This window comes from Carcharodon carcharias, chromosome 24 (assembly GCF_017639515.1).
Source record: "Carcharodon carcharias isolate sCarCar2 chromosome 24, sCarCar2.pri, whole genome shotgun sequence".
Taxonomy (NCBI): domain Eukaryota; kingdom Metazoa; phylum Chordata; class Chondrichthyes; order Lamniformes; family Lamnidae; genus Carcharodon; species Carcharodon carcharias.
Genome location: NC_054490.1, coordinates 30,504,575 through 30,648,753, shown reverse-complemented (window position 1 = coordinate 30,648,753; position 144,179 = coordinate 30,504,575).

Below are 144,179 nucleotides of genomic sequence, written 5' to 3'. Positions count from 1 at the left end.
CAATAAATACAAAGGCTTGGGGGTGAAGATGTTGGTAAGGGCTATGGGCAGGGTGCTGATGCTGGTGCTGGTGCTTTGGGCTGCTGGGTGGGTGAGATGGCGCGGGATATGCTTGCTTATTTATTGATGGGAGTGGGCGTCGTTGGCAACGCCAGCATTTATTTCCCATCTTAAATTGACATTAAGAAGGTATTATTAAGTCGGCTTCTTCAGCAGCTCCAGCAGATTTTGGGTAGGCACACCCACAGAGCTGTTATGAAGATAGTTCCACGGTTTTGGCCAAGTGACAGTGAAGGAACAGCAAAATGTTTCCAATCAGGTTAATGCGTGGCTTGTAGCGGAACTTCCATTTGGTGGCATTCCCATGTGTCTGCTGACCTTGTCCTTCTAGGCAGTAGTGGTCCTGGATTTGGAAGTTGTTGTCTAAGGTGTGTTGGTGAGTTCCTGCAGCGTATCTCTTAAATGGTACAGACTGCTGCCACTGTTCGTAGTTGATGGAGGGAGTGAACGTTTGTGGATGTTTGCAGGTGCCAATCAAGCTTGCTGCTTTGTCCTGGATGGCGTCAATCTTCTTGAATGCTTTTAGAACTGAAATCATCCATGCAATTGGGAGTAATCCATCACACTCCTGACTTTTGCCTTGTAGACCGTGGACAGGATTTGGGGAGTCAGGAGGTGATCTATTTGATGCCAGATTCCTATCCCCCGACTTGCTCCATTCGCCAAAGTATTTATATGGCTGGTCCAGTTCAGTTTCAGAGGGGTAGATTGGTGATCGGAACCCATCTCGACTGCAGCATTCACTTTTTGCACTGCCGCTCAGGAGATGTATAATGACCTTGAATGGGCTGGACCATAGATTTGCCAGACTGACAATTGGTTGTAGAGGTTTAATTTATGAGGATGGGCTAAACGTTTGACACTTTTGTTCTCAGAAATACAGAAACTTCAGGAGAGAATTGATGGCGGTGCTTATTTATAAAATTATAATTTGATGGGCGATGTAATTTGCTGTGGTGTTGAAACAACGGGGAGAAATAAGGTAGAATTCAAGCTAGGAGAATTGGCAAAAAAAAAAATCCAGAACACATTTTGTTCAGAATCATGGAAATCTCGTTAGTTGTGCCTCTCCTCCTGCCCAATTGTCTTTTGCCTAGCAACAGCGTGGATTTTTAACAGAGAAGAAATGGGATGTTACCGGAGACACGTGCCATTTTAACGTTGAAAAATTGGAATTAAACTTTAAAACAGTTCGGTTTGGAAAAGGAGCTTGAGTGTAGAACGATTGAAACAAAACAATTGGGCTGTACACTTAAATGGAACACTCTTTTTGTTGTTGCGTTAAATACTTGGAATAAGAGGAAAAAGGACACATCAGGGTCGAGTTATGATAATGCTACATCATACGAAATATGCTAATCGAGTTACATTTATTGACTTAGGATGAGTACAGTTTTGTATTTGTGTGATTTAAGATGTCTAGTTTCGAAACTGATTTGTTAAATCAGTAATACATTATATATTTAGAGGTTTATAATGTTAGGTTTGTGTAAGGCGGGTGTAATGATTTAAAGAAATCTTAAATGTGTGAAGCTTTCTTTCCTCCAAAGGGGAAGGTGGTGAAATTATAAATAATTTAAGCAAGTTTTATCGGCATTTACATGTGTAAACATTAGTTTCAGCTTTAAAGTTTAAGGTGGTTTTCATTTGTGTGTGTGTGTGTGTGTGCGTGTGTGTGTGTGTCTGTGTGTGGTATGAATGATCAGATTGAATTTTAGTTATACTTTGAGAGGGTTGATTGTATTCCCAATGAGGACTTTTCGGACGCTGAGGTGAAGGTAAACATGCAAGAGTACAATAATTTAACTGCTACTAAGCAACATGATGGGGCAGAGAGGCAGGTCCCTCCACAGACACACACAGAGGAGGAAAATAACAGTTTGTTTTTGAAGCTGTTTGAATTTAATTAGTTTGAAAACAAATTTAAAGCAGATGCAAACAAAAGAGAGAGAGAGAGAGCAAACCCAAGCTAAAGAAAATCCAACAAACCAAGGGGTGTGGAAGAAGAGACAGTGCAAAGATGAACTTCTAGTCAAAGGAAGAACAGAAATCTAGGAAAACTGTCCTGTGAAGTGAAGTTAAGAGTGCGAGGCAGAGTGAAAGGCCCAATGCTTCGGATTCAAAGATGCAAATCTTCAGAAAGCGAACTGAGTTCGAGAACAGCTTGCAAGAGTCAAGAAGTTCAAAATTGGCAACTGAAGGCCTGTAATTCTTTGCTATGGGTATGTTAAGGAGTGGTGTACTGTTAAAGGCTGAGTCAGAGAGAAAGGGTGTGTGGAAGACAGCTTGAATGCGTGTGTTGATCCAGGGCCGAAGAACATCAGAGTCAGTTCAAAATCCTGGAGGTGAACCCTTTGAAAAAGTGTTCGATTTGGTAGAAAATTCTAATGCGAGTTCTTTGAAAATGTATATTGAAACCCCATGTGTGAAAGACGGATTTCAGTGAGATGGGTTTGCTCATGGTTTGACAAGCGTCTCGCGAAGTGGGTGGGGGAAGGGGCGATGGGAAGAATGAGAGCTCTGGAGAGATTAGTAACACCCATTGTAGGGGGCACCTTCCACTTGATTTCACAGTGTGTTGTGTATGACTACAGAGTGACATTTGTTTACGTGGAGTGTGTAATTACAGTGTACATTAGAGTAAAAGATAACGTTTTCGACTTGTGTTATCCTGAAAAATCTGAATGCATCTGTAAATGTGTTGTTTTGCTCAAGGATCATTGCAACAGAGTTCATCATTTCTTGTTGAACAAATGTTTTATTCTTGTGGTTAAAGCTCAACAGCTGATCCGTGTGCCTCTGTTCAGCAGCTAAACAAACAAATATATGTTTAGAGCTATGAAGCTGGGCTGCTTTCTTGGTTCAGGCATGTCCAGCGGTAATGTTAGCTGGGCTCAAATCATTAATTTCTTTTTGTTTGTTAATTGTAGGAACAGAAAACAACATCAACCATGATCTCCAATATTAGTCAGGTACAAGACTTAAAAAAATCAGAATTTATACAAACCATCAATTCTGTTAACACAAGATATTTCACTCGATAACACAGATTTCTTCAATAAAGCACAGTCCTTACCATACAATGTTTCTACTGCCATTCAGCATAGCCCTACAGCTTTACAAAGATAATTTTTCCCTTCAACGGCAGGGATGTTAAAGCAACAGTTTACAATGAGCAGTCAATCAAATACAAACAGCAATGCAATTTTATTTTATGCATTTCGTTCAAGTAGCTCCAGTTCCCAACGTAGTGTGAGGGAACACAGACAAAGCCACTGAACAGCGAATTAAATGGGAATGTATTTTTATAAATTGAGCCTATATCCTGTCTGAAACATGAGTCAAAACCTGATGAGATTTCTTCCAACAGCCCACTGGATATCCTGCTGAAAAATCTATTTGCCCTGGAACATATGTGCCAGCTATTCTTACAGACAATCCTTGCTTCAGACTCAACCTCACGATACAAATAGCTTCTTGTGCCATGACGTTATAAACAGTGGTACATACGGTTTGTGAAGATATGAAAATGAGGCAGCAGTAGATCATAAGGTGCCTGGAGGATATTCTGCCACTGAATAAGATCGCAATTCATCTAATCTGCACATTGACACAAATGTCCTTCTTGTTCCTCATGACAGAACCGTGTGTCATAACGGATCATTGTACAGATGTAAGATAAATGGCTTATAAAGTCTTACAAATATGTAGCAAGTCCTGTTACTATCTAATATGTTCTTCTTGAAGGATGTTTCATTCTTAGTAGATTCATTTAATAAGGTGAACATGTGTTAGGTTTTGATGATGAAAATTATGCTCAGTTTTGTGCATAGTGAAGAGCATCATAAATGAGGCATGGGGGAGGGAGATTGTGAACGGGCTTCTGTAAGACTGAAGAAGTAAGAAGTAATAAGAAAGCTCTCTGGCGGGCATTAGAGAGGATTGACCAATGAATCCTACCATTAGTTACTTCTTCACAAAAAGTTTGGTAATTTCTTTGATATTATGGCGGAAGATGTTTGTCTGAAAGTGGAGACTAAAGACTAAGAATTGTTTCCAGAACGATGGTTAGAATTGGAGTATCTTTGAAGGAGAATGCAATTATAAAATCATTTATTAAATATTCAGAAACAGGCATACCGTGCAGTTGTTTATATCCCACCACTGCTTTGCGAATGGAAACATGATGGTCAATGGAACAATGAAGCCCATTTATGAATACCGGCTAGGTCTCCACCAAAATGAAATCCAGGGATGTCCTTGGCACTTTCGCTTCCTGATAGGAGTAAAATCAGCCACAAAGTGTTGTCGGAAGTAAACATCCAGGAACTGTGCGCTAAAGAAGCTTTGGGCATTCAAGATAAATTAATACATTTTAATTGAAAAGGAATTTATTGAATCTCCGTGAGGCTCCTTTGGACTTCGATACATTCAGGAAAAAAATGAATGATGGTTCCCTAGAAGAAGGCATCATGGGATGGAACCGACTCCGTACGAGATTCATTAATTCCACTTTGACATTGCTAAGTCAGAAAATTCTTTTAAATAATTGGGTTGTCTAGGATATCAAAAAGAGATAAGCTCTTGGTTTTAACCGGATTTAGAGTTACCGAGAGCAGCGCCTTTGGATGAAATATACAAAGCCCTAAAATTAAAGCTTTGGAAAAGCATCCATTTATGCCGGCTTTTATGGCACAAATGGTGTATACTACATTGGCAGGAAAGATGAAGAATATAGTGCTAAAATGTCGCACAATAGAATTACAGGTAAATAATACATTCCGAGCAGAACTTGCGGAACATAAACAGGTTGTGAGATTCGGGCAATGATGGAAGAAGCATGGACCACAGGGATAACCAAGGTGTGTTCAACAATTTTTCAGACGGGACCCTAAGTATCATTACGCTTTGTTTTTTTTTCAGAAAGGAAAAGAGTATCTTTTGAGACAGAATATAATATGGAAGGCCCGTAAGGCGATGAAGATGATTCTGTCCCATCAGAAGAAATCGTATTGTTCAGAAAATGCTTCAGTCCGGTAGTGAGAATCTCAGTCGCAGGTTCGCTCAATTGCGCAGTTCAAAATATTTTGTACAGTCGCACGATATGTGGAGTGGAATGGCTAACCTATTACACGGATTCTTTAGGTAGGCATGACCAAAGTAAAATAAAGCGATATGAGAGCTCATCCTGCTAAAGTGCTTGTCTTTGCAAATCTGTAGATTTGCAATTTAAGCAGTCGGGGCATTATTTAAATCTGTAAAGTCCTATCAACTCCAGGTAGAATGTTAAAACGGTATTAATGGCAGCTTGGTGATGGATTTACAGGGGAACAAACAAGTCATATCAATACCACATCGATGATTTGCACTTCCCTCCAGCCATAGGTAAAAGATCCTGTTACACGAAAAAGCGGCATCGGATCAAGAAAACAGCAGACCTGCCGAGGATATTTGTGAATAAATGTGATATTTATCAAAGGTACCAGCCACCGCCATCACAACCAGTAGGAAGTTTTCCATAGGAGAGATATTTAAATGGGATCATAGAGATGGACGCCATAGTATGGAATTAAATATAACACCAAGAATTAGATTGACAATGTTATCCTGTATGAACGATGAATAAGAAAAAAACATCGACAAGGTAATAGAACCGTGTGTAGGAAGAGACATTAACCAGCTAAATTCTTAAAGTAAAATGGAGGGAACGTTGCCATTGATCAATTTAGCTTACACATTAACGAACATCAATATGAGGCATTTCAAAGGTCAATTACCAAAAGTTGAAACCAGTGTAGCATATATGCCAGAAGTGGCCAGTGAGTGGAAAGAAGCTAGTACACTAGGAAGGCCAGGGCAGGGCAGAGGGAAATAAAAAAAAAGTTGTATTTACAAGGCAAGCTACAGAATATAAGTTCTATGGACTGGCAGGAGTAGGTAAAAATGCATAAAGCACTGAAGCTTCTTCTAAGTTCTGACAGTGTGCTGAATGGTGATCTCCTCCCAAGGTAATTATCAAAAAACTTGTGAAATGAAATTTACTCACAGAAGGCGCAGATCCACTAGTAGTAGACCAGACAGGGAGAGGAAATTTCGTAATGTGCATGGTTAAACAAGTTCAGAGCCAAATTACAGGCGAGGACCGACATGAGCCCCTACGATAGAAAAGTTGTAGTGTAGACTAACAAGTTAGATGGTTCATGGATGAAGGGGGCAAAACAAAAATAATTTGACAGTGAGCAGTGTGTTAGGCGCTTTTACAAATTTGCCAAAAAGAAGAACGTAAAGCATTGTCCCAGCGATGGATATAGACTGAGAAATTATTTTTTGGCAGCAAACCTGACCCCCCAGCAGCAGGAAAACGCATGTTTGAGCATCTCCTTAGCCTTTTTAGCGAACTGCTGTGCAGAATGTATATCCATTAGTAGGGTTTAACATCTCCCGCCAGGGGTTTATCGGGTGGGGGGGGGGGGGGGTTGAGCGTATAATTTGCTGAATGGCCTTCCCGTCCAATTGCTATTGGTGCTGACATCTCTACAATTTGACCCTGAGATGGGTGAAACCAGCCTTTCCTTGCCATAGCCAAGACCATTACATCACCAATTATTGACAACTTAATGGGTGGCAAGCCCAGTCTCAATTTTAAGGCAAGCAGGAGGAGTTCAGCGAAGGGTGGCAGCCCGTGAATGAACCCTGTTCAGACATTGTGCATGGTAGTGGAGTTCTTGCAGCCACCATTAAAGATTGGGCACCCCTACCCCCCCCCCCCCCCCCCCCACCCCACCCACTGTTCCATGGCTGCAGCGGGCTTTGCCCGCCCTGGCCACTTGAAAAGCTTTGAAAAACACCTCAGCCCATCTCCACTGGCCTCAGCTACCCTCTGGACACTGAGACCACCAAAAAATACCCATTCCTTGTTATCCGGGAATGAGGTTCTTTAGGCTGTCTGCAGTCCCTGGCCTTCACTTTAGCTTCAGGCGATGCCGGGACGAAAGGACTGCTGGCACCACATCGACTGGCCTCTCTCCAATGCACGACTTTCTCCCATTTGAGAGGCGGAATTTCCACCTAACGGCAATGAACTGTTGTTTTCAAGTTGTTTGGGGGGAATGGGTTGTCTAAATGGATTATGCTAAAGGTTGATAGTACAATAACGTGCCCCATTTTATCATTTTGCTTTATTCACATGATTTTTTTTGTTTGCATATCAATGTGACTTAAGGACATGGCAATCTGTTAGTATTCAACAAGTTAGGTTGATAGATGTTAAATGCCTCTTAATATAAGATAATGAGGTGAATACATGTTCGCGGTTGGTTAGTTTATTATTTTCAAATGTGAATGTAATGTAGAGTGAACACGCACTGAAGGGGCGTTTGTTTTATAATGCAGAAGTAAGCTCTGTTGTGAACAAAAGTTTCTGATCTCAGGTTCTGCTTCCTATCCAGGCTTAAAAATCTTTGAGGCAGCTCGCAATGCCTGGCTAAATTATTGTAGCTAGGCAAGTTGTTTTCTCTCAATTGCCCAACGAGTTTATTTTGACATAAATCATCAATATTGTTCCCACCAGGTTAGTAGGTAGCAATGTCTTTGCATAATCGTTCTTCCTCATATTACCACTGCATCTCCCCTACAAAACGTGAGTAGGTGAGCCAAGATCCTTTAACGACCAGCTGATGGGGACAACATATATTTAACAAAAACATAATTACCTGGAGAAACTCAGCAGGTCTGGCAGCATCGGCGGAGAGGAAAAGAGTTGACATTTCGAGTCCTCATGACCCTTAGACAGAACATATCTTTGTTTGTCTTATGTAAACATTTGCTCAATTTGGGAACCGTCTGTTACTGGAGGAAGGTGTCCACAGCTGCTCCAACGTGTTGTATCTATAATAATTCATCCTTGTAACCTTTGGGGTCATTTCCATGTAATCCCACCGCAACTCGAACGGCAACCATCCACCACATCTCCCCCAACACCGTCACCACACTTCAAACTCCCTTGATGTACGGTGGACAGAACTAGGCGCAATAGTTTAGTTGCAGGAAAGGGAAACTAATATTTTCTAGTTTAGGTGTTCATGCCAAAATATTGCAAATTACTCAAATGATAATTCAGGAGCCTCCATACAAATTAATATAAGCGACATTTCCTTTCATTCCGGAATTAATTACCTCTGTAACCATTTTAGTTGAGGGTGTTCAGTTCAATATCGTTTTGAACAATCTGGCTTTCTTCGAAGCAGATCCACTGGAAGATACATAACAAGCCAAAGATATATTGACTGAAAATTTGTTATTTGCTGGAAGGTCACTGTCTTTCGTTGGTGGCACAGAAAGTGCCAAAAAGGCTACATATCGGCCTAGGTTAATGACTGCTTGATATCTTTGATCTGAGAAGTAGTTGATGCGTTGTTTGCAGCAGGAAAAGTTGTTCATAATCATCGGTTAACATCGAAAAATCAAATACTGGGCTTTTCATGGAGGAGGCGTCAATTGTAAATGGGAGGTTAGTCTATGCATAACCCAGGGCATTGACCCAAAATTAAGCAAAGTATGCATTGTTTCTCATGCATTTCTTTCCTGAAATTATATTATGTTACCGAAGCAATGATAAGCATAAGTCATAATCGGCACATATCTTTCCTATACCCGTAATTTCGGAGTGTGGGAATAGAAATCTCTGATTCATAGACAGATAAGGAGTTTGTGCAAACCCCTGAGTCATTTCGCCGTGTTTCAAGGAACTCGCGTTTGAATTGTTGTAATCAATTGCTTATTTCTATTGGCCGCAGATAATGACAAAATAAAGGAATTTTAATTCATCTGTAAACTGAATGTCATTAGCCAATAATGTATATAACATGTTGTAAAATATGTTTATTTTAAAGTAGAGCTTTAGTTTGTGGTTTTGTCTGAATTGGATTTAAGTCAGCTAGCCTGTTAATGTTATGTGAACTTGTTTTGATATGTAAGAGACATAGCGTGCATTTGCCTATTTTTCAATACATGATTTAAGAAGTGGCTTGAAAACTGATGCCTTTTTAGCACCTACCAAGGAATACTGCTAGCACAGTTGGTAATATGAAAGGGGTTATTTTGGTTAGAGACGTTTAGCTGATTGGTTCTTGATACAAGGAAAATTAACATTCAATGGTGCTGACAAATGTAGCTTCAGCAGTTTTCGGGTGTGCAGAGCAGGGATATTGTGAGATCAAAGGGCAGCTACTAGCCTCCAACTGTCTCCACAGGAACAAAGTGAAGTGAACCGCGATTTGAATTCGTAAGGTGAAAATACCTTGCTTGGTGTTCGGTTAAGTCAATGTGTTGCCGTTGCCATAATGGAGGCTAGTCAAGGAATTTTTGTAAAACTTACTATAGTCGTCAATTGTTGCTATCCTCTATAAATTAATGAAATGTTTCAGTTAGTATTATTCAAAATCTCAGAATTGTATTTAAAGCCGCATCTCAAACATAACATTTAAATTTATAGGTTAAGGAAGTTGTTTAAAGATTTGCCTTCGGATTATTAAATAGTAACCCCGCTTTATCAAGTGTACAGGACATAACAGCCAGGTGCTCGCCCAGGAAAAATAAAATCTAATTCCTCGATTTGTTAGGAATTTGTTAGTCTTAAGCTAATGTGTACAAGAGGCACTTTGAATAAATGATTTGATAATATATATTAGAAGTGGTGAGAATCCGAGTTGGCTTTAGCAATAGCTAATAGTTTCCTGGGAGTGGATGAAATAAACCTGTTTGGTTTGGAGGGAATAACCAAAAGTATGTATACACAGTTGGCTGGTAAGTTACAACTGCAATTACCTGCGGAAGGTTTGGGCGGGAGTGGGGGTGATGGGGATGGGGGGGGGGTGGGGGCGCATGATGTGTGGGGGCAGGGGAAGATGGGGCAGTCTGAGTAGTGATATATAGTTGAATCTTTGCACAGTATCAACAGTTGGAAATTATGTCTGACACAACTGAGTTACAGCTGGACACGGTGAAACTTCAGCTGCAAATGAAAAAAAAAATTGAATTAGAAGCAAGCATATGATTAAATGCAGAGATGTGGCTTTTAAGAAGGAATTAAGAATTGTGAAGATGGAGAATGGAGCAATAGAAAGAGAGTGAGAAAGGAAATTCCAACTGAGAATGGTGGCAGTTAGAAAAGATTATACGCTGGGCGAGGAATGATTGCCCTCATAAGTAGAACCCATTGAGGATATATATATATATTTATACAAGTTGTTCCAAAATTGAGGAAAATATATTGAAGCATTCTTTATTTCTTTTGAAAAGCTAGCTAAACAGATGAAATGGCCACAGGAAAACTGGACATTACTATTAGAGTGTAAGCTGTTAGGCAGGGCACATGCGATATATGCTTCACTTTCAGAAGAAATGTCACTGAATTATGATGTGTTGAAAAAGAAAAGCATTCTGAGTGCATATGAGTTGGTTCGTGAATCATACATAAATAAATTGTGCAGTATGAGAAAGCAACCTTGTCAAATTTAAATTGAGTTGGAAAGAGTAAAACAAAATAATTTTGACTGGTGGATAAGGGAGTTTAATATAGAGATAACGTCTGCAGCTGCTAGGACAAACATTCTTTTGGAAGTATTCAAAGATTCAATCCCTTTGGTAGCAATAACTCATGTGGAGAAACAGAGGGATGATTCTGAAAGGCAAGCAGCACAGAATGCTGCTCACTATGAGTTAGTTGATAGAGCTAAACACTTTTTCCTTCACGGTTTCAAACTGCAAAATTATATAAAGTGGGAAGTTGAAAGGAAGGCAGGTAGTAAGTGGAGAAAAGGAATAGCTCGAAGTTGCCAGCAAGTGCTTTTCTCAGAATGAATGCGAAGAGACATTCGAATATTGTTGTGTTTTCATTAATTAAGTGCAGCACACAAAGTCAATTTGCTGGAGCTTTCAGGAAAATTCTGAAGGAATCAGTGGGGTACAGTAAAGTCTTGGAAGAAAAGTGCTGTGTTCTGATGTTGAGACACAGCAGAAACCAATAGATTATGTGAAAGTAAACAGGAAGAGTCAGTGAAATGTAACTAGGTGAGACTGTGTCCATGTTTGCTCAAGGTAATTCTAAGGAGCATGTTGCAGAACTTTTAAAGGACTTGTGCGTGAAAGGAAATTCTTTCCAAGACAACAATTTTGTGCAGGTAAATATATTAACATTTTAAGATACACAGAGGCTAGTCAATCCTTAATTTTGTGTGGAGTTATATATATATATATATATTTTCAAATGGGGGTGTCGGAAGAGAAAGTAACAATTAATGGGGTTCATGGAGATCCTAACCCTATTGCATAGTGGAAGGTATATTTAAACAGCAAATGGAAGTCTGGTGAAGTTATAGTGTTAGTGGCGGAAACATTACCCAATACAAGGCCTCAGTTTATTCTGGATAGTGATATAACAGGGTCGCAAGTGTGGGTGATGCCTGCAGTAGTTGAACAGCCTGTAGTAGTATTTTCAACAGGTCTGCTACAAAAGGAACTTCCTGCTTGTTCCATGACTGTATTATAAAACGTTCAAACGCCCATAGGGAAGAACAAAATTTTAAAAAAATGAGCAGACAGTTCAAAGGCAAGAAGGAGGCATCGAAACCCAAATACCTAGCATTGTATTTGATAACATTCTTCAGGGGGAAGGAATGCAGGAGAGTTCAACTGAAGTGTTTAATACAGGAGGTTAGTCGAGTTACAGAAAAATAAATATTTGCTGTTAAAACAGTTATGTCAGACAGCTTAGTCAGAAGCCGAAGAAAAATGTATTCTGTCATGTTCTTTTCTTTAACGCAATATATTAATGAGAGAATAACGGTCGGATCATATTTCAGAATGCTGGAACGAGGTGAAGCAGATTGATATCTTATTAGGGAATAAAAACTAGATTCTGAGGATTGTCCATAGAAATCCATTGGGGAGAGAGTTAGGAATTTGGAAAACAGAGGAAAAGATAGCGAGGTTTTTTTGGTCTGGGTTGCATAGGGATGTAGCCAAATTCTGTGGAACCTGTAGCACATGCCAGCAGGAAAACCACAAACAGTGATTTAGTCGGCGCCTTTTATTTCAATATCTGCTTCTGGAGAACCTTTTACCAGGGTCTTGATTGATTGTGTAGGACTCCTCGCTTTCGTAACGTGAAGTGGACTGGATCAGTTTAAATTTATCTTATTTGCTATGAAGAATGCACCTGCGACATTTGAAGGATCGACAAACAAAGTAATTGTGGGTCAAAGCAATTGTGTGGTTTATACTGATGATGTAATTGCTTTCAGTGTGACGTTGGAAAAACATTCACCGAATCTGGAAGAATTAATCACTCGACTACCAGCAGCTAATTTGGTGATGAACTTGGCTAAACGTGAATTTGCAAAAGTGCAAGTTATGTATCTAGGCCATACATTGAACATGATAATGTGGTTGTGAGATATGTGAAAGTGAAGGGGAACGTGGATTTCCCAGTGCCTACAATTAAACGAAAAATTTTGAGACTTCTGGGTACGACTGGGTTTTACAGGAGATTTGCACCTAATTTCAGCCAAGTGGCTGCACTACTGACCAAACTATTAAAAAAGAACTGTACGTTTCAATGGGCACGGGTGTGTCAGAACTAATTTGATAGATTGAAAGCTGTATTAACTATGACACCAGTTTTATCAGTACCCAATTATGCCAAGCAATTCAAGTTGGCCGTTGACACAAGCGATATAGGTTTTGTGGCTACACTTTTGCAAGAATATGGTATTGGAATTGAAAAACGATACGAAGCTGAATGTAGAACCGAGAAGATAATCAACGATCGCAAAAGACGCTTTGCGTTTGGTGTTAGCATTGCAGCATTTTGGGGTTTATGTGGCAAAACAATTAATCATAAACAATTATTTATGCAGGCGATAATCCTTTGAAGTTTTTGGGCCAATTCCCTGACAAATGTGCAAGGGTTCTCACGTGTGACTATTATTACTTCTATTTAATCTACGTACTTGACAAATTATTCAAAGAGGACATCTGCTCGCAGATGCTTTCGCAAGAGTTTCAAGTTAAAATTGGAATCATTTAGAAAAACATAGACACTGTATTGGGGTGATTTCTCTTCACAACAAGGTCTTGTGGATAAGCATTGTTATGTTAATACATGCACAGGGTGATGTAATCGAGTACTGAGTATAGAAGAAAGTGTGAGATTGGCTATTAAAATACACCGTCTTTTAAAAATATGATGGTTCAATTCCGATAAGGAGTGGGATTTCACGAAGCTATTAATGTGTATAATATTTTGGGAAATAGTTTGCTTTAAAAATAGATGTTTACTCTGCGGATGTGTCTTAACTGGATTAAATAGACCTAGTCTGGGTACTTTGATCGATACTGGTTTTGGAATGTAAAAGTGATAGCGAGCATTTTCATTTTGTGGAAGAGAGCATGCATGCCGTGTGGCATAAATTGACGCCTTGCCAGCAGCTACGAAGCAATATGTTTATATTAATTATAAAAAAAAAATGTGCTACAAAAGGGGTTTTAATTTTTGGGAGGGTTAGTTCAGAGCTGGTTGATACAGTGAGAAATAACATTCAGTATTATATAACTTCAGTATTATTCGGGTATGCAGAGCAGAAGCAATGTGAGATGAAAAGGCAGCTGTAACACTCCAAGTGGCTCCACAGAAAATAAGTGAACACAACTTCATTTTGAATTCATAAGGTGAAAACGCTTTGCCTGGTGTTTGGTTGAATATGTGTGTTGTTGCCTTAATGGATATTTGTTTGTGAACTTTTTGAAAGTAACGACACTAGTAATTTGTAGCCACGTGTAAGAATATTTTAACCTGTGTAAATTGATAAAATGTTTCAAGTCGTTTAACGTGAAATCCCGAGAACTGTTAGTCTGATTGGTAAATTCCAGTTGCATCTCAATCATAACACTTGAAATGATTGTTAATGGCAGTTGTTTAAACGTTCCCTCTGATATTTTTTAAGTAACCCCAGTTTACAAATTACATCGGTCATAACAGTGAGCGGGAAAGTGAAAGAAACTTTGAAAATGCTTTCATCCGGAGATTCTTGCATAGCAATTTGTAAAACAATTTGCGTTCGCAAAGAAGCAGAGATATGACTCTTGTCACACTTTATGAGTTATATGAAGAAACCAATAAATTATCTTAAACAAAAACAGAATTACCTGGAAAAACTCAGCAGGTCTGGCAGCATCGGCGGAGAAGAAAAGAGTTGACGTTTCGAGTCCTTATGACCCTTCGACAGAACTTGCGTTCGAGTCCAAGAAAGAGTTGAAATATAAGCTGGTTTAAGGTGTGTGTGTGGGGGGCGGAGAGATAGAGAGACAAAGAGGTGGAGCGGGGGGGCGGGGGTGTGGTTGTAGGGACAAACAAGCAGTGATAGAAGCAGCTCATCAAAAGATGTCAACGACAATAGTACAATAGAACACATAGGTGTTAAAATTAAAGTTGGTGATATTATCTAAACGAATGTGCTAATTAAGAATGGATGGTAGGGCACTCAAGGTATAGCTCTAGTGGGTTTTTTTTTTTATTTATATAATGGAAATAGGTGGGAAAAGGAAAATCTTTATAATTTATTGGGAAAAAAAAAGGGAAGGGGGAAACAGAAAGGGGGTGGGGATGGGGGAGGGAGCTTACGACCTAAAGTTGTTGAATTCAATATTCAGTCCGGAAGGCTGTAAAGTCCCTAGTCGGAAGATGAGGTGTTGTTCCTCCAGTTTGCGTTGGGCTTCACTGGAACAATGCAGCAAGCCAAGGACAGACATGTGGGCAAGAGAGCAGGGTGGAGTGTTGAAATGGCAAGCGACAGGGAGGTTTGGGTCATTCTTGCGGACAGACCGCAGGTGGTCTGCAAAGCGGTCGCCCAGTTTACGTTTGGTCTCTCCAATGTAGAGGAGACCACATTGGGAGCAACGAATGCAGTAGACTAAGTTGGGGGAAATGCAAGTGAAATGCTGCTTCACTTGAAAGGAGTGTTTGGGTCCTTGGACGGTGAGGAGAGAGGAAGTGAAGGGGCAGGTGTTGCATCTTTTGCGTGGGCATGGGGTGGTGCCATAGGAGGGGGTTGAGGAGTAGGGGGTGATGGAGGAGTGGACCAGGGTGTCCCGGAGGGAGCGATCTCTACGGAATGCTGATAAGGGGAGTGAAGGGAAGATGTGTTTGGTGGTGGCATCATGCTGGAGTTGGCGGAAATGGCGGAGGATGATCCTTTGAATGCGGAGGCTGGTGGGGTGATAAGTGAGGACAAGGGGGACCCTATCATGTTTCTGGGAGGGAGGAGAAGGCGTGAGGGCGGATGCGCGGGAGATGGGCCGGACACAGTTGAGGGCCCTGTCAACGACCGTGGGTGGAAAACCTCGGTTAAGGAAGAAGGAGGACATGTCAGAGGAACTGTTTTTGAATGTAGCATCATCGGAACAGATGCGACGGAGGCGAAGGAACTGAGAGAATGGGATGGAGTCCTTACAGGAAGCGGGGTGTGAGGAGCTGTAGTCGAGATAGCTGTGGGAGTCGGTGGGTTTGTAATGGATATTGGTGGACAGTCTATCACCAGAGATTGAGACAGAGAGGTCAAGGAAGGGAAGGGAAGTGTCAGAGATGGACCACGTGAAAATGATGGAGGGGTGGAGATTGGAAGCAAAATTAATAAATTTTTCCAAGTCCTGACGAGAGCATGAAGCGGCACCGAAGTAATCATCGATGTACCGGAGAAAGAGTTGTGGAAGGGGGCCGGAGTAGGACTGCAACAAGGAATGTTCCACATACCCCATAAAGAGACAGGCATAGCTGGGGCCCATGCAGGTACCCATAGCCACACCTTTTATTTGGAGGAAGTGAGAGGAGTTGAAGGAGAAGTTGTTCAGTGTGAGAACAAGTTCAGCCAGACGGAGGAGAGTAGTGGTGGATGGGGATTGTTCGGGCCTCTGTTCGAGGAAGAAGCTAAGGGCCTTCAGACCATCCTGGTGGGGGATGGAGGTGTAGAGGGATTGGACGTCCATGGTGAAGAGGAAGCGGTTGGGGCCAGGGAACTGGAAATCGTTGATGTGACATAAGGTGTCAGAGGAATCACGGATGTAGGTGGGAAGGGACTGGACAAGGGGAGAGAGAAGGGAGTCAAGATAACGAGAAATGAGTTCTGTGGGGCAGGAACAAGCTGAGACGATCGGTCTACCGGGGCAGTTCTGTTTGTGGATTTTGGGTAGGAGATAGAAGCGGGCCGTCCGAGGTTGGGAGACTATCAGGTTGGAAGCTGTGGGAGGGAGATCCCCAGAGGAGATGAGGTCAGTGACAGTCCTGGAAACAATGGCTTGATGTTCAGTGGTGGGGTCATGGTCCAGGGAGAGGTAGGAGGAAGTGTCTGCGAGTTGACGCTCAGCCTCCGCGAGGTAGATGTCAGTGCGCCAGACCACAACAGCACCACCCTTGTCAGCGGGTTTGATGACAATGTCAGGGTTGGACCTGAGAGAATGGAGTGCAGTAAGTTCAGAGAGAGACAGGTTAGAATGGGTGAGAGGAGCAGAGAAATTGAGACGACTAATGTCGCGCCAACAGTTCTCAATGAAAAGATCAAGAGAAGGTAAGAATCCAGAGGGAGGGGTCCAGGTGGAGGAAGAATATTGGAGATGGGTAAAAGGATCCGTTGAACTGGGAGAGGACTCCTGCCCAAAGAAGTGAGCCCGGAGACGAAGACGGCGGAAGAAGAGTTCAGCATCATGCCGAGCCCGAAATTCATTGAGGTGAGGGCGTAAGGGTATGAAACTAAATCCTTTGCTGAGCACTGAACGTTCAGCATCGGAGAGGGGAAGGTCAGGGGGTATAGTGAATACACGGCTGGGGTTGGGATTGGAAGAAAGGGTGGGGACGGAGGAACAGGCAGGGGTGGAGGGTCCTAGATGGATGTTGGTGTCAATGAGTTGTTGCAGCTTGCGTTCCTTAGCACTTGAGACTGCAACAAGGAATGTTCCACATACCCCATACTGACCTGGCGCACTGACCTCTACCTCGCGGAGGCTGAGCGTCAACTCGCAGACACTTCCTCCTACCTCTCCCTGGACCATGACCCCACCACTGAACATCAAGCCATTGTTTCCAGGACTGTCACTGACCTCATCTCCTCTGGGGATCTCCCTCCCACAGCTTCCAACCTGATAGTCTCCCAACCTCAGACGGCCCGCTTCTATCTCCTACCCAAAATCCACAAACAGAACTGCCCCGGTAGACCGATCGTCTCAGCTTGTTCCTGCCCCACAGAACTCATTTCTCGTTATCTTGACTCCCTTCTCTCTCCCCTTGTCCAGTCCCTTCCCACCTACATCCGTGATTCCTCTGACACTTTATGTCACATCAACGATTTCCAGTTCCCTGGCCCCAACCGCTTCCTCTTCACCATGGACGTCCAATCCCTCTACACCACCATCCCCCACCAGGATGGTCTGAAGGCCCTTAGCTTCTTCCTCGAACAGAGGCCCGAACAATCCCCATCCACCACTACTCTCCTCCGTCTGGCTGAACTTGTTCTCACACTGAACAACTTCTCCTTCAACTCCTCTCACTTCCTCCAAATAAAAGGTGTGGCTATGGGTACCTGCATGGGCCCCAGCTATGCCTGTCTCTTTATGGGGTATGTGGAACATTCCTTGTTGCAGTCCTACTCTGGCATCCTTCCACAACTCTTTCTCCGGTACATCGATGATTACTTCGGTGCCGCTTCATGCTCTCGTCAGGACTTGGAAAAATTTATTAATTTTGCTTCCAATTTCCACCCCTCCATCATTTTCACGTGGTCCATCTCTGACACTTCCCTTCCCTTCCTTGACCTCTCTGTCTCAATCTCTGGTGATAGACTGTCCACCAATATCCATTACAAACCCACCGACTCCCACAGCTATCTCGACTACAGCTCCTCACACCCCGCTTCCTGTAAGGACTCCATCCCATTCTCTCAGTTCCTTCGCCTCCGTCGCATCTGTTCGGATGATGCTACATTCAAAAACAGTTCCTCTGACATGTCCTCCTTCTTCCTTAACCGAGGTTTTCCACCCACGGTCGTTGACAGGGCCCTCAACCGTGTCCGGCCCATCTCCCGCGCATCCGCCCTCACGCCTTCTCCTCCCTCCCAGAAACATGATAGGGTCCCCCTTGTCCTCACTTATCACCCCACCAGCCTCCGCATTCAAAGGATCATCCTCCGCCATTTCCGCCAACTCCAGCATGATGCCACCACCAAACACATCTTCCCTTCACCCCCCTTATCGGCATTCCGTAGGGATCGCTCCCTCCGGGACACCCTGGTCCACTCCTCCATCACCCCCTACTCCTCAACCCCCTCCTATGGCACCACCCCATGCCCACGCAAAAGATGCAACACCTGCCCCTTCACTTCCTCTCTCCTCACCGTCCAAGGACCCACACACTCCTTTCAAGTGAAGCAGCATTTCACTTGCATTTCCCCCAACTTAGTCTACTGCATTCGTTGCTCCCAATGTGGTCTCCTCTACATTGGAGAGACCAAACGTAAACTGGGCGACCGCTTTGCAGACCACCTGCGGTCTGTCCGCAAGAATGACCCAAACCTCCCTGTCGCTTGCCATTTCAACACTCCACCCTGCTCTCTTGCCCACATGTCTGTCCTTGGCTTGCTGCATTGTTCCAGTGAAGCCCAACGCAAACTGGAGGAACAACACCTCATCTTCCGACTAGGGACTTTACAGCCTTCCGGACTGAATATTGAATTCAACAACTTTAGGTCGTAAGCTCCCTCCCCCATCCCCGCCCCCTTTCTGTTTCCCCCTTCCCTTTTTTTCCCAATAAATTATAAAGATTTTCCTTTTCCCACCTATTTCCATTATATAAATAAAAAAAACCCCACTAGAGCTATACCTTGAGTGCCCTACCATCCATTCTTAATTAGCGCATTCGTTTAGATAATATCACCAACTTTAATTTTAACATCTATGTGTTCTATTGTACTATTGTCGTTGACATCTTTTGATGAGCTGCTTCTATCACTGCTTGTTTGTCCCTACAACCACACCCCCGCCCCCCCGCTCCACCTCTTTGTCTCTCTATCTCTCCGCCCCCCACACACACACCTTAAACCAGCTTATATTTCAACTCTTTCTTGGACTCGAACGCAAGTTCTGTTGAAGGGTCATGAGGACTCGAAACGTCAACTCTTTTCTTCTCCGCCGATGCTGCCAGACCTGCTGAGTTTTTCCAGGTAATTCTGTTTTTGTTTTGGATTTCCAGCATCCGCAGTTTTTTTGTTTTTATCAATAAATTATCTTGCTGGTAGACTAATCATTAGATGTCTCCGAGGTGAAATTCCGTAATTTTCCATTGAAAATGTAGCAGTATAATTCAAGTTCGAGCAAACAAACTATCCATGGCCTTTCCATGGATCACTTAGCAGTAAATTGTAAATGGATGTTAAAACAATTATTTAGCAATACAACATGATTAAAGTACATTAATTAACAATATTCTGGGATTTATCCTACTCACCAATAACGCGCAGAACAGTGATAGTGAGAAAGCACATGCAAATGGTTAGTTTTCAGTATGCTCAGGACACCTTTCGAATTAGTTGGATAAGCCGTGCAACGATAAATACATAAATCATTGCTTTTCAAGTTAAGGGAAGAGAACGGACGCTAAAACCAAGAAGAGCGTGAGAATCCAGAAAGTATTATTTAGAGAACATTATTTAAATAAATAATAATGATTAACACAATAAAATTTACATTAACAACAACAGTAATAAAAAGTAGAAAAACTGATCGGAGGATGATTATATGATATTATGATCAACTATAAATTTTACTTTACACATAAACATCAAAATAACATTGAATATTCCGTTATAGTTACAAAAACATCCACAACATGTTCACAGCTATTAAGAATTAAACGGGGGATATGTTGATAAATAATTCCTCTTGTTTTCTGATCCCCTAAAACCCTGCCTTGGATTGATTGTATATACTAAATGCAAACCTAAGTATAATATTCACCCGTATCGGTTCAAGTGCACGTAAGGACGTAGATAAAGTCTTTGCAAACGCCCATCCATCCAATATAATTTAATTACATGATAATATTCCTTTTTTATCCCAAATATTTAAGTCGAAATTAAAACGGTACAGAGTAAATTATATTTAACAATAATTTCAAAGGGAAGGCAATGCTTAACAAACCTAATTAAGATCATCGAACAAATAATACACAATGAGGGTTTTTTTCCGAGTGTACCGACACAACCTTGCTAAAAGTTGATAAAATATAATTGAATCCAAAATTTTCAGCTCAGACCTCGACCATTGTGTTTAATGCACATGTATATTATTAATTCTTCAAACGCCCTTGCTCAATTTTAATTATCCTGAACATAGCATCTACTTTTTTATATGTTTCCCACGCTTGCAATAATTCAGCTTCCCATTAAAAGCAATGGTGACAATTGCCTTACCAGACAATGTTGCTGCAAGTTCACCATTCTCACCACGAAAATAAATATTAACTCAAAATTCACTCTAGAATTTAATAGCAATTTTCTCATATTGATGACCTCGAGTGAAAACCTTACACAGCTGGAAGCATTTTTCTTCTACGTCGATCCAATGGAAAAGTTCTGTTAAGATAAATACCTCTAAGAGATTATCACTGTTACTTCTCTTGGAGAAAAGTGCCTCATTTTCTTTCAGCATCCCCTTACATTGACAGTAAAATGTCAAGTAATGAGTGGAATCGAGAATGGGTGTGTAATTATAGTGCTGCAAGAAATTTTGGGTTTTGCAGAATCCGGTAACACTCAGCATTTAGTCATGAACTTTCCTTTGCTTTAGTTTCTGGAAAATGCAACAAATAATGCTGAGGGGAAAAAAGAAACAGCATCAAAAGCAAATCCGCACGTAGATAGTGGAATTGAGCTAGGAAGGGTAGAGAGCAGATTTGCGAGCACGTTGGCGGCATTAGGAAGTTGCAGTCAAAAGGAAACATTGCATAGTTGGGTTAGTTTTCCTTGGAGCCAAGGGCACTGAATGGGGATTTGACTGAAAGGTACAAAATTGTGAGGTCTGTGGATTGAACGGGTGGGAAAGGCTTATTTATTTAAGGAACCATTATGGGACACTAATTTCAAGTGATTTTTAGAAGGATTAGCAGAGAGGTGAACAGGTTTTTTTATAAAAGAGGGTTGTAGGTATCATGAGCCAACTGTCTGTAAGAATGGTAGGAACAACCAATCTTAACTCATTTAAGCTGTTTTCTGTATATGCACCTGAAGTGATTCAAGATGTCAGTTGTATACAATACAGCTATATATCTGGATTTTCAATCAAGGGACAACAACGATCACGCAGAGTGTCTAGCAGAATGTAACTTTACATTCGTAATCAGGCGATGCCTTTGTTGAATATTCGTGGCTCAGTACTTAGCCCTTGTGATTATCATTCTATCCTCTTGCAGGAAATAGATCTGAGTGATTGATGGAATTGAGATGCCATGCGATGATTAAATACTGAAAGGATATCCCTCTTGAACTTCCACACAATTTTAATTTATTTTGACTAATACTGTCAATACTTCCAACTCGCACCATCACACAAAGGCGCGAATGGTAGCCGAGCTGCAAATTGTAAACATGAAGCCCAACAGATACCGGATCTCTGGCCTCCTTTATACGAGCCATGGGGAGGCATTGAAGCTTCGGAGGACAGTTGAATGTCGAAAAGAGTGAGTGCAAAACGGGAAAGTGGCCTGGAAGAGCGGGTAACAGGATATTGATGAAAATCACAAGTTGTGCTTCAGATTATCCAATAATAATGCTAATCCCATGATTAGTACAGGGAGAACGGGATTGGGAGATTGATATATGTAATAGAGATTATGTACCAATAATTGTCCATCGTTTTAATGTGGCACCCGGACTAGAAACCCTGAACCTCTTGTTCAACAATGTTGGTAATTCTTTCTTTAAAATTCCCCTTGCGATCATTGTCCCTTTCACAAGCGCCGACTAGACTAATAATGTGAACACGAGCCTTAGGTTTCAGAGGCAGTTTACTTGTGAAATCAATGTGGAAATTTGAATTGACCCCAACCATTTCAATACGGCCCATGGTAGAAAGTGCAGAGTGAGGTTTAAGTTTAGAGTTATATCGATAAACAGTTTGAGGCAACTTAAAATCGACGACAGAGTGACAGGAAATTGGAAATGCAGATTGCTTTTCAATCGATTAACGTTAAACTTTGTTTGCTATATCAATCCAAAACAAACAATGATCTCACCGGACGTACTTGCACTTCTGGCAATTTCGTTGGTTTGCTTTTCTTTACGTGGTGGTTGGTGGTCTTCATTTACTGTGTTTGCACTGTTGTTGTCATTGCAAGTATTTGTGCTGTTCAGAAATGGTCTTGGAACACGTTGCTCTTGGCTCTGGGTGAATCTTTCTTCGGTACTGTTGAGGCTGTCAGTGCTGTCATTTCCGGATATACTAGTGTTCAATTCGCTGCTGTCGGGATCTCTCTGTTCATGATTTTTGTTGCGACTTTTAACTGTGTCCCCAACTGTTGCGCTGTTCCTATCTGAACCTCCACGAGCATTCTGCATTATGAACTATCCCAACTACATTTGCTGTTGAAACAAAGTTCACGAAGTTAGCAAGATTTCCTGTAAATGAGCAATATTTCGTCGCCTAATTGTTTATACAGTTACTCATTGACATCAACAGACATGGTGTTTGCAATTCTCAAAAGCCTGCCATGTAATTAGCCTTCAAAATAGATTACTGTAGCTGTTTACATTTATTTCATGAGCACATTCAAACATCTGGAACATCAACACTTGCAAGTTTCTCATTTCTGATGTAGTATTCATATTTTAATTAACCCAAAAGAAGCGAATAACTTGACACTTCCCTATATATAATATATTGGCTAACTTGTTGCCAATAACTTGCACATATCACTTTGCTCCCTATTTGTAACTTCGTGTCAACTGGAAAGCTAGATTCCATAACCACTGTCTCTTCATCTACTTGTTAATAGCGATTGTAAATTGCTTAACTCACAGAAAGGAGGCTTATAACATTCCAACATCTAATGGGTTCACATGTGCTCACCCTCTGCTGCTGAACTGCTGAACAAGCCTCTGTCCCTGCTAATATATTATTTGCAGTTCCATGCATTATCATCAAGCAGGATAATTAGGCAGGTCAATGCAAGCTTAAACCTCAGTGAAAATGAATAAATGACCTGAATTCCACGCCGTCTGTGGTGGGATCTCACGCTGTGGTGAGAATTGGATGGGCGAGGTTGGCACGGTGTGGGGGGGGGGGGGGGGGGGGGGGGGGGGGGGGGCGGGGGGAGGCGGTGCGTTGGGGTAGCAGTTTGGCTTGAATTTGTAGGAATCAGTTTCCCCCTGGCTTTCCGCCCGCACCAAAGGAGCCACAATTTTACTTTCATGCAGGAAGGCGGTGATGTAAGGAATTTTCGGTTGGCGGGATGATTCTCCTGACATGGTGAAAGCACTAAACTGTGCAGACTTCGAAATCGGGCGGGAACTGGTGGTCGCCTCGGTCAGTTATGGCGCCCCCCACATACACTGCTGGCTGTTGAGTGTTAGTACAACGTCCAGTTCATGACTTTAACTGAAGAAGATGTTAAGATAAGTAAGCTGACGTTTAAGGAATAAACTGTATCATCGCTGAAATTTTCTGGGACAGCAATGTCTACTCGTAAGAAAGGGAGGTGTTTTGCAGGAAGAAAAATATGATCAAACTCTCAGTATAAAGGTGAATGAGGCTGTAAGCAACATTGATAATTTGATCACATACGAATCATCACGAATTGAAGGGTTTTCAAATGTTTGGCTGTTAGATGGCAATTCATTTTGAAAGAGAAACTGATGCCCACGAAAATAATTGCTAATTAATATGTTCTTTATTTGTCAACTTAAATAATATTTGCATTTGCTCAATCTTATCATTGCACAGTATTTTTGCCCAGATGGAATGTATATGATCATTCTGTATGATAAGAGAATTAACACTTTCTAACCAAGAAATGCCATGTCAATACATCTACAGAAAAAACTGATAAAAGCATAACCACAATTTATGGATTTATGTCGAATATTTAAATTGCCAAATAATTAACATAGAAGAGGCAATTCTATTTGCTAATATATATTGTTGTTATCCTTTCCCCCTAAATCTACGGGCTAATTCTCTTGAGACAACCCATGCCCACCTCCTTCAACATCATATTTCATGATTTACTTTTCTTGCATGGGAAATCGCTACCTGTGCATCGATGGTAGGGCTTCAGAGAAGACTTCAGCCATTCTGGCATCGGACAATGCTTAGGGATATAATAAAATGATGGAGATTCCCCTCTCTTGGCCTAGAGTATCTAAAATCATTCTTGTTTTTTTCAAGTGCAACCATTTTAGTTGGGTCAGCAAATTTCCAAACAATGCCTGTACCCCGCATTAGTAGAAAATTATTCTCTAAAAATGTTGATTGCTCATTCCACTTCAATGCAGAATTAACCTTAAAGTTACCCTTTTCGTGCGAATCAGTTATTTGTCATTTCTGATTTAAAACTCTACTACCTATATTAGAGTGATAGTTGATACCAAAATATAACTGACGTTCATAAATAGTAATTTCAGCTTTAAAAGTTGAAGAATATCTATTCCGTCTTTCCTCTTCAAAGCTATCATTATATATTATTCGCCCTGGCACTAGCAATTATCAAATGGCCACAGAACTTCACGTCACATTATTTTCCCACAGGGCTTCTTAATTAATAGCGGTAGTGACAAATTCACAGAAGTATTATTGGAACTTCAAAGCATTAAATAGTTAATTGCTGGTGACAATGCACTTTCAATTTAACTTACATCATTCCAATGGAAATTTAGGCAAGTATACGATTAATCACTGCAAAAGTAAGCCCTTCTTACATACCAGAAACATTTAAGCTTTCCCTTAGTAAAGACAGGTGACTTTCCATGACCGGTAAGGTCAAAATGATGCTTAAAGGTAATTTAAATAGTGGTGTCGCATTTGACATTTCAAATAGACAAAAAAAAGTTCTAAATGGTAGCCTTAATAAAGCCTAAAAAGTAACAAGTATGTGGATTGCGGGAGAGGGGGCGGGGGGGGGAGGGTGCGGAAATGATTCGTCGAAGGGGTCGGGGGCAGTGGTGGCCGGTTGCGGTGGAGGGACACTGAATATCTAGCTGATATTTCTGAAATTTTGCACTCCGCGCTGCCTCAGCTTGTAAAACGTGGTTCATGAAATGAATATCATCCTCATCTCACTGTTTAGTTATTGCGGGTGACCATAACTTTTAATAAAACAGTGATTTGTCTGAATGTTCACAGCTGCATTGGCATTCTGGATAACTGCCATGCATCCTATCGACCGAACTTAAATATCACCGCCCTCTAAATCAATGGCACTGCGGCTGGAGTTTGTGCCATTTATAGCTGGTCCCCGAGAAGCCTTCGAAAGCACCTCACAAACCGGTGACGCCAACAAGATTGACAGGCTGGGGCCGCAGCTGCGTTGGAACATAGCCTGCTCTAGCTTACCGTTCAAGGCAAGAGCATCCCGATTTGCGCATATTTGCTCGGGAAGCAAAACATATTAATAAAGTGATGGCGATTTAAAACAATGCCGAATAAAGGTTTACTTTTATGTCTTTATTCCATTAGCATTAATTTGAAATCCTAAAACACCTCACATAAAATCGCTGTATGGTTACATTAACTTTTGGGGAGAATTGTTAATTAATTGTAATAAATTAATGAATGAATGTTAGAGGATCGGCGTATGTTAATGAACCAGATTTCATTATAGCCTCCATTAGAAAAATCTACAACGTTCCTAGGAACAAAAATGTACTTTCTCTAATGGGACAAATTATACGTGAGGCGCTATACAAAGCATATACAATTGTTGGAAAGTAAATGTCATAAATTAGAAGTAACATGACAGGATGAAGACGGGAGAGGAAGTTTAAACATTTATTTTATTAACTTTTCAATTCAAATTACAATTAATCAGATTATCATCCTGTATTAATTCAGGTCACAAAGGTGGAAATCATTTTCAAATGCAATCCTCCACATGTAAAAGAGAAAAACAACTTTAAGAGACACCAAGTAATGTCTAAATCTTATGTGTTGGAATTTGCATGCTTTGATATTGAAAATTGGGAACCTAATCAGATTTGAGCTGCTCCATCGACACAAAAGCTCACAAAGGACTGTTTGAAAAGTAGAATTGATCAAGTGGGTTTGTTTGCGGGCTTGTATGTGTGTGTGGGGGGGGGGGGGGTGGGGGTGGTTGTGTCCACAGACAGTGGTAGCTACACGTTCAATTGCTACAGGGTTGGCCGTGGTAGGGGTCAGATAATATTACTGGTAAAAGGTGCCGAAATTTAGCATGATACAGAAATATATATTAAGATTTACTTACATCTGTTTCGAATATTGCTCGGGAAGCAAAACATATTAATAAAGTGATGGCGATTTAAAACAATGCCGAATAAAGGTTTACTTTTATCAATTCGAAATGCCTGATAAACAGAAATGTTAGATGGAGATATTTCCAGCATGTTAGATATTAGACAATTAGCATCGCTCAGGCTCAGAGTTTCTGCTTACCTTATGAAAAGCTACTTGTCGTTTTGCAGTAGTATTCCCTTTTGCCCTTTTGGATTTCTCGCACATATGCAGAATGTTTTTTGTTTGATGGGGTTATGAAAGAATGTTATCAATTTTGTTAGGCATAAAGCAGGTCAAAGTCTAATGTGCCGAATGAGGGAGTGGTTGACTGGAATTATATCCACCTGTGTTTACCCAATGTTAATCAAGGTTTATGAGAGTAATGCAAATCTAATCTTAGTTTCAATAATGTAAATTCCTGACATTTCTGAATAGGGTGGTACGTTATTGCCTCTTGTCTGCAAACAAGCTGCCTTAAAATTCCATATATATATATATATATACAGTATCACGGCTATATGTACACACACACATGAATAGATATAATACAGCCGCGATACAAACAATGAATGTATTACATCGACAATGTATTACAAACTCATGGTGCTGCAGACACTGGAGATCTGAAATAAAAGCATCAAAAATCGAATAACTCAATTGCAGCCTCTGTGGAGGGCGAAAGCAAATTAATGTTTCGAGTCCAAGAATATACTTCTTCAGAACTGAAGAGCTGTATGGTTGTTTACACTGTTGAAAAAATGGGGAAGAGGCAGTTAAAGGAAAATTAGACGAAGGTCAGAGATAGGTTAGAGAGCAGGGGAGATTGAAATTCAAAAATAATCATGTAGCAAATGTCGAATGGAGCTGTGTTAGCGACACAATGTTTTGGCCCAGAGTACTTGTTAATTGCAAAACAAACGTCAGCAATGTCTGAAAACAAGAATTTGCTAACGTATGAAAAATGGTGAACGCCATCTGGAAACTGAAAACTTAAGTGCAAGTTAAAGACGGGATTTGGGGAACACACATGCAAAAACACACAAACTGCAAGACAGGTTTCTTTGCTATGACATTTTTTAACTGTACGCTGTAGATAGAAGCCTGTAAATTGGCTTAACAAAAGGTGTGGTGCTATTCGTCCAGCTTGCATAAGGCTTCACTACAATATTTTAACAGACCGTGGATAGAACTATGAGCATGAGAGTGAATGGCAAATTGAAAAGCGAGTGCAAGTTCGGGATGTAGTTTTTTTTGACTCATTGAAGGTTTTCTGTAAAATGCTCAGTAGCCTATATGTGAAGAGTTCTTGTGTTCAAAGTAGGAGATACCTAACTGTGAGCAGCGAATAGAGTAAACTAATTTGCAGAACATATAAATAAATTACTCTCTCACATGCAAAGAGTTTATGGGACCTTGGACAGTGAGGAAGGTGAAGGTAAATTGGCATGGGTTAAAACATCATGCGATTGCATGGAAAAGTGCTGTAGAAAGTGGATGAGGTGTTCCTGGTAGTAGAGCTGTAGATGAGTATTCTGTAGAGGGTACACTCCCTTTGACTATCTGAGAGTGGTTGCAAAGATTAGTTTGTGATGGAAACATGTTGAATTTGTCAGGGAAGGTGGGGAATAATTATCTGAAATGGTGGCTCGATACTTAGCACAAGGGGGGAACTATCATTCTTCTGGGATGGAGGGATGAGGAACAATTTGCAGAAACAAGGCGGAGAAGTTTTAAGGTCCTGAAAACCACAGTGCAGAGTGCAAACTGCGTGGAAGGTGGGGGTAAAGGGTTTGCGTTTTCCTCATTTCAGGAAAAGGAAATATTTTGCTGATGCCCCGTGGTGAAATCTACTATAAGCAGAAGAGATATGACAGAGAGGGATAAAATGTAGAATGGATTGGAATTCTGAACAGGAAGCAGAATGTGATGGAGGTGTAAGGGATGTACCTTTTACAGTCGATGAGTTTTTAAAGAGTATTATTATATTTTCTATCCTCAGAACGAGATGCAGAGAAGTCAATGAATTGAAGGAAAGTATCGGAGTTGTACCAATTGAAGGTAAAGATGCTCAAAATTGCAAGATTAAGTGCTGATTGCTTCCTATTCCAAAAGGAAACACAAAGTGGCTCCTCTACAGTCATTGACATATTGGAAGGAGAGTTGTGCGAGAGGTTGTGTGTAGGACTAGGGCAAAGAATTCTCCACAATGCTCATATGATAAACAGCAGGCCGATCGTGCTTCTTGTAACTGGAAATTATATCATGCGAGTTCAGGACGTAGACAACATTTTAGTGATTAAAAGCAATTTGGGTATGTTGTTCAATGCGTGAATGCACTAATTGTACGGTCATTGCATGAGTTAAACCAATACAGTCGACAGCATTGCTTACATGGATGGATTGCCAGTCACTCAGGCAGCCTAAACCTTTCTTGTGACCCATTAACCCAATGCATATGAACTGTGACTTGATTGTGCTTCAGTGAAAGCGAATGATTCCCAGAGCCAATGACTTCACGGAGCAAATGGGATTTCATCAATTGAATGTCCTCCTTTCTGACGGTAGCAATCAATAAATCCGCACAACCGCATAACAGTTTAACGTCCTACTATTAGAATGATTTCAATATTCCAATATTCTGGAAATGCATAATTCTAAACAACAACAAAAAAAAACAAAACAAACTGCGAGATTTTGAACATCTGGTATTAACCCATAGAGGAGCAGCGTTCATTTGGAATCTTTCAACCAGTAAAGCGCCTGTGATGCTTCACAGGAAGAAGTCAGCATTGCTGAAATATCATTTTGGTAGCGTAAGGGAAACCATCTATTTGTTGAAACCTTTGGAGGCTATTTAAGTCACGGAATAACTGTTTTTTTTACAGCATAAAAGGAAGCCATTCAGCGTACCATGCCTGCATTTACTCTCCAAATGACCTATTCATCTATTGTGGTGCTCTCGCCCTTTTTCCTGTAACCTTGCACATTCTTCGTTTCCATATAAAGGTATCACTGTCTTTTGCGAGGTTCCATTGAAAGTGCCTCCATCACACTTTTATGCAGTGAAAGCTTAACAACTCGCTGCGTCATTACAGTTTCCCATATCATTATTGCTACTCGTTCAATTGCTACAGGGTTGGTATGCGCTCGGTGTCAGATAATATTACTAGTATAAGGCGTAGGAATTTAGCATGATCCAACAATTTATATTAAGGTTCACTGACATCTGTTTTGAATGTTGCTAGGGAAGCAAATCATATTAATAAATTGATGGTGATTTAAAACAAAGACGAATAAAGTGTTACTTTTATCAATGCGAAATGCCTGATAATTAGAAATGTTAGATAGAGATATTTCCAGCATGTTAGTTATTGGAAAATTAGCATTGCTCAGCCTCGGGGAAATTTATGCATGTGTTACAAATGTGGAGGAAAATAAAGATTTAGAAGAGACGGGATCAGAAGATACATCAAGGAACAGCGAGAAAACATTAAAATGATCAGGCAAATTCAGAATCGCTACAGGTAGAACTACGAGACAGTTATAGAGATTACCGTTACTGATTTTACAGTATAATTTACCTGCCAGGATTAAAGCGTTAATCTGGATTTGTGGATGGGACAAGTGCAACGACGACTAAGGGAGCAATGCAGTAATTGAAACTTTGATATGTAAAAAACATTCTTGTACGTTAATTTCTCGGGTGTTAGTGTAGGTAACAGATTTCGAGGAATATCGTTCATTGGTCAAATTGTAAAAGAAGATTTGGAGAAAGTACCTTGGGTTTCAGTACGTGGAAGTAATTCAGCACAACTACAACAAATTATTGAATTACAAGTTAAACACTTATCAGATCAAATTGTGACCCCATTAATTTAACATGAAATGGAGAAGATGGTAAAACATAAGCAACCGTGCTACCTTTTTAGGCTTATAATGTTTTGTCTGAGTTGGCTTGCAGGATTGAATCAGGTTAGGCCATAGTAGACCAAAGGAACTGCCATGAAGTAGGTGATTGGGAATCAAATAGAATTAACGTTTAGAGCTTGGTTGGTTTGACAAACTGCCTGTTATACGCTGAGTTGACGTCATATTCACGTAGAATTTCACCTTGCTTAAGCTGTAGGCAAAATGTCGACAGTTTGTCATAGTGGAGATATGGGAAAATCAGATCGACCACCTGTCATACATATCTAACGATTTTGTTTTCTGAACTTAAATGGGGGACTCAATTAATGAGATTCATATCAAATATTGCTTAGTTTACGGCAGCATAAAATGCGAATATTGTGTTCAGTAGATCAGTTTAAATACAAAGCAGAAGAAATAAAATCATTTAGACGATTTTGGAACTAGGAAATACAATTTGTTCCTTTTAGGTTTCTGCTTACCTTACCAAAAGCTACTGATTTGTTTCGCAGTAACATTCCCTTTTGCCCTTTTGATTTTCTCTCACAAATGCATAATATTATTTGTTGGATGCGGTTATGAAAGAATGATATCAATATTATCAAGCATAAAGAAGATCAAAGTCTATTTTGCCGAACGAGGCAGTGGTTTTCTGGAATTATATCCATTTGTGTTTACCCAATGCCAATCGACGTTTACGAGAAAAATGAGAATCTAATCTTAGTTAAACTGATGTAAATTCCTGAAATTTCTGAATAGGGTGACATGTCATTGCCTCTTTTCTGTAAAAAGAAAAGCAGCCCTACAAAACTATGTATATATATATATATATCTATATATCTATATATATATATAGTATCGCAGCTGTATTTACACACATAAATATATATATATAAATATATACACACATATATATATATGTGTGTGTGTGTGTATGTAAATGCAGCCGCCATAATAACAATGCATGGATTACATCAACAACTTATTACAAACTCAAGGTGCTGCAGACACTATAGATCAGAAATAAAAGCACCAGAAAATCGAATAACTCAACTGTTCTTGCAGCCTATGTGGAGAGCGAACGCAAGTTAATTTTTTGAGTCCAAGATTATACTTCTTTTGAACTGAAGAGGTGTTCGGGTGATTATGCTGTTGAGAAAACGGGGAAGAGGAAGTTAAATGAAAAGAAAACCAAGGACAGATATAGGTTAGAGAGCACGGGAGATTGAAATAAAAAAAATCACGTAGCAAATGTCGAACGGAGTGGTGTTAGTGATAGGAAGTTTTTGCACAGAGTACGGTGTTAATTGCAAGACAAAAGTCAGCACTGTCTGAAAACAAGAATTTGCTAAAGTATGAATAATGGTGATCGCCATCTGGAAACATAAAACTTGAGTGCAAGTTGCAGACGGGCATTTGGGGATCACAGCATGCAAAAAACAAACAAACTGGAAGAAAGGTTTCTTTTCTATGACTTTTCTAAACTCCATGCTGTAGATAGAAGTCTGTAAATTAGCTTAATGGAAGATGTGGTGCTATTCGTCCAGCGTGCATTAGACTTCACTACAATAGTGTACCAAGCCGCGTATAGAACTATGAGAATGAGAGCTAGATGGCAAATTGAAAAACGAGTGCAAATTCGGGATGTAGTTTTTTTGACTCAGTGAAGGTTTTCTGTGAAATGCTTTCCAGTCTATATATGAAGAGGTCATGTGTTCAATGTCAGAGATGTTTAAACTTGAGCAGCGCACAGAATAAACTAATTTGCAGAAAATATAAATAAATTGCTCTCTCGCATACTAAGAGTTTAAGGGACTTTGGACAGTGAGGAGGGTGAAGGTAAAGTCGCAGGGGCTAACACCTCCTGCGATTGCATGGAACAGTGTTGTGGAAAGTGGTGCAGGTGTTGGTGGTAATAGAGTTGTAGATGAAGGTTGTGCAGAGGCAATCCTCCTTCTGACTATCTGAGAGGGGTTTCAAAGATGAGTTTGTGGTGGAAACATACTGAATTTGTCAGGGAAGGCAGGGAATCATCATTTGAAATGGAGGCTGGAAATTTACCCTAAGGGGGGAACTATAATTCTTCTGGGATGGAGGGGCATTGGTGAGGAACAAAATGCAGAAACGAGGTGGAGGCCGTTTAAGGTCCTGTAAACCACTGTGATGCGTGCAAAGCGCGTGCAGGGTGGGGGTAGGCGGTTTGCGCTTTCTTCAGCTGAGGAAATGTAAAGTCTTTGCTGATGTCCCGTTGTTAAAACTGCAATAATAAGAAGATATAAGACAGAGGAGAATAAAATGTAGAATGGAATTGAATTCTGAACAGGAAGCTGAGTGTGACAGAGGTGTAGGGGATGTATCTGTAGGAATCGATGAGCTATTAATGAGTATTATAATATTTTCTATCCTCAGAATGAGATACAGAGAAGTCAATGAATTGAAGGAGAATATCGGAGTTGAACCATTTGGAGGTTAAGATGATGAAAATTGCAAAATAATGTGCTGATTGCTTCCTATTCCAAAATAAAACACAAAGTGGCTCCACTACAGTCATTGAGGCATTGGAGGAAGAGTTTTGCGAGAGTATGTGAGTAGGACTGGGGCAAGGAATGCTCTCCAATGCTCATATGATAAGCAGCAGACCGATCGTGCTTCTTGTAACTGGATATTATATCTTGCGAGTTCAGGACGTAGGCAACATTTTAGTGATTAACAGCACTTTGGGTATGTTGTTCAAGTCCGTGAATGCACCAATTGTAAGGTTATTGCATTAGTTAAACCAAAACAGCCGACAGCATAGCTTACATGATTGCATTGCCCGTCACTCAGGCAGCATAAAGTTTTTTTTGTGACCCCTTTGGTCAATGCATATGGACCGTGACTTGATTCTTCTTCAGGGAAAGCGTTTGCTTCCCACAGCCAATGTCTTCACGGAGCCAACATGAATTTGTCAATTGAATGTCCTCCTTTCTGATGCTAGCAATTGATAAATCCGGACTACCGCATACGATTTTAATGTGGTATTATCAGAATAATTACAGTATTTCAAAATTCTGGAAAAAAACATAATTCTGAACAACAGCAACAAAAAAAACAAACTTCGAGATGTTGAACATCTTGTATTAATCCGTAGAGGATCAGCTTTCATTTGGAATCTTTCAAGCATTAAGGCGCCCTGCTGTGCTTCACGGGAGGAAGTCAGTATTGCTGCAATATCATTTTGGTAGCGTAAGGGAAACTGTCTATTTGTTGAAACCTTTGGGGGCTGTTTAAGTACAGAATAACTGAATTTTTACAGCGTCGAAGGCAGCCATTCAGCATATCGTTCCTGCATTGAATCTTCGAATGACCAGTTCATGTATTGTCGTGCTCTTGTCCTTTTCTCCGTAACCCTGCACATTTTTCGTTTCCATATAAGGGTATGACTGCCTTTTGCATGGTTCCATTGAAAGTGCCTCCATCACACATTTAAGCAGTGAATGTTTAAAAACTCGCTGCGTCATTACAGTTTCCGATATCGTTATTTCTTCTGTTATAATATACATTCATCTATTCTCGATTATTTCACCTGTGAAAACAATTTTTCCCACTGTACTCTGTCCAGACCACGAAAAATTGTAAATATGTCTGTCAAGTGGCCTTGCAGCCTGCCTTTCCACAATTGTCACTGTTGCAACGTTTTGAAACTAACATCATAACTTACGTTCTTTATAAAAGAACATTCCCTTCAATCCTTTATTCTTTCATTCCAATAACTTCACATACTATCTAAGCTGCAGCTCCCAGATATGTCTACGATTGCTTACCTGATGCCGAGCTGCTGCTCATACAGCTTCAACATAACTGTAATCATTATTTGCACCTATCCTGCCATCCCCAATGACTTATTCAAATAAAAAAGCAGGTTACTCTGCTCCATCAACTCGTTTGGATTTTTATGTTAAAATATGTATTCGCTCCATGCTTTTCTTACCAAAGTGAAACAGTTCACATTTGCCAACATTAAAGATTGCCTGCCACATAGCCGCCTGTTGTGGACATTCACCAGCATCAATGCATAGAGTCCGCATCGGACGTTCAGGAGTCTTTTTTTTCTGTAGATGCAGGAGACCCATGCCCCTTAACAGTTCAGGGATAAAAGCTTGTTGGGAATTAGTCACACATCGAATGTATACATTTGTAACTAGGCCAAAGAGACAATGAAGCTTCCATAGAAAAAAACACATAAAGCCATGGTCTCTTGCATCGTGGCGACTCTGACATTCAAATACTGCCACCTGCCACTTAAAACTAATTACATGAACGCCCTGTTCTATTAGTTAGCTTTAGCTGTTGCGGCCTAATGACTAACTTAAGAATCTGTGGAACATCCTAGGAGCACCGTGCTCACCCGAGCACGTCCATTCCGCTAACGTGTCTATGTCCTTCTGAAGTGTTGTACTATGCTTCTCACAGTTCACAATTCTTCCAAGTCTCCTATCATAGCAAATTTTGAATTTATGCCCTGTGCACAACGGTCCAGTTCATCAATACATTTCAGAAAAGGCAAAGCATGCAAAATTCTTCCCGGGGGAACTCAAAGGCAAACCTTTATCCAGCACTATATCATGGCGATTTAGATCTCTAGCCATTGTGGGAAACAATATTCATTCAGCTTATAAATTTGGAAAGTTGCGCTGTTGAGTTGAGGTTTAATGTCACCATGTACGCCCAAATAGCTGATGTTGCCACCTAGGCCCAGCTCTCGCAAATATATGTGTCGTGTTCCTTGTGAAACGTTTCTTCAATGGAATGATAAGTAACCTCCGACTCCTGGGGTAGGTCCAACATGTGTGTGATACGTTTGATGAATTTAAATCTGCAGTTGCGTGTAATAACTTCCTTTCATGCCTTAATGGGTTCTGTCCTGCGTTTAAATTCACATTTCAAAGGTAGCAGTAATATGAACCCTCCTTTCTTTAAGTATTGTTTGGGATATATGCCAGGTGATTCTCTAAAATTGTTTGTCACAAACCTACCTTGGTCGCTGAACAAGCAAGAGGTTCTACCACACGCTATAATGGTGATCTCATTGGCAGACTTGTGGATTGGTTCCGAGCCATTTTCTCATTGTGTAAGCTTGATGGTGCAACCGGGTGCATCAATGGCATCCAGCAGTTTAATGGCTACCCTGATGAGTTGATTTTGTGCTGTGTATCATGCAACCAAACGAACGGGCCTACGGCCATAACGTTCAGCCCTGGAATGTGCCAAGTCCACCATAGATTGCCCTGCTAGCTGTTTCTCGATGCTAATATGCAGTTGCAACAACAGTGGTGTTTGCCACAAACAAGAAGCTGCCGCAAATCCAAAATGGCATTACGCTGATTATACAAGTGAGTAACGTGTTATATGAATTTAAGTGCTAATGTGATGATAATTATGATGGCCATACGTCCAAACGACCAGCGGATCGTACAAACAGCATTTCCTAGCCACTGTTCGAAATGGTCCGGCCACAGACTGTACCCAACCAGCCAGTCTAACAAAACTTCAAAAACAGCAACAAATTTTAGATGTGATTCTGCGAATGGACATTCGCTATATAATTTGCTTGCACTGGAAGCTGTATGTAACAATAAAGAGGGCGCTGTTCTGTCCATACAGGAAAAACATGTACAGGTAGCCTGTTTTACCCAAGCAAAGCAATTGATTGCCATTTGGTAACTCATTCCTCAGGGAAATGCATTGGCAATTAGTGTCAAATTGCTTGGTTTAGAGTTTTAAAAATGTTTGTCAGTTAACTGGCAGTCTCTATCAGTGGTGCATTCTCCATAACCACACAACTGGCCAACCAATGAGTATTTCTTCACATACAATATAAGTTATGGTTTTCCCCCTTATATTAGTATTCCTATGGAATGTGGTTGGCTCCTAGATGCCATCTGAAATGGCCTAGCAAGCTGTTCAGTTGTATGAGATCGCTGGAAAGTCACAAAAAATGAATGAAACCTGCCTCACCACGTTGCATTGACTTAGGCACCGGAACCCACAACGGCAAAAAACAAACTCTGTCGATGCTGCAAAGCTCTCATTACTAGCGTCTGGGGGCAAAAATTAGAATTGGGAGAGCTGGCACATAGACTAGTCAATCAACTGTTTGACATTGTTGTGCTTACAGAATTATTTCTTACGGATAATGCCCCAGACACAACCATCAATATTCCTTGGTATATCTTGTCCCACTGGCTGGAGAGGCCCAGCAGATGTCGCGTTACAGTAGTATACAATAGGGAGAAACTTGCCCTGGGAGTCCTCAGCATCGACCCCAGACCCCAAGAAGTTTAAATGGCACCAGGTAAACATGGGCAAGGAAACCACCTTCTGATTTTCAAGTACTGCCATTCCTCAGGTGATAAATCAGTATTCCCCTAGTTGAACAACGCTTAGAGGAACCACTGAGGGTGACTTGGGGAAAGGATGTACTATGGGTTTGGGAATGCATGCCTATTAGTCGCCAGCATCACTTCTGACAGACCTGGCTGCAAGAGCGGCTTTGCGGCAGGTGACGAGGAAACCAACATGAGGGAAAATATGCTTGATTTCATCTTCAGAATCCTGTCTGCGGCAAAGGCATCATTTCATGACCTTATGGGCAGGATCCACCACTACACAGTCCTTCTGAAAACGAGAACATGTCCTCACAATCGGAATACTCACTACACTGTTGTGTGACACAACGGCATTGCAAAATTGGAAAGATTTCGAACACATGTGGCAACTTAGGACTGGGCATCCATGACATGCAGTGTGCCTTTGGCAGCAGCATAATGGCTCACAAAAGTAAACTGTAACCTCATGGCTGGCAAATGCCCCACTCTACCATTACCACCAAACCAACGGCTCAACTCTGGTTCAGTGAAGAGGGCGGAGGAGCATGCCATAGTAGCAGCAGGCCTACATAAAAATTTGGTGCCAACGTTGTAAAACAACTCACAGGCCTACTTGCATGGCAAACAGCATAAGTAGCAAGTGATAGACAAGGCTAAGTTTTCTCAGATCTGCAGTCCTGCAACATCCAGCTGTAAATCGTGGAGTACAAGTAAACAACAAACTGGAGGCAGGGTCTCTACTAATGCCCCTTTCATCAATGATGGGGGGAGCCAAGCACTTCGGTGCAAAATATAAGGCTGAAGCAGTTGATAAGATCTTCATCCAGTAGTGCAGCGTGGATGAACGTCCCCCTTCTGATCCGGAGGCCTCCAGTGTCACATATGCCATTCTTCAGCAGATTCGATTATCTTTACTTGACTTCAAGAAACTGCTGAAGGCAATGGATAGTACAAAAACTACCGGCCCTGAGATTATTCTGCCAATAGTTTTCAAGGTTTGTGCTCAAGTAAATTCCGCACCCTGAGCGAAGATGTTCCAGTAAATCTTCACCTCTGGCATTTACATGCTATGTGCAAAATTGCCCAATTATGTCCTGCAACCAAAAGCAGGGCAAATGCTGCCCGGAAAATTAAAAGTTTTTGTCAAATAGTCAAGCGACACTTGCTTAGCAATAAATTGCCCACTGACGCTCAGTTTCCTTTCTGCCTAGTCCACATAGCTCCTGACCTCAACACAACCTTGGTTCATATGATTGCAAAGGAGATGAACTCGCTAGGTGAGGAGAGAGTTACTGTCCTTGCTATCAAGGCTGCTTTTGGCTGAGTGTCGCATCAAGGAGCCCTAAGAAAGCTGGCATAAGTGGGGATCAGGAGGGAAAATCTGCACTTGTTACAGTCATAACCAGCAAAACGGAAGTTGATTGTGATTGATGGACGACAATCACCTCCACTGAAAGACATCACTGCAGTAATTCCTCAGGAAATTGTCCTCAGCAGAACCACCAAAACCTTCTTCATCAATAACTGCACACCCATCATAAGCTCAGAAGTGCAGCGGCTTGCTGTAGAATGCCGAATTTTCAGCACTATCTGCGAATCCTCAGACACTGAAGTAACAATGTCCAAATGGAGCAAGGCATGGACAATATCCAGGCTTGGGCTGGCAAGTGGCATGTAACTGTCGCGCCAAACAAATGCCATGCAATGCACATCTCCAACAACAGGGAATCTTAAAATCCCCCGTTGACGTTCAATGGCATTACCATCACTGAATCCCTCGCTATCAACATCCTGGGTTTTTTTGATTAACCAGAAATTGAACCAGACTAGCCATATAACTGTTGTGGATACAAGAGCAGGCCAGAGGCTGGGGAATCTGTGACGGCGAACTCACCTCCTCACTCCCCAAATCCTGTCCACCACCTACAAACACAAGTTAGGATTGTGATGCAATACTCCTTACTTGCCTGGATTCGGGCATCTTTCGCAAATTTCAAGAAGCTTGTCACCATCCAGGGCAGAGCAGCTCGCTTGATTAGTTTGGCAGCGCATCCACAAACATTCACTTCCTCCACCACCGATGCACAGCAAGAACAATCTGTTTCATGTACAAGATGCATTGCAAAATTGCACCATTTTTAGTTCGACAGCACCTTCTAAACTCATGACCGCTACCGTCTATAATGACAAGAGCATCACATGTTTGGGAACAGCCACACATGGAATTTCCCCTCCAAGCAACTAACGCCCCTGACTTGGAAGTATTTTGCCATTTCTTCTATGCCACTGCGTGAAAACCATGTAATCCCCTTCCTTACAGTGATGTGGCCATATCTACACAACATGTACTACAGCAGTTAAAGAACTCAGCTCACCGTCGCCTTCCCAAGGACAGCAAGGGATAGCTAATAAATTCTGGCTCAGCCAGCGAAACTCACGCCCGAGTTATTAAAATCTGAATCCTGCCAGTGCCCTGCTGAATGCAATATGCTACTCCTTTCAGGAATACATCCATTAGCCACGAATCTCTATTCTGTGTCCCTCAGCTAATTTCCTATCCATGCTGCTTCCGTTGCTTTTATTACATGAGCGATAAATTTATTTACAAGTCCCGTTGTGCAGTACCCTATCAAACACATTATGGAAATCCATGTGCACCACAGAAACAACATTGCTTTAAGAATTGATGAATGAGAACAGTAACTACAACTTTTAAGCCAATTTAGCAGAAGACGACATTATGCAAATAAAGGGAGGGAAAGCATTGAAATGTACATTATGGAGGTAGGAGGAGGTACGATATGGAAGTGAATGCAGATATGAGGCGGGCGGCTTCATTGTAGAAGTTGCCGTGGCTCGGAGGATTCTTCAAATGACTTGGCAAAGCAAGTGGAAAATAGATATTAGTCTTTAAGAGTTTAGGGCACACTGGAAATGAAAATAGATGACTTAGTTCAAACTGTAGAATTCTGGAATACCTGGGGATTATAGGTACGAGTGCCTGAAATCCGGATGAAGATTCGAGAGCAAACAACGAAGATCGGGTGGATAAATCAGTTGCCAATAATTAATTGACAGAATGCGACTATATATATATATATTGAAATCCCGTGATTATTTTCAAGATTGACTACAGCAGCAGAAAGTAATGAAAACTTAAGAAAATAAAAAGAAAGCAACAAAGAGAAAGTTTTAAAATTGTTCTTTCTTTCGCTCTTTCTTGCGTAGCCAAACTCAGAAACAGAACTAAAAGGAGGAAATAACATGAAGCTCAGGTCAATCAAATTAACGTGTCACGTGTCAGCTAGCTCAGCTCTGACGAAATATTGCTTGCCCAGTACTCCTTCATACGTTTGCTTATCAAAACATTGTTGTAACCATGCGGGGGACTTTAATTTTCCGAATAGGGACTGAGATATTACTTGTGTAAAGGGCGGAGTGGGTTAAACGGCAGCTATGCTTTTGACAGATGTCAGCTGAGTTATACAGTGGAGGACCAGACTGAGTATAACAGGTTCAGAGGGGAAGTAGTTAAAAGCAAAAAAAAAAGAAACAAATGAAGAATATGACTATATACTGACAGGCAAATTTAATAGCATCCAATCGTTGTCTAGATGTATATGACTGATTAAAATTTGGTAAATGGAGGAGTGGGGTAGATTGGCGATGATAAATGAGATTTATGCATGGAGGCCGCGAGAAGAGTTGAAATGTTGAATTAATGCTTTGCTTTTTCCTTTACTCGGAAAAAATGTTGCACAGGCCTTGTTGAAAAAGATGTTAATTCTGACGTCTGTAAGCTTTAAACATGAAAAGGCTGAGGAACTGTGTAGGTTTCCTGTACTTAAAGTAAATAGGACACCAGGACAGGATGAGCTTTGCCGGTTTCCACTAAGGAAAGTGAGAGTGTAAATTTCAGAAATAAAGACCATAATTTTCCTTGTATTATTTGGACACAGGTATGATGTGGATTAATGATGAATTGCAAATATTGTGCCTTGCTCAAATAAGGCTACAAGTATAAAAACAGAATTACCTGGAAAAACTCAGCAGGTCTGGCAGCATCGGCGGAGAAGAAAAGAGTTGACGTTTCGAGTCCTCATGACCCTTCGACAGAATTCAAGTTCTGTCGAAGGGTCATGAGGACTCGAAACATCAACTCTTTTCTTCTCCGACGATGCTGCCAGACCTGCTGAGTTTTTCCAGGTAATTCTGTTTTTGTTTTGGATTTCCGGCATCCGCAGTTTTTTTGTTTTTAAGGCTACAAATATATTCCCAGCAACCATATCTGAGCCAGTTAACCATCACTGCAGAAAATATTAGAAACGATCATTTAGGGCTAAATTTTACATTACTTGGAGCTATGCGGGTAAACTTAGAAGAAAAGTCAGCACTGATTCCCCATGAGAAAATCGTGTTGAACGAAATTGCTCATTTTACTTTTGAAGGATTTAGAGGGATGTTTGTTGAGGGCAATGCTGCTGATGCGCTGTACGTGAACGTCAAAAACTGTTGCAGTGTCGCACAAAAGAATTGTGGGGAAACGTTAGAATTCAAAGTATAAAAGGGACTGTATCAACATGGATACGAATTCTGTTGTGCAACAGGAAGCAAGAATGCAAAAAAAAAATCATGTTTGCTTTTCTTGCAGAAAGAAGGCTCATGGTCGAACGCGCCAGGAGTCAGTGCTAACGCCCTTTTTCTTCCTGACATCTACGAATGACAGAAAAGCAAGTGCAAAGGAATCAATTTCAAAATTTCGGATTGTTTTGGATCTTGGAAACATTGGAACAGTGAGGAGGATAGCAGAACTCAAAAGGGTGTGGACAGATTGTTACATTGCGTGGAGAGGTGGGAAATGAAATTCAGTGTGTCCTGAAATATTTAGGTAAGAAAAACTCAGGGAAACCGGTTTTTGACTTTAAAGTGCTTTTGTTGCAGAAGGGAATGTCGAAGGTCGACATACAAATTGAGTTAAGCCTTTAATTTAATCAACCATAATCTTATTGAAAGATGGAGCAGGCTGTGGAGGAAAGTGCTCAATCCTGCTCTAATTTCTAAATATCTTATGAACAAAAATGATGATATATAGTGATCGCATCTTATCCACGATAAATGGCGTAGCAATTGTGTGAAAGAGGGAACGTTGCAACTGCATTCATGAAATATCAAGGCACCACTCTCACAATTTAATTTACCACAGCCTGCCTTAATTGCTGTGTAAAGGAAATACCAGAGGGGATTTTGAATTAGGTGTCTTGCTCTTTTTTCATTCGGAAAACGTGATGAAGATGTACCGAATCAAGCAGTAAGAGGTCCAGTAACACTTTTGTGTTTTTAAAAATTAACGGTAATCGTTTTGTTAACAAGAGTGAAAGAACAATTAAGCACACAGGTTATAGGTAAACAGTTAACCATAGTCTTACACATCATTCCCCCAAAAGTCTCTCTGCTTGCACAGATCCACAAGCAAATACCTCCAGGCTGCGCTACATTATGGATGTTAAACATCAAATCAATCAAGTAATATTCCACAACTGCTGTAGCTTCTATAAAGGCATACCTCATGACCTCTGTCTTCTTCTATTCTGTGGTGAATCCCTTACACAATTAAATTGCTTGTGGAAGCAAAAAGGTTTTCTGGATTGACTGGATGGCTGGTTCAAACGACATCGTCTCCCGCCACCGAGCTGCAGTTATGACCAATTGCTCAAACATCTCCCCCTATCTTTCTATACTAAGCCCTCGACATAAAGTCAAAAATACCTTCTTTAGCCTTCTGTCTCTGATTTGAATGCTCTCACATAACATTGAACTTAAAATCCTTCCAAATATAAAATATTTTCTTTCCGGTCGACATAATATAACAACTGCACTATTCTTTACCTATGGAACACCTCTAAGTTTCAAAAAGCCCGTTCCTTTTTACATCTGGTTCTCCTTTGAGATTCAAAGAAACACTCACCTTATGCGAAAATGACAATGTTTGATCTAATTCATTTACTTGTACCCCAAAGTAAACATCTCTAACCTTTTTCATGTTTCAAATCCCCATACAAACTGAATCCAATTTAGCACTGCGCAGCTTAATTAAATAACACCCATACACTCATATTCACACACACACACAAACACACACACACACACGCACACACCGTTCTTTACAGAACAGTGCAGTCTTCCCCAAAGGATGTTTTAAAGGTAACATCCATTCTCACACAAACCATATTTTCCGTAAACTTGCAATTTGATTTCAGTAATTGCATAACACAATTAGGCAAGTGCCAGTGATACTTAACGGACATTTCATATCTTACAGGACTTCGGTAACTCTTGGAGTCACCTCATTCCATGACACCTGAGAAGGCAAATTCGGTCCTATTGAATTGAACGTCCGCATTGTAAGTATTGTTGAAGGTATTTGGAGGATATCTAAATTGAAGCGGGAGAGTAATTGCCAGAAATGTTGCAGCTTCATTAACCTGTAAGGCGAAGCTTTCAGCTTGATTGACATTCGACCGGCACAAGTTTAGCAGCTCCATCTTACACAGGTGCCCTGTGGTTACAATTCTTGTTATCTAAAACATCTGGCCTCGATTTCGTAAGTCAACACTCGCAAGGATGGACCCACAGCAGCAAAGAAGCAGCTTCAAGAAAACACCTTTTCATCTTTCCCATTCAAATTACAAACGATGCCCAACTGGGCAAAGGTTATTTTTTGTTCTCTCCCGTAGTTCACTTCGCATGCAAAAACTCGCTGCTAAAAAAAAAACCTCAGCAGGTATGTGTTAAAATGGACGGTAAGTGTTCAACAAGCATAGCAAGTTTAAGACTGATTCATTCTGTAAAAGATCTGTTGGCCGTCCTTAATGAGCCCGATTGCAATATAGTCCCCATGGTTGTGAAAGAAACGCCAGATGTTTTAATGTGCATAATATGCATTCAGTAAACGATATTGATCTGTGAGTAAATATAATAATTCCTCCTCCTCCATCAAGCGCATGCCTAAATAAATGCATGTAATGCACAGAAATGGTAAGAAAAAGACGAGAGACGACCACAGCAGATGTAGCATTATGGAAAAGTAATACTCTTGGACTCGGTGTGATGTCATAGGATCTAGGGAGAACAGTTTATATCGATATTTCAACGAATTTAGAAGTTGCAATTTTTGAACTGAATTTTACTTCTGCTTCAATTGAAGGCAAGAAGGATAAAATTAAGTTTGGGATTTTCTCATGTGAAGTGGGAACAAAAGACGGAAGAAAAGAAGGTTTGGCTGAAAAAAAAATTGCCAAAGTTTAGTTGTAGGAAATCCGGGTGTCACATCTACAAAGTGACTCCTAATAATAAGTTAATAGAAAGAACACAAGGCCTGATGACCGAATAATCATGAGACCGAACCTTATCGTTTTGCACTTATGAGAACAAAGAGTAGGCTGTGAGAGTAAAGAAAGGTTATTGGCTGGTAAGGTCACTTTCATTGATAAATGCATTGCTATGGAGAATGCACAGAATAAATATTGTCCACTGTGATTTTAGTTAATTCAGGCATTGCACCTTTTTTGAATTAAGCTGACGCATTAGATGAGAACTTACATGTAGACAACAGTGGGAAGTGGCGGTTTTGGAGCAGGGACCCTTCATGCAGGTTTTACAGTTTTATTTTCTGCATAGAAAAATAATGGAGGACCACAAAGAGACCATAAGACATAGGAGCAAAAATTAGGCCACTCAGCCCATCGAGCCGGCTCCGCCATTCAATCATGGCTGATAAGTTTCTCAACCCCATTCTCCCACCTTCTCCATTTAACCTTTGATCCCCTTATCAAACAAGAACCTATCAATCTCCGTCTTAAATACACTCAGTGACCTGGCCGCCACAGCCTTCTGTGGCAATGAATTCCATAGAATCACTACTCTCTGGTTAAATAAATTTCACCTCATCTCTGTTCTAAAATGTACCTCCCCCACACCACCCTTTACTCTGAGGCTGAGCCCTCACGTCCTAATCTCTCCTACTAATGCAATCATCTTCCCCACGTCCACTCTATTCAGGCCTTTGCTTTTCAGTAAGTTTCAAACAGATCCCCCCCTCATGCTTCTAAACTCCATCGAGTATAGACCCAGAGCCTTATGAAGCCCCAGCGGCGCATCCCTGCTTTTATGTTCTAGTCGTCTCGAAACAAATGCCAACATTGCATTTGCCTTCCTAACAACCAACTCAACTTGCAAGTTAATGTTAAGAGAATCCTGCACTAGGACTCCCAAATCCCTTTGTACTCCAGACTTCTTAATTTTCTCCCCATTTAGAAAATTCTGTCTAACAAAGTGCATGAATTCACATTTCCCCAAGTTGTATTCCATCTGTCACTTCTTTGTCCATTCTCTGACCCTGTCCAAGTCCTTCTGCAGCCTTCCTGCCTACTCGTACTAACTGACCCAGCACATATCTTTGTATCATCTGCAAACATAGACAGGATGCCCTCAGTTCATTGAGCTTGATCATTAGTGTATAAAGTCAAAAGTTGTGGTCCCAAAACTGACCCCTGCCGAACTCCACTAGTCACCGGCCGCCATCCTGAGAAGGATACCCTTATCCCCACTCTCTGCCTCCAGCCAGACAGCCAATCTTCTATCCATGTTTGTAACTTGCCTCTAACACCTTGGGCTCTTATCTTACTGAGTAGCCTCTTATGCGGCACGTTGTCAAAGGCCTTCTGGAAGTCCAAGTAGATAACATCCATTGGCTCTCCTTTGTCTAACCTACTTGTTACCTCCTCAAAGAATCTAACAGATTTGTCAGGCATGACATCCCCTTGATGAAGCCATGCTGACTTTGCACGATTTTGCCATGCAATTCCAAGTTCTCTGAAATCTCACATTTTATTATGGAATCTATAAGCTTACCAACGATCGAGTTCAGGCTAATCGGCCTGTAATTTCCTGCCTTTTGCATATTAAAATCCCCGATGATTACTGTAACCTTGCATTTCTTAGACACCTTTTCTATCTCCTTGTGTATCTTGTGCCTCACATCCTGACTACTGTTCGGAGGCCTGTACATAACTCCCATTATTTTTTTTTTACCTTTGCAGTTCCTCAACCTTACCCACAAAGATTCCAAATCATCTGACCCTACATCATTTCTTGCTATCGATTTAATTTCATTTCTTAATAACAAAGCAAATCGAACCCCTCTGCCAACCTGCCCATCTTTTCGATTCCATATTTACCTTGGATATTTAGCTCCCAGTCCTGATCCCCTTGCAGCCATGTATCCGTGATGCCCACCACATCATAGCTACAATTTCAATCTGTGCCACAAGCTCATTTTCCTTATTTCGTATACTGCATGCAGTCAGATACAATGCCTTCAGTCCTACATTTCTTGTCCTCTTTCTCATTGTTGTCCCTTTATCTGATGTGCTTGAAATTAGATTCCTGTCCCTTTCCAAGCAATGTGTCCTCCGTATAACCGGAGGCTGATCAAATAATGCACATTTCACATAACAGTCAGGTATGAACACTACGTTACCTAAATCAGTATGAATCAAAACAATGGAAACACAATGAAGTTACCGCTTTTTGCGATAAACAAATGCAAATTCCCATATGAGGATCAGCCTTACAGTACATAATTCAATTTGTTATAAAATGTATCTGCTTCTTGTTTTCATTTACAAAAGTCCAGTATGCTAATCCAGTTAACTTGGCAATTACAGAATGCTATAAACGTTAATAGAAAGAGAAAGGTCAACATCGCTTGCATTAATTAAAGGATTGATATACTGATATGAGAAACACTGCGTTTGCAAAACGTAGATCAAAGGTCACAATGATAATGAGTGTATATTGTTGGTTTCACTAAATTCTTGAACCTTTTGTAGACAGTTGTACACAATGCATCTTGCTGGCAGCACAAATTTACAAGCCAGGCATTAATTGCAGCAGAACACCAAAATATTAATATGAGTATGATTAGAACATATGGCCCGTAGAACCTGTTCCGCCAGTTGGAATGATGGCTGACCTTTAGTTACCACCAACCCGGTTTTATATTTTTTTTTCCCATGGAACCAAAAATCTTTGCATCAGAGACTCAAATGGATTCAGCGATGGGGCTTCCATAAAACATTTGAGTTATTAACATATTTTCACGTTGAAGCAATGTTATATTTTGAGGAAAGAAATGGAGCCTGGAAAACAATCAAGAACATAGTGCTTGAGCAGAATTGTTCTGTTTGCTGCACCTGAGCACAGATCTTCTCAAGATCCGGACCAAGATGAAACTTTGTTGATTCTGGTCTTATTGTTTTTCCTTCACCACTTAGGCATTAACTTCAAATGCATCAGTGAGAACCGTCATTATAATTTAATTCACTGCTTTCTAAACGCTGAGGATAGGGCTGGGAAATGTGATAATAATTAATTGATCATATTTCACCATGTACGATGTTCCCTTCGAGCAATGTCCCTTTCAATATTTTTTTTTCCAAAATTTGCGAAAGATAAATTTATCACTGCAGTTTAAATTCAGCTATTAAAATTATGTTATTTGCTTCAAATGAAGTGCAATATGAATAGTGGCTTCATTGTTTGTAAATTTCCAAAAATGTTTCGCTCTGGATTGGCCTAGTATTCTGGAATAAACGGCAAATGTAGGAAGACTATTCAGGAAATTCGAATCAAAGCAAGGCTGGACTTCCCATGGTAGAATGAAATGTTAGCATTGAAGAAGCAGGACTTTTTGAAAACTGTTATAGAAAGAGACCAAATCAATATGGTTATCTGAAAGAGAAGTTGTTTATGATGTATTTGTAAAGGTTTCTTTAGAGTGCACCAAGCAAAGTAGATAAAGTGGAACCAGAAAATGCATTGGATTTTGATTTGTAAGACGCAGTGAAAAGTTGGAACCGAAAATGTTTACCGCCCCATGGAAGATGTCCTGGTGTCGGAGATGACATATTAACATGGCTATATGATTGGCTTAGTAACAGGGGAAAAAAAAGACAGTTGGGATAATGGTCATTTTAGATTGGCAAAGAGTGACTAATCGATTACCACATCCAACAACGATGGGGCCTCAAGTACTAACAATCAATATGAATGAACTGCATAAAATGGTCAAGCGGATTGTAACCAGGTTTCCTGACGAATCAGCGCAAGTTAGGAGGAGGGTGCATCAAACATTTAGAAGATGGAGCATAATGTGGTGAATTGCGAGGCTTTGGCAGGAAGACTGGAAGATCAAAGTATTATTTAAATGAGAGGGCCTGCAAAATGATCAAGTAGAACGGGGTACAAACTTTCATACATTTAAATCAGAAGTTAGCTTATAGGCAGTTTTCAAAGTAAAACAGAATCTTGGTTTTCAGACAAGAGCAGTAGGCAAGTCGAGAAGTCTTGGTACTACTGTACGGAATGAAATTGTACTAGAATGTTTGTACTATATGGAATTGCAATTTCCTGATATAAGAATGGATACTGTATGTTGCTTTGGGAATAGTCGAGAGAAAGTTCACTAGGCTTAATTCTGGTTTGGAGTGATTAGCTTTTGAGAAATGCTTGACCAAATTTGGGCTTAACATATTAAAGTTTAGAAGAATGAGCGTTGATTTTATTGAAACGTATAAAATTCTGTGTGTGCTTCACAGGGTAATTTTTGAGAGGATGCACATCTTCATGTAGAGAACCACGGATTGGGGTGGGGCACAGTTTGAATATAAGCAGACCCCCAAGTGAGATGTGGATGTGAAGGTGTTTCTGATCAGAGACTTGTTTGTCTTTGGAATGTTTTGGCCAGAGAACAATGGAGGTTGTGTCATTTACTATTTTCACTGATGAGCTGGGTATTCTTTTCATCAACAGGGAGGCGTTACAGTGGAGGCAGGAATGAACGCCGAGTAAAGGCCACAATCAGAGCAGTTATTATCTTGTTGAATAGCAGAGCAGGCTCAGCGTATGCATGGAACTCCTGCTATAATTTCTTATTCACTTGTGAATTTAAGATCAATACCAGTAAGTACAATGAAAAATGAATGGGCCGTCTTGGGTCACTTTATAATGTTTTACTTTGAATGTATTTTATCTAGCAATATTTTGAAGGTTGGTTGTCACTGCCTTGATATTTTTTGCATTGTTGATTTGCCAAAGATATAATCTCCATAAAACAATCACATTTGCCAAAGTCCAAGAAATGATGCAAATACAATTTAGCTCTGTATGCATTTAATTGGCTTGCACTCAGCAGTAATGGAATCTGATCACAGATTATCTGATCAAACATCTTACAACAGGATGATTCAGCAGAGACGCCAACAAGCTACCCTGCATGAAAGGTCAAACGCTGGGGAAGTTGGAAATCAGAATTTAAAATGCAAGATGCTGGAATTACTCAAAAGATTTGAAAGAATTTGACGCCAAAAATGATATAGTTGGGCCTGTTTCATTTCATCACACTGGGAAAGTTAGAAATGTTAATAAGGCTGTTGGGTTTACTTTGTGCAAATCAATTCTGTCGGGGCTGGTTGGGGGTTACTATTTGGAAGCGCACTTGCAATTCCATGGCATATAAGGATATGAGCCTATTGCTGGGAAATGGGATTAGAATGGTTAGGTACTTGTTTGACCAGTGCAGACTTGATCGGCCAAATAGCCTATTTTCTGTGATGTACACCTCAATGGCTCTGCTACTCTTTCGGTTGCAGGAGTGGGTGAATGTTGAGGAGGCGTGGAGGGTGGATGGTGGTGGCCGATGGGGAGCTGGGGGGAGGGTTGGTGAGGACTGTTGTCAGTTAAGGGGCAGGGGCGATGATAGAAAACAAATTATTTCATGGTACAGTTGCCAAACATCTGAAATTAGCTGTGCAAGGAAATAAAATACACATCTACCGTGCGTGCAAATGGTGGGGCAGCTCTTCGCAGGACGCAGCATAAAGAAATTAATGGGTTGCGTTGATAAAGAAGAAAATCTGCAAAGGAAAGCAAAATAAAACAAAAAATAAGTTTCAAGGTTATCGTTTAAAATTATTGAGCTCCAAATCAGCAAGTTGTCATTCGAAACATGAGGTGCTGTTTCTCGTTTTTGTTTAGAACTTTGACACAGGTCAAGAAAAGAAAAGTCAGAATCGGACCAACGCACTCAATTCAGTTTCCACCAACTGGAAGCCTGTGGGTGCATGAGGTTATTGAATTTTGGTGTTCTGCCACGTGATTTGCTATCATCCTTGGGCATTCCCCAATTCGCTGCTGCGTTCTGGTTACGGAATTTTAACTTATTGTTTCAAATAGGCAAAGCTTTAGATTTAAGACACTTGCTCAGTGAAAAGAGCCACAAGGCTACATGGATTTTGAAGGAACAAAAACAAACTTTGCTATACACGCTCCAAAATGGAAAACCAATGTGAGCAATCCTTCGCCTTCCTGAAAAATTCTTTCTTCTAAGCATGGTGGGGCAGGTTTGCAGAGGTGTGCAGAAAGGGGGTTAGGGTTGGGGGTGGTGGTGGGGTTGTGGGATGATATGTGGCGGAAGTGATTCGAAATTCATCCCTTGTTGAGCAAGAACCTCGGGAACCTCAGCCCCCAACAGACTTCGAATTTTCTGCGCATGTATACCCTGTGCATACATATATTGTTGTAATATAATTGGTTACAATTATGTATGTAAGAAAGAACAGGGAAGGTATGATTGGGAATATCACATGACACAACAAATGAAATAAGTTACAAAAGAAGTTTTAATGTATTTCTCAGCAACTCATTTAGACATTAGTCACAATGTGAGTCAACAATTCTCACTGAAACTCCATAATTTTCAAGAGGGTTTACAAGTCTCACTTTCAAATTTCTCGCCATGTAATTATCTGCAAAAGTCCCTAGCCATCGAATGGCTTCATTGGTTGACAAGCTTGCAGGTTTTCCATCTCGACTTCCAAGATTCTGTTCCACTGTTCCACTTAAATATCAAGATACTAGCATAATTTCAACAATTCGCCCATGCCAAGGAGAATACTATGGTTCAAAAGGATACGGTAGTTCAACGCCCCACAGCATGGGTCACCAATCCTCAATTGACTTCTTATTTGCCCACTTCGATTAGCAGGCAGGGTATCAACAATGCGTCACCTAGTAGGTTTTCAGTTTTACCTTCCGACACTCCATTCCCCTTGATTCATGAGTGTGCACCCCTTCCTCATATCCTGCCAGCCAACTCCCTCTGGCACAGGCACACATAACCTTGGCTTTTGCTTTCTTCTTCATTCACATGCTCGCAAGATTTGCCCTGGGACTGAAGTACCAAATGATGCAGAACAGTGCATATGTTGCACCTCCAGATCTGGCTAAGCACGGAAGCTTCAAGTTCGGTCCAGGTCCGTTGTTCTCGACTTTGGTGCTCAACAGAGTATGAATTTCCTAATACCTCCAGCACCCGTCACCCCCGCACCCCCATGCCGCAACGCTCTGCTACCCCACCCCACCACGCTTGGAAGAAAAAATGCTTCATGATGGTGATGTGTTGTTTACGATGGTCTTATAAATTCTTCGCAACTACTTAATGTCACAAAAGTCTAACAAATGTCATGTGACATAGACTTTCCATTTTGCTCCATATTTACGCTAATAATATTATGCATTTACAATGTTTAAGCAAAACTCAGTAAATGTAACAAATAGTTTCATAGGATTTAAACTTCGCAGTGTTGATGTAACTCAAAATCCGGCGTTTCACCTGCAACCTTTCTGTAAAACCTTGATATAACATCAACTGACGCTTTTTTGAACAAAAGCTTTTTGCGGTCAAGCAAAGCAAATGAAGATAAATTGAAGCTTTCTTTAGGTAAATCTTGATCAGCTTCCTTTCCACTTAATCAAACGTGCTGATGTTACTGCAAACTAATAATCTGCTGGTCTTCCCCTTTTCAAGTATGAATGCACCTTAAACACGCTGTGTGAAACAACATCTTTCACATTGTTTTCTTAACTTCAACACAGATGTCAATTGTTTTACTCTTCTCTGTTAGTAGAAACAGTCTTCAATGCGTCCATTATGTTTGAGATAGTATTTGTATATCTCTGATTGACAAACAGTTTCAACATTAGTTTTATCAATTGTTTCTCGACAACAGTCCTTTTCTTTTCATTGCTGTGATCAACGCGGCATGACCAAACGTGCACTTAGGAAATTTTATCTCTTTATTCAAAGCTTTTTCTAATTTATTTGGGAAATATGTTACCACATTGTGCACAAGAACATATTCTTCCCGTCGATATTTCAAGAATACCTTCCATCTCCGTTTTTCACTATTTTATCCAATTATTTGCTAATGCTATTATCAGCAGTTTTTTTAATTTAAATTTTATAAACTCTTTCAACCTATTTCCCAAACACTGTGCTGAATCCAGATATCCTTTATTTCTCAGTCATAATTTAGATTCCTATGATCTTCACAAGAGCATTTGGTTCATTTTGAAATGGTTCTTGCATGGTAATTGACTCTCCATAGACTTATTCAATTCACTCGTTAGGTCTCCGATATATCATTTAAAAATTCTTCTATCTCTTTTGTAAGTCAGGGTTTGTTCTTTCACAAGATACATTTATTTACTTCACATTGAATTTGATATAAGAATCTCAATGTTCTTTTCATGACCAAGTACCAACAGTTCATCAGTTTTGATTTTTAAATTGGCATTCAACTGCTCTAGTTTCAGACATTTCCTTTGATTTACAGCTCGTTTTATACGATACTTAACAAATAAATCTGATACTTGAAACTCATCAAATGTAGCTTAGACCCTATTATTGATTAATTTCATTCTACATGTTTATCACCTCTCACAATTCGAGTAAATTGCTCATTCAGGTCTTATACTTCCTCTCATCGACACTTAAATTTCTCTTATTTAAGTGCTCTTATTTGTCCACTTTTTCGTTAGCAAACTCAACTTCCGTGTGTGCAAGTTGGTTTTCTACACTGATTGACGGACCAAAATTCTATGCCTTTGACATTCTCACATTTCAGATAATAACTTTTTTTCCGGTTGTAGTGGAGGCAGTGCATTATGTTATTGTCACTAGACCAGTAGTCCAATGACTTGGGGTAATCTTCTGAGGCAAGGTTTGGAAACTCACCAGAGCCGTTGGTGATTTTTCAAATGAGTAATAAAAGCAAATATGTAATATCAATCTAATGAGGGAAATGGAACCATTGCTGATCAGTGTAAAATCCAAACTCGTTCACTCTTGTAGTTTAAGGAAGGAATTCTGCCCTTGTTACCTACTCTGACAGGCAGGTGACTCCAGACCCATCGCAGCGTGGAGACTCTTAAAAAAAACCCTCAAAAAGAGGAATTCTTGTAGGGCGATAACTGCTGGTCTGCAATTCCAAGATCCCATTAACGAATAAAGAAAGTTTTTTCTTCCCCACTTTATTCCGTCTAGCCTTACAAGCTCAGGTTTCACGCAATTGAAAGCATTCCTGGGTATACTGTGCAAACATCTATTTAATATATTACATAGTCTACTTGTTTTATTGGAAGAGAAGGGAACACTACATCTTATGAAAAATTCTTATAAATTCAATAACCTGATCCCCTTTAACAGAATTCCTTTCACTATACCTGACTATAAAATCCTTGCTAGTAGCTTCTGAGGGAACATGTTTCACAGCTACGGTTTTCGACTAACGTGTTGCTTAGTAGTATAGCCTTTTATGAAAAATCCCTAAGTGTTTCTACTACTTAAATCGTCTTATCATTCAGCTTCCAGCAATAATCTTTGAGGAACTTGTGAAAGCAAAAATATAGCAAATTATTTGCACCTTTTTTTATTACACTATCTGTTTTCTCGACTGGAACATTTTCTGTTTTCTCCAAAAAGATAAACCTGCTTCTGTTCCTTCATTTTCTCTTTGGCTTACAAATGATATTTACTGCCCTTGCTTGCCTATTCGATATTAGCTACCCATCTGCCAGGGCCGCAGCTTCCCGTAACACAGAAATATTATTATCTTCCAATTTTTACCTATAAATATTGGGATGCTACTTCGAGGTTTCTCCGGCATTTTGATCTCACTCACAGCCTCAACATATTGCTCTAACTTCAGGTCTATAAACCAACGATCCCACGATATATTATTGTTTTTTTAAGAAAAATCTACAATTGCTCCATATAGCCTTGTCCTGAATAGTCGTTTACAAGTACAGGGTTTGAGTATTGTTGTAAAAGAGACAATTTTAAGCCTTTCGTGTTACACTCCTCTGGAGCCTTCTCAGAAAATGGCAACATAAACACGAAAACGGGAATGTATACCTTATGGGAAGAGATTGCTGATCGCTTGATAAGCCGATGCATTGACCTGGAAAATGCATTAGTTTATGGTGACTATCAGCTAAGCGTCAAGCATTGTTTGAAATTAAACCAGGCAACTTGATTCTACTTTTTCAAGCTATTGCCCCGAGGAATGAGTCAGCGAATGGCTGTACATAATTTGTTTAACTAAAGCAGTTGGTGTCCTGGCACATGTTTTTTCTCTGTGAGCAAAGAACATGGTCCTTTGTGCTAATGTATAGAGCTCTCAATACACGCAAATGAATCATACTTAGAGCCCAATTTACAAGCTTACATTGGTTGGCAGCTCGGTTCTTAGTACAACGAGGATTATTCATCGAATGTCCTATCTTTGAAACACATTAATCTTGGATACTATTTTCTGAGTTTGAATACCACGGGCTGGTTGGATATGGTTTTCATCTTGTCTGTTAAGAATAGCACCTTGGGCATGCTACTTGATGTGATCCGCTAGTGTTTGGTAAGTACGGCCGAAGTTAATAGCATTACAATGAAACTGAAGTTCAAATGCCACATGTCACATTTGTGTGATAGGCAGAAGAGTGTTTTGTTTTGAAGGCAGCATCCTGTTTCTGCCGAAAACTACTCGTGTTCTGCTGCATAACATTAGAATAAAACAGCTTGCTTCGACTGCAGATGAAATTTTTAGCAGAACTTGCACTTCGAGGATAATCTGATGAGGACTAGGCACGTTCCAGAGCCCAGAATCTCCTCCTGAGTCCTATTCATAAGGTTCTGTGATACATACCCACGAAAACACCAGATCAGTGTAGCCATAATCCTTTGGTGGGCTCTGTTTCAGCATCAAACTTTTATGTTGAGCAAAGTTCACCAGCCGTATTTAAAAGATTGCCAGTAAGACCAATATTATTCCGTGAGAAAATGTAAGAATCCCAATACACACATTGGTCACAGAAGGTAGGCTTGCAGTAGACTGTCGGAGAGAAACCCCTGCAGATCACTTAACCAATATGTCAAGTTTTGGAGCTCATTTGAATGCTGCATTTAAAATATGAATTTGAGCGCTAAGTGAAGCCCATTAACAGATGAAAATGAATTATTACTCGCCACTGCAGATTTAAACATAGCAGAGGAATAATCCATATAACACAATTGCTTCAGGTGTAGGAGTTTGGTTGGCAGCACATTGAATACACGTTTCTCCTGGAACCCAACAAAGAGATTTGAGAAAGCTGGGCTTACAGGGGAACCAATGGCAACATCATCAAATTGGGCATACATGCTGTCGTTAAAATGGAGGTCAACTGCACACATTGCCAAGTTGATAACTTCAATCAATACTGATCCACATGATATTTTCGGGTCTTGTTCAGAATGATATAGTGCTGCAGCCCACATATCTATGGCTTCCTTTAGTGGAATATTGGTGAATAGGCTAGCGATGTCAATAAGCGCATGGTTGCATCATCGTTGTCTATGTTGTGTATCACCTTACCGCAATTCTACTTATCTTTCTTACAAACAAGTTAAATATATGTTTCTGGTCATGTTTTGTGCTTCGTTCAAATATCTTACATTGTGTATCTCCTGTCGTTTGGCCTTTACTATCAGTAGAGAGGCAGATAAGCAAATAATTTCATTAGCCCAGCGCATTTTTACCCTGTATGGCCTTCGGTAACCTAATTGAGTCATTTAGCATGCTTTTGGAAAACTTGCCCAAGATTGGTTGAAACAATTCTCCGAAACATTTGGCGAATTCATGTTGCACACAACCAGTCATGGAAAAGATCGGGCTTAAACAGAGATCAATCCGCTGTGGCTTGTGTAGACCATTGATACGCCATGCAGTGATTCGTGGCAACGAGCCCTGTCAGATAGCACTTGACAATCAATCAGTACTCTCTTCTCATGCAGGATGAATTGCTGGTATTCCCCATATATGGGTATTCTTGTGAGGTGCCCGGGTGAGTGTAAGAGGAAAGGCTTCGACATGTATTGTCTTCTGAGTCAGAAACTTAAACAAATAGGCTTCATTGCAAGACAGTAACTATTAAAAGCAACAGTTTTAACTCTCTCATAACTTGAAGATAATGATTCCGAAATGCTAAAATACACACCTCTGGTCTTGAAACCAAAATGAGAGACCATGGCTAAGTTTTTTAGCATGCCGGTGTTTCCCTTGCCACCAGCCAGAATCAGTGATGATCAAATCTCCACCAATGGTGTATGTTCTCCAGCCGTTTATCTCTCAAATTAAGATGCAGAAGCTGAAGCCAGCTACACGAAGGCTGTAAGCAGGACTCGGAGCATAGTTCCTGGGATTCCATGCACAGTCAAATTTTGTGGGTTTCAGGGCGCCAAAGGTAGTTGGGGCAAGGTGTGTGGGGGGGGGGGGGAGTGGTTGGAGTGCGGAGTGGGACATGGTCAGTGTTATAGGTTTTATGTGGGTGTGTGTTGAATGGCGGTGGGGGGGGGGTGGTGGTGGATGCGGTGCTGGTGTGGGGGGTGTGGGATTTACGAGGGTGAATATGCAGGTACCAGAACTTTTACTGGGGCACTCGATATGTAAAGGAGACCTTGATGGGAGCGGTCATTCCTCTCCCCGTCCAAGGACAGAAGTTGGAAATTTTATGGAATTTCCTCTCTTCAGGACTCCTCCTGGCAGCATGTTAATTGTGACTGGGCAGGTTATTGTGGATTGTTGTTAATTTAAGGAATGCAGTTTGGGAGAACGGTGGTTGGACTGGCCTAGAACAAAGGAAGATGTTCATGGCGATTCGAGATCAATTATTTATGTTCCATGACATCATGGCGGGAGTTTCATCCGCGAGTGGCCTAGCTCCAAACATCTTCAGATGCTGCATTCGATCCATTTTAAGGTCAGAAGTGCGATATTCTCTGATGTTTGCAGATTTTTCAGCACCATTGGCGAATCCACAGGCACTGAGGTGGTTCAAGTCGAAATTAAGAAAGAAAGGGTAATGTCCAGACTTAGACTAAGTGTCCACTAACATTCGCATCACAGAAGCGCCAGACGATGTCCATCTCTAACAACAGAGAATCTATCTGTCACCCCTTGAAAGTCAATCAGATTGAGATCACTTAATCCCCCTTCCTGAGCGGTTACCTTTGACCTGAAAAAGAACTGGACTAGCTATATAACTTCTTTGGCTACAAGAGTAAATCCCAGGCTAGGGGTCCTGAGGCAAGTAAGTCAGCTCCTCAAGCCCCAAAGGCTGCAAGTCAGATGTCAGGAATTTGAGGGAATACAATCCTCTTGCCTGGATGTGTGCAGCTCCAGCAGCGCTAAGAAGCTTGACAAATTATCGCGGTTGATTATCAACACATGAACATTCACTCCAATAGGGGCAGAAAAGCCTACCATCTGCAAGATGCAGTGCAGGAACTCAGTTAGGCTCCTGAGGCAGTATCTTCCAAACCACGACTCCTACCATCTAGAAAGATGAAGGCAGCAGACGTATGACCACACCATCACCTGGAAGCTCTCCTCCAATCCAATAAACATCCATATTTGTAAATACATCGCCAGTCCTTCACTGATGCTGTGTCCAAATCCTGGAGAACCCGGCAAAAAAAAATCATAGGGGGTATATTTACACCACATGGAGTTCAGCTGTTATTGAAGGCAGAATACCATGACCTTCTCTAGGGCTGTTAGATATCGACAAAACGTGCTAGCCTTGCCATCCACGCCCTCATCCCGTGAAAGAATTAAGAAAACAAAACATATAAATAGACAGCCAAACTGGTGCTGGTCACAGCACTCTACATAAGAGATGACAGATGCAACCAAAATTATTCCCTTGGATTTATCAACAAACGCTCTCGATGTTATTTGCCCACATAGTCAACCAATGTCACTCAAAACTCGGCCTGTCTATGCGGTCTTCCTATCTTCATCTTGGAAATGCTCCTCTTCGAATTCTCTCCAAAATTATTTCCTTATCAGATGGCATCAACAGCGGCACACCTTGCAGGTTTTCACTGCTGCATTCCAAGGTTCCATACATCTGGAATTCCCAGGTCACTTACTCATCAACCTGGACTACAGAGCCTCACGAATGCAGCTGTCCACCACCTTCTAAAATGCAATTGATTAACGCACTGGGACGGCTTCATTAATGGCCAACCTCGCATTTCTTCGATCTCAACTCCCAAATTCCTTTCCACAGGATTCCCTACTCTATACCCAAGTGCCAAAGTTCTTCAAAATAATAGATCTTTGGCCACGCCCAACAGAAGGCTACAGCTCCAAAGTGTACAATTGGCCCCAACGGCCCTGTTCAAACCAAGGTTTGTCTTGAGAACTATCTCCACAATATCTGCTCCCCTTAGCCCTAACGTGGAGAATGTGTTTCTTCTCCATCTACTCCTCTCTTTTTACAGATGATAAATGTGTACGGTTTCTCTCCCCTGTCATTGTCCCTTGCCTGGGACTCCCTTTTGTGGCCACCCCTGTCATAGTCATCCTCAGACCGGCAGGACTTGAGGCCTCTCCATATAAGCCCACCACCCCCCTCCCCCTCCGCCAATGATCGTCTGCCAGGGCACTCCTACCCCTCTCTCTGATCCTCTGCCTGAGACACTTTTTTGAATCTCTCACTGCCCCTTTCCCTTACCCCCTGCCTGGGGTAGTTCTTGGGACCTGTTGCTGTTCCTGTTCCTTGTCACCTGTGTCGGATATTTACCACCCGCGGCCCTGGTTTTCGAAACCTTCTTTTTATTTTTTATGTGCCCACCGCTCCCAACCTGTGCTTGCAGATAATTTCCCAGATCCGTCCCAAAGGTAAGCTTCCAACTATTGAACTCATGAAGTAAGCTATGAGCTTCCTAACTATCACTAAGTAGTTTTATTTCCCCATGCATCTACTACTCGCCACCCATTGTACTGCATATTGTATATTACATATAGGAAGCAAACTGAATGAAATATAAGCGAATCACTGTGAACTTAAAGGAGCATTTGAGTTCTTGTACTGTTAGAGAGTAGCAGGTAAATGAACAATAATTGCCAACCCCTGTACTGGAAAAAGCAGCAGCCCAAGTAGAGTGGTTAGCTGGGTCTCCCGGCTGTCTGTGAGCAATCTCGCACCTGTTGCCTAGCATAGAGATTGTTCATCATAGTTCTGAGATTATTGATGATATAAATGCTATAGTTTGCAATTCGGATTCTGAATGTGGAATGTGAACCAGAAAAATCTAATCATGAAATGACAGAATGTATTGCAAATGCTTGGGAATTTGATCCCTGTTTGAAATCAGTTTTGAATGTGGTTAAGTAGTGACAGGAATCAAATTGTTTCTCCAGTTTCATCCCACAGCCAAACATTCAGAATTATTATATTGGACTTCTAATCTGACTGTCGCCATGTCACACAAATGAAAATTGTTGTTTCAATGCTCCGCATAAAGTTCGGCTGATTAAGCTTGCTGTATTGCTTCCAAAGTTGCTAAGGATTTGTCCTTGTTTTATTTCGCTGTCACGTTGAATATTTCGTTAGTCGTTCTGTAGTAGATTATGTACAGGCACCTCGATCCACTTGAATAGGCTATTCTATTAAGTGGAAAGAACTCCGTCAATAATGGGGGCCTGCATATTTATTAATAGACATATTAATAATGGAATTTGTGTGTATGGGCTTTAAAATAACTTGTGTAAAGTCAGCTGTGAAGACTGAAATAGTTAGGAAAAACGGTCTGTTCCATTTAACAATCGGCTCCTGGAAAACTCCAGAGCCCTTTCTTGTGTTGTTGCATTTCTGGTGTCTGATCTGCGCATTTCTGAAATACTTCCCCCGTCCACCCCACAAGTTTTCGCTTCTTATCACACCCAGTGATGTATGATGGTGCAAAAAAAAAAACAACTCATGGAAGGAGGGCGCTTAATATATATTTTCAGCCTCAATAAAGCCGGACCAAAGCACATACGAGCAAGAAGCCACTTGACACATTTTCAACCATTTTCAACGCGAAGTACCCAGCCATTACTTTATATCTGCCAGATCCTAAGTTCCCCAGCATCAATGATGGCAATCAACAACTAATTCGAATCACTCAAGGTAATGTCAGGAAACTGGTGACACCTTGGATACTCCAAATGTTATTGGCTGTGGCCAATAACCGAAATATTACTTTCGACTTGAGCTTCAGAAACAGGTGCACACTTCGCATAGCTGATAGAAAACTGCTACAAGGCTGTGATCTACCCGGAAATGTGGAAAATAATTCAGTTAAAGCATCTTCAGCTGTTTGCTCAATTGCTTATGCAGTATCATGAGTTCAGAAGTGGGTAAATGGAGTAGTTATCCAAGAAAAGTTAAAATGAATACACTGACCTCTAAATTTCCGGAAAATATAGTGTTGCCCCAACTCACACCCCTCATCCACCAGTGCTCCCAGTGGATATCCCCTGATGACCTCTGAACATGTCATACAAACTCGAACCATTAATTATGTTTTTCTCTGCAAAGATACTGCTTGAATTGTTGGGATTTTTTTCCTGATTTGTCTGCCTTTATTTAAGAATTCTAGCATCTGGATAATTATACTTTCTCCAAGGGAATTTAGTTGCATTTACAGTCTTCCAGTGAAAAACGCGAAAATATTATTTAATCTTTTCCGCAACGAGTAACGATACTTCAGCCATCTGCAAGGCCGATTGCAGTTATATTCTGCCTTAAGGTAGTTATCCTGAAGAAAAAATGTGTCTCACGGATAACAGAATTTAAAATGAAAATCAATCAGCGCTGTTCTTATTTTTATATTTTCTCAATGCCTTGCCTTTTTTTCCAGACATGATCAAACTCAGGAACAATTTTACAAATTTGCATAACTCTAGCAACTCTCAACTTGGGAAGTTTGCCTTGCAGTCAGAATCATGATGAAGCTGTCTGGAAAGAGTATCTTTCAGGCAGCATCGCGGTGAAGCAGCCTGTGAAGAGTGTTCTGCAGTCAGAATCACGGTGAAGTCGTCTGGGAAAGTTTTACTGCATTCAGGATCACTGTGAAGCAGCCACTTCAAGAAGAGACGTGAGCACGAAGATGGGAGCTGCTTGATGAGTAGAGGGTAAATTTCTAAACCAGTTTTGCCTCAGTTTTTCTCAAGTTTCAAATTGGTTAGTTAAGGGCTCTAGGTTTTCCTTGAAGTGCATAAATAATTTGACTTTGTTTAGTGTATTTGACATAAAGTAAGCATTCTTTTTTTTTTCAACCAGTGTGATGGCCGGGCAGCTCAGTACCTTCTTATGTACCACCTGCAACATGTACGAAGTCCCAGATGATCCTTGTTATCTGACCAAAGACTTGCGCAGGAAGCACCGCCAGCTGCAGCTAACTAAGATCTGAGTTTCGGAACCTGAGTTGGTGGCTAAGAGTTTCGTGGGTAGCAAGTTCTTAGACGTGGTCACCGCACAGCTTAGGGAAGTGCAGAAATAGACGGAATGGGTCACGATCAGTAGGAAAGAAAATGCGTCAGGCAGGTTGTCAGGAAACTCCCAGGTTGCATCTTGCTCGAGAAACCTTTTTTGGAGTTGGAAAACGGTGACGGTGACAGTGACGGTTCCTTTCTGGAGTGGAGCCAAACTCATGGCACTATGTGTGGCTCAGCTGCACGGGGGGGGGGGGGGGGGGGGGAGGAAAAACTGTAGAATAGCAATAGTGGTAGGAGACTTGATGGTAAGGGGAATACACAGGCGATTCTGTAGACATGGATGTAACTCCGGGAAGGTATGCTGCCCTCCTGGTTCCAGGGTCAATGATGTCACTGAATGGCTGTAGGGCAAGGCAAACTGCGAGAGACCGTGGTTCATCTTCGTACCAAATGCATTGGTAGAATGAGGGATGAGGTCCTTCAAGGCAGTATTTAGGGAATTTGGAAACAGAAAAAAAAAACAGGACCTCAACGGCAGTTTTTATTGGGTTTCTTCCGGTGTCACACGCTAGTGACTATAGAAACACAAGGCTACTCCTGATCACTGCGTGGTTGGCGGGATACTGTAGGCAGAGGGGCGTAAGGTTTCTTGGAAAATGAGATCACTTCTGCAGGGGACGGGACCAGTACAATGCAGAAATTTGCCCCTGAAACGGAATGGAAATAATATCCTTCTGGAGAGGATTGATTCTGCTGTTGGGCAGGATCTAATGCAAATTGGAAGGGGGATGGGGCCAGTTCAGCACTGGGAGATGCAGAGTCAAAATTAGGAGAGCCAGCCAAGGAGTCTGGAACACATAAAAATTAAAGGCCAGTTAAGGCATAATGGAGCCTGGGAAGGTTGAATGTTAAATATTTTAATGCAAGGAGACTAACAAATAAGGCCAGTCTTTTGAGGGCATAAAATTAACACATGGGCGTATGATATCTTTGGTGTTACAGAGACAATAATCCTGGATACAGGGTATTCAGGCGATACAGGGAAGGAATTGAAAATGAGTGGGTATTGCAATATTGATCAAAGAATCAATTACAGCAGCAAGGTGGGATGACATCTTAGAAAGCTCTTCTAACGAAGCCATATGGTTAGATCATCAGATATGTAGGCAAACTTCAGAGAAGCGTAAGAAGAATTGGGTAGTAATTTTTGGGGGATTTCAAATTCGCAAACATTAACTGTGTTACTCATAGTGTGATAGTTTTAGAGGGAGCATAAGACTTAAAGTGCATTCAGGAAGCGTTATAAGCCATAAAGTAGGAGGTCCCAAAGGAGAGGGGGGGCCCTGAAATTATTTGTAGGTACTGAAGCCAGGCAATTGCTAAATGAAACAATGTGGTGGTGGGGGCGGGGCGGGTGGGGGGGGGGGGTGGTGGGAATACATTTTGCAGATAGTGATCTTAACTGCGTTAGATTCAAGGTTGTTGTGGACAAAGACAAAGAAGGGCCAGAAATCATAGTTCTAAATTGGGGGATGGCTGATTTTGATAAGATCACATATCATTTTCTACAGTAGATTGGGAGATGCTGCTTTTAGGTCTAGCTGCTTCAGAGCAATGGGGCTCATTGAGGAAGGAAAAAAGGGCCAATACAGGGCGTATATATTGCCGTAAAGACAACAAGTGGGAGCGGAAAATAGAGGGAAACTGGATATCAAGGATTATACAGGATTGTGTAAAGAGAAAAAGTGAGACTTTTGGTGGATACCAAGTGCTCACAGCAGCAGAAGCCCTAGGGGAGTGTGGGTTGTGTAGGGGGGTACTAGAAAAGGTAATTAGGAGAGCAAAAGTGTGGCATGAACAAATATTGGCAGATAAAATAAAGGAAATTCGGAAGTTATTTCACAAATAGATTAAGACTAAAAGGATCTTGAGGGAGGAGTAGGGCCCATTAATGTCCATTGCGGTAATTTTTTTGCAGAGCTGGAAGACTTAGGTAGGGTTCTAAATGAATATTTTGCGGGGTTTTCAGAAGTCAGAAGAGCGACGTGGGTATGGAAATCATGTAGAAGGAATGTGATATAATTAAAGAAATTTTCAAAGAAAGGGAGTAGCTTCTAATTGGTCTGGAAGACTCAAGAGAAGATACATATCGAGGCTGCATAGAAACGTATCAGAGGCTGTTGAGTGTGGCTCGGGAGAGGATAGCAGGGGCACTGGCAAAAATATTGACAATGCCTCATTGGCCTCAGGAGAGTTGCTAGAGGGCTGGAGGACCGTAACCATGGCATCGTTATTCAAGATGGGAGGAAGTGATAAAGCAGAGACTCAGTGGTGCAGAAACTACGGGAAGACATTCTGAGGGAAAGAATTAATCTACACTTCGAGAGGGAGGGATTAATCATTAACAGCCATCATGTAGTTTTTTTAAGGGGAGGTCATATCTGACCTACTTAATTTAATGTTTCGAAGAGGTGACCAGGCCTGAGATAAGGGCAAATCATTTTAGGTAGTCCACTTGGACTTCAGCAAGGCTTCTGATAAGTTCCCACATGGGAGACTGATAACGACCGTCAGAACCCATGAAGTCCAAGGAAATTTGACAAATTAGACCCACAACTGGGTAAGTGGCGAGAGGAAAGGGTAAAGGTGGAGGGGTGTTTTGTGTCTGGACGCATGTGTACAGTGGGCTTCCACAGGGATCGTTGTCCGTCCTCTTGTTGCTTGTCATATATTTAAGCGATTTAGTCATGAATGTTAGAGAGTTGATCAGTACGTTCGGGGATGACACAATAATTGGTGGGGTGTTAATTAGTGAAGAGGATAGCTGTAGATTACAGGAGGATATAAATGGGTTGGTCAGATGAGCTGCTTAGTGGCAAATGGAAATTAATCAATACCATTAAGTACACTGAAAAATCAATAGGCCGTCTTGAGTCATTTTATTATGTTATACTTTGAATGTATTTTATCTAGCAATATTTCGAAGGTTGGTTGTCACTGCCTTGATACTTTTTACATTGTTGATTTACCAAAGATATAATCTCCATAAAACAATCACATTTGCCAAAGTACAAGAAATGATGCATATTCAATGTAGCTATATGTGCATTTATTTGGCTTGCACTCAGTAGTAATGAAACCTGATCACAGATTATCTGATCAAACATTTTGCAACAGGATGATTCAGCAGAGATGCCAACAAGCTTCACTGCATGAAAGGTTAATCACTGGGGAAGTTGGAAATCAGAATTTAAAATGCAAGATGCTGGAATTACTCAAAAGATTTGAATGAATTTGTCGCCAAAAAACGATATAGTTTAGGCCTGTTTCGTTTCATCGCACTGGGAAAGTTAGAAATGTTAAAAAAGCTGTCGGGTTTACTTTATGCAAATCAATTGTGTCGGGGCTGGATTGGGTTTACTATTTGGAAGCGCAGTTGCAATGCCATGGCATGTAAGGATATCGGCTATTGCTGGGAAAAGGGATTATAATTGTTAGGTACTTGTTTGACCAGCGCAGACATGATAGGCCGAATGGCCTATTTTCTGTGATGTGCACCTCAATGACTCTGCTACTCTTTCGGTTGCAGGAGTGGGTGAATGTTGAGGGGGTGTGGAGGGTGGGTGGGGGTGGCCGATGCGGAGCTGGGGGGAGGGTTGGTGAGGCCTGTTGTCAGTTAAAGGGCAGGGGCGATTTTAGAAAACAAATTATTTTATGGTCCAGTTGCCAAACATCTGACAATTAGCTGTGCAAGGAAATAAAATACGCATTTACCATACGTGCAAATGGTGGTGCAGCTCTTTGCAGGACGCAGCATAAAGAAGTTAATAGGTTGCGTTGATAAAGAAGAAAATCTGCAAAGGAAAGCAAAACAAAACAAAAAAAGTGTTAAGGTTATCGTTTAAAATTATTGAGCTCCAAATCAGCAAAGTTGTCATTCAAAACATACGGTGCTGTTTCTCGCTTTTGTTTAGAGCTTTGACACAGGCCAAGAACAGGAATGTCAGATTCGGACGAATGTGCTCAATTCAGTTTCCACCAACTGGGAGCCTGTGGGTGCACGAGGTTATTGAATTTTGGTGTTCTGCTATCATCCTTTGGCATTCCCCAATTCGCTGCTACAGTCCGGTTAGGGAACTTTAACTTACTGTTCACATAGGCAAAGCTTTAGATTTAAGACACTTGCTCAGTGAAGAGAGCCACAAGGATACATGGATTTTGAAGGAACAAAAACAAACTTTGCTATACACTCTCCGAAATGGAAAACCATTGTGAGCAATCCTTCGCCTTCGTGAAACATTCTTTCTTCTAAGCATGGTGGGGCAGGTTTGCAGAGGTGTGCAGAAAGGGCATTAGGGTTGGGGGTGATGGTGGGGTTGCGGGATGATATGTGGCGGAAGTGATTCGAAATTCATCCCTTGTTGAGCAAGAACCTAGGGAACTTCAGTCCCCAACAGACTTTGACTTTTCTGCGCATGTGTACCATGAGCATACATATGTTGTTGTAATATTCATTGTTACTCTAATGTATGTAAGAAAGAACAGGAAAGGCGTGATTGAGCATATCGCACGACACAACAAATGAAAGAAGTTACAAAAGAAGTTTTAATGTATTTTTCAGCAGCTCATTTAGACGTCATTCACAATGTGAGTCAACAAATCTCACTGAAACTCCATAATTTTCAAGAGGGTTTACAAGTCGCACTTTCGAATTTCTCGCCATGTAATTATCTGCAAAAGTTCCTAGACATCGGATGGCTTCAATGGTTGCCAAGCTCGCAGGTTTTCCATCCCGACTTCCGAGATTCTGTTCCACTGTTCCACTTAAATATCAAGATACTAGCATAATTTCAACACTTCAGCCATGCCAACGAGAACACTATGGTTCAAAAGGATACGTTCGTTCAGCGGCACGCAGCATGGGTCACCAATCCTCAACTGACTTCATATTTGCCCTCTTCGATTACCAGGCAGGGATGGTCTCAACAATGCGTCACCTGGTAGGGTTTAAGTTTTACCTTCCGACACTCCATTCCCCTTGATTCACGAGTGCGCACCCCTTCCTCATATCCTGCTGGCCAACTGCCTCTGGCACAGGCACACATAACCTTGGCTTCTGCTCTCTTCTTCATTCACATGCACGCAAGATTTGGCCTGGGACTGGGTACGAAACGATGCAGAACAGGGCATATGTTACACCTTCAGATATGGCTAAGCACGGAACCTTCAAGTTCGGTCTACGGCCGTTGCTCTCGACCTTGGTGCTCAACAGAGTGTGAATTTCCTAATAGCTCCAGCACCCGTTACCCCCGCGCCCCCATGCCACAATGCTCTGCTACTCCACTCTACCACGCTTGGAAGAAAAAATTCTTCACGACGATGATATGTTGTTTACGATGTTTTTATAAATTCTTCGCAACTACTTAATATCATAAAAGTCTAACAAATGTGATATGACATAGACTTTCCATTTTGGTCCATATTTACGCTAATAATATTATGCATTTACAATGTTTAAGCAAAGCTCAGTAGATGTAACAAATAGTTTCATAGGATTTAAACTTCGCAGGGTTAATGTAACTCAAAATCCGCCGTTTCATCTGCAACCATTCTTTAAAACCTGGATATAACACCAACTGATGTTTTTTTGAACATAAGCTTTATGCGGTCAAGCAAAGCTAGTGAATATACATTGAAGCTTTCTTTAAGTAAATCTTGATCAGCTTCCTTTCTACTTTATCAAACGTGCTGATGTTACTGCAAACCAATAATCTGCTGGTCTTCCCCTTTTCAAATATGGATTCACCTTAATCACGCTGTGTGACACAACATCTTTCACATAGTTTTCTTAACTTTAACACAGACAAATGCATTTGTCTTTTGTTTTACTCTTCGTCTCTGTTTGTGGAAACAGTCTTCAATGCGTCCATTATGTTTGCGAAAGTATTTGTAAATGTCTGATTGACAAACAGTTTCAACATTAGTTTTAACAATTGTTTCTCGACAACAGTCCTTTTCTTTTCATTGCTGTGATCAACGCTGCATGACCGAATGAGCACTTAGGAAATTTTAACTCTTTATTCAAAGCTTTTTCTAATTTATGCGGGAAATATGTTACAGCATTGTGCACAAGAACATATTCTTCCCTTCGATATTTCAAAATGAACTTCCATCTCCATTTTTCACTATTTTATCCAAATATTTGCTAACTCTATTATCAGCAGGTTTTTTATTTAAATTTTGTTAACTCTTTTAATCTACTTCCCAAATACTGTGCTGAATCCAGATATCCTTTTTTTAAAGGTCTTAGTCATAATTTAGATTCCTATGAACTTCACAAGAGCATTTGGTTCATTTTGAAATGGTTCTTGCATGGTAATTGACTGTCCATAGACTTATTCAATTCACCCGTTAGGTCTCCGATATATCACTTAAAAATTCTTCTATCTCTTTTGTAAGTCAGGGTTTGATCTTTCACAAGATACATTTATTTACTTCAGATTGAACTTGATATAAGAATCTCATAGTTCTTTTCAAGACCAGGTACCAAAAGTTCATCAGTTTTGATTTTCAAATTGGCATGCAACTGCTCTAGTTTCAGACGTTTCTTTAAATTTACAGCACGTTTTATATGATACTTACCAAAATAAATCTGATACTTAAAACTCTTCAAATGGAGCTAAGACCCTATCGTTGATTAATTTCATTCTACATATCTAACACCTTTCACAATTCATTTAAATTGTTCATTCAGGTCTTATACTTCCAGTCATCGACACTTAAATTGCTCTTATTTAAGTGCTCTTATTTGTTCACTTTTTCGTAAGCAAACTCAACTTCTGAGTGTGCAAGTTCGTTTTCTACACTGATTGACGGAGCAAAATTCTGCACGTCGCCTTTGACATTCTCATATTTCAGGTAATAACTTTTATCTGGTTGTAGGTGAGGCAGTGCATTATGTTATTGTCACTAGACCAGTACTCCAATGACTTGGGGTAATCTTCTGAGGCAGGGTTTCGAAATTCACCACAGCCGTTGGTGATTTTTCAAATGAGTAACGAAAGAAAATATGTAATTTCAATGTAATGAGGATCATGGAAACATTGCTGATCAGTTTAAAATCCAAACTCGTTCACTCTTGTCCTTTAAGGAAGGAAATCTGCTCTTGTTACCTACTCTGACAGGCAGGTGACTCTGGAACCATCGCAGCGTGTTGACTCAAAAAAAAACAATCAAAAAGAAGAATTGTCATAGGGCAATAACTGCTGGCCACGTCTGCAATTCCAAGATCCCATGGACGAATAAAGAAAGTCTTTTTTCCCCACTTTATTCCTCCTAGCCTTACAAGCTCAGTTATCACGCAATCGAAAACATTCCTGGGTATACTGTGCAAATATCTATTAAAAATATTACATTGTCTACTTGTTTTATTGGAAGAGAGGGGAACACTACATCTTATGAAAAATCCTTATAAATTCAATAGCCTGATCCCCTTTAACAGAATTATTTTGACTATACATGAATATAAAATCCTTGCTAGTAGCTTTTGAGGGAACATGCTTCACAGCTACGGTTTTCCAATAACGTGTTGCTTAGTAGTACAGCCTTTTTTGAAAAATACCTAAGTTTTTCTATACCAACATCGTCTTATCATTCAGCTTCCAGCAATAATCTTTGAGGAACTTTTGAAAGCAATTGTATAGCAGCTTATTTGCACCTTTCTATTATTGCATTATCCGTTTCCTTGACTGGAACATTTTCTGTTTTCTCCAAAAAAAAAACTTCTTCTGTTCCTGCATTTTCCCTTTGGTTTACAAATGATATTTACTGCTCTTTCTAGTCTATTCGATATTACCTACCCATCTGCCAGGGCCGTTGCTTCCCATAACACAGAAATATTATTGTATTCCAATTTTTACCTATAAATATTGGGATGCTACTTCGAGGTTTCCCGGGCATTTTGATCTCACTCACAGCCTGAACATATTGTTCTAACTTCAGGGATCTGAACCGACGATCTCACAATATATTATTGTTTTTTTTAAGGAAAATCTACAATTGTTCCATCCAGCCTTTTCCTGAGTAGTCGTTTACGAGTACAGGGTTTGAGTATTGTTGTAAAAGAGACAATTTTAAGCCTTTCATCTTACACTCCTCTGGAGCCTTCTCAGACAATGGCAGCATAAACGCAAAAACGAGAATGTATACCTTATGAGAAGAGATTGCTGATCGCTTGGTAAGTCAATGCATTGACTTGGAAAATGCATCAATTTATGGTGACTAACAGCTAAGCGTCAGGCATTGTTTGAAATTAAACCAGGCAACTTGATTCTACTTTTTCAAGCTATTGCCCCGAGGAATGAGTCAGCGAATGGCTGTACTTTATTTGTTGAACTAAACCAGTTGGTGTCCTGGCACATGTTTTTTCCCTGTGAGCCAAGAACATGGTCCTTCGTGCTAATGTATAGAGCTCTCAGTACACACAAATGAATCAGACTGAGAGCCCAACTTATAAGATTACATTGGTTGGCAGCTCGGTTCTTAGCTCAACGAGGATTATTCATTGAATGTCCTCTCTTTGAAACACATTAATGTTGGATACTATTTTCTGAGTTTGAATACCACGGGCTGGTTGGATACGGTTTTCATCTTGTCTGTTAAGAATAACAGCTTGGGCATACTGCTTGATGTGATCTGCTGGTGTTCGGTATGTATGGCCGAAATTCATTGCATTACATTGAAACTGAAATTCATATGCCACATGTCGCATTTGTGTGATAGGCAGAAGACCGTTTTGTTTTGACGACAGCATCCTGTTTCTGCCAAATACAAGTCGTATTCTCCCGCATAACAGCAGAATGAAACAGCTTGGTTCAACTGCTGCTCACAATTTTGGCGGAACTTGCACTTCCAGGATAATCTGATGAGGACTAGGCACGTTCCACAGCCCAGAATCTCCTCCTAATTCCTATTCATATGGTTTGTGATACATATCCACGAAATCACCAGATCAGTGCAGCCATAATCCTTTGGTGGGCTCTGTTTCAGCATCCAATTTCTATGTTGAGCAAAGTTCACCAGCCCCCTTTAGAAGATTGACAGTAAGACCAATATTAATCCGTGAGAAAATGTAAGAATCCCAACGCACACATTGGCCAGAGAAGGTAGGCTTGGAGTAGACTGTCGGAGAGAAACTCCTGCAGAATTCTTAACCAATACGTCAAGAATTGGAGCTCATTTGAATGCTGCATTTAAAATATGAATTTGAGCGCTAAGTGAACCCCATTAACAGATGAAGATAAATTATTACACGCCACTGCAGATTTAAATATAGCAAAGATATAATCCATATAACGGAATTGCGCCAGGTGTAGGAGTTTGGTTGGCAGCGGATTGAATACACGTTTCTCCTGGAACCCAACAAAGAGGGATGAGAAAGCTGGGCCTACAGGGGAACCCATGGCAACATCATCAAATTGCGCATACATGCTGTCGTTAAAACGAAAGCCAACTGCACACAGTGCCAAGTTGATAATTTCAATCAATACTGATCCACAGAATATTTTCGGGTCTAGTTCGGAATGATATAGTGCTGCAGCCCACATATCTAAGGCTTCCTTTTGCGGAATATTGGTGAATAGGCTAGCGATGTCAATAAGCGCATGGGTGCAACATCGCTCTCCTTGTTGTGTACCACATTACCGCAATTCTACTTATCTTTCTTACAAACAAGTTAAATATTTGTTTCTGGTCATGTTTTGTGCTTCGTTCAAATACCTTACATTTTGTATCTCCTGGCATTTGGCCTTTACTATCAGTAGAGAGGCAGATAAGCAAATAATTTCATTAGCCCAGCGCATTTTACACTGTATGGCCTTCGGTAACCTGATTGAATCATTTAGCATGCTTTTGAAAAACTTGCCCAAATTGGTTGAAACAATTCTCCAAATCATTTGTCGAATTCATGGTGCACAGAACCGGTCATGGAAAAGATAGGGCATAAACGGACATGACTCCGCTGTGGCTTGTGCAGACCATTGATACGCCAAGCAGCAATTCGTGGTGACGAGCCCTGTCAGATTGCACTTGACAACCAATCAGTACTCTCTTCTCATGCAGAATGAATTGCTGGTATTCCCCTTATATGGGTATTCTTGTGAGGTGCCCTGGTGAGTGCAAGAGGAAAGGCTTCGAAATGTGTTCTCTTTTGCGTCAGTAACTTCAACAAATAGGCTTCATTGCAAGAGAGCAACAATTATATGCCACAGTTTTAACTCTCTCATAACTTGAATAAAATGATTCCGAAAGGCTAAAATACACACCTCTGGCCTTGAAACCAAAATGAGAGACCATGGCTAAGATTTTTAGCATGCCAGTGTTTCCCTTCTCGCAAGCCAGAATCGGTGGAGATCAAATCTCCACCAATGGTATATGTTCTCCAGCCATTTATCTCTCAAATAAAGATGCAGAAGCTGAAGCCAGCTCCACTAAGGCTGTAAACAGGCCTCCGAGCATAGTTCCTGGGATTCCATGCACAGGTGAATTTTGTGGCTATCAGGGCGGCAAGGATAGTTGGGGCAAGTTGTGGGGGGGTGGGTGGTTGGGTGTGCGGAGCGGGACGCATTCGGTGGTATAGGTTTTATGTGGGTGTGTGTCGAATGGCGGGGGGGGGGCGCGGTGGTGGGGAGGCGATGGTGTCGTGGGGGGCGTGGGATTTTCAAGGGTGAATATGCAGATACCAGAACTTTTCCTGGGGCACTCGATATGTAAAGGAGATCGCTGATGGAAACTATCATTCCTGTCCCCGTCCAAGGACTGAAGTTGGAAATTTTGTGGAATTTCCTCTCTCCAGAACTCCTCCTGGCAGCATGTTAATTGTGACTGGGCAGGCTATTGCGGATGGCTGTTGAATTAAGGAATGCAATTAGGGAGAACGGTGGTTGGACTGGCCTTGACCTCGCCCATGCACTCACACAATTTCAGAGTGGCCTCGGTGGGCGTGAATCCCGTGGGAATTCAAATCAAGATATTTAATCTTCATCACCACTTAATAGCCACCGTGACCAGAATGCAAAAATCCTGCCCCATATTTCCTTTTATCTTTATAGCCCTCTTTTGAAACCCGATGAAATAACTCTCAACTCTATTTCAATGGATTTTAGTCAATACACTGAGATGCTTTGCTATATCAAACCTTTGGGTAAGACTTGATTTCTCTTTTGAAATACCAGACTATTACACTGCATCCTAAACTTTTCCCTTGCCAGTTCATGCTGACTGGTTTCCTTTCCCCTTTGAAAATCAAACTTTCACATTTCCATTTCTTTCTCTGTACCTGTTTCTTTACGCTCTCTCTATAATCTGTACATTTTCATTTCCTTATTTTATTTTTATCTCAAGCTACTTCGCCTACAACCGAATTTTACCTAACTCAACAGATTTGCTATTTGTTTTTTTCTTCCATTCTTCCACTCTCAGATTTTGTGCTATTAACTGTGTCACTTCTACTTTCTAAAATCATTATTTTAATTTCAACGCTAGCTCTTCTGATATTTCAATCAAACTAACGGCCGTTATTCCTTGCAAATCAGAGAGATAGATCTTCCATCTCTTGAAAAGTCTCAGCAATTATTGAAACAAGCATTGTAATTTCAGCTACCTTATCCAAGCTCACGGTGGATTTTGTAACAGTCAATTTTAACCTCAGAAAGTACCAGCACTCATTTTTTTTTGAGTGTTGAAAATATCGCAAGAACCCTCAGTTCATGTAATGATCCATGTCCAGGTCCAAGATCTGGTTAGATTCTGTTCAGGGCCAATTTCTTTTTAAAAGTACGATAAGACTGATATTCAAGACACTTGCTCAGTGAAGAAAGCAATAAAATGCCATGGGTTGTGAAGAAACAAAAAAGAACTTTAACATAAAATGTCAGAATTTAAAACTTTTGACAACAACTACCTTGTAATGTTACAAGTAGGATTGCTATGAGGAGAGTTGAGCGTACCTTTCCTTGCCATTAATGTCACATTTGACCGAATGGGGCATCAGGGAGATCTAGCAAAACTGGAGTTAATAGGAATCAATGGAAAGCTAATCCGCTGGTTGAAGTCATAGCTAGCACAAAGGAAGATGTTCATGGCTATTCGAGATCAATCATTTATGTTCCAGGACCTCATGGCTGGAGTTTCCTCTGCGAGTGGCCTAGCTCCAAACATCTTCAGATGCTGCATCAATAACATTCAGTCCATCATAAGGTCAGAAGTGCGATGTTCTCTGATGTTTGCAACTTGTTCAGCAGCATTGGCGAAGCCACAGGCACTGAGGTAGTTCAAGTCGAAATTAAGAAAGAAAGGGTGATGTCCAGACTTAGACTAAGTGTCCACTAACATTCACATCACAGAAGCGCCAGACGATGTCCATCTCTAACAACAGAGAATCTATCTGTCACCCCTTGAAATTCAATCAGATTGAGATCGATTAATACCCCATCCTGAGCGGTTACCATTGATCTGAAAAAGAACTGGACTAGCCATATAACTTCCGTGGCTGCAAGAGCAAATCCCAGGGTAAGGGTCCTGAGGCAACTAAGTCAGCTCCTCAAGCCCCAAAGGCTGCAAGTCAGATGTCAGGAATTTGAGGGAATAAAGTCCTCTTCCCTGGATGTGCAAAGCTCCAGCAGCGCTAAAAATCTTGACAAATTATCACAGTTGATTGGCAACACATGAACATTCACTCCTATAGGGGCAGAAAAGCTTACCATCTGCAAGATGCTCTGCAGGAACTCATTAAGGCTCCTGAGGCAGCATCTTCCAAACCACGACTCCAACCATCTAGAAAGACGAAGGCAGCAGACGTATGATGACACAATCAACTGGAAGCTCTCCTCCAAGCCAATAACCACCCATATTTTTAAATGTATCGCCGTTCCTTTAATGATGCTGTATCCAAATCCTGGAGAACCCGCCATAAAAATCAGAGAGGGTATATTTGCACCACATGGAGTACAGTGGTTATTGAAGGCAGAATACCATGACTTTCTCTAGGGCTGTTAGATATCGACAAAACGTGCTAGCCTTGCCATCCACGCCCTCATCCCGTGAAAGAATTAAGAAAACAAAACATATAAATAGACAGCCAAACTAGTGCTGGTCACAGCACTCTACATAACGGATGAAACATGCAACCAAAATTAAACCCATGGATTTATTAACAAACGCTTTTGATGTTATTTGCCCTCATAGTCAACCAATCTCACTGAAACTCGGCCTGTCTATGCGGTCTTCCTATCTTCATCTTCGAAAGGCTCCTCTTCGAATTCTCTCCAAAATTATTTCCTTATCAGATGGCATCAACAGCGGCACACCTCGCAGGTTTTCACTATTGCATTCCAAGGTCCCATATATCTGGAATTCCCAGGTCACTTACTCATCAACCTGGACTACAGAGACTCACGAATGCAGCTGTCCACCACCTTCTAAAATGCAATTGATTAACGCACTGGGACGGCTTCATTAATGGCCAACCTCGCATTTCTTCGATCTCTACTCCCAAATTCCTTTCCACAGGATTCCCTACTCTATACCCAAGTGCCAAAGTTCTTCAAAATGTTAGATCTTTGGCCACGCCCAACAGAACGTTACACCTCCAAAGTGTACAATTGGCCCCAACGGCCCTGTTCAAATACCAAGGTTTGTCTTGAGAACTATCACCACAATGTCTGCTCCCCTTAGCCCTAACGTGGAGTCTGTGTATCTCCTCCATCTACTCCTCTCTTTTTGAAGATCATAACTGTGTACGGTTTCTCTTCCCTGTCATTGTCCCTTGCCTGGGACTCCCATTTGTGGCCACCCCTGTCATAGTCGTCCTCAGAGCGGCAGGACTTGAGGCCTCTCCATATCAGCCCACCAACCCCCCTCCCCCCCCCCCGCCCCCGCCAATGAAAGTCTGCCGGGGCACTCCTACCCCTCTCTCTGATCCTCTGCCTGAGACAGTTTTTTGAATCTCTCACTGCCCCTTTCTCTTACCCCTTGTCTGGGTCAGTTCCTGGGACCTGTTGCTTTTCTTGTTCCATGTCAACTGCATCAGATATGTACTAGTCGCGGCCCTGCTTTTCAGAACATTCTTTTTATTTTATATGTGCCCACCGCTCCCACCCTATGCATGCGGATAATTTCCGAGATCCGTCCCAAAGGTAAGCTTCCAACTTTCGAACTCATGAAGTAAGCTATGAGCTTCCTAACTACTCCTAAAAGTAGTTTTATTTCCTCATGCATCCACTACTCGCCACCCATTGTACTGCATATTGTATATTACATATAGGAAGCAAACAGAATGAAGTATAAGTGAATCACTGTCAACTTAAAGGAGCATTTGAGTTCTTGTAATGTTAGAGTAGAAAGTAAATGAACACTAATTGTCGGCTCCAGTAATGGAAAGAGAAGCAGCCCTAGTAAAGTTGTTAGCTGGGTCTCCCGACTGACTGTGAGCAATCTCGCACCTGTTGCCTAGCTTAAAGATTGTTCATCATAGTTCTGAGATTATTGATGATATAAATGTTATAATTTGCAATTCGGATTCTGAATGTGGAATGTGAGCTACACAAATCTAATCATGAAATGAAAGAATGTATTGCTAATGCTTGGAAATTTGATCCCTGTTTGAAATCAGTTTCGAATGTGGTTAAGTATTGACAGGAATCAAATTGTTTCTGCAGTTTCATCCCACAGCCAAACATTCAGAATTATTATATTTAACTTCTAATCTGACTGTCGCCATGTCACACAAACGAAAATCGTTGTCTCAATGCTCCGCTTAAATTTCGGCTGATTAACCTTGCTGCGTTGCTTCCGAAGTTGCAATGCGTTTGTCTTTGTTTTACTTCGCCGTCACATTGAATATTTAGTTTGTCGTTCTGTAGTAGATTATGTACAGGCACCTCGATCCACTTGAATAGGCTATTCTAAAAAATGGAAAGCACTCCGTCAAAAATGGGTGCTTGCACATTTATTAATAGACATATTATATATGGTTTTTGTGTGTATAGTCTTTAAAATACCTTGTGTAAATTCACCTGTGAAGACTGAATTGCACATAGTTAGGAAAAACGGTCTGTTCCAATTAACAATCGGCTCCTCGAAAAGTCCATAGCCCTTTCTTGTGTTGTTACATTTCCGCTATCTGATCTGCGCATTTCGAAAATACTTCCCCCGTCCACCCCACAGGTCCACGATTCTTATCACACCCAGTGATGTATCATCATGGAAAAATAAACAACTCATGGAAGCAGGACACTTAACATGTATTTTCAGCCTCAATTAAGCCGGACCAAAGCACATATGAGCAAGCAGTCAGGTGACACATTTTCAACCATCTTCAACGCGAAGTACCCAGCCATTACTATATATCTGCCGGATACTAAATTCCCCAGCATCAATGTTGGCAATCAACAGCTAATTCGAATCTCTCAAGGTAATATCAGGAAACTGTTGAATGCCTTGGATACTCCAAATGTTATGGGCCATGACAAATGCCCGAAATATTACTTTCAAATTGAGCTTCAGAAACAGGTCCACACTTAGCCTAGCTGATCGAAAACAGCTACAAGGCTGTGATCTACCCGGAATTGTGCAAAAAAATTCAGATAAATCCGATCCACAAAAGAAAGAAGACAAATCCACTATTGCCAATTGCCACCCAGGAGTCTATTCCACGATATTGGCAAAGAAATGGATTGAAACTTTGGCACTGCTGGTACACTGTACTTAGTCAGCAATAACCTGTTGAATGATGTTCGGATGTTTTCCACCAGGTACACTTTGCTCCCCACCTCAGTGCATTCTCGGCGCTAACATGGACAAAACAATTGAAGTCAATTGCGGGTTTCTCCTATTGCAGTAAAGGAAGCATTTAACCGAACTTGCAAAATTGAAGTAATTAAAAATCAACAGGAAAACTCACTAATGTTTAAAAACATATGTGGCACAACTGAAAAATGTTGTTGTTATTGGAAACCAACAATCTCAGTCAGTGTCGCGGATATATTTAATCAGGGTAGAATCCTAAGCATCTTCAGCTGTTTCCTCAATTGCTTATGTGGTATCATGCGTTCAGAAGTGGGTATATGGAGTAGTTATCCAAGAAAAGTTAAAATGAATACACTGAACTCAAAATTCAAGTTAAATAGAGTGTTGTCACCACCTCACGCCCCTCATCCACCAGTGCTCCCACTGGCTATCCCCTGATGACCTCTGAACATGTCATACAAACTCGAACCATTAATTATGTTTTTCTCAGCAAAGATACTGCTTGAATTGTTTTTTTTCCCCTGATTTGTCTGCCTTTACTTAAGAATTTTAGCATCTGGATAATTATACTTTCTCCAAGGGAATTTAGTTGCGTTTACAGTCTTCCAGTGAAAAACGTAAAAATATTATTTAATCTTTTCCGCAATGAGTAACGATACTTCAGCCATCTGCGAGGCCGAATGCAGTCAAATTCTGCCTTAAGGTAGTTATCCTGAAGAAACAACATGTCTCATGGAAAACAGAATTTAAAATGAAAATCAATCAGCGCTGTTCTTATTTTCATATTATTCAAATGCGTTGCCTTTTTTTTTCCAGACATGATCAAACACAGGAACAATTTTACAAATTTGCATAACTCTAGCAACTCTCAACTTGGGAAGTTTGCCTTGCAGTCAGAATCATGATGAAGCTGTCTGGAAAGAATATCTTGCAGGCAGCATCGCGGTGAAGCAGCCTGTGAAGAGTGTCCTGTAGTCAGCATCGCAATGAACCCATCTGGGAAAAATGTCCTGCACTCAGGATCACAGTGAAGCAGCCACTTCAAGAAGAGATGTGAGCACCAAGATGGGAGCTGCTTGATGATTTGTGGGTAATTTTCTAAACCAGTTTTGACTCAGTTTTTCTCAAGTTTCAAATTGGTTAAGTTAAGGGCTCTAGGTTTTCCTTGAAGTGCATAAAGAATTTAACTCTGCTTAGTGTATTTGACATGAAGTAAGCATTTTTTTTTCAACCAGTGTGATGGTCGGGCAGCTCAGTACCTTCTTATGTACAACCTGCAACATGTGCGTAGTCCCAGATGATCCTTGCGATCTGACCAAAGACGTGCATAGGAAGCACCACCAGCTACAGCTAAGATCTGAGTTTTAGAGCCTGAGTAACAGCTGGAGGCTAAGAGTTTCGTGGGTAGCAAGTTCTTAGATGTGGTCACCCCACAGCTTAGGGAAGTGCAGAACGAGATGGAATGGGTCACGATCAGTAGGAAAAAAATCCATCAGGCAGGTTGTCAGGAAATTCCCAGGTTGCATCTCGCTCGAGAAACCTTTTTTGGAGTTGGAAAACGGTGACAGTGACGGTTCCTTTGTGGAGTGCAGCCAAGCTCATGGCACGATGTGTGGCTCAGCTGCACAGGGCGAAGAAAAAAGCAGAATAGCAGTAGTGGTAGGAGACTTGATAGTAGGGGGAATACACAGGCGATTCTGTGGACATGGACGTAACTCCAGGATTGTATGCTACCTCCCTGGTTCCAGGGTCAAGGATTTCACTGAACGACTGCAGTGCAAGGCAAACTGCGAGAGACTGTGGTTCATATTCATACCAAATACATCGGTAGAATGAGGGATGAGGTCGTTCAAGGCAGAATTTAGGGAATTTGGAAACAGAAAAAAAACAGGACCTCAACGGCAGTAATTACTGGGTTTCTTCTGGTGCCACACGCTAGTGACTATAGAAACAGAAGGCTACTCCTGATCACTGCGTGTTTGGAGGGATGCTGTAGGCAGAAGTGATTTAGTTTTCTGGTAAATTGGGATCACTTCTGCAGTCGTCGGGTCCAGTACAATGCAGACATTTGCCCCTGAAACGGAATGGAAATAATATCCTTCTGGAGAGGATTGATTCTGCTGTTGGGCAGCATTTAATACAAATTGGAAGCGGGATGGGGCCACCTCAGCAGTGGGAGATGCAGAGTCAAAATCAGGAGAGCGAGCCAATGAGTCTGGAATGCATACAAATTAAAGGCTAGTTAAGGCATAATGGAGCCTGGGAAGGTTGGATGTTAAATATTTTAATGCAAGGAGACTAACAAATAAGGCCAGTCGTTTGAGGGCAGAAAATTAACACATTGGAGTATGATATCATTGGGTGTTGCAGGGCCAATAATCCTGGATATAGGGTATTCAGGCAATACAGGGAAGCAATTAAAAGACGTGTGAGTATCGCAATATTGATCAAAGAATCAATTATAGTAGCAATGGATGACATTTTAGAAAGCTCCTCTAACGAAGCCATATGGTTAGAACTGTAAAACAAACTATGAACAATCACAATCAGCCAGAGAGAAAGAAGATGAGCAGAATTGTAGAAAAACTTCAGAGAAGCGTAAGAATAGTTGGGCAGTAATCGTTTGGGGATTTCAAATTCGCAAACATTAACTGTGTTATTCATAGTGTGATAGTTTTAGAGGGAGCAGAAGACTTAAAGCGCATTCAGGAAGCATTATAAGCCATAATGTAGGAGGTCCCACAAGGGAGGGGGCGGCCCTGAAATTAATTGTAGGTACTGAAGCCAGGCAATTGCTAAATTAATTAATTTGGGGGGGGAGTGGGGTGGGGGATGGGGGGGCGGATTTTGCAGATAGTGATCATAACTGCGTTAGATTCAAGGTCGTTGTGGAAAAAGACAAGCACGGGCCAGACATCATAGTTCTAAATTGGGGAAGGCTGATTTTGATAAGATCAGATATCATTTTCCAGAGTGGATTGGGAGATGCCGCTTTTAGGTCTAGCTGCTTCAGAGCAGTGGGACTCGTTCAGGAAGGAAAAAGGGCCAATACAGGACATATATATTCCAGTAAAGACAACAAGTGGGAGCAGAAAATACAGGGAACCCTGGATATCAAGGATTATACAGGATTGTAAAAAGAGAAAAAGTGAGACTTTTGGCGGATACCACGTGCTCACAAGAGCAGAAGCCCTATGGGAGTGTGGGTTGTTTAGGGGGGAACAAGAAAAGGTAATTAGGAGAGCAAAAAGGGGGCATAAACAAACATTGGCAGGTAAAATAAAGGAAAATCGGAAATTATTTCACAAATAGATTAGGAGTAAGAGGATTTCGAGGGAGAAGTAGGGCCCATTAATGTCCATTGCGGTAATTTTTTGTGTGGAGCCGGACAACATAGGTAGGGTTCTAAATGAATATTTTGCCACGGTTTTCAGAAGACAGAGGAGAGACGTGGGTATGGAAAACATGCAGAAGGAATGTGATATAATTAAATAATTTTTTCAAGAAAGGAAGTAGCTTCTAATTGGTCTGGTAGACTCAAGAGTAAATACATATCGAGGCTGCATAGAAACGTATCACAGGCTGTTGAGTGTGGCTAGGGAGAGGATAGCAGGGGCGCTGGCAAAAATATTGAAAATGCCTCTCTGTACTCAAGAGAGTTGCTAGAGAGCTGGAGGACCGTAACCATGGCACCGTTATTCAAGAAGGGAGGAAGTGATAAAGCAGAGCCTCAGTGGCGCAGAATCAACGGGAAGACATTCTGAGGGGAAAAAAAAAAATCTACACTTTGAGGGAGGGATTAATCATTAACAGCCATCATGTTTTTTTTAAGGAGAGGTCATAACTGACCTACTTAATTTAATTTTTCGAAGAGGTGACAAAGCCTGCGATAAGGGCAATGCTTGTTTGGTAGTCCACTTGGACTTCAGCAAGGTTTCTGATAAGTTCCCACATGGGAGACTGATAACGACAGTCAGAACCCATGAAGTCCAAGGAAATTTGGTAAATTAGACCCAGAATTGGGTAAGTGGCTAGAGGAAAGGTTAAAGGTGGAGGGGCGTTTTGTGTCTGGACACATGTGTACAGTGGGCTTTCACATCGATCGTTGTTCGTCCTCTTGTTGCTTGTCGTATATATAAGCAATTTAGACATGAATGTTGGAGGGCTGATCAGGAAGTTCGTGGATGACACAATAATTGGTGGGGTGTTAATTAGTGAAGAGGATAACCGTAGATTACAGGAGGATATAGATGGGTTGGTCAGATGGCCTGCTTAGTGGCAAATGGAATTTAATCCGAAAAAGTGTAAGGTGATGCATTTGAGCATGAAAAACAAAGCACGGGAATACACGATTAATGGTACGATCCTGGAAAATACCAAGCTTGAAAGGGACTTGCTGTGCATATTCACGGGGCCCTTAAGGTAGCGGGACAGGAAGAAAACCTAGTTATGAAGGCATACTTGTCTCTATTAGCAGAGGCAAATAATATAAGGGGATGGAAGCTATGCTGGGATTGTTTGTGAAACTCACTTCAAGCAGTAGTTGGAGTGTAGGAGATTCACCAAGATGTTGCCTGGGCTGGAGAATTTTAGTAATGTGGAGGGCTTGGATAGACTGGGGTTATTTTCCCTGAAACCGAGCTGATTAAGGGCAGTCAGGATTGGAGAGCAAAAAATTATCAGGGGAATAGATAGGATACAAATGAAGGAACTTTTCCGCTCGTTGGAGGGAATTAATGACCAGAAGGCATACATTTAACTTACTGGGCAGAAGGTTTCGAGCGGATGTGAAGGAATATTTTTCACCCAGGACGTGGTGGGAATCAGGAACTCACTGCCGTAAAGTGCGGTAGTGGCAGAAAGTTTCATAGCATTTGAAAGGTATTTCGATATGCACTCCAAAGCCATGACGTGCAAGGTTATGTGTCTAGTGCAGGAAATTTAGGATTAGACCATTGAGGTACTTGTTTGACAGGCACAGGCTTATTGTGTGCTGGGCACCTCTATGATTCTCAACTAACTTGATATTCCTTACATATGCTCATGGCCACCACATTTAGTATCTAGTTTTATTACTCATTTATCACATGTGCAATGTGAAATTTCTTACAACCTATGTAACCGCGATGAAATTATGACAATAAATGGCCATACACAAGGCAATCGTTCCAGTCAGAGCAGTTCAGCTCATAACTCACTCTGCCTTTACTACTGGTGTTTTATTGCAACAAACTGACAGCCGTTTGTTAATTTTCAATAACTCGTTAGAATTGTACTGCAACCACCCTTTTGCTACCTTTGCTCTTTTGCAGCCCACAATAAAAGTATGATCCTAGTGGTGAGCAATAAAATCAAATCGAGGCAGGAGAACTGATATCGTTGCAAAAAAATCTATTGCTTTATGATCATCAGCTCTGGCGCAGTTGTTGTGTCCTCAGATTTGGGCGGGGGAAGAGTGGGGTTTGTCATCGGTGCAACACATATAATTAACTAATTTGTTTCCAGAACCTGTAAGTCATCAGATTTCTTTGCCATTAATATCGTCCCTGATTCAAAGCGCCATTCTCAAGAGAGAAGAGAGCGGGGAGGTTCGCCCTGACCTGGTTGAAGGTCGTGCACAAGGCCGTAATATGAAACGAGCCTTCAACCATAATGTGTACATAAAACTGATCAACCCACCAAGTTAATATACAAAGACAAGTGGCGACCAGCCACAGCACAATATAAGGGCACAAAATGTAATCAGTAGATTCGATTTGCTTTAATGATCTAGATTGGACACATTTCCATTTATTTCTATAACATCCACACACAACAAAATAAACTCAAATAATAATTATGCCTCGATTTTCCCTTAACAATTCTACATTGAAATCCCAAATTAATCCCTGTTTGATCAAATGCCTTTGAATGTTGTCGTGGAATACCCTTTCTCGAAGCATTCCTACGACCAAGTTTAAAAGTACGGCCCTTAGATTTTCGACTTACCCATTCTTTTTTTGACAAGATTGTAACAAGCAATTGTCCAGCTCATTTCCATAACCCATCTATCTAAGGAGGATTGAAAGCTGATGGCCGCATTCTCCACTATTATTTTTTTTAATATCCCGTGACGAGTCCAATACAATCCTTCTGACTGATAGAAGAGTTGGAATGTTTAAATAATTTTCTTTTTAAATTTTTGCGCCCGTCCATTATCTCAGCTAGCACTTTTTTAGCTATGGATTTGACAGAATTTTTTTTTGTCGATAAAGAGAGATTTATAGTACGTAAATAGTTACTTAGTTGTGCCTCAGCCTCCATGCAGAAATAATCTATTTACTTCCTAATCATCCCCAGTGCGCTTCAATCGCTCCGGTTCTACTTTTTTTCTTATAAGAAAGCTTTTGTGTTTATTTTGTTATACAGTCTCTCTCCACTTGCCCATGCTGCGCATCTCATTTCGTTCACTTTACTTCAAACTTTCTCTTTTCTCAAGGTATATGCTGTCTGTTACACAGTATTTTAGTGGCAACGTAAGTTGACGAGTAAGCCAGAGGCCCAGATAATGCTTCGGGGAAACGGTTTCAAATCCATTCACTGCAGCTGGTGTCATGTCAAGTCACATAATTAATCTTTAATTCAAAACTTGTCTCATTAATAACTCCATGAAGCAATAATGGATTGTCATTAAAAAAAATATAGCTGCCCTAAGAGAAAAAATAGCTGCAGAAGAGAAAGCTGCCGCCCTCTTTTGGTCTGCCTTAAATATAACTCCAGATCCATCAATGTAATGTATCTTAAATGCACTCTGAAAGTGCTTCGCAAAGCTCTTAGCTGTATCAGAAAAGTGCTACAATCGACAACCCAAGTCCTATGGAGCCTGAAAAGACTTCGTCACAAGCATCTGTGAGCTTGAACAAAAATAGGAAAAGCTGTAACACAGAGCAGTCACCTGTTACAGCAATGCCCCTATATCACCATCACCATGTGCGTCCTGCACAACAGACAGGAAAAACACACAAGGCGAAGCGGCACGGTCCTAAATAATCTTGAATTATTTGCCCTAGCAGCATTCTTAGTTGCGTCCACCCCCCAGGAAATATCATGGGAACCCGTGAAACTTGGGCAGGGACGACGCCAGAAGATTACCAGCATTCGAACGCCAATCCATCCCATTCTATTCCACTGAGCCGATCAAACGCACGCCTTCACTGTTGCTTGCCAATTGGCAGCACCAATATGACAATCGTATAACATTTACTGTTGTTGGTGATATTCAATGGCCATCATCAAGCTCAGTTCTGTAGTACCATAGGTAAATGAGCGCAGGCCAAGTGCTAAATGATAAATCAGCTTGGCCCTCTCTGCAGCAAATGCTGAGGGACTAACAAGACGGAATAAACATACTTAGCATCGCCAAGAACAATCTGCATGTTTGCAGTTGCTTCTGCGCATGAGAATATGCATTGGTGCGAGAACATTGCAGTCCTTTGGGAGACGGAGACCTGGACTCACGTTGGGAATAACCTCCATAAAGAATTGTGACACCACCACCTTCTAAATAAGGTAGGAGTTCGAACAGTTCTATCAACTCAAAACAGGACACCAAACGTGGGAAGCTTTAGCATTCGATTTGCATTCAACTACAATCTGTAAACTAAAGACCTGCAATCATCCCTACCATAACCATGTAACTAGATCTCAACTTTGGTCCATTGTAGAGTGCGGGAGTGTACGGCGGCACGAGCAACAGGCATACCTAAAATGAGTTATCAACATGGTAAATCTACAATACAGTGCTACATACATGCCAATGTACATAAGCTTAATAGACTATGCAGTGCTAATCGGTCCCAACGCCACCTGATCAGTTCAAAATTCATGCCAGCAGAACCATTTAAATGTATAATGTTAACATCATGCATCTTAACAAGTATAACTCTTAATTTCCTCCTAAATATGTATTGGTGCTCACTATACAATCATCACAATTAAAGTTCAAATACATTGAGCACATTTAATAGTATTCCTGAAGGTATCACATTTGGACTGCTTTCCCATTGCTGTAGACAATTTCTTAGGTTAGTTGGCCTTTCGTTTACTTTATATTCTGCATCTTTTTTAAAAATTAACTTGCATGTCAACGTTGGTCAAGTACAGGTTTTAATTGTGAATCCATTCTGCAGAATTGTTTCTTTTGCTAAACCCCGTTTTTGAAATGTAAACATCAGTCTGACTCTCAGTTGACCATTTAATGTTCTCAACACTTTCGCAACATGAAACTTATGAAAACAACTTTTACTTTTCATCCCAGTTTATCTTGACCAACATTACATTTTATAACTCAGAGAAATGGTAAACTTACATTGTGCAATACGACAATGGACCATGTAATTCACAAGCCATTTATGTTAAGGGCATTTCAGCATTCCATTACTCTTAATCATATTGCCTATGACCCATTTTGCTTTAAATTCCTCCTCAACCCTTAGTTATCACAGTTGCATTCAAGGTCAAAGGATTTGAAAATCAAATTTTGCTGTCTCCCTTTTCTACATGATTAGTAAATCTTACTGGTGAAAATGTTTTTAATATTTATTCCAATAATTCACTACTAGAATATCTAAAATTACTCAATTAAAAGCTTTTTATAAATATTCCAAACCACATTATAAATATTGGTTGTGCTGCTTCCAGTTAGGAAAGCATGTCTTAAATGAATACTTCCGTGTTTGTTCAGCAAAATTGTCAACACCCAGGGCCTCTTACACACGTACCCTTTGCATACATGACCTTGTAAATCAATATAATGCAACACATGCCTTAGGACATCAGGGCACGATTTTTCATAGGGCGGAATCCCCTGCAGAAAATTAGTGGGATGTGCATTGCCGCCCACATGGTCTGCCCGAGTTTAATTGCCTGGAGCTGGGTCTTCTGCCCCTCAGTCGGGACAAAGGCCTGTCTCACAATAAAATCTGGACACTCTAATGCGCCATCAGCTCCCTAGTTCTAGCAGAGCAGGTCTAGGACTATGAGAAGAGACTCATGCCTAACCCCCAGCCCCAGGACCCAGGGTGATGAGACCTAAAATGTTGGATAGCGCCATTGAGAGCAGAGTTCGTGGGGAGGTTTGGTGTGTGGCTCCAACTTGTGGGAAGGTGAGCCACCTGATAATGAAAGAAATCCATCGATGGGGGCAACCTCCATACCTACCCGAGGACTCAGCAGGGTCACAGACAGTGCTTTCTCATCATAATGAAGTCAATTCACTGTTGTGAAAATAGAGGAGAGTGGGCAATGATACAATAAAGTCTTAATTAGGGAAAGGCTTAGGCCTAGTGTTAGCTTGAGGAGTGTTCGTAGTGGCTGTGATGTTAGTTGGAAGGCGACAAGACACTTAGATCTCCTCTCCCTCCCCCCGCAAATGTGACAGCAGTGAAAAATCACATATTGCCCAAGACACAGTTATGAACTGCAATGAAATTATTATCTGATTTTATTGAAGTTATTTTCAGACGGAAAACTAGAAGATTTAATAACATCATTCTAATTAGCTGTTTGAATACCTTCAAGAGATTGTTTAAACCTTCTAAAATCTAAGCCAGTAGGGAAAACGTTTAGTTGATTCAATTGGATAGGGACAAAGTTGGGTCCCTAAAATGATGTAACCAAGCTCGTACACATTTGCTGCAACACACAAGAATGTGTCAATCCTTCTTCTTAATCCACCGTGCCTGTGCTATGGTCTGATCACCTATGAGCCTGCATTTATCTGGCCTGTGTGAAGGAATATGTGCTCCTACCAACATAGTTTATTTTTTTGGAATCCTGAGGCTCCAATCCATTTCAAACCTGGCAGGATTTTGAGTTTCTCCGTTAATGAGAACATCCTCAGAGATTATTACTTACATGAACTCAGAGCATGGCAATCGACTGGGGGACAGAAGTTAGGCAAGATCTGAAACAAATATTGGCAGCACGAAGCACCTTCTCTGTGCATGCGAAAGGCAGCAAGTGTTCGTATTTTTGAAGTGTTTTTGATTCACTTGGTCCTCGGCTTTCACACAGATTGACTTGGCCCAATTTCAACTTGTGATTTGTGGCAGGATGATTCTCGAACAGAAGCTCTGTTCTTCGATCAAGCTACATGCATTGCTAATCCTTAAGACACACTGGACCTGTGTGGTGTGACCAGTAACAAGGTGGATTTCAGTGAGATTTAAAAGCAAATAAATAGAAATTAGATTTACACAGTGACATAATTGACCTTATCTTTAAGGAGAGAGCGATTGGGAATGAAATTGGCAGAGTATGTTGTTGAGAGTAGGGTTTGAGTAGTGTGACAATGGGCGTGGAAACATTTATATCTGCCTCAAACAGACTCCAAAGTTGCAACAGACGCAATTACCTGCACCAGACAATGCAAATCAAACACAACATTCAATTTGGGGAATTTTTCTCTCATCATAACAGTAAATGAACGACCAGAAACAACACCCCTCCCCCCAACACCAAAGACCCTCACCCACCCCGTATCCCCATTTCATGGAGTAATGAAATTTATTCCTTCAGGCAGTGGTACAAACTATGGAGAGTCTAACCTATTTACCTGCTTCTGCTCTTACGTGTTTCAGCAATAGCGGGCCTCATTTTGTGAGCCTAAGAGAGGAAGTGATGAACTTACTTGCTCTCTCAATGTAGAACAGGTTACTGGATCCAACCTAATTCAGTTTTGCTGCAGTAAGCCAACGCAATTTTGGCCTTGCATTGATTTGGAAGCAAACAAAGCAGACAGGTGGCAGATGTGTGGTGAGGTATTTGCAGCAAATCGTCCTTATTTCTCCCATCTGAACCCTTTGCAATAAACTCCAGAGCGCCATCTGCCTTCCTAATTGGCACGGGTACTTTCATAATGCAATTTTAGGTCCCCGTATTCAATCCTGGATTTCTCTGTCAACGTTTCTGAGGTTACACCATCCAGTAGCATTCATTGAAAACTCAAGATTCCCACAGTTGCTTAACTGTATTTCCTCACTTATTGATACCAGTGAACGAGCCTGTTCCATATTCACCTTTTCTTCATCTTTTTTGCATCACCTCAGAAAAAGGAAGATTACACATTTGCGCTTCTCATATGTCTTCCTCTTCCTGGAACCTGGGTTTCCCACAAAGTATTAGGCGTTTCCCTCCAAAGTGTCCGTTCAAAACCATCAATTCTGCTGTTATCCTGTTCACTCCCTCCCGCAATCATCAGAAATCACTATCTACACCAGCCTCTTGTGCATGCAAAACAAAATCCTCCACTGTAATACCAACACCGTACAGATATTCCCTGGAATAGCTTATTCATTATTCACAAACAAATGTTCCCTCCCTGACCTCCTAGTCCACTCCCATGTCTTGTATGGCAAGCTGTAGCTTTTTTTCAGTAGCTTTCCATGCACGCATTGGAGATACATCACCTGCATATACGGAATTTTTTCAGCTGCTGGAATCAAGCTTCCTGCCATGTGAAGAGCCAGCAGGGAAGACTCCTCAATGACACTGAGTGCCCTGCGACAATTCTACGATAGAATGAGGGTTAAGTGGCTGCAGGCATCTGCCCCTTTCTTGGGAGCATGCCCTGCCTTAGAGATATGCCGGCCAATTTTCTCTTCAGTTAATGCAGCGACAAGAGTTGCAATAGACTGAAGAGGAAATACAGTAGGACGCTGCAGAATACATACTGACACCAGAGGCCAATATCCCAGCAGTGGGGATGGTAGGGAGTACCTGTGGGTTTGGAGGTTCATATTGGGAGTGGCAGTGAGGAAAGCGTTGTCCCAGTGGAGGGCTCTGAGTCGGCAGTGGGATGTCCTTATGCTATTTGTCCATAGGATCCTTCTGTTTGCGGCTTGCCAAAGCTTATTTGGCTTGCTAAGCTCCTGATGGAGATATAACTTCTTTAATTTCGGGGCTAATCCCACGAAAACTCCATCCTTCCGCTAGCCTAAAGCACAAGAATAGGAGGGAAATGGCCTTAATTGCCAATAATTCGGCACTTGAAGTCCTCAACCCCTGGAAGGGTGGGCTTCTTTTCTGAGGTTTGCCCACGCCAGCATGAAATCGCTTTGTGATCGGTGTGGACAGAAGCTGGAGTGAATCATATCCCTTCAATTTCAACCTGCCCAACAAACCCCCTTCAGTCCGCCCCTAAGTAAGCAGCCAGTAGGTAAGCAATGCGCTCTAACCATGCACCCTATCATAACTTTATGTTAGATGTGTATGAATTTTACTTCACTTTATTTCGAAAACTATATTCACCGCTCATTGTGCGGCTTACTTTGCTCCGAATTAACAAAACACAGACTTGGTGAACACATTTGTTAATAATTGCTTCCAACCCAAAAGCAGATCTTTGGTTTTCTGGCTCTTCCAAATTCCCTCATTCACTTTCCACTCATTTCAACATTTTTTTATTAAAGCTGCCAGGCTGCTGCAACAACACCCAGCGCAATCCCACCACCCCCCAACCCCCAAAAAAAAACAAACAAATAACTACATTTTCCTGTCTTTTCTAGCGATTTTGCAGTAATTGTTTGTTTCATACAGCCGGAGACATTCTTAGTTTGCGATTTAATACGCATTTTCCAATGGTTCCCATTGCAGAGCATTTGTCCAGACAAAATTGCTCTTCTGGGAAATTACCAGGCAAAACATTACATATGAGATTTCTCGGTGGATTCCCGAGACATTTTCGGGATTGCACCCCCACCCCCAACAAACTTCACCTCCCACCCCCTAAGACTCACATACACACATGCAGACACACATTTGACCGTGGTAGAGATAGAATGGAGTGAGCAACCCGGAACCTACAAATCATTTATCCCAAATTCGATTATGTTGAAACTGATGGAATGCATTTTGATAGAAATAGAAGTATACTAGCACAACATTTAGAAAATGGTACAGTCAAGCAGATCCGAAGACATTTAGTAAAAGGGGGAATCCTGATTGACACACTTGTTAAACTTCATTGAGAACGTATCAAGAAGTGTGGATAAAGCCGAACTGGGAGATTAAAGTTATCTAAGTTGTCAGAATTCATTAGGCAAGGCGCCCACATCAACTTATATCACACACTTATCAGAGCACGTCGTTCAGGAGTCATGGATATACACGGCTAAGTTTCCTTGTAGCTAACAGGAAACAAAGATTCAGCATAGATGAAACATGCACAATTAGTAAACTGTAGCTGGTGGAGTGCCAGAGGAGTCACTGCTGAGGACTCAAGTATTTGCTTTTTTTATTAAATAATTGGCAGAAAGGAGCAACATGTGGAAGGCAAATCTGAAGTAAACACCAAAATAGTTAGCCAAGCACAACTGCAGGCGGATAGAAAATAAAATGTAAATGTTAAGTGCTTGGGCAATAAGCAGGCATTCAGGATATGTGGATTCTACATGGAAACTAAGAATGACATCAAAAAAGTTTTGCGGAGAGGTAAGAGGAAAATGCATTATAATTGAATATTGCAAAGGGACAATGACTTAGAGCTCCATACGTCAATGAGAGACATTGAAGTCATGCTAGCCAGTCAAGTGGGAAACAATACTTCATACTCATGGCTTGTGCATTTTTGGATACGCACGGGCTCAGACGAAGCATGAAATGACCCTTCGGACAAAGATGTAACAGCTTCTAACCTTCTATTTAATCTAGAGCATGTGTATGACTGGTCAAGCAATGTTTGTGCTCAACTTTGCTTTCGGTTGACTAAGAGATGATGATGTCATTGAATGTCAAGACTTGACCTTAATATTCGCTCACATTGGGGACAGTCATGGTCTGACGCTTCCTTTTGGAAACGCTATTTCTCAGATTTCAGCCGAAGGCAGAAAATTGGCAAAGTTTTCCTGCAAGTAAATCCTAAATGCAACTTTAACTGAGTAGACACCATTGCCATTGAGCACCGGGAAATCATCATTAAATTGTTACATTTTGAGCTAATTGTGCCGATAATGTTAATTGATGAAGCAAATGATGGTGATTTTGCCTAGCACATCATCTTGAGGAAGTTCTGCAGCGGTATATTGAGTTGCAATATTTGGCGAAAGGAAATATTAACTATTCTCCTTTGTGCTAGGCTTGAATGAAGTCATTGGCGACTTTTCTACTGATTCTCATTTTGCTCACTTTTTCTGGAGTTTCATGATGACAACATTGGTCAAACGCACCATCAATATCAAGGTTATGGGCTTGAATCTCATATCTTGAGTCCGGTTTCTTTGTCACATATGAAAGAATGCTGTAATAAAATCATGAGCCCAATGGCCCTGTCAGGTACAAAACACTGAGCAAGTTTTTGCTTTGTGAGTACTGTTTGACTGCACTATCTTGAAGGTTGTTGTTATGATCCTAGCTAATGTTAACAGTGGATAAGTTGGTCCACGTGTGGAACCCACTTTGATAGATTCCAACTTTTTTTTTTGTTTAAAAACGTGGAGGGTGCCCAATAAACAGACTCACAGAGGTAAGCTGATGAACTTTCTAACAAAAAAAAAAGACTACTTATCAATGAAGAAAATATTAACTAAAATAATAATACTATAATAATACTAACTCAACCATAAATCTATCTTGACAGATACATACAGATTTGGAAGGCAAGCAGAAGTTAAAAAAAGGTACCTTTTACTCTAATGTTCATAGCAAGTATACAGTCCTTTAAACTGCTGGGCAACATGTGGTCAGGCAAGCACACTCTGAAGCCAAGTGACAGATGCCACTTCAGGCAGATGTTATGGATCTCTCGTCAACTGAACACACATGATTGTGGCACCACGAGCCAACCAGTCTCACTGAACTCCGCCTCGCAGATGACATTTTGAAATCTCCACTCTCCAAAAAATCGCTTTAGAATCTTTTCCAAAATGATGGTTTCACTCAGATGCCTTCCACAGCAGTCCACCCCCAGTCTCTCGAATTCAATTTCCGATATTACTGCCCACTGGTTCCCACGTGCATTCAAACATTCTTTGGCCACTGCCTCTCACTGACTTAGCCATCAACAGTACACCAACGATGCATGTGCCATGGTACACATTTACCAAGCTGCAGAGGTTGATTTAGCCTTCTGCATTCTCAAAAGCCGTTCTTGCTTTAAATTTTGATTCCTGCAGCTTCTATTTCATTAAACATGTATCTTAAAACCTTTCCCTGCTCCCCGCTGTTAGGCTCACATAAAACGCCACGTTTCCACATTCCTGTCCTACATTTTCTTGGAAGGTCTGCTTGGGATTTTCTCCTGCTCCATTCTCCTGGTTGTGGGAACTTTCTTCAGCAGCTTGAGACTTGATATCTAACCCGTTGTTTTACTTTCCATTCAGGCAGCTGCCTTGAACTAATTGGATTCAAACTGCTTCCTCTTTTGTTCTTCTCTGTGCATCCCTCTATGGCCCCCTGCTGCTAGGCAACAGCACATTTTTTTAAAAAAAATATATATTTTTTTAACTTTTCTTAAAGTCGTTAAACACAAATTAGCAATGCATGCATACAACTAGTTTTAGCCCTGCTGTTTCCCTAAAAATGAAACTAGATCCCAGGTTTAATATTTTAATGTGAAACCAAAATTCAACTAGGCTTTTTATTAATGGACTGAAGAACAAATCGACAACAAGCACGAAAGATATGCCTAATTCATATCACACTACTTAATTTAACTGACTCCAATTCCTGACATGATCGATCAAGTTGCATGGGATCGAGACTGGACTTTGCATAATTTTTTTTGTCATGCTTCCATTAGACATTGGATAATGTATTTTATTTCTTCATTGTTGGCCAGATAATGTGCTTACAATTATATAGATATGCGAATGAGGAGCAAGGGTAAGCCATTCAATCTCTCGAACATGCCCCTCCAATTAATAAGATCATGGCTGATTTGGTAATAACTTGATATATGCATGCCACCTCCCCCTGATAGCCTATAAAACCCTTGGCTTGCCAGGAATCTACACACATCCGCATTACAACTATTCAGACTCTGCATCAACCAACTTTTAAGGAAGTGACTTCCAAAGACTAACGTGTCTCCAAGCGAAAGAACAGTGCTGCATCGCTGTTCTAAATGGCGTTCCCTTTTTTTTAAACAGTGACACCTGGTTCTAGATGCTCCCAGACGAAGACACATCGTCTCCACATCAGCCCCTTTAAAGGCCCCTCAGGACCTTATATTTATCAATCAAGCCACTTATTACTCTTGAAAACTCCAGCGGATACGAGTCTTGCCTGTCCAACATTTTCTCATACGACAACCCACCGACTCCAGGTATTTGTCCAATAAGCCCACACTGAACTGCTTCCAGTGCATTTTAATCCTTCTTTGAATAAGCTGAACAAAACTGTATGCAGCGCAGCAAATATTACCTTACTAGTGCACAGTGCAACTGAAGCATAATCTCCCTACTTTTGTATTCAGTTACTCTCGCAATAAATTAAAACATTTGATTAGCTTTCCTGATTACTTGCAGCATTTGATGGAACCGCATTGGAACAACTGCCTAGTGTTGGAGCAGAACGCTTCAGAACTATGGCTGTGATGATTAAAGAGTGCAAACACTTTGAGGTATTCAGAGCACTCAGCTGTTTAGTGATGTCATGTTGAATAAATCAGCTCACTTAAATAGAGACATTTGTGATTTGTCAGACCTCAGGTTAAGGACGAGATGGATCATCCATTCGACACTTCTGGAAGAATATATTTGCAAATCCTTAGTTATCGTTTTTCACATTCTTTTGTTCGTTTCTTCAATCATTGAAGATTTCCGTGCTTAGCAGGCTCCCTTCCACCAACAACCCCTGTGCTCCCTTTTTTATTCCTTTAATTCTGCACCAGGGTTCATGACTATATGTGCCATAGCTGCAGATCTTTGAGATGATCCGTTGGCTGTGGGATCGTTTAGTTCTGTTAACCTTGGTTGCCCAATGTTTTATTTGCATAATTGCGTCTAACGTTTCAACTATCGATGGCACCTGTTGTCTACACAGGCAATGATGTCGCGATCACAAATACTTTCTACAGCCCTTTCAACTTGCCCGAATATCCTGTCTTCCCTGGGAGCATTTTTATCTTCATCCTGCCCTCTACAGTGAATAATTCCCTCCGGTCAGTTACCCTAGGTTTGATTGTGGTCATTTAAATTGTGTTCTTCCCTTACTTCTTGTAACAAGGATCTTAACTGCTGACAAAGGCTCTTCAGGAAAGCCCTAATACTGTCTTTCGATGATCCCATATCGCCAATACCCATTAATTTCCGGGCGGTTAGACTCATTTCTCCATAATAGTATATAAAAGCAAAATACTGCAGATGATTGAAAACTTGGTAAAAACTGAAAAAGCTGGAGAAACTCACAGGTTTGACAGGATATGTGGGTGGGGACTGAGGGGAGGGGGACAGTGGTAGAAACAGAGTTAACATTTTTAGTAAACCTGAATGTTATCCGGAGATAAATCGAAGCAACAATGTAGAGGAATTTATACCGTTTAAGGAAGTGGCGGGGGGAGCAAGTGCAGCCAGATAGGCCATGGATAGGTGGCGGTTCAAGAGAGATTGACAAAAGTGTTGCTGTCAAAAGCCAACGTGAGTGTTAAAGGTATTGGTGAATAATAAACAGGTTCTGATTGTGGCATAAATGCAGTAAAGCAGAATGTAAGTGAGAGTTCAATGGTCAGGGCTCTGAGAAAGTACAACCTAGAAACTAGTGTCAGATCGCCCTGTGAGGGCGGGGGTTTGGTGTTCACTGACGACACAGGAAAACAACATAATTAAATACAAATAAATTTCTAAATGGTTGAAGATAGAGGAGAGAGTTCATGGTCTGACGTTTACAGTCCTGTCCATCAGCTCTTATGGAGTAATGCCGGAAGTCCTGTTTGTATTTTCTGTACGTGACATAACATGGCTAACATGTTCACCTATAATTTCCAAGGTTTAGCTAGTGAATTACTTACAGCTGTTTTTAATGCCCTATTCATTCTTGTCACCATTCCCAAGCATTAGGGATTGCTAGGTAGATGGAAATTCTGTTTGACTTCGAGCTGTTGGCCGGCACTCCTCATGGATTGCCTCTCAAGTGCCTTCCGTTCTCACTCTCTATTCGTAAAGCTAATCCTCACCTGGGTATTTATTCTTCAGTGCATATCGTTCCAGTGGTGTTGCCAGAAACGGCGCTTGTCCAGAAAGCCTCCAACAAACATGGAAATTGACCTATTTCCACAAGCACTATGTTTTTCTCTGGATATTAGATAACAACCCCACGAAATCTATCTGATTGTTTTCCCACGATCCCTTACCTTCCCATACCTTGTTTCTACTGCATCAGTTGTCCTGTGAATGTCTGTTCAGTTGGTTTTCCTTCACCTGCCTGCTGGGTCGCATTAGGGGTATTTCTGCATCAGCGGCTTGTCCAAACATTTCTGCCAAAAAGGCAGACATACAGACAATTAGAGGACAAACAGATAGGGCCCCTCTATAGGGATGGAAGTTTGGAGGTGGGGGTTATAAATAAAGCATGTAATCTGCATGTTCTCGACGCTGTCGACCTGCAGCTCCCTCATGTGAGGGCAGGCTGCTCGTCTCGATCGATGCCTCGAAGTTCCCATCAACTTCTCTTTGCTTTTCAGGTGCAATGAAGATTAGTAACACTCAAATAAGCATTCTCTCTCCAGGATTATCGCCTCACATGCTTAGGCAAGTGAGAGAAAGGGAGGGAGACAATTTTATTTGCCACGTTTCCTCAGCTTGTTTCCCCAATAAGACTGCCGTCAAAATCAGCATGTTCACCACTTCTGCATTTTTGCCTCTCACCCTTGGGACTTGCAGCAGGTTACCAACCTTTCTTTTGAGCCTTTTAACCTCCACCCTTTAAATTGATTGCAGTTCAAAACAAATAACCAGATCTCCCTTAAGTACCTTAAACGTCAGATGATTTATTGGAAGAAGCCTACGTGCTGACAGTTCCAAGGTGAAATGATGGCTTTATTTTCAAATACGTAAACTGAGGCTCTAACCAGATGTTCAGATGCAGTCATGTACTTTCATTGGAACACAAAATCAGTCTTATGAGATAAGGACCAAACATGCATCCGTGCTTCAGGGATGAAGGACAGTTTCCAAATGTGCTTAATCACAAAGTGCAATGAAAAAAATGCAACAAAGAAACTTAATTCAAGCTTGCAATCTCTGATCTACTCACTCCTTATAGGGAACCTTTGCTGATTGCTGACTGATATGCTTTCCAGAAAATTATAAAGTATGCATTCTTGATAATACATTAGCAATTGTATTATTTTTACCAGCAGTATGATTGTTTTTATTGTTGTAAGGCTGTATTAGCAATCTCTATCGTGACAGTCTGCCATTCTGTGTCGTATTGTTTTTTTCCTCAAAGGCCAAACGGTTATAATATTGCTTCTTTACTGTCATGACGGATAGATAAATTAAAATTCTTCGGGACCAGTAACAGTCCCAGGGTTTCCTTTTCTACTGCACAGTACCTCTTTTCGTGCCGATTGTCTCTCTATCTATCTATCTGCCTATCGATCTATCTAACTGCATATTTATCGATATACCTTTTTCTAGAAAAACTCAGCAGGTCTGTCAGCATCGGCGGAGAAGAAAAGAGTTGACGTTTCAAGTCTTCCTGACCCTTCAACAGAACTAGAACTGTTGAAGGGTCATGAGTACTCAAAACGTCAACTTTTTTCTTCTCCGCCAATGCTGCCAGACCTGCTAAGTTTTTCCTGGTAATTCCGTTTTTGTTTTGGATTTCCAGCATCCGCAGTTTTTTGTTTTTATCTTTTTCTAGGTTTGTTTGTTTGTTATTATTTCTTGATTTGTTGATTGAGATGAATACAATACTGGCTTTTTTATGCCTGATTTTATCCTTGCAATAGGACTGCACGAACCCTTAATCATTAGCATGGTTTGCCAGCGTGAATATGTTAGTGAAACTAAGGACGGTTATTGTTTGTTCATTAGCTAGATTCGACTTTTGGGGCCCATTGGCTGCCTGGAACTTTTTTCACCATACCACCCTTACCTTTCTCTAGAATCTGTTTGTGGACCCGCTTCTGTGCAAAAGTTTGGCACGCAATTACGATAGGAACCACACGTCTCTAAATATCTCATGATTCCCTGTTTGCTTATTGTGACAGGGGATTCCTTCACGGCCTGTACTTTCTACGCTCTTGGGAATTTTTGTCCCAGCCCGACGATATTCCCTAACAAAATTACTTGCTCTTTTGCAAAAACAAATTTTGTGAGGTTTGTTAATAGATCTACCTACTGCTGTTTGTTAACTAAGGCTCGCAATTGTTTGAAATTGTCTTCCTACGTGTTGCTGTCGACCATTACATCATCCAAGCAAACCTTTGAGTCAGGAACCTTAGCGCTCACCTGATCGTTAACCTTTAGAAAATGGATGCAACATTTTTATTATATGGATTGCATTACCCGTCATTGACATCATCCATTTTGCGTGAGACAGGCCGGTATCTCCTTTGCTTGCGATTTCAGAGGTACTTGCCAGTATTTTTTCAGCAAATGAATCTTGGTAAGGAGCGTGGCATTTACAAACCTGTCGATGCAATCCCATAGACGAGCAATTGGGTAGGGGTCCGTGTTTTTTTCTTTACCGGATTCAACTTTAAATAGCCTGTGCAAAACCTGCTTGACCCATCAGGATTGGTCTCCAACATAACTGGAGAACTATGCCTGCTTTCGCTGGGCTAAATTTGGTGATAATCTAACACATACAGTTTGTCTGCTGCCACATGAGCTTGTTTCTCTGGAGTTAAACGTTAAGGATAATGTCTTGTCGGAGAAAACTCCCTTGCATTGACGTCCAAAGTGGCTGAAGTGGTAGGCCATCATTTATCCCGACAGATTCCGTTAAGTTCTGTAAGTTACGTTATTAAAACCTCCGACTGTCCTGTATTTAAGTTTGAAAATATGGTATGTAACTGCCCTATTTTTTCGTTGATAGCTAACCAGCTAGTAGGAAGGTCATTTTCTGAGCTTACTGGGTGTCCATCTACCTCTATCTCACTGTCTTTTTTCGTTCCTCCCTACACTTACAAGCTGACATACCTGCTCTTTGCTACCTTTCTTGATACGATGGTATAATTTTTGCATCTTGGTAATGCACAGACCATTACCTTTTGCTACAAAATAGGGTATTTACCAAATAATTGCTTTGCTAACCCTCTTAATTACCAAGAATGTGGGATGAACTGCGCTTTCAGACTTTCCCCATTTAATAACAATAATGCCAACAATTCACCCCTGCTTATAATTTTTGGGTCATAGCTGGTTATTGCCCATACTTGCATCTTAGTTTGAAAATATTAATGGTGTCCTTGAGCCACATTGCAGGCTATCATGAGCCATTCCTGGAACACGGATTAATAATCTAGAAGGAGACCGGTTCTTCTCTCCTAAAAAGAACTTTTCTTTGATTAATTTCAGGGGAACTCTTATCTCATATCAGTTAATGAATTTAAAATACCTAAAGACAGTAGATTAATTTGGTGAATCTCGATCAGCTAACAAACTAAAATCCAATGTTTTCCGCCAATCATGGGAATATTCTTGAGAACATCCTTTAATAACTGTTTTGACATTTTGGTGGTTCCCCTCCATACACCCTGTGATTTTGAATAATATGCTCTGGTCAATAACTGCTATATCCCTGTTGGATACCGTAGCCATGTTTGTTGCAACTTAACGATCCTGGCCACACATTTGGTTTGGCGTGACAGATTTGGCAATGAAGACAGAGAAGGTCAGGTAGAATTAACAAATTCTGTTAATGTATAAAATGAACTCTGCCGCTACACATGAGCCTACAAGTCAGAATTCCGTTTTAACACTGCAGACCACTGACTAGAGAGGGAACACGCACTACTCTGCTCTGGATACCAATAGCATGTGATATTTCATTACACATTCGCCTAAAAGCTATATTACACATCCAGTTTTTACATCTCTCCCACTTTAGTTAGAAATACGTTTTACACTTGTTTTCCAAAACTTCAAATAATTGACACAGATAAATAATTTCCAAAGTTAGTCTTTCTGATGGCTCACGTGTGTGCTTAGAAAGTATCAGGTCTAGAGCTTGTGAGGTTTTACATGGAACCCCTCCCACTGAAGTTGTCTGGGCAAAATAGTCATGAGCATGTACCAACAATTCTATTTGCTTCATGCTTTCACGTACAGTCTAACCTTCAGACAAATCTGAGGATCACAGAATCACAGAATCTTAATTGCACAGAAGGGGGCCTTTAGGGTTATCATGTCTGCACTGGCTCTGCAAATGAGCACACTGGCCTAGTGTCATTGAACTGCCTTTCCACCCACAACCTTGCAAATTGTTTCTATACAAACCATCAACTGCTGTCCTCTTGAATGCATCAATTAACCTGCCTCCACCAAATTTCGAGGCAGTGCATTCCAGACCAGACTACTAGTTTTTGGAAAAAGTGCTTTTCCTTCTCACGTCAAGCCTGTTGCTTTTGAAAATCACTTTAAATCTATATCTTCTTGCTCCTGGAAATTTTATGAATGGGAAGGGCTCCTCCCAATCTTCTCAGCCCCGCCATGATTTTGAAAATCTCTTTCGAATCTCCTCTCAGCCTTTTGCTCTCCATGTAGAATAGTTCCAACCTCTCCAATCTTCATAGCTAACGTTTCTGCTCCCTGGAACCATTGTTGTAAACCTCTAATGCACTCTCTCCAACCTGTTCACTTAATTCACATATTATGGTGCCCAGAATGGTACACATTATTCCAGCTGATGTCTAACGACTGCCTCATATAGATTCAGCATAAATTCCCTGTTTTTTATTTTTAAATTTCTTCTCCTATTACTAAAGCCCAGTACACTATAGGCTTTATTAACTGCTCTCTCCAAATACCATGCCACCTTCAATAATATATGCACGTATGCACCCTAGTATGTATGCTCCTGCACCCTCTGCAAACTTTCACCCTGTTATGTATTGCATGCTTATGTTCCTCAAACCAAAATACATCACCTCACACTTCTGCACATTGACATGCACCTGCCAACTATCTGAACACTCCACTAACTTGTCCTTGCCCTCTTCAATTTCACATCATCCTCCCACAGTTCACAAAGCTCCCAAGCTTCGTCTCATTCACTTAATTTGAAATGCTCTCATGCACACCAAAAACTCGATGCTTAATATCAGGATAAGCTGGGGCCCCAATGCCTACCCCTAGGGAACTCCACTAGATCGTCTTTTGATGCCGAAAAATATCCTTTGCCCATTACACTCTGCTTAGTATTTTTCAACCAGTGCTGTATCCACGTCGCTATTCCCCCTTTTATTTCATGAGCAATAACTTTTCTCACATTCGGTTGGGTGGCTCTGTTTGAAATGTGTTTTCAAAGTCCATGTACACCACATTAACAGCATTATGCTCATTAACCTTTTCTGTCATCTCTTCTAAAAACCCTGCAAATTTCTTAATCAAAATTTCTCGTTTAGAAATCCATGCTGGCTCTTTCTTTTCAACCCATATTTTTTTTCCATGTGACTACTAATTCTATCCAGAATATTGCTAACCACTGAAGTTGAATTCGCTGTAATTGCTGGGCTGATTCTTGAAACCTTTCCTGAACAATGGTGTAATTTTTGCATTTCTCCAGTCCTCTGGCAGCACGCCTGAGTCTAAGCAAGGGTGAAAAATTATGGCAACTCTCCTGTAGTATCTACTCTCACTTCTTCCAGTATGCTTGGATGGATCTTGCCTAGCCCTGGTACTTTGCCAATTTTAAGTACCGAGAGACTATTCAACACTTACCACTTAACAATTTTGAATGCTTCTCGGGACTGAGTTCCCCATCTGTAACAATGTCCTGGGTAGTGTCTATCCCCTTGGTAAAAAACAGATGCAAAGTTTTCATTTTATATCTCAGCCAGGATTCCTTCGGTTCGTGTAAATTCTCCTTGAGCTCTTAAATCGGCCCCACTCCTCCTACATGCATCTGTATTTAGCTTTATAGTTTCAACATGAAACTTTGACCCAATCAGAAACACTGTTGGATCCATTCATGGGTGTTTGGTTTCTGCTTTTCTTACATGATCCACATGTCTCCATATGAGCCGATTTTCCACTTTCACGTGGTAGGAAAGAGGTCCCTGTTACTGCGCTTATTTCAACAAACAACCAGATCGATCCTTCTCCAGAAATTTTTCACACATCCGTTCTCACCTACATTAAATGCTATGAAGGGACTGTGACAACCTTATCCAGTTCACTAACTTTCCTTAATTATTTCCGCCTCCACCTTAGCCCTCAAGGTTGGCATTTTCAAGCCAAATCTCGATCAGAGTCGACGATCCATCACAATTGAGCTGACAAGACATGTGTCGATGTTTGATGGGTTGTTCTATAATACAAAAACAATGTGCTAGTTTAGTCGCTATAGAATCTCCAGCCAATTTCTTCATTCAAGACTTGAATGTGTTAAGTGCTCGCTTAGCCAGGACATTTGAAGGAAGGAGGCACGGTGAACTTTATCTTGAGTCTGAAAATTAAGTTTGAAAATTCGGTGAAACTCAGCAGTCGTAACTACCGTTGTATTGCCAGAATCGACCACTTTTGGTTGTGCATTGACTGTGAAAATGTCTTATAACTTGTCAATTGTGGTAAAAAATGTCGGTGACTCTCACCATATATGTTTACCCATTTTGAGTGCACACGTACGATAAGTAGAAATATTGGTCACATAAAAGATCCCACATAGTCGATGTGTACTCTCACTCATGGAGGTCCTAGCCATTTACAGTTATGTAATGGAGCTGTTGAAGTCAACCTTTGCACTTTGTGACGCTGCATGCAACTTCTCAAAACGTTCTCTATTACTCAGTCCATCCAAGGCCACTATAGATTGTTGCATTCTATGACCTTCATTTAAGGAATACTTGGATGAGCACTGTGAAGTTCAGGCTACAATGGCTTTCGTCCTTTTCGAGGAACAATCACACGTGTTCCCCAAGATAAGATACCTCTCCGGCTGGTTATTTTGAATGATCTCTGAAGAAATATTTTATTTCACAAGATTCCTGTTCTTGTGACCAACCATGAAGAAATTGTTCTCGTACTTTGCATAAGAGTGTGTCTCGACTTGCCCAATCTCCAATCTGTCGATCACATATCGGAGATGAACCCAGTAGGGTTCAATAATGAATGTAATTCTTGAGGAATTGGAACAACCTCACCGTTTCCTTGCTTGGGAAAACCATTAAATGCATCAGCTTTTGCAATTTGACTTCAGGACCTACGAATGAACATTTGCTCAAATGCTGTGAAGCTGATGGTATTATTTGTCCTTCTTTCTCGTCTTTCGATGTGAATCCTTCGTTCTAATACAGACTTATTTCTGACTTTAATATTATCCAGTTTAACCTCAGATGTAAGTTCAACTTGAGTGAACCCAATTGTTCAGTTTTCCAATATTTCATCATCTGTCTGCTTCTGAGAAAATTATGCCACTTTGCTTCGAAAGTCTCTTTGGTTGCAATTAGGTGCTTTTTCATCTCTTCCATATGTTTAGTATGGGGGAATGCATCTTGGGAAATTAAGCATTGCCGTGTCTTCTCTGTCAAGTGATCCTTCACTTTACTTGGCAAGTGCAGAGCTCTTTCTGTTTCTTTTCAAACTCTTCCAGATGTATATCCTTAGACTGGAGTAGAGCGTGTGAAGGTCTTTTGGCAGTTTTTCACTTTTGTCTGCAATCTCTGTGACAACTCAACGTTCCTTTCCCTCAGCCAGTTTCACCCTATGCCTGCTGCAAACATCAAGGGTAATTTCAAGGTTTGTCCTCGGCAGTTTACTGTGTCATTACAAGGGTCCTTGTTCAGTATGTCTTCTCCAATGAAGGTTTTAAATTTAGAAGCTGTTTCTTCCAAAATGAGTTTGCATTCCCTTGTGGTAAAAATACTTAATCGTATGCTCACCTACCAACCTAGTGGAGTTGTAGATGCTCTTTCATTCACCTTTAAATTAATCGACCTCTCATTTCCTCTCCTGACTAATACATCGGCTATGTATTTCATATGTTTAAATCATACTACATGTAAATATCTCAATCAATTACTTCAGGCTTTTCAATGTGATAGCTCTCATTGGGTTCTGAAGACAGAAAACAATTCTTTTTTTTTTAAACTGTGGTTCATTTTAAGGATGTTTGTTTCCACTTCTCTTACCTTTATGACATATTTGGGCTGTTAAGTTTTCTTGTTTAATTTACCTGCTAGCCTAGACTGCTCCCGCTTCTGTGCGAACTACTCTTTTAAATTTACAGTCTTTTTTTGTGGCGCACTCCACCCAACATGGAATACGACACCACATTTTGGTCTCTGTATGGCTTTCCAGCCCAGCCCTGCGCTTGGCATTGCAAGAGCAATGCAATACCTTCTGAAAATCCAAATTTGTTTCAGAGTGATCTTATCTGAATCGCATCATTATTCACAACACACAGCAAACTAACTCTTAGCATATTATTGATAGTTGTACCAAACTCGGAATATTCTGTTAACCATTTCAGACATGACATTAAAAAAGCAACTGTCTCTGGCAGTGCTCCATTCCTTAACTTAAATTTTAAAGGTTGCATCATTACCGAAACTGTTACCTAGTAATGATACTTTATGAGATTCATTAAGTCATCAGAACATTTCGAATATGGCCACTGGGATTCTGTGGAGAAGGGAGTGAATTAATCTACATGTGTTAATTCCATACATGAATACGAGAATCACATGTTTCTGCTCTTTCCCCAAACTGTTTTTCGCCAAAAAGAGAAGAATAGAGATAGAGAAGGATAGAAGGATAAAGAGACCAATCACCCGAGGCTGGATTGAAACGTTCCAATCTTTCAAATTGTGCCATGCTCTGAGGGGATTGCTTTAAAAATCAGGGTGGGAAATTTCATTTACTTACAATTACCGTGCGAGATTTCTATTGATTCAGAGGAATTAACCTTCGCTACTTTCCCTTGAGAAAGTGGTGGTGAGCTGTCTTCTTAATCTGCTGCAGTCCATTTGGTGAAGGGGCACTCCCAGTTCTGTTAGGAAGGGGGTTTCAGGATTTTGTGCCCGTAACGGTGAAGGAATAAGGATACATTTGCAAGTCAGGATGATGAGCGACTTTGACTGTAACTTCAAAGTGTTGTTGCCGTCTCTGTGATGCCCTTATTGTGCTAGATTCTAGACGTCGTAAGTTTGCAAGTTGCTGACAAAGGAGCCATGGTGAATTCCTGCAGTGCATCTCCTCGATGATACACCATGCTGCTAAGGTGTGACTGGTGGAGAAGGGAGTGAACTTTTGTGGATGTGCTACACATCCAGCTGGCTGATTTGTCCTGGATGGTGTCAAGCCTCCTGATTGTTATGGAGCAGTACTGATCCAGGCATGTTTGGAGGATTCTACAGATCCCTGACTTCTGAATTGTAGACAGTGGAATGGCTCCGGTGAGTCAGGAGGTTAGTTAATTGTCACAGCATTCCTAGCCTCTAACATTATGATGTAGCCACAGCATTTATATAGCTATTTCAGGTCAGCTTCTGGTCATTTGTAACACCTAGCATGTCGATAGTGGGGGAGTTCAGTAATGGAAATGGCACTGAATACCATGAGGCCATGGTTTGTTCCTCTCTTGTCAGAGACGGCCTTTGCATGACACTTGTGTTGTGCAAAAGTTGGTTGCCATTTGTCAGCCCAAGCATAGATGTTGTCCAGGTCTTGTTGCATTTGGATGCAAGCTGCTTCAGTATCAGAGGAGTTGTGTATGCTGCTGAACGTTGTGCCATCATCGTTGTGAACGATCCCACTTCGACCTTATGATGGAAGGAAGGTAATTGATGAAGGAGTGAAACATGGTCGGGCCGGCGACACTACCCTTAGTAACTCGAGCAATGAAGTCCTGGAGTTGAGATGTCAGACCTTCAAAAACAACCACGATCTTCATTTGTTCTAGTTATGACAGTAACCAGTGGAGAGTTTCCCCCTGATTCTCATTGACTCGAGTGTTACTAGGTGCATTGATGCCACATTCGGTCAAATACTGCCATGATTGCAATGGCAATCACTCTCAGCTCACATCGGGAGTTCGATTCTTTAGTTATTATTTTACCAAGACTGAAATGAGGTCAGGGTCTGAGTGGCCCTTGTGGAACCCACTCTCGGTGATAATTATTGCATTTATGGAACTGCTCATCGCCTTTCCATTATTTTGCTGGTGATTCAGAAGACTGATGGAGCGCTACTTGGCTGCACTGGAGCAGTCCTGCTTTTTGTGTACAGGACATAGCTGTGCAATTTACACAAAGCCAGGTAAATGCGAGTCATTTAGCTGTATGGAACAGCTTGGCTAGTGGGATGGCAAGTCCTGGGGTATCAGCCTTCAGCTTTATTGCCGGAATGTTGTCCAGACCAACAGTATTTTTAGTATTCAGTGCCTTCAGCCATTTCTTGGTATCACGTAGAGTTATTGAATTGGCTGATGACTGGCATCCGTGATGCTGGGGACCTCCTGTGGAGGCCGAGGTACATCATGCACATGGCAATTGTGGCTGAGGATTGAAGGAAGTGCTTCAGCCTTATTTGTGGCACTGATAAACTGGTCTGATCAATCATTGTGGACACGGACATTTATGTATTGTCCATCGTCAGTGAGTTGTTTACTTATCCACCACCATTCAGGATTTTGTAGGGCTGGACTGGAGATCTTAGAACTGATCCGTTGGTTGTGGGATCGCTTGTGAATGTCATCACTTGCTGCCTATGCAGTTTGGCACACCAGGGGTCGGGCGTTATAGCGCCAGAAGGTTGACATCTCATTTGTATGCATGCATGGAGTTTGTCTTCGCATGCACTCCTGCTCAATTCGTTGAACGAGGGTTGACATCCTGGCTTGATGATAATGGTAGATTGTGAGGTATGCCGAGCCATGAGGTTACAAACTACGTTTTGGCACAAGTCTGCAGCTGCTGACAGCCAAGGCAACTCATTGATGCCCAGTCTTGAGTTTTTAGATCTGTTCAAAATCTTTCCCAATTAAAACGGTTGTCGTGCAACACAACACGATGTAGGGGTATATGCAATGTGAAGGGGAAACCTTGTCTCAACAGTGATTTGTGGTTGTCATTCATAACGATACTGTCATGGACAGGTTCATCTGCGACTAGCAGATTGGCGTGGATGAGGTCAAGCAAGTTTTCCCTCACCACCAGCCACAGACCCACTCGAGCAGCATTGCAATGAAATATCTGGCCCTCTCGGTCAGTAGTGATTATGCAGATCCACCCAGAGTATATCATGAGCCCTTGCCTACTTCAGTGCTACCTTCAAGTGCTGTTCAACATGGAGGAACACTGATTCATCTGCTGAGAGAGGGCAGTACGTGGTAATCAGCAGGATTTTCCCTTGCCCATGTTTGCTCCGTTGCCATGAGTCATCATGAATCACACTGTGCCCCTACCTCTGCTGTGCGTGTCCACCATGTGAGACAGGACATACTCAGGGACGGTGATGGTGGCCTCTGAGACATTTTTTATATTTCATGATTCCATGCGGATGATTATGCCATGCTGTTGTTTGAACAGCCTGTGAGACACCTCTCCAAATTTTTGTTCTCGTCTGAGGATCTCATCTCACATCTCAGCTGCAGTTCAGAAACACGGAAAATCAAATCTGTTATTTAAAAAAAAATAAACGGGTTTCACGCCTGATGCAATTCACCCTTTGAACGCGTCTTGTTGACTTTAACCCATATAATTGCTATTTGCGTGCATGTTTATTGTCTCATTAGGCAATTAAATGCACATTTAAATAACAATGGCGTGTTCCCGAACTTTTGACCCACCGGGCCATGGAATTGTCTAAAAAGAGCATCATGACAAAGGGAAGACACCCTATATAATCACGCCCTTTGATCATAAGGGGAAGCTTGTTGATGATTGCACAATGTTCAGCACCATTAATGACTCCTCGGATACTGAAGCAGTCCATGTACAAATTCTGCAGGATCTGGACAATATTCAGTCTAGACGGACAAGTGCCAAGTAATATCAAGGCCACACAAGTGTCCGGCAATTAACGTCTCCAACAATAAAGACTGTAACCATCGTCTCTTGATTTTCAATGCCATTACCATCGTTGAATTACTCAAAATTAAAGTTCTGGGTGTTACCATAGATCAGAAGCGAGTCTGGACTCTCCATTCAAATATTGTGGTCACTCAAGCAGGTTAGAGGCTAGGCAGCCTGCGCCGATTAACTCACCGCTAGACTCCCCAAAGCCTGTCCACCATATAGAAGGTATAAGCCGGGACTTTAATTGAAGGTGCTGCACTTCCCTGCTGGAGTGCATTTCCAGTAAACCTCAAAAAGCTAAACATAAAACAATGTTAAGCATTCCCGGGTCTTATGCTCAGTCGGCCACATTAATTTTTTTATTTCTGTTCATTGATGTTTCTGCTGCAACAGGGGTTAAAGAGCTGCCAAACGATCCATTGTCTGGCAGCTCTCTGAAGCGGGACTCCCACACCTGTGAGGCTCGGAGTCACCCTAAAGCCAATTAACAATTAACCCGAAAAAAAACGAAAAAAATAATTATTTGGTTGCCTTTCTTAAAAAAATGTTTGCACGTGCTTTTTGTTCTTTTCAAAAGACGAGGACTTCTCTCCATGGTGATTAAAAGCCCCTGGGCGAGTTTATTTAATTCGCTGCACTTCTGATCTCACCGTTGTTCGTTCCCACACATCATCACAATAAGTTTCCTCTCTTACCAAACTTCCGTTCCATCACCGCTCACAATGAACAAGCCTTCCTACATCATTCCCACAGACTCCATGCGTTGCTGTACGAAGCATCTCTGTAGCTCTGCACCAAAATCAGCATTATGAATGGACACTTGCCTTCATGAATACCTCTTGAACTGCACATTCACTCTCAACATCCCTTCTTCATCTCAGGGTACTGCCCGTTCACTCTCAACATCCCTTCTTCATCTCAGGGCAAAATACATGGCAAGGCATCAGTTGCAACACATATCATTTTGCACTCTCGATTTCCAACATATGACATCCTACACAATCATCCCAGATGAACCAATACATAAATACATTAAGTTAAATATCATTCTCATTTCGAAGTTACTCTAGCATGAGTTTTGCTTGTTTTGTACATTCTACAACTGGAGAATAATCGTAGCTTGGTTGAAATATTCCTGGACCCATCAATCCATTCAGCAGTTTTCCGTGATTTCATTTTTCACCATTATTGTTCGTTGAATGTGACACTGGCATCTTAAAATCTTCTACTGCTCCCGAATATATGTTCAGTAACTGCACCCAATCTTGCAATTAAGCACTTTACAAGATTCCCGATTCAGCATCGAGATCAATATTTTCAGATCATAACCTCAGCCTCAAGATTTTGCAATATGATCTGCAGGAATGGTTTGGTATTCCTACTTACGACACCTCTGAAACCATATCTTATTATGTTAATGGTGTTCCAATAACAACCCATTTAGCACTACACCATCATCCTGTTTGCCATTTTACCTATCCTGCATCCACCTCCCACAGACAAAAGCTTTTAGAAACGCTTGCCCACCCCACCCTTCAGACCTTCTGTTTAAGCATATCATTTGCAAATAAATAAACGTTTACATTTCTGTGGCTTGAATACTTAACGCAATTCCCTCCGTATATGCTGCTAATGTTCTGAATTTTTACAGCATTTAATGTTTTCATCCTGTATTACAATAAATCTGGGATTATTTCAGGGCACAATGTTTAAGGGCTTTTGTTCTGTATGGCATTCGTTACCTGTTTGCAGCACTGCCAATGCAATTTAGTCTGTTCATAAACTGTGATGTATTTGCTCCGGCATGTTTTTTGACTCAAATTTGGTGTAACATCATTCAGCGGAAGGCGCATGCTATCACAAATCAGCACTGTCCTGAGTCGATGAGTGTTGATCTGAGTGTTCAATGGGGCAATATAGAGGATATTTTACTCCAAAAGGAAAGATCCAGTACATGTACTGAGAAAAAAAATGCACTTCGATCTGTACAGATGGTAATTTACACTGTTTCTAAATCTCAGTGTATCTCAGCTGGGAATATTTGATTGGACGGTTTGTAGAGGCCTTACCTGTATCCGTGGTTATCCACTGTTTCCAAAGCTCCTCCGTGGCTGAAGGGGGTCTTCCAGTGCAGTGCATGGCATCCCTTCTGTTGAGCCAATTAGGTCCGCGTTCATGTCCTGCTCCTGAAACCGTTGTCTGTGGAAGCAATAATGTTAATAATGTAGCCAGACGGGTTGATAACCAGCTTTCACATCTTCCAGTGTTCCCGATGGCAGGGTGTAAACAGCAGGAGAATTTCCTCGTCAGCTATTGCAGTGTTTTGCAAAAATATTCATGGATTAATCACAAGGTAGTCCATTGTCACCTTTGGACATTGAGGCGGGAATCTCCTTGGACAGTATAGATCTAGATTTACTCTGCACCAGATCCATATTTTTCCTGTTGATTGCAGTCGTGTTCAGCTCTTAGTGGTGTGTGCAATGAAATGCTCCAATTACCTTTGTACAGACAATAACGTGGTGGATGAGAAAAGCTTCACATATTTCTGAGATAAAATGAGTGTGCCCTCTTTAATTTGTCATGTGCAGTGTTGTAGCCACACTTTCCTTCAGAAGCTTTCAATAATGCTTGTTCAGTTGTTTACTTCAACTGTCATGATCTCAGATTATTCATTATATTAGAAAGGAACTGGAAGTGATTCTCCTTTGCAAATGTATAGCACTTTGTTTTATCTGGAAGAGCTCAGCCATATCCGCATATATGACAGCAGCATGTATGCATAACCGTGAGCTGCATAAAAAATGTGGAAATCTACCCTCATGTATTACGAGTCTGTCGACTATGTTACCGTGTTCAATTTCTCTCATTGCCAGTGGTGCGCCTCTAAAACCTGGAAATGGCTAAATGGAGTAAGTTGCCTCCTGGCTCTGATATATTGACTGGCCTCATGTTCAACTCGATGATGTTTGCATAGTGTTGCTATAACGGTATATGCTATCCTGTTTATCGGGCAATTCACAATAGATAAACACGTTATATTCGAGAATAATGCATTGCAACTAAAAGACATTCTATCGCTGATACATTGAAACATTGAAGGACGAAAATGCAGTGAGGCCAGATGAGACAAAGGGAAAGATCAGAGACATGTTTAGAATTAGAAATGGTACCCACGAGGCACTGGGGAAAATTAACACAAAATAATATAACGAGAGATGTAAAAAAAATAAGAGACAGATGTAGGAAAGGAAACACAGGGACGACAGAGACAGAGAGAGAGAAAGGGAGAAAGAGGAGTATAGATAGACATGGGCAAGAGAGGAACGAGCCAGGGAGAAAGAGCGAGAGTCTGAAATAGATTATTATCCTGTTTTAAAATATAATAAAATTGAATAGTTACAGCCCAAATCTTACTTCTTAAGCGCAGCTGAATTATTTATTTGTTATATTCATGGGTTGTGTATGACTTCATTGCTGATCCCTAATTCGCCTTGTTTAGATTACACTTAAAAGTCAACCACATTGCTGTCGGTCTGGAGTTAATGTAAGGCAGATAAGGTAAGGAAGACTTCTCCAAAGATTACTAGTGAAGTAGAAGGAGCTTTTACCAAAATCTATAACCTATTCTTAGTCATCGTTAGGCTTTCAATTCCAGGTTTTTAATCATCAAATCCCACCAGATGCTGAGGAAGGAGTCAAACCCATGTCACCATAGCATTACCCTGGATTTCTGGATTGCTATTCCACTGCTAATACCACTATATTACCGCCCTTGCACAATTCCTAGTTGTAGGTTTTATCAGAAAATTGTAAATACTCGTTAGGGAATTAAGTTTGGAGAATTTCTGCCATTTCAGCTTGGCTGGTCTAAAGTAATACTGGGCTGTGGCTGAAGATAAAATTACATTGCATTTGCAGCACAAAATCCACTCTTTCAAAGAAGGAGAAAAAACAATTGGGAGCAAATCATGACTACGTCCAATGTGTTGTTATTGAGAAACAAATAATCACTGTTCTAGCCCTGTTACTTCTTGATTGGTAGTCTCTTCCTGCCTTCGTTGTACTCACTACCAAATTAAAATTCAAAGCATACCGCACATGTGTGTCTCTCGAAAATGTATGTAATCATATATTGCATTTATATAAACCATTCTATATTTTTTCTTCAGACACAGAGATACGAAATCTATCTCTATCAGTGTGTCTTTGGAGCAGGAAATGAGCAGAAAGATGAAATGAATAACTGCGTGGAGAAAATAATCTTGTGTGGTGCCTAACTCCAAGATTCCATGATTATATGACGTGTAGATAGGAAATAATGGAAACACTGTCTGCCACTAAACTGAGATAACCTATACAGGCAGACCTCTCATTTCCACTTGACTGTTCCATTCCTGATGTTCAGCTTTCTCTTATTGCGCACGAAATAATACAAACAATCCATTCTTCCTGCACCCTATATGACATACTCAAGCATTTCCACACAATTTATTGCTCCATTTTCACGGGACTGATAACCTAAATGTGCTATAATATTTACGTGCCACATTCAGCCTTAGCTTTCTGCACTTTGTAAGCTAAGATTTTGAACTCAATCAATCAGAAAAAAAAAGTGATGCAATTCGCTCTCATAAATGTCCCGTTACATTGCCGGATGCAATGACAAACCCAGAGAAATAGAAACTTATCACTGTGTTGCAAGACTCCTATACGGTGAAGCATTTGCTTTGGCACCAAATGCTGTCAATTCTTCCTCCCGGATTTTGAAGCGGATTTCTCTAAAGATTCCGAGCCTCGAAACTGTGCAAGCAATCTAATTGTCATTTATGTCAACGACTGTTCCAGGATGCTGATCGTGGGGATATTCTGCAATTGCAATGCCATTGATTGCAAGGAGGAGTTGGTTAGATTCTCCAGTTATTGGCGAAGGTCACTGACGTCGTGCGTATATCATTTCTATTTTTATTATTTTACTTATTTAGCCCTCGTCGCAGAGCTAGGCAAGCATCAATTGGCCTTTTGCAAGTGCCGTTGTTAGGAGGCCATATATCATTCAAACAGATTACTGTAGGTCGTGGAGTCACACGTACGCCACACCTAGTAAGGGCTGCAGATTTGCTTCCATATTGGATCATTAGTGAACCAGTTGGGTTTTCAACAATGACTTCATGGTAATCAACGTTACGTTTTTAATTCAATATTTTCAGTGAATTCAGAGTCCACTAACTTTCGTGTTCGGATTCGAGCCTGTGTCAAAAACTTTTTGCGTCAGGCCCCTCACCCTCAACTAATTGACTAGTGAGAATATCATTACGCCACAAACTCCCAAACAACCTAAGCCTTAATGGTTTCTGGTCTTCTTGTATATAAGCATTGACTCTTTCACTCTTGAGAAGTTCGGAAAGGTGCTCAACATTTTTCAATTATCAGCACAAATTCCTACTTCTGAGCTGTTGATGCACCAAAGGCCGTTGAAGAAACAGCTGAAGATGGTTGGGTCTAGAAAATGAAGAACGCCTGCAGTGATGTCCCGTGGCTGCCATGATTGACCGTCAACAACCAAAACTTTCATCCCATGTACTGGTTATGACAAAAGTTATGGAGGGTATTCCCCGATTCCATTTGATATCAATACTCCTTGGAGTCCTTGTGGTCACATATAGTCAATTTCGGACGCTCAGCTAACCATTTGAGTTGAGCTCTTTTGTCGAAGTTTGAAGAAAACCTATAATTTTGTCGGGGGCTGAGCAGTGCTGCTGAAACCCAATTTGATTGTCAGTGAGCAGGTTGAATAAATGTCACGTGATAGCACTGTCGGAGGCACTTTCCAACACTCTAATGGTGAATGAGAATGGACAAATGGGGAGATAATTGGCTAGGTTGGCTTTGTTCTTTGTTTTCCTTTCGTGGGTAAGACACAGCTGGTCAATTTTCCACATTGCTGGGTGAATGCCAATTTTGATTCTCAGCTGGGACAGCTTGGCTGGGTGGCAGCTACTTCTGAAGCACAAATCTTTAGCACCATCCCCAGAATGTTGTCAGCGCCCATAGCCTTTGCAGTATCCGGTACCTTCAGCCATTTCCTTACAGTAAGTGAATCGAATTGGTTGAAGACTGTAATTTGTGATGTTCGAGCACTCAGGGTGAGCTCGGGGTGGTGGGGGCGAGATGCTGTGGGGAAGACGGTAACAAATGCTTCAGAATTTTCTTTCACCCTGATTTAATTGGCTCCTGCATTACTCACGTTTTTTTAATGGATATTAGTCCTCCAATTTCTTCTTTGTTTGTTCAACATAGTAGGCCGGACCACACAAGATCAGAAACCTCTGCACTTGCACGTCAGGGGAGGTTTACCTGTGACATCACTCAAATAACATTAAGTGTGAATGAAATTGTATTGACTAGTTTCATAATAAACCTCCGATGTTTTCAAAAGCACACTAACATCTAATGGATTTTTTTTTTCTGCTTGTGAATCCTGAGTTGCAGAATTAAAACCTCCAAATGAAAAACTCAGTGCCATTATAGGGGGAGCAGCCCAAATGAAATCTCTTTGCGCTCTGCTTATAATTAAATTGAAATAACTGCATCATTGTCCGTGTTAGTTTTTATTCTCATAACTAACATGGCCGAAGTTTACAAAACATATGACGGTAATAGAAAAGCTCGATAATCCATTTACAATATTTTTTTTGCAGTGCTCATATCATGAGGGCTCTGGATATGGAAAAGCTGCTGTCGTTGTTCGAATTGTTGGATAGGGAGGAACCTTTACCTCTGGGGGATGAAGTAAGAACCAAAGGGCGAGTTTCATCTGTGCACGATAAAATGTTTGAATTACACACGAGGAAAAAGATACTTTTTTTCTTATTTTAATGAAGCACATTCCTGGACGCTGGTAAGCACTGGCTGGGAACGTGACGGCGGTTGGTTTCAACCACCTTTTCAAAAGAGAATTGGATAATTATCTGAGAAGAATATAAAACGCAAAGCTACAGAAAAACGACAGGTCAGTCCAACCAGCTGCAGTGCTCTGGTCAACAAACAAAACGCGCCTAATGGCGTCAAATGTTCTGGTCTAAACATTCAATATTGTTATGATTCCATGAGAAGCTATGAACCTACCTTGCGGAAAATGAGTTGTCATTCTAAAACATAAAGTAAGTTAAAAATGATTAGGAATAGAACACCATTGGGGGTACATAAGCGTGTCTTCTCTAGTGAAAGATTGTAGAAAGGTCTGATTATTTTGTGTGTATGTGTGTAACGACCGAATAATCAGTGTGTATTGACCAGTTGACCCAACAGGATACTCTGCACAATGGTAATCAAGTAGGACAATACGATCACTTCATTAGAGTGTTGTGTGTTGTCACATTCTCACTTGACAAATGAGAAACACCACGGGCCCCAAATCCATGAAGAGTTATATTTTAACAATCTAACTACAGAGAAAGTGCGTCAAAGCCGACGAGCAGTCCCAGCTTGGGACCATAACACTCATTGGAATTTAAAACGTATCAGAAGAAGCAAAAGGTCATGAGGAATAAAAATGTCATCTCTTTTCTTCCCCGCCGATGCTGCCAGACCAGCTGAGTTTTTTCCAGGTAATTCTGTTTTTGTGTTATATATTTGGTTCAGTAAGCTGACAGTTTGTTCCCCTAAGCAGATTTGTAGCTGTGCAGTTATTGTGAGTTCAGATCCTTCTGAACATGTGTTACTTGAATGAATCGTTTTTGTGTTTCCTCTCAATGCAGTTATATACTCTTTTCAACTGAATATGCTGGTCTTTTACATGCTTTCAATGAATGTTAACTTTCTAATATTTCTAAGACAAAGCATACCACTCGAACTATAAACAATTTTAATGAACATACACCAAGCAGTGAAAACTACTGCCAAGGCTTAGTAATAAAGCTGTTCCCATAACCAAAACTTGTAGATAGGGGCCTTGCATAATGAGAATTTTATTGGATATTGACATATCAATAAGACATTTGGAACGATGTGTCTAGATGTTAAATCATTCGATCCCAACATTGCACACATCCTAATCTGAATAAGTGGATAAAAAAAAATATATATTGAGGCATCAGCTAACTGAATACAAAGGAATAAAGGGAGGCAGTCGAGTAACCACAAATTCACTGGACTAGCAAAACAAAGACCAAAGAAAAAGTTCTGGGGAATGGATTCGAATTACGCCATGGTAGCTGGTGGAATTTAATTTCTGTTAATAAACCTGAAATTATAAATCTGGTCACGGTATTAGTGACCATTCAAACAATGTCAATTATGGTTAAAACCCATCTGATTCATTAGAAAAGGAAATGTGCCATCCTAAGCTGGCCTGGCCTATGTTTGGCTCCAGGCCACACCAAGAATGCTAACTCTTAAATAGCTTGGTGCGCTTCTCAGCCGTATTTAAGAAACTGGTTTAATACAGACCGATCACCGTGAATTGACCTAGGCACTACTAATAACAATGCCAAACCTTTTGAGACTGAAACGTGAATGATAATAACTTCTCGGCTATTGTGCCAGACTCAGGATCACTGCCCCACAAGCAAAAAACAGACTTAGTAGTGCTCAAGGCATCATAACTTAGCACAAAATCGTCACCGCTCTAAACAGTGGCAAACCCACCAGAGGAGAGGTGATTGCGTAGTGATGCAACGTAATGCTCTGGGGTGCGAATTCCACCACAGCAGATGGTGGAATTAGAAGTAAATTTAAAGTAAATCTGGAAGTGCAAAGCTTATGATTTATTTTATTCTAAAAACTCATCAGTTTTACTAATACCCTTTCCACTCAAGTTCTGTCGAAGGGTCATGAGGACTCGAAACGTCAACTCTTTTCTTCTCCGCCGATGCTGCCAGACCTGCTGAGTTTTTCCAGGTAATTCTGTTTTTGTTTTGGATTTCCAGCATCCGCAGTTTTTTTGTTTTTATCTCAGTGAATGAAATCTGCCGTCCTTACCTGGTCTGGCTGACATGTGAAACCAGACCCTCAGCAATGTAGTTGACTCTTAAATATCATCAGAGCAAGGACTATGATGGATGTGCAATGAATTCTTGTCTTACCAGCAATGCCTCATCCCATATACGAAAAAACAAAAAAGCGGTGGCACAGCGGTATTATCTCAGGAAAATGTTCCCTGGGGCCAATAACATCGAATATGGACACTACGATTTTCCTATGATCAGGTCAAAAGAGGCCAAATAAAACTAATTTTGGTTACTACCAGTCGCCATTGATGGTCACCAATTAAACAGCGAAGCAGACTACACAAAAGCCCATCCCCAATGATGGCAGAGCATTACAGACCTTTGTAGAATACAACGCTGAAGCATTTGCCAAAAACTTCAGTCAGAAGCGCCGAATGAAAAATCATCTCGACCTCTTGATGACGTATCCAGCTTCACAGCTGACAGTCATTAGCAAATTATATTCACTGCACCTCTTAGAAAGAGACGGTTAAAATAACTGCATGCAGCAAATGCACCTTACAATATTCCAGCAGTACTACTAAAAAATTGTGCTCCAGAAATTGCTGCCCCTTTTTCGAAGTTTTTCCAATATGGCATTATAACTGGCGCTCACCCAACAATTTTACAAACTGTCACGGTCTGATCTGTCCACGAGAAGGAACAGAATTTATCTCGAATAATGACAATTCAACTTTCGATCAGCAGCATAGTGATGGCAGTAGTCGCCGACACTAGTACCAAGTTTCTCAAACCCAAGAGCGATCTGCTCACTCACGTTAAGGATGGGAACGAAGGCGATGGTCTCCAATGCAGGATTCATAGCTATTTCAAAATAGCGCTGTTGTGGCGGTAATTCCTTTGAATTCCAAGACATCATTGCATGAGTTTCTGAGGGATCTCCCCGCCCCCCCCCCCCCCCCCCCACCTAGACCCAATTATATCCCATCACTTCATCAGCGACTTTCATTTTAATATAATGCCTGAGTTGGGATGTTAACGGATGATTGCACAATGTTTAGCACCATGCCGCACTTCTTAAACCCTGAAACAGTCCGAGTCCTTATTCAGGACTGTCTGGACAGCATTCAATTGTTTGTGATGAAAGTTGATTGTGAAAGTAACATTCACAGCAGACAAGTGCCAGGCAATCGCCACCTCCATAGAGTGAGAATAGAACGACCTCCCCTTGACATTCACTGCCATTAATTTCACTCATCCAACCACTATCGACATTCCGGGTGTTAGAATTGAATAGAAACTGAAGAGAGCCATCTATAGCAAGACAGCTGCAACAAATACGGAGCAGAGGAGGGATTTTCTGCAAATAATTACTCACCATGTGCATCCCCAGTGTATATCAACCATCCATAAGGTTCAACTCAGGAGTCTGTTGGAATACCATCCAAGTGCCTTGATGAGTGCAGCTGCAACTACACTCAGGAAGCTCGAAACATCCAGGAGAAATAAGCCTCTTGGTTGACACGCTGTCATCCACCAGAAACAAGGAAATCCCCCACCACCAACACACTATCGCAACAGTGAGCACTATCTATACGATGCACCGAGTCAGCTTGCCAATATATTCACAGCAGCACCTTCCAAACCCAATACCTCTAACACCCAGGTGGAGAAGGGCAGCAGGTGTATGGGAACACCATCAAATGCAAGTCATTGTCCAAGTCGTATGACATGTTTAACACATGGACTGCATCTGTTAAAGATGGTGGCTCCCCAGTACCTTCGGAAGGGCAATTAGTAATACAAAATTTAAACCCTGGCCTCACCAGCGGCGGCCAAATCTCGTGACTATATTATATTTAACAAAACTCAAGAAGCTGACACCGCATTCATCACAACTACAGACGCTTAGTGGCAGCAGATTGGACCATTCAATGGATGCACTGCAGAAACTCGCCAATTCTTCTTAGCACTTTCAAACCCAGGACTCCTACCATCTGGGAGAACAACGGAAGCAGCTACATAGAATTACCAATAGCTGGCTGTTCTATTCCAAACAACCCACCATCTGACTTGGAAATATATCACCATTCCCTTACTATCGGAACACAAATTAATGGAACTCTCTCCCTAACAGCATTGTGGGTGTGCCTACACCACAGAGACATCAGAGTTTCATGGAGCCTGCTCACCACCACCTTCTCAAGGGCAATTAGTGATGGACAAAAAATGCTTCCCTAGCCAGAAATGTGTGCATTGCGTAAACAAATAAAAAAAGTTCATTTGTGTTACAAAATAATCAGATTTGGCAGCCTCTAGCTCCATCCTACGAGTTCTGTTTATTTGCAGGCCATGATTATTTGTCCTGCACGCTTACTCTTTGGTGAGAACAATATCGCTGCTTTACATTTCTTCTTCTGTCTTTCAACTTTCTTGTTATCAATTAACTGCCTGTCTCTCAGACGACTGGTTTTGGCTCAATGGAGAAAAAAAAGACGCAATAATTAATTATCATGAAAACATTGCAACCTCAGCCCACAAATGTAAACAACTCGTACCTTCAATCAGTTTGCCAATTTATATTCAAGACAACAGTAGAATAAACAAAAGCAGTACAGGTATTACCTAGAGAACCTGCCAATCACCAGAAATAATAACATATTAATCCAGTGCATTTACATTCTACTCTACTCTACGTACATGTAATATTCTAAAAAATCTGTTCCAGACCTAAACGTCAATTCAAGCACCCTCCATTACCTGTGTGCCCCTCTCAAAATGCATAACATTAATTTGGGACCCACTCGCCATTTCCCAAATTCACACCCTTAAATGGCAAATTATTGTCAACACCTGGGACTTTTTATGCTCAGCCTCAAATATGAAGCTGGCAGGAGGAATTCAGCACCAGAGTGAAGCCAGAGAATCAGCCATGTTCAGGAATTTAGCGGACAGGATGGAGTTGGCGGGGAGGTGCCTTCTAAACCCGACGCCATTTCACATCGAGTTCCACCCCGACAGGGTAATGATATGACACTTGTGGGCTCTCCCTCCAATCGCTTCGCCGCACACCGCTCCCACATCCCCTTCACCAACCCACTCCGCCCACCCCCACGATATCTCTCTACTGGCACTCCAACCTATCTGTACATCACCCATGGCTCAACTCATTTCCCGCCCTGAACCCAACAAAGACTACATGGTTCAGGGCTTGCGGGACATTCACACGACGGTCCGATTGCAGTCCCAGTGCTATACACTGCAGCATATGGTGCTGCATTGACTAGAGAACTGTTGGCCAATCCACTCTCTGACGCAGGACCTCCTCCAGTGAGAGCACAGAAGTCCAGCCTGAAGTGAATTTTCAATTGTTGGAGAGCTAAATGAATGCAGGCCTCACAGTGAGTAGGCTGATGCGGTCTCTACCAAATATTCAGATGGCGGGAATGGAATTCTCACCATCACCCACTTAAGGTAGATTGAAGACGTTGACTACTGAATATAAAAGACAGCAGCTTAGATGTGAAAATTGCATCGTTCTCTTTCAAAGGAATATGACAAATAGGAGCAGCAGTAGGCCTTTCATCGATTCCAATCAGCTGTACCATTCAATGAGCTCAGAGCTGATCTTCTCCTTTAGCACAATTTCCCTGCACTATCCCCGCATCCCTTGATGCTTTTAATATGTAGAAATATATCGAACCCATTCGTAACCATATAGAATGACTCAGGCTCCACAGGTCTGAGGGCTGAGAATTCCAAATGATTTAAAACCTCCGAGTGAAGGAGTTCCTTTTTCACTGAAAAATGGTCCACGCCTTATACTGAGACTGTGTGCCCACAGTCCGGGGAAACATCATTATTGCATCTAAGCTGAAAACCCCATATGTGTGGGTATGATGTCACCGTTCATTCCTTACACTCGGGAAAATAAAGGCGGGTAGATTTATTTTTTCCCCTTAATGCAACCCGGCCATCCCTAACATTATTTTGGTGAAACTTAACTGCACTCACGCTCTGTTTCCTGATGCAAGAAGAGCAAAACTGCACACAATACTCCGGGCATGGTCTCATCAATGTTCAATATTGTTGAGCGGCAATATATTTATTCCAATTTGCAAATCCTCCTGCTTTAAATGTCAACATACGATTTGCGTTTTTAATTGCTGCTGCACATGCATATTAGCTTTCAGTGACTCATTAACCTTGACACTTAAGTCCCTTTGAAACAAAGACAGAATTAACTGGAAAAACTCAGCAGGTCTGGCAGCATCGGTGGAGAAGAAAAGAGTTGACATTTCCAGTCGTCATGACCCTTCAACAGAACTGACTTCAAGTCCCTTTGAAGTTTAACACAAACTGGCCTCTCCCCATTTGACAAATACCTTGTACTTTTGTGTTTCGTACCAAAGTGGGTAAGCTCTCATTTCTCCACACCATTTTCCATCCTCACGTGTTTTTCCTACTCACTTATCATGTTCAAATTCCTTCAACTTTACTTGCAACTTCCCCAGAACTCACAAATCCAGCTGGGTTTGTTTCATTTTCCACCTTGGAAATATTACCTTCACCACCAACGCCCAAATTACTGGTATAGGTTTGATTAGTTTGGACTGAAGCATTGATATTTACGATAATCCACTAATTGCAGTTAGCAAACACGAAAATGACCCATTAACCCTACTCTCCTTTCTATCCTTGAAGGAGTTCATAATCCCTGTCAATATGTAGCACTCCAATCAAATGTGCTCGAATGTATTTTAGTGCGGGAACGTATCACATGTTTTCTGAAAATCTAAATATAAATGTATGTTATTGTTCCCCTTAACTATTCTGCTAGTTATATTGTAAAAGAAAAGAAACAGGTTTGATAAACAAGATTTCCCTTTTATATATTGATTTTGACTCTGGTTAATCTTCCCCTTATGCCACAAGTGTACTCCACTTTAACTAGAATACCTGCTCCTTGAATCTCCTTAATGCAGATGCAGCCAAACAGATCATTGAGAACCCTGCTAAGTCTTCAGCATCTCGGCACAAGTTATATTCTTGCCTCTGCTCGACCCCCCCATTTCCATAGTTATTCTCTTGGTCCTAACGCTCTGGCGAAGTGTCATTGGTTTTTCTTTGTTTTTACCAGCCAACATTTTTTTTTTTCAAATTCTCACTACTTTCCCAATTACCTTGTTTTTATTTCACCCCTAACGTTCCTCCACTCCGAACCTCCCGGAAGTGCAAAATGTTTTAGTTGACGGGCAATATGATCTGGGCAGGCTTGGAGGGTAGAAGGGCCTGTTGCTGCAGTGTACTTTTCTTTCTTCTTCTTTGTTCTTTTCGAGGCCCTTATTTGTGTGAATCGCAATCACAGCTCCCCATTCTTGAATACTAACCAAATGAGACAACTTAAAAATAAGGGGCCTGATTGCCTTCACGAGCTAAGTGAACAGTTAACCTTTCCACAGCCTGATGTGCGGCAACATCCGCAGCTCGGCCTCCACTTAACCGACTCTGTGCTGAAGCTCGTAAGTAAGCTGATCATACTACATTTATGATTGCTATGGATTGCAAAGGAAACCGTCAGCCCCAATTTCTGCAGCGAAGGTGCATCAAATGCCCTGTCATCTTCATTACGTTCATTACATTTACTTTTTCGTAATTAATCGATAGTTTGCAAGTTCATCTCACTCCCTCATTCAACAAGCCCACAGCTTAACACAGCACTAAAGAGAACTCAGCACAGACATGTTTCATGTAGTTCAAAAGATGTAACAGGGGTAACACATTTCTTCTATCAGGATAATTAACAGCAAGCGGAGTAGAACCTGACGACTAAACATGGGTGAGACAGAGGTGATTTCCAGAAGCAATTCTGGACTTGAACTGCATGAAAAACCTTGGCAATATTCGCACGTAAATTCTGTATCCTGTAGGCCAAAACAAAAATCAATTCAAATCCAGGTATTTGTTCGGCAAATGAGCAGTGAGCATGAGGGAAAAAAAAAAACTGCACAATAAGTGCACTTTTGATTAGGATACTGGGTGGGAAAGCAGGTTCACTAAATTAAATTGTCTTCCCGTCTACATTTCTAAGATGTCCAAACTTGTTACATGTTCTTAGAGAGAGAATAATCCTGATAATTAACTAAGTTAATATGTATATGAAAAAAAAAGCAGGACAGCTGTTAATTCAGTTAGTTCACTGCCTACATAATACAATTAATAATTGTCCCTTGCAATCTGTTTAACTTTATGTTCTGTTAATGAACAACATTATGGTGAAGGTACAGACTAATTCCCATCACAGCAAAAGGTTTCGATTTGCTGTCGTTTAAATCGAAGTTTGAAGTTGCTTTGGCAATATAACAACACGTTCCATATAAAGGAATAAAGATTGATGTTAAATCGTAAAAAGTAAAAAAAAAAATTTAACTTTCCATTTTAAGATTACCTATTTGGTGTAGGTTTATACACAGACAGCTGTGTGCATATGAGAACAAAGTTCGCTTTTTTTTCAAGTTTCGATTTGGCATCATTGACCTTTAACCAGGGTGTGTTCCGTGAGCTGCAGAAAGCTTAACACTAGCTAATGCGAAGAAATTGAAACTGACAACAAAACTTTCGAAAAAGGTAAGAGTTGGCATTACTGAGGACAATTATTATGCTTTTATATGCTGGAGGGGAACTATCGTTGGTTGTCAGTATAGCAGTTAATTGTTCTTCAACAGTTTAGGCCTTCCTTTTAGTTCATTCAACTGGTGTGGGCGTAGCTGGCTAGCCGAGCATTAATTGCACATCCCTAACTGCCATTCTGAATGTGGTAGTGAGCTGCCTTTTTGAATAGCTAGAGTACTTGTGGTGTAGATACACCCAGAGTGCTGTTAAGGAGGGTGTTCCAGGGTTTTGAACCAGGGGCAGTGAAGAAAAGCCGACATATTTGCAATTCAGTTTATTGAGTGGCAGCGAGGAAAACGTCCAGGTGGTGTTGTTGCCATGGGTCTACTGTCCGTGTCTTTCTAAAGCATAGCAGCTGTGTGTTCGGAAGGTGCTGCCTAAGGTATTGATCCTGTTGAAGTAATTGTTTCTTACTTTTTAAAGAATAGTTATTGCAAATAAGCTTAAATGCATTGATCAGATATCATAGTTTTTTGTAAAAATAAGTAATTATTAGGTTCATGAGGTGGCACAAAATTGGCGATATTCAATCGGACAACAGTTGCATTTTGAGTCTGACACTCATTTCAGTGAAAGGAATTAAACATCGATCGCCTTTTAGAACATGTCGCCGAAAGGACCATACCCGTTTCGCGACAAAGCTATAGAAAAATATACACCCTTCGGCGACACAGCAATGCTTATAAGAGTGCAAGGGAGCGCAAGAGACATCGGAGTGCCAAGAGAGGCCGCAGAGGAAAGCGAGTAATGTCGGAGTCAAAATGCAGCTTAAAGGGCCCGCGTGGAACAAGAATCGTGTGCGATCTAGCAGGGTTAGGGGCTTCAATGAGTGTTCAGGGTGCGCATTTTGAAATTAGGTTTATCGTATGACATCACAGGGAAGCGGGTAGCTTATTGTTGAATGAACATTTTCTATTCATCTTCCCTGAGCTAGTAAATTTCAATCGGGTAAATGGAACGTGATTTCAATAGCAAATTTATAAGCACAACCAAGACTAGGCTCATTTATTTTAAAAAAAGAAAAATCAGTAGTTGCTTCAAACACACTAAACGTTGCAGGCCAGCTGATATATTCTGACATCAGCATGTGGGTTCTCGAGAATTAGAAAGTGATACGGGCAACAGCTTCTGAAATGACGTTCAGCTGCTTGAGGATATTTAGCTTAGGCCTATTGAGCTGGAGGCAGAGCTGCAGAAACTGTGATGATGCAGGGAGGAGGAAAGGTACCACGGCAATTTATTATAGGACACAATCACAATTATCAGGCTTGGGATTATGGATTTGCCATATGGCCAGGGAAAAGTAGCTGTAACTGTGAAAGCAGCAGATATGGAAAGCGAGAAGGTAGTAGTTGAGAAAGCTTAGCCATTACAATTGTACGAGTTCAAGATTCTTGCGACTGGAATGGATGAGAGCAGAGGTGGCGGGGGGGTTGTGTGGAAGGTATGGAGGGGGGGGGCAGTGGGGGCAGGTGCAGATGGTGCCTGGTTAGTGACGAATCTGGCCATGATTTTGTGCTAAAGGAAAGGCTTCTAGCGGAGGGAGTAAATAGGCATGTACTTGTCGTGGAGGCAGTATGGTCAGTGGAATAGGAAAAGTTTTGTGTAGTTGAGAAAGACTGCCCAGACATAGTGATGCCTGTCCATTGCCCGTGTTTTCAACTTCTGTTTGAAGTTGAAAAGTGGCTTGCAAAGGGATTTTGAGCATTCAATTTATGTAGATTACTTAGGTACAAACGGCAGGGATAGTACTGGCTAAGAGGGTGTGAATGGGGAGTATTGATAGATGAGGCAAATTTCTGAAGAACAATCTCAAAGGCTATAAACTCTTCATTATTAGTTGAGTCACAGGACAATTGACATATGATCAATGGTATCATGGATTTTAATGGTTATATCAGTGATAACTGTGGGCCAAATAGGCTTTGATGCTTGGGACACTGGCACCAATGCAGGAGAAATTGGGAGCTGTACCGCTGCGCCACGCTTCAGCTAAACCGTGTTGGAACAAGTCTCCCCGTGAGTCTTACAACCGGGACGGTGGTTCCAAATTTTTTTTTTAAACTAAAAGGTATAGCGCTGTTGCTGCGTGACAATAATTTGGGGGAAAATGCAGTCACTTAAAAGAAAAGGACAAGGTAAGGCAGTGAGATTGTCATAACTGTATTTACAATAAAAATGGAGGAGGAAGGGGCTGTGCATACAAATTTACTATTGCAACAACAAGATTGGCAGAAACCAAGAAAAAGAAACAGAAGTAAGTATTTGCAAATGACTGCTCATGCCATTGCTACGAAAACAATTGGCTTGTTTTGGGTAAGGCGGAATTCAGAATGTGTAACAAGTTGAAAGTGCGTATTTCTTATTTCAATCATTCAGAGGATTGGCATCAGCGTATCGAAGCCGTTGAAAATGTCCCTTTAACAGCAGGTGCATTTATACCAGAGTTTACGGGGCAATCGGCATAGTTACCTAACCCACGGCCTTGGTGTTATCTGTGGGCGTCATCCTGCACAGTCACAATGTAACCCTTCATTTGTAAAAGCACATCTATCATTTATGCACAGATAAGCAAGCAATATGAACAGTCCAAGGTTCCTGATGGAAATGCACAGCAAGATAAAAACAACTTTAATAGTTTAACTGAACCAATATCCTTCTAACTCTTCATAAAGCACATCGACATGTTTCCTCATAACATTAACCAATACTGGAGTCTGAATATTCAAAGTGATTGGCATTTTGGAAACATAGGAAAGAAGAAAACAACGTGTTGGAGATGATCTCTCAATTACGCATGACATTAATGCAATAGGAATGGATCAGCTTAGTTCTCAAGAACAAGATGAAAAGTCAGTTTGTAGTAGCGATAAAAAACAACAAAGTGAGGAATTCAGTTTCGGGCTTAGTTTTAGGTTGTTTAACAATTGTTAGAATCGGTGCGCTGGAATAGATTATTGGAGCTTCTCAGAAAGGAAATGTAAATACCGTGGTTTAAAAAAAAATCTGCATTAAAATGGACATTCAGATCGGCAAACTTAGACCGCAAGTTAAGTTCACATGTTCGTTTCTAGACAAGTAATTGGAGCAGTACGATGTGCTGTATAACAGGGAGTCAGATATTCTGGACTTGGTGATGGGCAATTAGGCGGGTGTACTTAATGAACACAAAATCGTCATAACATGATGAAATTACATGTTTTATTTTATGGAAGAGAGGAGAGTGTCTAAGGCTAGTGCTTTAAATTTAATCAAGACCAATACAAAGCTAAGAAGACTAAAGATAACTGCGAAAATATATTAACTTGTAGGTCAATAGAAATCTAGTGATAGTTATTTGCCTGAATAATTCTAATGTTCATTAAGGTATATTCCATTGAGAAATAAAGATTATTTGGAATATATCAAACGTAACTCCTCTATTCAAAAATTGAAAGAGAGAGAAAACAGTTAGCCATAGGGTAGCTAGCCAAATATCTGCCACTGGGAAAACGAAAATCAAACATGAAGGAGCTTTTAGCCTGGAACTTGCAACATCTTAATAGATTCATCCTGGCCAAAAGGATTTTATCAAAGCGACATCATTTTTTGTAAATCCTTTTGGTCCTTTCAGGAAGGAAGATATAATGTGGTTTAAGGGGAACGTGTGATCTGGTGCACATTGATTTCCAAAAGGCAATTGAATTCATACCACCTCAAAGTCCAGCACAAAGAAAAAGTGGTCATGGGTCCGGGGAAAATATATTATTCTGGGCAGGGAGTAACTGTTGTCATTGGAACCATTGGAATGCTAAGGAGTTAAATGTATTGCTCTCAAGTATTTACATTTTCCATCAAGTAAATGGATGTAGGGAAAGGATGTGTGCTAGATGAATGTGAATATTACAGAAAGATAGATAGCAAAACACGCTGCCAACAGCATTTAGAATTTGCAAAGGGACAGGTGAAAGGAATGGACAGACATTTGGCAGATGGGGCATAAAGTGTAAAAATGAAACTGTTCATTTTAAAAGAGAATGCAAAAGCAGAATTCTATTTATCTGGATAGAGATAGTAAAACTAAATTATTTGGAAGGAATAGGGTGTACTGATAGATGATTCACAAAAATGTTAGTGCGCAGATACAAGTGACTGGAAGACAGAAGAAATGGCTGAATTTACCGCAAGTGGAATGAAATAGAATAATAAGGTAAGGTTTACTGCAAACAGTAGAGTGTCTGGGTTGGGTCACATCTGAAGCATTGTCTATAGTTTTTGCAATTAAATAAAAGCAGATGGGTTAGAACTTTTATTTAGAATGGCGGGTGTTCCCGTCCCACAATGCGACGAGTCAGCAGAGCACGCATCCCACCAAAACCTACTGCCCCGTAGCGAATTTGCCCTCCAACGAGCCTTAACTGGCTGCAGGTGGGATCTCTGTCCTCTGTTGGGAGGCAGTTCGCCTTAAAGATGCCAGCCAACCTGAAACGCTCTGGTTCTGACAGGGGCAGAAGCTGCCCAGGGTGACTGGGAATGCATGCCGTCGCAGGAGCCTAATTTCTGGGTTTACATAAACAGATAATGTTTGGTTGTCTCAGGGAGGTGATGCAAGTGGAGGCTTTCGGTGTTTTGGAAGGGGTGATTGGCCGTCATATAGGGGCGGAGGGATGCTTATCATTAACTTGACCGAAAGGTGTGAGCGCCCGAAATTAAAAGCGGTCTTCTGAAGGAGACTCCGCCCACCTCCACCATAACCAACTGCTGCCTGAATACTTCAGGGCTTACGCAAAACCCCTGAAGTCCCCTGGCCAACATAAAAATGGAGTTCGTGTGGGACCAACATTAAGTTTCAGGATGTTATCCAAGTAAGGACGTCAGTTGGCGCAAGGCCGAAACCGCACAAGTGCCTGAATGAAATTACAGAAAGCTCAGTGTGGGCAGGAATCCAGCAGGAATTCCATTCGAGGAAATTTGCGATCAGTCCAACCTGAAAAACCGGCAGCAGGGCAGCATATAACTGGGGCTGTAATTACGTTAGGGTTAGTTCAGAGATGGTGTATTTGATTTATTACTGGGATGGGGGTCTTATTTTATGCATGAACAATCAACAGGCTTGGCCCTTACCCTTTGGATTTGAGGAAAAAAGCAGAAATGATGTTCTTAAATCGTTTAAGAACCTGAGGGTACGCCACAGTATTGAAACGGGGAGGTCACAGAATAACAGAATTTCAACAGCTCATAAGGAGGCCATTCAGCCAATCGTGTCGGCACCGGTTTGCTAAATGAGCTTTATGACCTTGTGCCATTGTCCTGCCTTTTACCTGTACACATGCATCTTGTTTATTTTCAAGTAAGCAGCCCTCTTCAATGCAACGATTAGACCTGCCTGCACCACATTTCCAGGCAGTGAATTCCGGACTGGAACAACTCGCTGTATGAAAAATGTATTTTTCTCACATCATATTTGCTTCACTTGAAAATCACTTTAAATCTGTGCCCTCTCGTTTTTCACCACTGATGGGACCAACTTCTCCTTATCTGCTCTTACAGATACTTCATGATTTTGAACATCTCTATAAAATCTCATGTAAACATTCTGCTTTCCAAAGAGAGCAATCCCAACTTACCCAATCTATCCTCATAGCTGAAGTTTTTCATTCCTGGGAACATTCTTGTGAGCCTCGTCTGCACGCTCTTCAATGTGTTCACGTTTTTTCCTATAAATTGGTGCCCAAGACTATACACAATATTCCAGCTGAAATCTAACCATTTATTTTATATAAATTTAGCATAAGCTCCCTGTTCTTGTACGTCAAGCGCCTATTAATAAAGCCCAGGATAATATATGCTTTATATGAACATTAGAACTTGGAGCAGGTACAGGCAATTCAGCCCCTGGAGCCTGCCCCTCCATTCATTACGGTCATGGCTGATCTCATTTCTGACTCAACTCCCATTTCCTGCCCTCTTCTCGTAACCTTTCACCCCATTACTAACTAAATTTCTGCTTACATTTATAGAGTGTCCAACATGCACTGACATCTGTGGTAGGGAATTTCACAGACTTAATAGCATTTGAGAAAAGCAATTCCTCCTCACCTCTAATATAAATCTACCATCCTTTACCCTAAATAGATGGCCTATCATTGTAGAATGCCCCAGAAGGGGAAACATCCACCCTTCAATTCCTTTTGCCTATCACCTTTTCCATCTTATATACCTCAAATAGATCTCCTCACATGCTTTTAAATTCTCGTGAATATAGGCCTAAACTGCTGAATGCCTAATCATAAGAGAAGCCCCACATCTATGGAATCAATCTGGTGAACCTCCTTTGAACAGCCTCCAGTGTGACTCCATCAATCCTCAAGTAAGGGGAACAAAACTGTGGACAGTACTCCTGGTGCGACCTCACCAACGCCTTGTACAGTTGCAACATCAATTCCCTATTTTATACTCTACTCCTTTTGCAGTAAATGCCAAACATCCATTTACCTTCCTTATTATCTGCTGTACCTGCATATTAGCTTCAGTAAATCATGCACGAGGACAACCATATTCCTCTGCACTGAAGGATTATGAAGTTTCTCTGCATTCAAATGATCAGTCACCTTTTTAAACTTACGACCAAAATGGATAACCACACGTTTAACTCCATCTGCCAAATTTTGGCCCATTCGCCTAACTGTACGTATCCATTCACAACTTTCTTCTTTCTTCATTGTACCTTACTTTCCCACCTAATTGACTTCATCTGCAAACTTAGATACAGCTCCTTCTATCCCTGAATACAATTTATTAATGTAGATTGTAAATAGTTGGGGCCCAAAGATCGAGGCCTGTGGCACCCAACTGGAACAGCTTGCCATCCAAAAAAATTACCCATTTATTCTGCCTCTCTGATTCCTGATGATTAGCCAATCCTCTCTGCTAGCTACTTTTTTACGCCTCACTCTGTGTAATATTATCTTCTTTATGAACATTGTATTAATATTTTGTAAACATTATTTTATGAATGTGTTTATGAACTGCTCTCTCAACCAGCCCTGCAACCTTCAACGATCCACGCACTTACAAACCCAGGTACTTTTTGCTCCTGTAAACTCTGGAAATTTTCACCCCTTATTTGGCATTGCCTGTCAATATTCCTCTTAATACAGAGTATCACATCACAATTATCCGCATTGACCATCATCTGCCAAGTCCCTGCCCACTGCACCACTTGTTTATATCATTTGGAAGCTCAATACTGTCAGGAAAAGCAAGGGTTCCAGTGCTGAATGTTGGGGAACTCCACTAATAACCTTCCTCCAACACGAACAATATCTATTGACCATTAGACACTGCTTTCTATTTTTCTGCTGATGATGTATCCACATTGCCAATGTCCCTTCTATTCCATGAGCAATAATTATTGTTAAGCTCTATTGCATGGCACTGTAGCAACCGCCTTCTGAAGGTCCATTTGCACCACATTAACACCATTACCCTCATCGAATGTTTCAGCTCCCTCTTCAAAAACTCCAGCATCCTAGTGGAACAGCATTTTCCCTTTTGAATTCCATGCTGGATCTTCCTTATCAACCCAAACTTTTCCAATCTATCACAAATAATTGTTTCTATAAATCTTGTCCAATACAGACGTTAAACTCGCTGGCCTTTAATTGCTTGGCTTATCCCAGCAAACATTTTTAAACAAGCATTAATGTTTGCAATTCTCCAGTCCTTTGGCAACTATGCTGAGTCCAACGAGGAGGAAAGATTATGGCCAGTGCCAATGCAAATAACACTCACAGTTCCTCCAATATTGTTGTTTGCACTGCAACCGGTACCGTTAAATGTCCGTCTATTCAGCACTTCCTCTTTAATGATTTTGTATCCTTCTAATGACATAGTTTCCACGTCTGTCACCGTGGCCTGTGTAGCATCTAAACCCTTGTTAAAGACTGATGCAGAATGTTCATTTGTTGCCGCAGTCATGGTTCGTTCGCGCATATGCAAATGTTGTTTTTGAACCCTAATTGGGCCCCACTCCCCCTTTTCTCAACGTTTTACTGTTTCTAATCCAACGTAAGATAATGGGATTCACCTTTATGTTGGCTGCCAGTTTTATCTCATAATCTCTGTATTTTTCATTTTCACATCTGCTCTGAAGCTTCTGCATTGCTGCTGGTTCTCAGTTGTATTTTCTATCTGACATCTGTTATAAGCACACATTTTTTTTTTTCCCTGACCTCAAAACAATCTCCATTTTCATCCAGGAAGCTTTGCATCTGTTTGTCCCACATTTCCGTTTTGGTAGAATATACAGTGACTGTGGCCATAAGAATTCTATTTTATTTTGTTCCTGTCTATCTGGACTACCATCCATTTCTATTATAACACTAGAACAAAGAATACAATGAGCACTGTCTCCTGAACTGATTCTTGATCAACATTGCCCACCACATTTTTAAGAGGCTGGTCCAGCAATGTGTCTTTTCTTGTTGGATTGGACATATGCTTCTTTAGAAGATTCTTCTGAACACAGTCTAGGAAGTTTTAATTTACTCCTTCATTTACACGCCCACTGTCCTTGTCTACATTCAGATAATTTTAATCAGCCATTAGGTCTACTCTATAATACATCTATCTCCCTGTAATTTATCTGCAGACTATTTTTTCTATGCCATACTCACTCTTTGGTTGTTTCTAGACTACACTGTGCAATGTTTTGCATGTTTATTGTTGCTTAGCTCTAGCCAAGTTGATTTTGCCTTTGAACGCTCCGGGATAACCTCCTTCTCCAACACTGCAATGCCTTCCTTAACCAATACTGTGATTCTCCTCCTTTCCTTCATTTCCTATGTTTTCGGAACAACTTTTAACCAGGAATATTCAACACCCAGTTCTGCCCATTCATCTTCCAGATCTCTGTTGTCGCCAAAACAGCAGATATTCACAAGGCAATCGGCACTGCTAGCTCCGAAACTTAATTTGTATACCTGTGAATTCACGTGCATGCATATTATCCCTGAGTTAAATTTTGTTTATTTCTCCCTTACCCCACCTTTATTCATTATCTTGCTATTATCTAAAGCAGTGAGATATGTCCTGTCCAGTATTTTGTGCACACTTCTATTCTATTCTACTATTTCCTCCTACCTCAATCAACGCTGCCGTGTTATTTCTAAACACTCCCAAAACCACTAACGAAAGGCACACAAGGAATTCCATCCCAGCAGTGTTCAGGTGCAAACAGTCAGACTTCAACAGATTCCATCTCCCCCATAACCAATCCCAGTTTGCGATTAATCTAAAACCCTTTCCCTCCTGCACCAACTTTCCAGCCACTCATTCATTTGCCGTATCCTTCTATTTCTGTTCTCATTGGCATGTGGCATCGGGATTCACCCGGTGTTCACTACAATTGAGTTCCTACTTGCAAAATTACTGGCTCCCTAAAGTACGTTTGCTGGTCCATATCCACCTTCCTACCATATAGCTTGTCCCAATGTGGGCCTCAACCTTAGGGCTGATCAACACACCCCCCACCCACACCCCCACCCCGAGGAATGTCCTGCAGCCACTCAATGACGTCCTTGACCTTGGCTGCAGGGAGGCAACATTACACGTTGCAGTCATGCCCTCGGCCACAGAAATGCTTGTCTGCTCTCTTAACCAATGAATGCAATATCGCAGTTGCTGTTTCCTTTCTTGATCCTCCTCTCCTGTACCCAGAGCCGCTCGTCGTGCCACAACTTTGGGTCGGACTGCACTGCACTGAGGAACCCGCGCTCTCACTAATTTGCAAGCGGATTCCAGGGAGCTCTTTCACGATCTGCCTCCTTCTGTTTGGAATTCCTAGTGGTCATACACGCTGCCCTGTTTCCAGGCACTTCATACTCAGTTCTGATGCAATGATATTTTACATGTGGAGCGATGAATTTCTGCAGCCAACTAAACTGTGTGTCATGCTCACTGTCTCAGCATACTGTTACCCACACACTTAGGCTTTAAGACCATTGAAAATGCAATGTAGCCCATAATTATCAGGATAATCTCAGGCTTTCAGAAAGGACATTTTGGCATACAGTGAACCCAGAATGCCTTCCTTTTTGTTATTAAGCCTGATCGTATGTAGTCGTTTTGTGGCAGGGAAATGTTGTCTTCTCTATGGTATTATTACAAATATCTGCACCTGATAGATAATAAAACAAATAATTTCAGGCATCTGGAGTACTAACAATGTTTGCCTTCTAATTGATGATTCAGCGCCTACATGCATCTGCGGAGCATTGTGAGTTACCTGCTTGGGTATTAATTGCCTGAAATCACTCACTATATAATTTAAACAAAGAATGACAATATTATATAGTCTGCAGCCAAATCCATCTGCTTACAGCGCAGGTATTCCACAGTTAAGATTGAACAATGTTCATCAACAGTGTGGTGGGGGCGGAGGGTGTGGTGGTTGTGGTTATGAAGACAATATAAGATGATCAGATAAGCGATATAGTTGAAATCAACAAAATCACTAATTCAGAGCAATTGGGAGAATGTTAGAGAGGAATTAAAAAGTAATTGGTGTTAGGATCACAGCCGATCTTATTTGCTGAGCAAACCAAATGTCAAATGCTAATTTGTCTTACTGATCATAATCATTCTTTTGCATTTTGAAAAGAAGAGAACAAATATCTGATCCCAATGTCACAGAATTCCAGCAAAACTTTTTTTTTTACTTATTAACAAGAAAAACAACATACTTAAGCTAAAAAGGTTAAATGATACACTTAAAACAGCCTTAAAATAAATTATCACACCGCCCGCCACTCGAACCACTGCCGCTGACCACGGCGCGACACAACCCCCACCCCCCTCCCCCACCAAAAAAAAGCACTAGGTAAGAACTCACAACTAAACTACATCGCAAACTTACAGACAACAGCTCCCTCATGGATTGTTAGCCATGAAATCCAGTAATATTATGGAAGGCAATATGACTAACTTTACGACAAGGTTTATCATACGACATCTGAACCTGTTCAATTCTGCAGTGGACATTGAAAAGAGTTTAGAAATAAAGCTGTATGAAAACCAATATGTGTTTTGCTTTGAACATGTTTGGCTCCTTGAAATGCAAGCATTTTCTTTGCAGTGCTGATCTCAAGCCGTCTTCCACAGACAGACAAAAAACTCAGCTCATCGTCTTTCATTAAGTATGCTTACCTCGACAACTAATATTCAAATATACCTAACAACTCTTTGAACTCAAATTTTCCAAAGTGTAAAATATTTAATGCCACTTCGGGCAAAATAAAATTTAATAAACCTCTTTCTTTTCACTTTTGAAGCATTTGTAATTTCTAAAATTCCCTTTTAAAATCTGAAAGCTGGACAATCAAATCGCTTCCTGTCATGTTATTCACAATTTTAGAAGAACAACCTTCTTACCAGTAAATCCACTCCACCGGAACCTCTGATATCTAATGCATGCAACTAACATCTTTACCTTCATTCCTCAAAACAGCTATCTTTACTAACTTTCCACCAGGTTAATTAACAATGGGTGCACGCACACACACACACTCAGACCCGTACTTCCATATCATCACCTTAGTCCCAAAGAAATTAAAAAGCAACATCCATCTTGAACAGAAATGTCATATTCCAAAAATATGTTTTATTTTCTCAAACCCATCTTGCATTATTTAAAATGCTTACCTCAGCAAAACACATCAGTCCATTGTGTACCTGCAGGAAGCAGGAAAACAACATTTTTTTTGAAGCAACATAGTTCATTCCAGTATATTTACAATTTTCCAGCTTGCCAACTGTTTTGAATTTAAACTATTGACAGCGTGTCTGCAGTAACATGCTTTTGTCCACCCACATGTATAATTTATAAATTGAACGTTTGTAGTAATAAACTACACTGGAGCAGTCAGGATTTTTCATTTCAATTTTTTTTTCCAGAAACTTCAAAGTTGATGGTTAGCAGATAGATCTGACACTGAAGGGTTCTTTGGAACGCACAAAATTAAAATGTTTCAAATCTAAAATTCTATGGTGAAGTATTTCTTCTGATGCACATTCAATTTCTGTGAGAACAACCCCTTCCCCCGCACCCCCCCACCCCCCCCCACACACACATGCACACACGCACAACTGTTTCCTTATGTCCAAGTTAATTTTCTTGTAACAACTCAGCACTAAATTCACTGGCATCAACAACGATATTATGTTCCGTTCTACAATCAGGTGCTTCTAGAACAGTCGCAGTAATTAGTACATCTTTCAAGAATTCAGATGCAGTCTGACACGGGCGTGTCCGTTACAACCTCCTGTTTTTTTCAATGACACAGTCAATGGTGTAGCTACGCTGCTGAAATTTGGCATGAACTTCCGATAAGATTCACTCATTACCAGAAATCTGAAAACTTCCCCTTCCCTTGTAGGCACTGGAATGCTGTAATAACATTTGCGTATTCATCTTGAAGGAACACTTGACGATGTTCAAATGTGTGACCTAATTATGTAACCTTTTCTTTTGCAAGTTCAGTTTTCGCCAAATTTACAACATAATAGGCTGCTTATAGTCTGTCAAGCAGTTCTTTTAAATGTCTTAGTTGTCCCTACCAAGTTTTACTGAATACTAAGAAGTCATCAACGTAGCACCATTACTAAATACTTCACTTTGAGATGTTTTTGTCTGAAATGGTGTTTGTGCATACCCCATATAAACTGTCCAGCTCCATGAAAGCTGTTTTGACCTTTCCCGTAAGGGTATTTGCCATTATGTTTGCAGTTCCTTGTGATAAACGCTAAGTGCCCCACCCTCCCAATGCAATCCTCCAATGGTGGAAAAGGAAATTAAACCACCTTCCTTACTGTGCTTACTTTGTGGTAATCGATATCTAACTGATCCATCCGGTTTGGCATCATTAGAATGGGTGAACTCCAATTGCTGTGACTGGTCGCTGCGATGTCAGTTTCAAACATAAATTAAATCTCATTCCGCATTTAACCAATTTTACTGGATTAAATCTATATGGGTGTTGTCTTATCGAAACTGAATATGGACATTGTGCAAAACAAATTTGTCTTTCCTCGTCTATTTACACAAATTTACAAAGTTCCAAAATGTAGTTAACTGTGATGAGCATAGTCTTGAATGGTTGTTGGAGTGGACAGATAGTTGGCTCATGAAGTTATTTGAAGAGCAGTGTATGATCATTCATTTTAACAGCGAAAATCTGTAGTGTATAAATTAAAGAGAGGAAGTCTCAAGAAGGTGAAGGAACCGAGTGAATTCGGTAACTATGTATGTCAGTCAATGAAGATAGCGTGACATGTTGAGAGATTAGGTAATAAAGCATTTTATATTTTAAGCTGTATTAATAGGGGCATCGACTAAAGGGGACACTATGTCAGGTCGAAATTGTTTAATATGCCATTTCGGCCTCGGCTGGAGCCCTGCTTCCAGTTCTGGGCACCCTACTTGAGAAAGGATGTAAATGCATTAGAGATGGTAAAGAGGAAGTTCACAAGCAGGGGAAGATACCTGTAGCAATGAGCATAGAACCTGGAAGGTTAGATTTGTTTACTTTGGCCAAGAGAAGGCTGTGAGGAAGCTTTATATAGATATTCAACACAAGGAGTAATATGGACAGGGTAAATTCTGATAAACTGTTCCCAATCAAGAGATCATCGTGAACTACGAGGCTCAGAATCAAAATAATTGTAAAAACAGCTAAACATGATGCGGGGAAATAAAAGGAAAAACCCAGAGTGTGATTGGCACCTGCAACAAACTTGTCCAAACGGAGGTGGAGGGTGATGGGGATGGTTACATCGGCATTTTCAAAGCAGAATTTGATTCTAACTGAAAAAACAGAAAAACATAGTTTGTAAAGGTGATTAAGATAAGGTAGGTGTGTGTGTCGGATTAGCTAAAATGCACTTTCAGAGAGCCAGTGCACGGTTGATGGGCAGAATGGCTCCCTTTGGCACTGTAAAGCTGTGAATTGAATTGTGTGACTGCAAAAGCTCTTGTACATCACTTCAAACGCTTTTTTTGGAAGATAAGTTAATACCACATTTAGACTCTGAAATAATTATCATTGCCCCAATTAATGAGGCGAAGTTCAATTACAGAATCGTTAATTTTCTGTTTCCTCTTGGTTACCTACAGCTACCAAAATTTCCTCCTGTTTATCATTTCCTTCAAAGTACATTTTAGCATGTTTATATGGCAGATTCGCACATTCGTTATTTCTGGTGATGTATGTTGTACATAGTTTACATCACTCAGGTTCTTTCTCATCTGGTAAGGCTCACTAAACGTTGCCTTGATTTTTTTTTTCATTCGATATGGGCATCGCTGTCTAGGCCAGAATTTATTGCCCATCCCTAACTTGGTGCATTAAAGAGTCAACCTCAATGTTCTGGGTCTAGGAATCACATGTTGGCCAGAGCAGGCAAGGATGGCCTAAAAGGCGTTCATGAACCAAATCTGTTTCTTTCAAAATTCGACTTGGCTTCACGGTCATCATTTGACATTTAACCCAGATTCTGATTAAATTTACTTCCTTCCATGGCTAGATCTGTACCCAGGTCCCCAGGACATTACTCTGGATTTCTGGGTTATGAAACCATCGCACCATCACCTGACACTGATCGCCATCAAAAGATATTTTCCACGCCACAAATCTATGAACATTCGCCATTTGCCTTCATCATCCCTACTTGAATTTATCTTCTGCTAAGATATATTTAAATATTCCATAGTAAGCTCACATGCTCTCCACAATCTTTCCCTGGATTTTTCCACTTAATCCAGGAGAGTTGTTTCAGAACTTTGTTTCACTAATTTGTCCTGAATTAGTTTGAGTGGTCCTCTTACTGCATGACTGTGGATTAACTCGAAATGACTTAAGTCTGTAAACTCATTAGGAGCGGCACTGGTAGCTAACCCGAACCCTAACCCATCCATCCGAATCACTTCAGCACTCTTGACGGAATGCTATTATCTTAGACGTGACAATTTGATGCCACCATTTGAAAGCACCCTGTGATAGAGAGGAAACACTGCCAAAATAACTTCCTTTCTTCTTAGGCTGTTCATTAACTCTTTAAACAGCTGTGACATTAAATTACAACACTCATCCGACCAGAATCTTTTGCTAAATGAAATCTTGTAAATAATTTGTTAGCTCCTCTGTAATGATCTTTCTGAGATATTTCGTAAAAGTCTTGCTTCTGGTACTTTTGTGGGCACATCTATGATTGTCAATAAATAATGTTACGCATTTTTATCTTCGAGTCGAATCCGAAACAATTGGTGGGGAACCTTGCAAAAAGATCCTGAAACGCTGAATTAAAAAATAAGTTGTAGTATCAATCTAGGTTTGAGGTTTTCCTATCATGGACATGTGCAAAATATTTGACAGAATTTAGCCATCTGCATCTTGCACAGAAAATTAAGTAAGTATATTTGTGCATGTTTGCTCGCATTTTCATATGTCCCACATGTCCAACCGCTTGCATTTAATGAGCCAATCTTAGCAGTTCATTCAGTGCCCATTGATTAATCTACTTAGTGCCCTATCGCCAACTTTACACCTTCAGGCTCGTAAGGCAATTTCTACACCCGCTTCATCACCTCTTCTTTAAGGTCGGAACAATCTGCAAAATATTCTTCTTCGATTCCTGAATATGCTGTTTTACGTCTGGATCATGCTGTTGTAATTCCACTAACTTCAAAGAAATAAGCTATTTAGCCTCATCTTCTATAGCATTCTCTTTCTGAACAATTGTTTCAACGATTAGTCCAGCAAACGGAGGTACAGTATCCTCCCCTTATCGCTTTGATTCCTTCTCTTCCTGTTTAAGTCTATGTCCGTCAACTCGTCACCACACAATCTGAAAATAATCCAGTAAGTTCTTTGTGAAAGACCTCTGATGAGTACATCACAGCAGATGCCTCTCTACAGCAAGGATCATAAAAATTGCAACCCGGCAATTTCATTTCCTATAATAAATGAGACCATTTCTACAGCATTCCAACAATCACCTCCTTGTTACCAAATCATTCGTTGAATTTACTTTCCATATCGACATAGCTTTGAATGCTTCATTAAATCAAATAACAACACTTTCTTCTGGCAATAAGCTCCAGGACAACAAGTAGCACTATCCTGTACCTTTAGTGATTGGCCAGTTCCTGCTTCTCTTAAGATCTTAGCAGTCATTCCAGATCTTCCCAGGACACTTGTATATATTTTCGCTTTCGCATATAAAATCTTTAAGCATCTCTGTAGCTTGCCATTCAGAACATACGTGGCTAGTTTGTGAAGATATTCCTCTCTCTACGCTCATGCTGCTGTTATTTCAATAACTCTTCATGTTTCACTTGTCCAAAGGCTATTGGACATATATTGCACTTGGATATCATAACTCACAGCACTTCTACTTACAGAACTCACCTGAGTTCACAACAGTGCGACTTGTTTCTCACTTAAACGCCAACAATTTGAACTTCCATGTGCATGCTTGGTGCAATGCTGACATACTATTTTTCTTGCTTCAACTTTGGCTTCTGCCTTTCCATTTTTAACGGACTGCAATCTTCCAACAGGTGCTTTCTTACTAAGAATATGATCAATGATATGTTCTCAATACCTACGATAGCTTTCTCCATACGCTCATTTTCCTAAACACATTTGCTTGTGCGAATTATATAACTTTCGCCCATACCAGCAATTTCCCCGATTTTTGCCTCTCATTAGCTTAATATGATAGGAAGGGCATCCAACAGATGACACTGGTGAAAAGCGACTGAAGCATTCTGGGAGAAGTCAGCGAAGTCACCACGACTCAGGAGGGAATCGAGGAGAAGGACTCTTGCACTCAACATTTGAAAAAGAGCACGGATCTGGAATACAGGTCAGTTGAAACAGCGCAGAGATTGAAAATAAAAGGAAGGGAAGCTCAAGAGGAGTGGCCAGCCTGTGAGCGGCCAGCGTGTGAGTGGCCCAGTGAAGGAGTGGAGGTTTGAGGCTTGGCTCCAGAGGCTTTGGCTCAAGAGTGTTTGGCGAGCAGAAGTTGAGGACTAGCTTGCTGCCAGTGGGGTAGGGCCTGGTAAAATCTTTCAAGTAAATTACGAGTAGATAAAGGAGGCAGCAGTTGGGCCAGTCGAGTGTTCCGAATGCAGCATGTGGGAAGTCATGGACAGCACAATTGTCCCTGATGATTACAAGTGCAAAAGGTGCATTCAGCTGCAGCTCCTGAGAAGCCGATTTAGGAAGCTGGATCTGGATGAACTTCGGATCATACAGGAGGCAGAGGCAGTAATAAACAAGAGTTTCAGGGAGACAGTCACCCCTAAAAGTGAATGTCAGGAGAGGGAAGGGGAGTAGACAGAAAGAGCAGAGCACCCCTGTGGTGGTTCCCATCAACAATAGGCATATCATTTTCGATACTGTTGGTGGGGACGACCTACCAGGGAGAAGTTGTAGTGGTTGCGTCTCTGGCACTGAGGCTGGACCCTCAGCTCAGAAAGGAGGGAGGGAATAGAGGGGAGCAGTAGTGACAGGGGATTCAATAGTTAGGGGAACAGATAGGGGGTTCTGTGGGAGAGATCGAGAATCCCGGATGGTCTGTTGCCTCCCTGGTGCCAGGGTCTGCGATATCTCGGATGGAGTTCTCAGTATTCTCAGGAGGGAATTTGAGCAGCCAGATGTCGTGGTCCATGTAGGGACCAGTGACGTAGATAGGAAGGAGGAGAAAGTCCTGCAAAGAGAGTTTAGGGTGTTAGGTGCTAAGCTGAAGGACAGGACCTCGAGGGGTACGATCTCAGGAGTGCTACCCGTGCCACATGCTAGTGAGGCTAGAAATAGGAGGATAATGCAGCTAGATATGTGGCTAAGGAGATGGTGCAGGAGGGACGGCTCAATGTTTCTTGACACTTGCAGTCTGTTTCATGGAACGTGGGACGTGTTCCGACGGGACGGTTTGCAACTGAACCGGAGGGGGACTAACAACGTTACAGCTAGGTTTGCTAGTGCTGCGCTGGAGTGTTTAAACTGGATTTGCAGGGGGAGGGAAACAAGCGTGTTAGAGCAGATAATGAGGTGGTGGAGGATAAAGGTCAAGTGAGGAATGCATGTATAGACAAGAAATCAAGGGTCCGTACATGATAGAAATGTTTTCAGATGCATCTATTTCAATGCAAGGAGTATTGTCGGAAAGGCAGTTGAGCTTAGGGCGTGGATTGGCACATGGGATTATGACATTATTGCTATTAGTGAGATTTGGCTGCAGGTGGGGTAGGACTGGCAGCTCAATGTTCACGGATTCCGTTGTTTCAGACTTGATAGAGTGGTAGGGCTGAAAGGGGGAGGAGTGGCATTACTAGTCAAGGAAAATATCACAGCTGTGCATAGGCAGGACAGTCCGGAGGGCTCGTCTACAGAGGGCATATGGGAGGAGCTGAGGAATGGGAAATGTGTGACCACACTAATAAGGTTGTATTAGAGACCGCCCAATAATCAGAGAGTGTTGGAGGAGCAAATCTGTAGAAAGATAGCAGACCGATGTAAGAAACAGAAATTTGTGATAGTAGGAGATTTTAACTTCCCACATATTGACTGGGATTCCCATACTCTAAAAGCTTTCTAAATCAATATATAGAGGTATCAACGAGAGGGGATGCAATACTTGATCGCCTATCAGGGAACCAGACAGGTCAGGTGGCAGAAGTATATGCAGGCGGACATTTTGTGTCCAGTGACCACAATGTCATTAGTTTTAAGCTAATTATGGATACGGATAGGTCTGATCCTCGAGTTGAGATTCTAAATTGGAGAAAGGCCAATTTTGTGGAAATGAGAAAGGATCCAGGAAGAATGGATTGGCATAAGTTGCTTTCTGGCAAGGATATTTTGAGTAAGTAGAAGGCATTCAAAGGCGAAATTTTGAGAGTGCAGAGATTGCATGATCCTGCCAGGATTAAAGGCAAAGTTAACAGACATAGTGAACCTTGGATTTCAAGGGATATTGGCGATCCAGTTAAGAAGAAGAGAGAGGTGGTTAGCAGGTATAGGCAACAAAGAGCAAATGAGGTACTTGTAGCCTGTAGGAAATGTAACAAAATGCTCGAAAAGGAAATCAGGAAGGCAAAAAGAAGACATGAGATTGCTTTGGCAGATAATGTGAAGGTTAGCCCGAAGGGGTTCTACAAGTATATTAAGATTAAACGGATAGTAAGGAACACAATTGGTCCCCTTGAGATCAGAGTGGTCTTCTATGTGTGGAGCTTCACGAGATGGGGGAGATCTTTGACAGATATTTTGCATCAGCATTTACTCAGGAAACTGGCATATTGTATAAGCAAGGACGGGAAACAAGCAGTAGTTTCAGGGAACGTATAGAGATTAAAGAGGAGGTGCTTGCTGCCTTAAAGCGAATAAGGGTAGGTAAATCCCACGGACCAGATATGATATTCCCTCGGACCTTGACGGAGACAAGTATTGAAATTTCAGTGGCCCTGGCAGAAATATTTAAAATGTCCTTAGCTACGGGTGAGATGCCGGAGGATTGGAGGGTAGCTCATGTTGTTCCGTTGTTTAAAAATGCCCCGAAAGTAAACTAGGTAATTACAGCCTGGTGAGCCTGACGTCAATAGTAGGTAAGTTATTGGAAGGTGTTCTGAGAGATCGGATATATAATTAGTTGGACAGCCAAGTGCATTTTAAGGATAGTCACAAGGGTTTCTGCATTACCGACCGGGAAGGGAGAACGCGCAGTTATTTCTGCACCAGATGCTGCACAGGTCGTATCAACTGTTTAAATGTATTCTTCACCCAAAAAAGTGCCAAATGTTTAACTTTGATTCTGTAATTCCCGGCATGAAATGACTGGGATCTGGCTTCTTCCATTAAAACACAACAAATACCGATTTATTATTAAAACAACCTATTTGAAAAAGTAACTAGTTAATAAACGGTTTAACATACAAGCTATGGTTAAGAAATGTAACGCTTTTCTCCTTTAAAAAAAAAGCTCATATTCGAACCGCATGCAGAGTTGCAAGAGCACAAAACAGGACTGCACAAGCACTGTCTTTTGCACAGGTTGAATGTTGGGAACGTTTCTTTTAAAACTATTAATTCGAAGAGATCTCGACGCTATTGGACTGACATTGTTCCGAGCACAATAAGTCTTGAAATTATTGCATGCAGATTTTTTGGTTAAAGTGGCCTTTATGACTTCTACTTGTCACAGATTTTCAGTTTTACGCAATAGAACAGATCAATTATCATCATCGGGCGTTTCTGAGGAAATTTTACCGCAAAGGTAAGGCAGAAAGATGCAAACATAGACTTATTTTCTAGCATAAACAAAAATAGCTGGAAAAAACTTATTAGGTCTGACAGCATCTGCAGAGAGGAACATAGTTAACGTTTAAAATCCGAATGACCCTTCATCAGTACTGAAGAGAAATAGAAAAGAGGTGAAATAAAACATGCTTGGAACTCTTTTCTATTTTTCCTTAGTTCTGATGAAGAGTCATTCGGGTTTGAAACGTTAACTGTAAGCTTTAGACAGATGCTGTCAGACCTGCTGATTTTTTCCAGGTATTTTTATTTTTAATCTAGATTCCAAGCATCCGCAGTATTTTGATTTTATCATATTTTCTTGCAGTTTCATTCCAAGGCACACACGCACATTCATGCACACACACACACACACACACACACGCACGCACAGGCAGCGTGACTTGGAGGTTTTGAGGTCAAGATGCTCAAAGAACATTTCTTACAGGCCGGGGTCCTTTTTAACCTATCAGTAACTGCCTTTAGACTGGCATTAGCAGTTAGTTGTTAGCTTTGCTATACCATGTATCTTTTCCCTCAGGCGCTGTTTCCACTGGACGTCTATCTTAAAGTATCCCACCGGCTTTTCTGTTCCTGATATATCTTCCTGTAATAAGACAGCACCCACCCGCGAGTCACTGGCATCGATTTCT